General features: G+C 44.2%; 1 protein-coding gene across 1 annotated transcript; it reads right to left on the reverse strand.

Annotated features, from left to right (window-relative positions):
* Positions 1 to 1,192: 1,192 nt before the first annotated feature.
* Positions 1,193 to 76,814, reverse strand: cpa6 (carboxypeptidase A6). The gene is made up of 10 exons (XM_078215499.1): positions 76,776 to 76,814; positions 71,514 to 71,638; positions 50,304 to 50,457; positions 47,618 to 47,719; positions 47,430 to 47,534; positions 38,403 to 38,513; positions 37,990 to 38,080; positions 29,040 to 29,242; positions 5,755 to 5,839; positions 1,193 to 1,383 (listed from the first exon to the last, which is right to left on the reverse strand). The coding sequence occupies exons 1-10, from the start codon at positions 76,812 to 76,814 to the stop codon at positions 1,193 to 1,195; spliced, it is 1,206 nt and encodes a 401-aa protein (XP_078071625.1).
* Between the last annotated feature and the right edge of the window lie 67,365 nt (positions 76,815 to 144,179).

Raw genomic sequence — 144,179 nt, forward strand, 5'->3', positions numbered from 1 at the left:
GAAAGCTGTTCACAAAGACCTAGCAATCTCTGTGGTGTGGATTCCCCTTTCCCTACATCAGTTTGAATTTGGAAGCAATGCAAGAGGTTCACCAGGTGTAAAATAACTGTGGTGTCATCAAGCTGGGTAAGCAGCCAATCACGCGGAAGTATTTTCACAGATATCAAAGTCAGAAGTAAAATTCTTACTTAAAATTTTACAGAAAGCAAAATTAACGATTGGGTCATATGCGTAGGAATAAGGCAGAAGCCATGATCGTGATGAATGGCAGAGCAGGCTCAAAGGGCCAATTGGCCTCCTATTGCTCCCATCTTTTATGTTTCTGTGCAACTATAAACTTTTAAAATAAAATTAAAATATGATTTTCTTTAACATACCAAATAAATTAGTCATTTCACAAATATAGCTTTTCAAGGACAGTGAGACTTCTCTTTTAGTATTTATGAATTTAGCATGCCGTGAAAAACCGAATTGCACTTCAACCAATGGGATGTACATTTTTCATGGGTTTTTACAGTGTATTAATAGTGTCCTCATGTACTAATAATCTCATGGGCAATTAGGGATAGGCAATAAATGCTGGCCCAGCTAACGTCACCCACAATCCACAAAAAAGGACAAGTTTTAATCAGTGTGACTTGTACTTGTTTGCACTCTGGAGCAAGATTGGTTGAGGTGGGAGGAGCACGGAGGGGTGTAGTTTGCGGGTCGGAACTTCAACAATGCACCCTATGAAGAAGTGTACAATCACGAAGCAACTTCTGGATTTCTGCATTTAACTGTAGGTGTGTGAGCTCCAGGACTTGCTGTCAGTTTCAGAGAAGTAATGATGTGAAACTGTTGGTGCTCTCCGGCATTGCAAGTGCAAAATCTGGGCCAAAATTTCCAAGTTATTTAATTATACAATAATCCATACAGAACTCTACATTCTTATGATTTGGTGCAACAGCATATTTGAATATTGTGGTGATGAGTTTCTGCTAGTTCTGGCCACCAAAATACTTATTTAATTTATTTTTAAATGCATTCATTGACAAAGTCTCATTTATTGCCCATCCCATCTTTCATATGATGAAAAAATACAGAAAGAGACATAAACCTATGGTCAATTAAGCTTATTTGGGTAAAAATAATACACTACAAAATGGTTTGTATTCATTTAAAAAACATAAAGCAGATGGTGCTGAATAGCTCATCTCAATGGGCATTTCTTAAGAATATGGTTTGTGATATTTTTTACGGCTAATGTTTCGGTACATGTGGGTTTAATTAGAGATTCTGGTAGCAAAAACCCATAATATCCAGTATCTCGCAATTCAAATGCAAATGCGTAGGGGATGCCATGTTTATAGGCCCAATCCATAGAACTACCAGAAGTGACATCTGAAAGGTAAAGGAGAAATGTATTATTAGAACTTAAATTTCAATGTATCATATCACAAGATATTTATGCATGAAGATGACCATTTGATTAATCTGAGTCCATCCGTTCAGTAAATTTAACATCCTCAAAATGTTTGTTTTTTAATAATCCCAAGGATTTCATTTCAATGCACTATGCAGAAGTCTTATCCTTTTTTTAAACATCACTGTGTATTAAACAATTTCTTGGAATCAGTCCTAAATTTACACCATAGGAAACCATTACATGTATCATATCTGTGCTGGCTTTTTTCTCAAGCTATTAAAAAATATTCCCACTGCTCCGGTCTCTCCCAATAGCCCTGTACCTTTCTCTTTTTCAACTATTTACAGTACTCAATTCTTTTTAAAAGAAACAATTGCTTCTGATTCAATCACTCTGCGGCTAAGCATTCTTTGCTGAAAATAAATTTCTCTAATCATTTCTCCTTATTGTCTTACCGTTACTTCTAAATTGATGACCTCGAGTTACTAACAACCCAATTAGGTGAAATAACATCTCCTCATTTAGCAGAAGAACTGGAAGGTTGCTAATGTTATACCACTGTTCAAGAAAGGAGAATTAACCAGGAAATTGCAGGCCAGTCAGCCTAACTGTGGGTAAGGTATTGGAAAGTATTATCAGAGACAAAATATACTTTCATTTTGAATACCAACGATTGATTAAAGTGAGCTAGCATGATTTTGCCCAGCAAACTGTGTCGGACTAACTTGATTTACATACAGTCATAGAGATTTACAGCACAGAAAGTGGCCCTTTGGCCCATCGTGTTTACACCGGCCATCAAGCACCTATCCATTCTAATCCCAATTTCCAGTAATTAGTCCGTGGTTTTGTATACTATACATTTCAAATGCTCATTTAAATGCTTCTTAAATGTTGTGAGGGTTCCTGCATCTACCACCCTTTCAGGCAGTGAGTTCCAGATTCCCACCATCCTCTAGTTGAAAAAGGTTTTCATCAAATTCCCTCTAATTCTCCCGCTCATTACCTAAAATCTATTCCCCCTGATTATTGATCCCTCAACTAAAAGGAAAGGTTTCTTCCTATCTACTCTATCAATGTCCTTCATAATTTAATCAGATCCCCCCTCAGCCTTCTCTGTTCTAAGGAGAACAATCTTAGTCTAAACAGCCTCTCTTCATAGCTGAAATGCTCCAGCTCAAGCAACATCCTGGTCAAAATCCTCTGCATTCTTTCTAGAGCAATCACAACCTGCTGATAGTGTGGTAACCAGAACTGCACACAGTCCTCTGTGGCCTAATGAGTGTTTTATACAGCTACATCATAACTTCCCAGTTCTTATATTCTATGCCTCGGCAAATAAAGGCAAGTATCCTACATGCCTTCTTAACCATCTTGTCTATCTACCCTGCTGCCTTCAGGGACCTATGGATGTGCACCTCAAGCATCTGGTCCTCTGTACTTCCTAGTGTTCATTGTGCACACGCAGTCAATTACTTTATTTTGTGCAATTATTTTAAAAAGCTTAAGAATGGCACCCTGTTTCTCTGGAGTCTCAAGCTCCAAAGCTGCTCCATAGATGAAATGGAGGGAAGAATAGTTAGATAATCAACTTTCAAAGTTATTCAAGGCTGATTGTTGAGTTCAAATCAGAGAACCAAGCAAAGATCGTGGAACTGGTGAGTAAGCCTTAAAAAAGCTAACAATCGATTTTAATGGCGTACAGGGCAGACAGCACTGGGAAAACCAGATCCCAACTAAGGGTTAGTTATGGAAAACCTTCCAGTCCAGGTCCAATATTGGCATCAGTACATATGGTGACTGTGAGGCAGCACAAAAGTAAAAAAAAGCAGCTGAAAATACTCAGTGCTTCAGGGAAAGGGAGTGAAGTGATTATTGAAATGTCTTAAAGCAAAGCAGTTCTTAACAGCTTTGCAGAGTTCAAGAAATAAATACCAAGGACAGGATTTTCCACCCCCTCTTCTTTGGCTCGCCATTGGAGCCCAGCAGGATCTTCTGGTCCCACTGACATCTACGGAGTATCGCTCGGCTCGCCCATCCCACCACCGGGGAATTACCTCATGTACTATCAAGTCCACTTCAACAACTATCAAAGGGATAGGTACTGAAACACTAACAGAAAATGTTGCAGAGAAAGAAAAAGATTTAATGGGCGCAATTCTTTCAACATATTTTTAAGTGTTGTCCCCAGCAGGAAAACCGGTGAGATTTCCGCTGGGAGGGTCAGTACGATTCAGTTTGCAATTTAATCACAAATTATTTTTGCAGCCCGGGGAGATTCTCATTGAATTCGAGAATTTTGTTTTGGAGTGGGGACCTAAAGACACCAGCTCCTCGGAGATGGGCATCCTGATCTCCAGTCAACCCTATACACATCCTGCCCACCCGCCAGCTAAGAGCACTACCCAGCCATTTCGACGACCACCCTAAGGCTTCAATGGCCTCCAAGCCCCCAGTATGGCCATAATGCCTGCTCTCCGTTTGTGGAGACAGCGGTGATTCATGCCGGGTTACCACTGCCCCAAGAGTCAGAGACTCCCGGAGCAGGGGGAATCCAGCTTGAAATTGACAAATCTAAATATGTTCATCTGGTTCCTGCCCTCACTGGGCGGGAACCAGATTGCAGAGGGCATCAGGGGGATGGGCAGAATCCCAAAGGGGGTTCTAGCTACACTCAATGCGCTCGTCCCTCCCCATTATTCTCTGATCCCTCACAGCCTCATGTGATCTGCGCATGAGTCCACGGGGCCAAAGAATCGAGCCCAACATTTTGAATCCAGATGATGCTTCTTCAGAGTTTCTTCAGGTCTTGGCACGGTGGCACAATGGTTAGCACCAGGGACTCAGGTTCGATTCCCAGCTTGGGTCACTGTGCGCAGTCTGCACGTTCTTCCCATGTCTGCGTGGGTTTCTTCCAGGTGCTCCGGTTTCCTCCCACAGTCCAGTTAGGGGCATTGGCCAAGCTAAATTTTCCCTCAGTGTACCCGAACAGGCGCTGGAGTGTGGCAACTAGGGGATTTTCACAGTAACTTCATTGCAGTGTTAATGTAAGCCTATTTGTGACAGCAGTAAATAAACTGAAAACATAAACTTAAAGAGTCATATGGTCTTGAAGTCTTAACCCTGTTTCTCTCTCCACAGATGCTGCCAGACCTGCTGAGTCTTTCCAGCATTTTCCGTTTGTGTTCTGGATTTCCGGTACTTTGCTTTTATTAAAGGGTGAGGGAATGGCTTGCTCTTCTATTTGCCTCACTCTTATAGCAGCACATCAGGTTTTCCTTTGCCATCATTGATCATTTCTTCACCTTCTTGATAAAGGTTGCTAAATGAATTGAGACAACCTCAGTTCTGTTCCAAATGCTTCCAAAATTTTTGTTTCACGATAATCTAAAATTCATCTTTAATTGTTACATTCCTTATAAATTTCACCTGCACAATTGTTTACTTTTACCGAGTGCTCCATCTATTTGTCCAGGTCCACCCTGAAATCTATGCTAATAAGCTAGTTATGGAAACTTGAGAACAACATTGTGCTTTTATAAGAGTTTGTCTAAAACTTGCTGATAACCATTCCAGTCCGAACTGCACCATTATTTATTTTGCAACAGGTATGAATGGGACTAGAAGACAGAATAGAGGTGGTCAACAAAGGAGAGCTGTTGGAGAAAATGTCTGGTAGGAGGGAGAGCTGGTTGGTGTTTTAACTCTGGATGTTCTTATCTGAATGCAGCTCCAACAATGTTGGGCTATTGGGCTACTTATTCGCTGGTGACTCTGTGTATCTGCCATTTTAAAAATTCATTTAATATTATGAGCATTTGTCTACTTTTATGTTTTGTATGCATCTTTCCAATATCTTTTATTCACATTTTATTTACCTATTCTCAATTATTTTTCAATGTCTCCACAAGATCTTCATGTATCACTTAACAATTTGTAATCTTCGTAAATTTCCAAAAAATCATGTTTGTTAATTATTTACCCAGTTAATTCCATTCAACAACAGCAGTTGAAATCCCTGATCCTTGGCAGTAACCTGTTCTTTTTGTTCCCACTCCTCAACTTTGTTTTGTTCAGATGTTCACACATCTTCCATTATTTAATCTTGTCAACAGGCTAAATGTTAACCTAACCTTTCCTCATGGATGCTGAAGAAGCTGATGTGTATTCTGAAAATTTCTTGTTTTTACTAAGGATAATAAACACTATAAGTATTCGTTACTTTCAATTCATTTGACATTATACTTGTTTTTCTACCACTTTGGGTAGAATTATGGATTATACACATTATTGTACTATAGTTCTATTGAACCCAATTCAAACATTATCAATTAAAAAAAACTTACACAAAGTGCTAGAAGCCGGCCCATGTTTGTATTTGATACCATATGCTGAGTAAAGAGCATTGACAGCACTAAATGCTACAGATTCCTGAAAAATGAAACAAAAAAATAAAACTTGTTAAAGAATTTCAATTTCAAGTGAATAAAAAGACTGCATTATTTGGTGAAGCTGTTAACATCAAAGTAAATCACAATGGGTGAATTTAGGGATTACCATATAACTCATTATGTTCATATAATTTTAGTTTATCGGGCTATACATCAACAATATTTTAATTATCTATTTTGTTCCATTACTTTATTTCAGTCTTAGACAATAACGGCTATATTCACAAAGCATGTCCAACTTTGTGATCATTTAAATAATTTGCATGTTTCTTAGCTGAAATGATTAGTTTCTGATTTTTATTTCTCATCTTTGCCATCAATAACTGAAATTTGCACTGTCACGTGTACTTTCTTTTCTTTTTTCTATTCAAATGGTCTACCCCTTGTTTTGAGAATGTGTCCTCTGATTCTAACCATCCTCCAACCGGGACAGGGATAGCATCCATCCTGCATTTACCTTGTCAAGTTCTGTCGCCTCTCATTTTTCTAATGTTTGCTGCTGAAACGCTCACTCGGGATGTGAGAGAGAAACAGTCTGTGATTGGAAGAGCTGTAAACACTGGTGGTGAGTATATAGAGGAAAAGGAAAGGAATTCAGGGAGGGGAGAGACAGAGAGAGCTGTTCGGCATGTGGGGTGAAGAGAGACTGTAGGATCTGGGGATGAGAGTGAAGGCAATGGTTGTGTGGCCTTGGTTTGGTGGGGGAAGGGTGCAGTGGAGAGTGAAGACACTCATTGTTGGAGTGTGTGTGAGAGAGAGAGAGGGCTAATGGGCCTAGATGAATGAGTTGGGGGAGGTGGGGAGGGGTGCTATCTAGCTGAGGGATTGGAAGAGAGTAATAGTGGGCCCGGGTAGGGTAGGGCAGGGGGATGAAGAAACTCACCATCCGGGGGATGTATGTGAGAGAAAGAATATGTGTGTGAGAGAGTAAGGGGGTGATTCTCCCATCCCACATGCTAATTTTTTAGCGTGCCGAGTCGGGAGAATCGCGCATGCGCCAATTCGTGGGATTCGCGCATGTGTTCCTGACACGCGCACATCTTTTATTGATGGATATCTGGCGTAGTCGAGACCACACTGGAAATCAGCGGGAACAGCAGGTAAGTTATTTTAATGTTATTTGAATGTAATTTAAATGTTATTATCAGGCCAGGGACTGAATTCTCCGGGCCCGAGAGCATCCCCCATCCCGCCAGTGCAATTTCATTCTGGCAGGATTTAGAATAGTTCCCCACTTTCGGGGAACTAGCGGGAGACCCCGCTGGAGTGAAGGGGAGACCCCGCTGGAGTGAAGGGCCCACCAGGGGGTTGGGCAGCAGGGAGGTAGGGCCCCCTGGGCATGGGCATCCTGGTAATGCCAGCCTGTGCCCCCTGGCACTGCCTGAGGGGCAAAGTGCCCATGCCTGGGAGCACCTTGGCACTGCCCACTGGGCATCAGGCAGTGCCAAGGGGTGGGGCCTGGGGTGGGGCTTAGGGGTGATTAGTGGGGATGGGGTGGGGGGTCCTGCTGCCACTGTGCTTTGGATCCGGTCGGGGCAGGAAGGAGGCCAGCAATCGGGGTTGGCTGGGGAGGGTAGTCTGCCTGGGGAAGGTCTGCCTCCCATGAGGGGGTCTACCAAAGGGGGGGGGTCTGCCTCCCGTGAGTGGGGGTTTGCTGGGGTGGGGGTTCGTCATTGCTGTTGGCAGGGAGGGGCTAGAGATCAGGGACGGGGGTCGGAGGGGTCGGGGCTGGCCCGCAAATGGTTATGGAGCTGTGGTCGTGCTGTGGGGGGAAGGTTGGAGGGGCAGCACTGCGGGGGTGCCAGGCTGGTGAGTGATCGAGCTGGCCAGCAAACTGCAAGCTGACAGCGCGGGGCCACTGCGCACGCACAGAGACCCAGAACTGTCAGACTCTGGCGTGAATAGGTTCCACCCCTGCCCTCCCCCCGCCCGAGCTTTTAATGATAATCACAATTGTGATCTCTGCATTGCAGAGTGTGGGAGATTCTTGTCTGCAAAACAATCATGATTTACACCAGTTTTCCCGCGAATTCAGCACTTAGGACTTTTTTGGGAGAATCGCCCCCTAACAGTGTTTATGAGAGAGTCAATGTGAGAGTCTGTGCGCGCGAGTGGTGCGTGTATGTGTGTGTGAGTGAGTGTGCGCGAGAGAGTGAAAGTTGTATGGGAGAGTCTATGTGAGAGTGTATGTGTGTTTGTGTGTGTGTGAGAGTCAGTGTGTATAAGAGAGTGTATGTGAGAGTGTGTCAGTGTGTGTCTCAGAATGTATGAGAATATGAGGGTGAGTATTTGTAAGAGAGTGTGTTGTGAGAGAGTGTGAGAGTGTGCATGTAAGAGTGTGCATGAGAAAGAGTTTGAGAGAGTGTGATAGAGAGTATGACAGAGAGTGTGTCAGAGAGAGGGGGCATCTAAGTTGAGAGATTGCCTGAGAGTGTGTGTGTGAGGGTGCATGTTGGTGTGCAAGAGAGTGTGTGTGTGTGTGTGTGTGTCAGCAAGAGAGTGTGATTGAGAGTGGTTCAATCCCAGTCTCAGAATTCTCTCACCCTCATCCGCACACACTAATATCTACTCAGAGTTCGGCAAGCGATTGTTGCCCCTACCAGAATGTTCCCACCTCTCTGGTGGGAGGTTATGCTGGCACGAATCACTACTAGTGGAGGCCTACCACGATGCCCACGCTGAGGAGCTCAGACGCCATTGAAGCCCCCAGGTGGTTGGGGGCATGGCCAGGTGGTGCCCATTGGGCAGTGTCTACCTGTCACACTGGCAGAAGCCAGCAGGCACTCTGGCAGTGCCAATTGGGAACCGCCAGTGAGCCGGGGTAGTGCCAAGGGAATGGGACCGGAGTGGGGGCTATGACGGGAGGGGGGGGAGGGGGGCTATGCAGGGAGGCTGGGACGTGCTGTGGTGTCATGCAGGGATGGATCATGAAGGGGGTCATGATGAGGGGGGGGCATGTCGGGTGTTATGATGAGGGTCATAATGGGGGACCCATCAGGAGGACGCAATGCCCCGATGCCAGTCACTCGTGTTGGGTATGGGATGGGTCAATGTGCTGCTGAGAATGGGTGGGTCCTGATGTCCATGGAGGCAGTGTGGGATCTCCCAGTGCTCCATAAGATTGGAGCATCCTTGCAAAATGGTGCCCAAGCTCTCTGATGCTGGGCTCACCAGTGTGCTTAGGTCCTGCTTCCCCAATACTGATGCACATCTTACCACTCTCCAAAAAAGTGACAGTGTGGGACAATTGTGATGCAGAGCCTGAGAGGCCAGCGCAGATTGCTCTGTTATTCTCACTGTTTTGACACTTAGGAGTTTCAAACCTGTGTTTTGGGCAAGTTTGAAAATGCAATCTTATGGCACTTAGTGCAAAAATGATACAAAATTTGATTCCTGTCAGAAGGGGGAGGGGGTGGGGGGCGTAGGCTCACCGGAAAGCCGGCCGCTCACACCAGAAGGCACAACTGCACACGCGTAGATCTGTCTCTGTTCTGTGCAACAGAATAGAAAGAGATCTGTCAGGCAACTCCCCACTAGATATTGTGTCCCACCCCCCCCCCCAATTACTGCCCTCCCCCGCCAATCACCACCCGAACCCCTCAGCCCAGCCTGGTCGATCACCACCCGAGCCCCTCAGCCCAGCCCATCGCTGCCTGAAATCCCTATCTCCGGCCCAGTCGATTGTTGCCCTAACACCCCACCCCTGGCTCCCCACCCACCCACCAGCCGAACCCTGGTTGCAGAGTGCACAGTTTCTCCCACCCGCCACCCGAGGCCCTGCCACATCTTGGCCCCACCCCTCCTTTGGGGCCCCACCCCATCATGTCTGCACCTGGTGCCCAGTGGGCAGTGCCAGGCTAGCAGTGCAGGGTGCAAGGCTGGCTCTGCCAGGGTCCAAGGCTGATGGGTCCAAGGCTGGTAGGGCCAGGCTGGCACTGCCCAAGGGACACTGCCCAGCCTTGCCCCCGACCACCAGGGAGGCCTCAATGGTCTCCAATCCTACTGCTGAGGTCACCGTGTCAAGTCCCCGTTGAATGGGACCTTATGTGATCCTTCACTGGTGAGGCTGTTAAGGTAAGTGAGCCCGGACAATAGTGTCCCGGGCTCACTAATAATATTTAAATCGGGATTTCACTGATTTAAATATTATAATCAGCCTTGTGCCCCTCCCGGGTACGAGGCTGATCACGTTGGATATCAAGTGCCGGTAAGATCACGAGAGGTGAGAAACCGGACGCAAACCCAATTTTTCACCTCTCGCACAATCTTCCCAGCTCGCCCCACCCATCGACTGGCATGACGAACTGGTAAGATTGTCTTCCGCCCATGATTTCCCTTTCATAAATCCATGTTAACTCTGCTCAATCCTACCATTATTTCCTAATATCTGGTTATCACATCTTTGATAATAGATCTTAGTAGTTTTCTGCTACAGATGTCAGGCTAAGAAGTCTGCAGTTCCCCATTTTCTCTCGCCTTCCTTTCTTGATTAAGGGGAGGTACATTTGCAACCTTCCAATCAGCAGGAATCATTCCAGAATTTTGGAAGGTGACCATCAATGCAGCCATTCCCTAGAGCCGCCTCCTTCAACACTCTAGATAATTTGGTCCAGTGGATTTATCAATTTTCAGTCCCATGCATTTTTCCAATACTACATTCGACTAATACTAATTTCTTTCAGTTTCTCATTCATCCTCATATCTTGGTTCTCCTATACCTCTAGGAGGTTTTTGTAACTTCCTCCATATCTGTTTTTCCGCCATTTCTTTACTCCCCATTATACACTCTCCTGTCTTTCCTTGAATGAATGCTCATTTGTCTTTGCCACTCTTTTTCTTTTTATATACCTACAGAAGGTTTTACAGTCTGTATTCCCCAACCCCCCCAACTTACTTTCCATATTCTATTGACCCTTCCTTTATCAGTTTCTAGATTTTCCTTTGCTGAATGCTGCCAATTCTCGAGCTTACTACATTTTTGCCAACTTTATAAACCTCTTCCTTTTTCCCAATACACAGTTGGGTCACTTTTCCTGTTAGGTTTTGGTGCCTCAAAGGAATGTACATTTTTTGTAAACAATGTATTAATAGTTTTGCTTGTCTACATCATATCCTTTAACGTAGTTTCCCAATCTGCCACAGCCTACTTGCCCTTCATTCCTTTATAGTTTCATTTGTTTCAATTTAAGACCATAGTTTTGGATTGAATTATGTGACTTTCAAACTTAATGTGAAATTGCATCATAGTCTTCCCTAATGGCTCCTTTACAACATTATCGATTAGCCCTTTCTCATTGCACAATACTAGATCTAAAATAGTTCGTTCCCTAGTTAGTTTCTCAACATACTGTTCCAAAAACCCATCTTTCAGGACCTCATCCCTCTTTCTACCTATATTATTGACACTGACGTAGACCACAACCGATGGCTGTTCACCCTCCCTCCCCTGCTCAGTGACATCCTTGATCCTGGAGTCACATTTACGGTCGCAGAAGCATCTGTCTGCTTCCCTACCACTCTTGCTCTTCCACTTTTTTTCCTTCCCTCCTGTGAAACTGTTATCCATGATGCCATGCACTTGGCTCTGACCGCACTCCTTTGAGGGACCATTGTCTTCACCAGTAATCCAAAATGGAAAGCTGGTTAGTGAATGGGACTCCTGCATGACTTGCCTGGCCCTCCTAGAATGTCTGGCAATTATCTATTCTCCCTCTGCCTTGCATTCTCTTAACCTGTGATGTTCCCTAATGTGTCAACCACATTATGCTCAGCCTTGTGGATACACAAGTGACCCCAGTTGTTGTTCAAGTTCTGAAAACTCAGTGCCTTAACTTTACTTGATGTTACAAAGTATAATCATTCATCAGCTACTCACCAATCAACTCCTTCCCCTGTGCCGATGTTGCTTTTTTATTCCTGATGTGACGTTGTGAATTCTGCCTGTGCTCCGATCCCACTGATCGCTTTTTATGCTGTGCTCAGTTCTTGCTCCTTCCTGACACTCTCCAGTAACCTAATTACTTATTTTCTGAATGATTTTTAATTAATGTTCTTTCTCATCACCCTTAATGTACCTCTTTAAAGGTTAGTAATACAATAAAGTTTACCGCATAAAAATAAAACTGTTGATTCACCATTTTAATTCCCTTCTGTTTGTGTCTTTTAGTTAATTGCAAGGTAGCTACTTAAGGGTTATTTAATTGTTTTACATTGTTCTAATTTTCAGTCATTTAGACACTCCGAAACAAGTTATTCACAAACTAATTAAATTACATTTTTCTGTGACCTCAGTTTAATTTCCCCCCAAACACAGGCAGCTCCCGATTGTAACTGCTCCCATGCAGGGTTTGGGGTCCTTTCCACTCACTGGAGATAAGTGAAGTGAAGGATTCAAGCCTCGCCTTGTTTTTCATTGCTCTTATGCTGTCCAGGGTCTTCTCTGCTCCCTGAAAGTTAGTGAAGTTAAGCATTGGATGTTTCACTAGCAGTCTGATGATAAAGTGATACTGGAAGAGTCAGGGTGGTGGATTTTTAAAAAATATTTGTTCACAGGACAGCAGAATCATTGAATAGGCCAGTATTTTTTCATATTCCTAATTGCCATTGAGAAGGTAAGAGTGAACCATCTTCTTGAACTGTTGCAATTCATGTATTGTTAGAAGCAAATTACTGCGGATGCTGGAATCTGAAACCAAAAGAGAAAATGCAGGAAAATCTCAGCAGGTCTGGCAACGTCTGTAAGGAGAGAAAAGAGTTGACATTTCGAATCCAGATGACCCTTTGTCAAAGCTTTGACAATGGGTCATCTGGAGTCGAAACATCAGCTCATTCTTTCTCGCCTTACAGATGCTGCCGGACCTGCTGAGATTTTCCAACGTTTTCTCTTTTGGTTTCATGTATTGTTAGGGAAGGCGTTCCTGGATATTGACCCAGTGACAAGGAAGGAGGGGGTGATATAGTTCAAATCAGGATGGTGTGTGATTTGGAAGAGAACTTATAGATCGTGGTGTTTCCATTGCATTCTGCTGCCCTTCTCCTAGGCTGTAGATATCACGGGTTTGGAAGGGATGACTAAAAGAGCCTTGGTGAGTTGCTGTAGTGTGTCTTGTAGATGACACACACTGCTGCCACTGTGTACTGGCGGTGGAGGGTGGTAATCTTTAAGTGGCGGATAGGGCGCAGATCAAACTGCTTGCCTTTTTCTGGACAGTGTCAAGTTTCTTGAATGTGGATGAGAGCACTGATCCAGTCAAGTGCAGAGAATATTTGTGCCTTAAAAATGGTGGACAGTCTTTCTGATGTGGAGATGCCGGCATTGGACTGGGGTAAGCACAGTAAGAAGTCTCACAACACCAGTTTAAAGTCCAACAGGTTTATTTGGTAGCACAAGCTTTCGGAGTGTCACTCCTTCTTCAGGTGAACTCAGCAGTCAGGAAATAAATTACTCATTGCTTAATTCCCAGTTTCCAACTTGCTTTTGTAGCCACAGTAGTTATTTGTCTGGTCCAGTTCAGACCAGACAACTGGTGGTGTAGTGCTGCCGGAGCGGCACTCCGGCATCTCCAACTAGGGCCTGGGAACCAGAGTGTGAGGAAATGGAGGCCTGGGGTCCCAAGGAGGAGCGGCTGGCTACAAGACTCTGGGCCCCGGGAGGGGTAGAGGCAGCACTAGAGCTACAGGCTCTTCAGGCTTCCCAATCTGATAAATGTTTTATACAAATCAAGTCTTTGGTCATGTAAAGTCAATTCGCTAGGAATACAGAGGTTTCTTTAGACCCAAAGGTTTTGTCGATCATTTCTTCTTATCCTATTTGAAGCACAACTACAATACTTAAAACGAAAAGGCTATGTATATTCCTAAACAATGGTCAGAATTTAGGATTACTTTATTCAATAGATAGGATGATAGGGAAATCTAGTTGCGGGTGCTGGCAAGAATTTCTTCCTTCCTCAACATGTTGGGAAGCAAGGATTTAATCAGTAGCAGTCGAAGGAAGCTACTCAGCCCATCATTGTAACTGCACAACTCTCAGAAAGAGCTATCTATATCATCCTATTCCCCATACTCTTCTATATTTTTTACATTTCAGATGTGAAATGTGCTATGGATTCAATTCCTGTCACTGTTTCTGGTGAGAACATTTCATGTCCAAACAACCCCTCAATTCATATCAATTGTCATGTATAATGAGATTTAATTTGGCTGTGAAAATTATTGCTGCACCCGCTGTAAGAGTGGGCTCAATTTTCAGGTATACAGAAAGGTTTCAGAAATGGAGATTGGGATGTGCTGGTTGATAGGGAAGGAAAATAATGTTATTTAAATATATAGTTAGAAAATCTTGTTATCTCCTTTTCATAAATTGGAGATATATACGAAGCTGAACTTTAAATAATTTAGTGAAGGTGCAAAGGGAAAGTAGTCTCAGAAATAAACATTTCACAAAGTATAAAATAATGGCAAAATTGCATGTTTGGGTATCAGACACAGCTGAAGTTAACTAAAGCCATAACTGAATGCAAAAAATGCATTGGAAAAAAAACTGGTCAGGTGATATTCCGATGGTTAAACTTTATAACGAATGTGGGACGCATGGTCCATGGCCTGAATCTGTCCATTGCTCAATTTCATTCGGCCCACAGGAATCTTGTATATATGGCGCAATTTCCTCCCAACTATGCATCTTGTTACCTGTCACATCTTTGCATTTTACAAGGCCTCACACTTCCCATCACTGGTAAAAACCAGTCCAGCAATTCAGAAAAGCTAAGGAGATACCCAATATCCTGCAGTCACCAAAACTATTGTCCCCTCCTTCTGCCATGCCTTGACAGAATATCCCTAATTGACAGGTGATTTCTTCATTATGTTGCTATAAAGAACAGGAATCAGCTAGCCCAGCAGACGCTGCACTTTGTCTTCTCGCGTTACCATGGAAATAAAACAAGCAACTATTTAATTTAGAATTATCCCAATCCCATTGTCGAAATTGAGCTGCAAATTCAACTTAATCCAATACACGTACTTGGGGTTTTGTTTTACATGTGGTTCTCATAGGTTTTTACTTCAAATTATAAAATATAATAGACTGCTCTAATTATCATAATTCTTACGGGTTGTCTGTACATCATTCAAACCCTGTGTGTCTACTTGTAAAAAATGGTTACTGCAAACAAAAGAAGAATTGTGGATGTGGACTGTTGTGTTTTTAATGAAAAATGGACAAACAATTACTTTTTGTGGAGGTGAATTGCAAACCTATGTCTGATTTGTGGAGAAGTGATTTCTGTTATGGCAGAAAGACACTACAGCATGAAGCGCATCAAATGCGAAGAATTTCAAGGACAAGTGCGAGCAGACAAAATTAAAGCACTTTAAAAGAATGTGAATACACAGCAAGCAATTTTCACAAGACTGAGAAAGGAGTTGGATGGTGTTACACAAGCCAGTTATGTGGTGAGTGAACTTATCGTAAAAAGGTTCAGTCAGAATGAGAGTTTGTAAAGGAGTACATCATTGTGACCGCTGCTTTACTGGCTCCAGAGAAAATTAAATTATTTGAGAGTGTGACCTTATCTTGCAGGACCACGTCAGATCGAATTAATGATATGGCTCAAGACATTGAAAATTCTCTGAAAGATTCTGCAGCTGGTTTTGAGTTTTACTCTCTGGCTATTGATAAGACAACAGATCCAACAAGTAAAGGCCACTGGCAATTTTTTTGTGGAATCACAGCAAATTTTGGGATTTGAGGGCTTGCTTGCTTTAGTAACAATGCATAATATCACCAAAGATGAAGACGTTTGAGAAGGTTAAATCGGCAGCACATGGGCTTAAGTTATCACTTGAAAAATTAAGTGGTCTTACCACTGACAGTGCTCCAATTATGGTTGGATCTCAAAAGGGACTAATAGTTGCTCTAATCAAGAAAGAAATGAATGGTTTCAATCTTGATCCAAGTAACTTGATTGTACGTCACGGCATCATTCATCAGGAATATCTGTGCGCACAGTCCGTGCAACTGAGCAATGTAATGTTGACGGTAGTATCCAGTAGTATTTATTAAAAGCAGAGGGTTAAACAGCCACCAGTTTAAGGAGTTATTGGAAGACCTTGAACCAAAGTGCGGAGATTTAGTTTACTATTGTGAAGTGTGATGGCTTAGCCAGGGAGTATGCTTATGTGGTTTAATGAACTGGCGGACAAAGTGAAACTTTTCATGGAGATGAAGGGAAAACTTGTGGTTGAGCTGAGTGACATCAAGTGACTCTGTGTCTTGGTATTCATGGTCAACATTACACAGTATCTGTCTTAGCTCAAAGTCAAATTGTAAGGCCAAGCCAGCTTCTTACTTCCATCCAGTTGGCAGGGTATTTGCAGACATCTTTAACCTCTCCTGACTTGAGGTCCCTACCTGCTTCAAGAAGACGACCATCATCTCTGTACCAAAGAAAAGCCAGTCAGCGTGCTTTAATGACTACCACTCGGTGGCTCTGACATCCATCATTATGAAGTACTTCAAAAGGTTAGTCATGGCATGCATCAATTCCGGTTTCCCAGATTGGCTGGATCCACTACAGTTCATCTATCACTGCAGCAGGTCTACAACAGGTGCCACCTCCCTGGCCCTACACTCAACCCTGGAACACCTGGATAACAAGGACACATATGTCAGATTCCTATTTATTGACAATAGGTCAGCCTTCAACACCATTACCCCAACAAAACTCACTTCCAAACTCTGTGGCCTAGGGCTCGGCTCCTCCCTCTGCGACTGGATCCTAGACTTCCCAACACACAGGCAGCAATCAGTAAGGATGGGTAAGTGTGGGAATTGCAGATTTCTAAATGACTGAGCAGAAACTGATCAATTTCACAATGCCTGTCAGTTTCAGTGCAGGAAACAACCGTCTGGCGGCAAATAGCATCACATCTGGGACTGGTTCCAGTGAATGATTCACCGGTTGCTGCCACTGAACTCTGTTAAACACTTATGACTGTGTGGCCAAATTCCGCTCCAACTCCATTTTCAAGTTTGTTGTTTCCATTGTAGTGGATCAGATCTCAAACAATGACAAGATGGAGTACAGGAAAGAAATATAGAATCTGGTGAAATGGTACAATGACAATAATCTCTCCCTCAATGTCAGTGAAATGAAACAAATAGTTATCGACTTCAGGAAACATAGTGGAGGACATGCCCTGGTCTACATTAATGGTGATGAAATAGTGGTGATGGTTGAGAGCTTCAATTTTTGAGGTGTTCAGATCACTAACAACCTGTCCTGGTCCCTCCACGCCGACGTTGTCGTTAAGAAAGTCCACCAACGCCTCTACTTTCTTAGGAGGCTAAGGAAATTTGGCATATCCGCTATGACTCAACAACCTGTCCTGATCCCTTCAATCAAATGCTATAGTTAAGAAAGCCTACCAAGCCTCTACTTTCTCAGGAGAAGGAAATTTGGCATGCCCGTTACAATTCTCACCAACTTTTACAGATGCAGCATAGAAAGCATCCTTTCCGGATGTATCACAGCTTGGTATGGCTCCTGCTCTGACCAAGACCGCAACAAACTACAATGGGTTGTGAACGTAGCCCAGGTTATCACACAAACCAGCCTCCCATCCATTAACTCTGTCTAGACTTCCCTCTGCCTCAGAAAAACAGCCAGCATAATCAAGGACCCCATGCACCCCGGACATTCTCTCTTCCACCTTTTTCCATCGGGAAAAAGATATAAAAGTCTGAGAACACGTACCAACCAACAGCTTCTTCCCTGCTGCCATCAGTCTTTTGAATGGACCGACCATATAGTAAACTGGTCTTTCTCTACACCCTAACTATGGCTGTAACACTACATTCTGCACCCTCTCTTTTCCTTCTCCCCTAAGTACTCTATGAATGGTATGTTTGTACAGTGTGCAAGAAACAATACTTTTTACTGCATCTTAAGCTCACTAATAAACATTTGAGATCTGGGCTAGTTCAAATTGACTGGAGAAAGAGATTGATGCATGGATGCTTGCACACATGTGCCAAGCTTCATTCATTGATACGTAAATAGGAACATAGGAACAAGAGTAGGCTATTCAGTCCCTTGAACTTATTCTGTCATTTAGTTAAATTTAGTTAAATTATGGCTGATCTGTATTTTAACTCTATTTATCCAATTTTGTTCCATATCCTGCCAATAAAGTTTTCTGTAATTCATGTAATCAGCTTCAATTAAATTCTAGCTATGTTAATGACTAATAATACAAAATACCACATAGTTCAAAATAAAATGTCTAATACTTTTCACTTAAAAAACATAGTTTGGGGTCTCAAATAATTAATACATAGGAATCAATGTAATAGTAGATGTAGGGCCCGATTTTACCATTGCGTCGCGCCCGAAAACGTGGTAAAGTCGGGTGTGAGGCCATTAACACGATCCGCACCCATGTCCGCGCAGATAGCCACTTTACTGAAACCTGGGAATAGCGGCGATTCGCGCCCAAAACGGGCGCAACGGCGATTTAAATGCATCTGCATGCATTTAAATTGAATTAATGAACTGCCCGCCCAACTTTATCAGCATTTCCCCCTTTACCACCGCGTTTGCCGACCCGGAACCGCGCCGTATTGAACCTGCTAAATAAAAGTCTGAATCGGACACTCCAGCTGCTGAAGAGCGCGTTCAGTGCTTCCAACGGCGCTCTGACTCAGATCAGTGGTGGGGGGGAAGGAGGGAGGCGGCCTGATCATTCTCTGGTTGGAGGAGGGGAGGGGAGAGAGGCCAGATCGTTGTCTGGTGGGGGGGAGGGAGGAGAAGGCGGGTCAGATGTATCTCTGGTTGGCGGGGGTGGGACTGATCGTTGTCTGGTGGGGAGGGAGGAAGAGGTGGGTCAGATGTTCCTCGTGGGGCGGGGGGGTGGGGTGAGTGAGGCCAGACCATTCTCTGGGGGGGATGAGTGAGGCCAGATTATTGTCTGGGGGGGATGAGTGAGGCCAGACCATTGTCGGGGGGGGGGGAGGGGGGTTGGGAGACGGGTAATATTTATCTCAGGCACGGGGAGGGGGGGAGAGCAGATGGATCTCTGGTGGGGGCGCGGGGGTGCTGGGGATCCGCTGCCACTCTGCGGGCGATCGGTGGGGGGGGGAGGGGGGCAGGGATGGCAATCGATCTGGGTAGCGGGTGGGTGGATAAGGGGTACAGTGATGTGTGTGGGTAGTGGGGGGGGTGGATAAGGGGGACAGTGATGTGTGTGGGTAGTGGGGGGGGGTGGATAAGGGGGACAGTGATGTGTGTGGGTAGTGGGGGAGGGTGGATAAGGGGGACAGTGATGTCTGTGGGTAGTGGGGGGTGGATAAGGGGGCAGTGATGTGTGTGGGTAGTGGGGGTGGTGGATAAGGGGGACAGTGATGTGTGCGGGTAGTGGGGGGGGGTGGATAAGGGAGACAGTGATGTATGTGGGTAGTGGGGGGGTGGATAAGGGGGACAGTGATGTATGTGGGTAGTGGGGAGGTGCATAAGGGGGACAGTGATGTGTGTGGGTAGCGGGGGGGGTGTGGTTAAGGGGGACAGTGATGTGTGTTGGTAGTGGGGGGGGTGGATAAGGGGGACAGTGATGTGTGTGGGTAGTGGGGGAGGGTGGATAAGGGGGACAGTGATGTCTGTGGGTAGTGGGGGGGGGTGGATAAGGGGGACAGTGATGTGTGTGGGTAGTGGGGGGGGTGGATAAGGGGGACAGTGATGTGTGTGGGTAGTGGGGGAGGGTGGATAAGGGGGACAATGATGTCTGGGTAGTGGGGGGTGGATAAGGGGGCAGTGATGTGTGTGGGTAGTGGGGGGGGTGGATAAGGGGGACAGTGATGTGTGCGGGTAGTGGGGAGGGGGGTGGATAAGGGAGACAGTGATGTATGTGGGTAGTGGGGGGTTGGATAAGGGGGACAGTGATGTATGTGGGTAGTGGGGAGGTGCATAAGGGGGACAGTGATGTGTGTGGGTAGTGGGGGAGGGTGGATAAGGGGGACAGTGATGTGTGCGGGTAGTGGGGGGGGTGGATAAGGGAGACAGTGATGTATGTGGGTAGTGGGGGGGTGGATAAGGGGGACAGTGATGTATGTGGGTAGTGGGGAGGTGCATAAGGGGGACAGTGATGTGTGTGGGTCGTGGGTGGGTGGATAAGGGGGACAGTGATGTGTGTGGGTAGTGGGGGGGGGTGGATAAGGGGGACAGTGATGTGTGTGGGTAGTGGGGGGGGGGTGGATAAGGGGGACAGTGATGTGTGTGTGTAGTGGGGGGGTGGATAAGGGGGACAGTGATGTGTGTGGGTAGTGGGGGGGGGTGGATAAGGGGGACAGTGATGTGTGTGTGTAGTGGGGGGGGGTGGATAAGGGGGACAGTGATGTGTGTGGGTAGTGGGGGGGGTGGATAAGGGGGACAGTGATGTGTGTGTGTAGTGGGGGGGGGAGTGGATAAGGGGGACAGTGATGTGTGTGGGTAGTGGGGGGGGGAGTGGATAAGGGGGACAGTGATGTGTGTGGGTAGTGGGGGGGGGTGGATAAGGGGGACAGTGATGTGTGTGTGTAGTGGGGGGGTGGATAAGGGGGACAGTGATGTGTGTGGGTAGTGGGGGGGGTGGATAAGGGGGACAGTGATGTGTGTGTGTTGTGGGGGGGGGTGGATAAGGGGGACAGTGATGTCTGTGGGGGCCTTCGCTCCGGCTTTTCGCTCCCGGGCCGCTTTCTCTGCTTTCTGCGGCCTGGGAGCGATCTGACACGGGCGTGCTTTTTCAAATTTTTTTTCCAACTGCGCATGCGCAATTCAGAACTCCGATCGTTTCAGCCGCGCTAAGCCCCACCCACAGCGTGAATGGGACTGGAGATGGCTGAGTGCGTATGGGGGCGCCTGAAAGCAGATTTCTCAGTCGGATCTGCATTACGCCCAGATTCAGCACTTAGAATGAAAATGGTAAAATCGGGCCCGGAGAAACAAATCAGCTTCAGTAGATTTAGAAATGATATGGCCAACACATTTAGAGCTGCTGCATCTCAAAATTTCCCACCACATAACTGGTCCAATTAAGCTTCTCATAAATGGTAATCCCCAGGATGTTGATGCTGGGGAATTCAGTGATGGTAATACCAATGAACATGAAGAGGAAATGGTCATTGCTGAACACTTGTATAGTGCGAGCATTACTCACCACTTGTCAATCCAAGCCTGAATGCTGTCCAGTCTTACAATGTGCGGGCATTGACTACTTTAGTATCTGAGGAGCAATCATCAGCAAACATCCTTACTTCTGAATTAATATTACAGGGAATGCCATTTATGAAATAAGTAAAGATAGCTGGACACTGATCTAAGGAAGTCTTGCAGTGATGATTTGGGGCTGAGATGACTTCCCTCCAACAACTGCAAATTTTATTCTTTCATCGGATGAGGGCATCACTGCCAAAGCCAGGAAAAGCCAACATTTTTTGCCTGTCCTTCAGTGCCTTTGAATTGAGTGACTTGCTAGACCATTTTAGAGGGAAGCAAAGAGTCAACCACTTTGCTATTGGGTCAGGAGTCACATGTAGACCGGGCTGGGTGAGGAAGGCAGATTTCCTTCTCTAAAGGATAGGGGAAATCTTCCTGAGTGGGGACACATACACACACACACACACACGTGCTCGGGCTAGGAGAAAGGGCTTCACCTCAGGGGCCTTCCTCAGGATGGGGCTCTTGTGGCTGGACCTCTCCTTGTTGCCTGGAAAACATGGTAATCACTCTGAGGATGGTGATTTCAGACACAATTCTGGTAAAGATCTTCATTCTTGTCTGTGGTCTGTAAAGCCTTTAAAGTGGCCTGGTCACACTAAATCCAAGCCCCCTGAACACCTTCAAAATCACAGCAGCACTCCATTCTACAGTAAGATTACCCTTGGTTAACCTCTGAGGCCAGCACCAGTCAATCGACACAGGCTTCCACCACATAATCCACCTGTACAGATACTATCACCGTGATGGGACAAGTTAGTAGTGAGGTGTCTGGATCACTCTCTAGTGTGCACGACACAACTCTTGATGTACATCGGGTGCAGGCAGGAACATCCAAGGCCTCAGGCACACGGGGGTCTGTCAGAGACAAGGAGTCAGCTGGCCCCAAGCCAAGTGCTGGGCCGCTGCAATTAGTTCTCCCTCAGCTGCTGGAAATGCAGCAGCAGAGCCAGGGAATGCAGGAGGGGTTGTCAGCAACACTGCAGCAACTGTGAGGCTGTCGGGAGGAGTTCTACAGACTGCAGGTGTGGAAGATATTGCTGGCATTGTCTGGTACCCAGGCTAAACCTGCAAGGGTGGCATCGGGAGTAGAAAGCCTGGGGCAGGAAATGGTTGCCATGGGTGGCAGGGTCCAAGGCTTGGCCAAGATACAGAGGATCATGGCTGAGGGGCTTAGGACTGAGCGGGTCATGACTGTGGGCTTTGAGAGCATGGCTCAGTCACAGCAAGCCCGCACTGAAGGGTTGCAGAGCCCAGTCTCTGAGTCTGGCCCAAGCTCTCGATGCCCTCAGCAAGTGCCATCTGCCAAGGGCTCACTCACCATGATGCGAACGCAGTTGGGCCTCCAGGACTGGCAGGGTCAGGTGGCACACGGGTTTCTGGAGCTCAGTCCAGCTGCTCCACTGTCCCACGGAGTGACCCAGGGACCCAATGGCAGCCCAAGGGAGGAGGAAGCACTGGAGCTCATGCCGAGGCCTTCCACCTGGAGATTCCGGCTGTCGCTAGGCCTTCTGAATCCCCCTTTCCAGATGTTGGTGCATCTCATGAACAGCGGGATGAACAGGGTGGCATGGATATGTCCATGACACCAGAAAGTCGGCTGGGGCCAGGTCCTGGCTCTCCAGGGGATAGAACATAGAACATTACAGCGCAGTACAGGCCCTTCGGCCCTCGATGTTGCGCCGACCATATGTTTATCCAATAACCATTTGAATGTTCTTAATGTTGACGAGTCCACTACTGCTGCCGGCAGGGCATTCCACGCCCTTACTACTCTCTGAGTAAAGAACCTACTTCTAACATCTGTCCTATATCTCTCATCCCTCAATTTAAAGCTCTGTCCCCTCGTGCTAGCCAACACCATCCGAGGAAAAAGGCTCTCACTATCCACCCTATCTAATCCTCTGATCATCTTGTATGCCTCTATTGAGTCACCTCTTAACCTTCTTCTCCCTAACGAAAACAACCTCAAGCCCCTCAGCCTTTCCTCATACGATTTTCCCACCATACCAGGCAACATCCTGGTAAATCTCCTCTGCACCCTTTCCAACACTTCCACATCTTTCCTATAATACGGCGACCAGAATTGTACGCAATACTCCAAATGCGGCCGCACCAGAGTTTTGTACAGTTGCAGCATGACCTCCTGGCTCCGAAACTCAATCCCTCCACCAATAAAAGCTAACACTCCGTACGCCTTCTTAACAACCCTATCAACCTGGGTGCCAACTTTCAGGGATCTATGCACATGGACACCCAGATCCCTCTGTTCATCCACACTACCAAGTATCTTACCATTAGCCCAGTACTCTGTATTCCTGTTACTCCTTCCAAAGTGAATCACCTCACACTTTTCCGCATTAAACTCCATTTGCCACCTCTCAGCCCAGCTCTGCAGCCTATCTATGTCCCTCTGTAACCTGCCACTTCCCTCCGCACTGTCTACAACTCCACCGACTTTAGTGTCATCCGCAAATTTACTATTCCATCCTTCCACGCCCTCAACCAGGTCATTAATAAAAATGACAAACAGCAGTGGTCCCAAAACAGATCCCTGCGGCACACCACTAGTAACTGAACTCCAGGATGAATATTTCCCATCAACCACCACCCTTTGTTTTCTTACAGCTAGTCAATTCTTGGTCCAAACCACTAAATCACCCTCAATCCCATGTGTCCGTATTTTCTGCAAAAGCTTACCATGGGGAACCTTATCAAACGCTTTGCTGAAATCCATATACACCACATCAACCGCTTTACCCTCATCCACCTCTTTGGTCACCTTCTCAAAGAACTCAATAAGGTTTGTGAGGCATGACCTACTCTTCACAAAACCGTGCTGACTATCCCTAATCAAATTATTCCTTTCGAGGTGATTATAAATCCTATCTCTTATAATCCTTTCCAATACTTTGCCCACAACAGAAGTAAGGCTCACCGGTCTATAATTATCAGGGCTGTCCCTACTTCCCTTCTTGAACAAGGGGACAACATTTGCTATCCTCCAGTCTTCTGGCACTGTTCCTGTAGACAATGACGACACAAAGATCAAAGCCAAAGGCTCTGCAATCTCCTCCCTAGCCTCCCAGAGAATCCTAGGATAAATCCCATCCGGCCCAGGGGACTTATCAATTTTTACCCTTTCCAGAATTGCTAACACCTCCTCCTTATGAACATCAATCCCATCCAGTCCAACAGCCTGCATCTCAGTACTCCCCTCGACAACACTGTCCCTCTCCAGTGTGAATACCGACGAAAAATATTCATTTAGTGCCTCTCCTATAGGATGCCAAGGGCTTCACAGGCCATGGGGCGTGGAATGCAGCTGATCACCTCCACCTCCGATGTACATCCTGGGGGAACACCGTGATGTAGCGGTAGGCCATGAAAGATTAAGAAACTGTCGGGTCACCAAGAGAGCACGGGTGAAGGGCTGCACTAGTTAGGTTTAGGGAAATAGGCATCGTTCAGAAACATGCACACCTGTTTTTTTGCACTGTTAAATATCACCACTTAATGTTATTGCACTGTTAGTTTCACCAATAAATGTTATTGCACCCCACAGCTGTGATTCATCTCCCACAGGGATGATCATACCCCGACCGTACCCAGAGGGGTTTGGAGTGTTGTTCTACATGGGAGAGGCCCTTCGGCCCACTGGGTTTGTGATCCCCATTTCCCAATGCCTGTGCCAGACCCCTGACTGGTGTGAGATTCAAAGCGCTTATCTTAAGCTGTCTCAGCAATGCGTGCCCTGTAGGCCCACTGTGTCACACAGCCTGACATGGCACCCCAGCACCTGCTGGACCCTGGGAACACCCCCCTCATCCCCAAACCCTATCCCCATACTTGGGGCATTGAACCGGATGGTTCAGCCCCCAACTGTCAGGTGTGAGCCCAGGTGCGAGTTTGTGGTCACAGAACAGGTAGGAGTTGGACTTGTGTGGCACTAGGGCTGCATCACAATGTGCCGCATAGCGAGTCATCATCATCCTCCTGCCTAGACTGGTAACTCACTAACACAGCCAAGTGAGACCCATCACCCTATTGTAATGTCAATGGGACCCTTGGCAGGGGGTGTGGACATGGGTTGGGGGGGCGCGGTTTCAGGCTCCAGCAAGTGGGGGTAGGAGGTGGTGGATCTTATGCCTCCTAGTCATTGACGATGAGGGCCTCCCTTGCTGCCACATGTCCTCCATCTCCTGGCTCCTTCTCAGCCTCCTTCTTCTTCACATCCTCATGGGCCCCCTCCTCCTCAAGGGCGTCTGCCTGGTCACATTCCTTCTTCTCCTCCAGAAAGTCTCTCCATTATTGTGACAGGTTGTGGAGCACACAGCAAACCACAATGATGCGGGAGGCGCTCAGGAGGCTGTACTGGAGGGCCCCACTAGAGCCATCCAGGCAGTGGAACCACATCTTGAGGAGCCTGATGCACCACTCAACAATGGACCAGGTGGCAGTGTGGGCCTCATAATAACAGGTCTCTGCATCAGTCTCTGGCCTCCCCACTGGCTTCATTAACCAATCCCTTAGCACGTCGTCCTTGTTCGCCATGAGCCACCCCAGCAGCCTGGGCTGGTCTTTTAAGACCCCGGGGATGTTGGAGATCTGCAAGATGAAGCTATCATGCACGCTCCCTGCGTGGTGTGCACACACATGCATTACATTCATCTTGTGGTCGCACACAATCTGCACGTTTAGGGAATGGAACCCCTTCCTGTTCACAGAGCACAGTGCCTGATGTTTTGGGGACCACAGGACGACATGCATGCAGTTGATAGCATCCTACATATTTGGCATGTCGGCGATGGCAGCAAAGCCTGCAGCCCGGGCATCCTGCTGGGCCTGGCCCACATCCGAATTGATGTACTGATGAACAGGGCATCTGTACCTTGCAGATCGTGCCACAAATCCAGTGCTGGAAGGCACTAACGGGGCACAAACGCTTGCGGCAATCCCACAAATCGTGCCCTGCACGATTCTCCCAGTTTGCTGCACTAGAAAATTAAGGTACTGGGATGGGGGAATCGCCCCCAAAGTGTGAGTGAGTGTGTGTGAGTGAGTGTGTGTGTGAGTGAGCGAGTGTGTGTGAGTGTGAGTGAGTGTTGAGTGTGGGAGTGCGGGAGTGAGTGTGTGAGCGCAACGGTGTACATGTTTGTGAGTGTAAGTGTACGCATGTGTGTGAGTGAGAGACTGTTGCAGTGTGAGTGAGAGATGGTGTGTGTGTGTGACAGAGAGCGTGTGGGAGTCAGTGAGTGAGAGAGTGTGGAAATGAGTGAGCGAATGTGTGCGTGTGAGTCCTTGACCTCTGAAACCTAGAGCTAACATTTCTGCAGCTGGCAGCACTTCCTGCACATGTGGTCGTCGAGGATACTGGTAGCATCCATGACTTTGCACATATTACAGAACATGCATTCCACTCGACTGAGCTGCCTTGCCATGTCTTAACTTCACTTCCCTTACGTTAACTTTATCTACTTAGGATTACTTATATTACCTTATTATAAGTTTCCCTTATTCCTGGTGCTTCTCAGTTAAATCCAAGTAGCTACCTGTTTAAAATTATTACACTTCTTTAATTTACAGCAATTTGAAGAAAATGGCTGTTTCTTACCAACCAATGAACTTGCAGCTTTCCTGTGATGTCGCTTTGGGCGGGATTTTCCAGCCATGCTTGCTCCAAGACCGGAAAATTCCGCCCATTATATTTACCTCATTCTGCTTTCAAATTGAGTGCGGGTTGGTTCCATGTAGCTGACTGCTGTGTCTCCCTAATGCCCAGGTAAGTGGTGCAGGCCTCAGGTCTCACCCGATTTATACTCTCTCACACTGAGCTGCTCCCTCACAAGTCCATTGCCTCTCTGCCTCCCAAGAAGTATGGAAGATGAGTTCATAAGGTGCTTTTGGGATGGTTGCTTAAGAGAAGCAACCCCAGTCACCTCAAGCGAGGTTGAAGAATGGGGGGCAGCAGACAGGGAGTGACCACTCACAAATGTTGGGTACCCTGTCCTGGATCCACTGGTCACTAGGGTTTGAACAGCTGATTGACATTGAATAAGCTACCAGCCCCTAGAAATTAGGTATACTAATGAGTGCTATGAGACTGGGGCAGTCCTCATCAGACAGCCACCTTCTTCAGAAAAACAGGGAAGGTGGAGGAAGACTATGAGAAGAGTCCTACAACACTTTGATTCAAAAACAGAATGCTGCCATCACAAGCTACTGAGATCAATACGGTCTGTGTCAACCGTCCATTCATCCTCTCTCACCTCTCAACTGAGAAAGGACTGTATACATTTTATTTAGCTGTTAGTCTATTTAGCAAATACGTTATATCTGAACTGATACTTCTTAATAAAATTACTTACAAATACTCGACTATCTTAGATATCTGTGGCTCCTGAATCCACAATCTTACAAGTTGTAGTCACTTTTCTTTGACTATATCATAATGAGTTTGGTTGGTTCCAGCTCTGAAATCACGGGGGCGATTCTCCCAGCCCACTGTGCTGCTTGAGTAGTACAGCGGGCTGCGAGATTTCAACGGCAGCTGTATTGTGGGATTCCTGCTGGGTGTCATGGTCTCCGTGTGTCTCCAAAGGTTAAGTTTTTTGGCGTCATCAGCTCCACGCCGGAAATCGGCACGGAACTGATTATCATATGGAAATGTCATTCAACGGGGAACAGGAGATTGATCCACTGGAGGGAACAGATGCCATTGAAGTTTCCCGGGGAGGTTGGGGTAAGGGCACCCTTGGCACCCTGGCACTGCCCAAGGGACAAACTGGCACTGCCCAAGGGGCACCTTGGCACTGTCCACTGGGCACTAGGCAGTGCATAGGGGTGGGGCCAGTGGGGATCAGAGCCTACTGGGGGAGAGAGAGAGAGGGGGGGGGGGGGGGGAGATCTGCTGCCACTCTGCAAATAGGATCAGTGGGGGAGGGAGGAATTGAGGGCGATTGAGGCTGTGAGCGGAGCAAAGATCAGGGCTGGCCGAGGTAGGGGGATAGGACATAGGGGTTGGCCCGGGGAGGTCCGGGAGGCCAGCAATGGGGGGTGGGGGGTGTGTGAAGGGGTCAGAAGGCCAGTGATGGAGATTGAGTGGCTGGCCAGCAATTGAGCTGGCCAGCGATCTGGAGGCTGGCAATGGGGGCACTGCGCATGCACCGATCTCTGCGCTGACAGATTGGCGCATGCGCAGTGGCCCGCTCAGCACTATGCTGCCAGCCTCTTGAGTGGGAATAGGCCCCACCCCTACTTTCCTTAGGGAATCACACTGAGGCACTCTGTGATGCACAGAGTATCGGAGAACCGCTCTGGTAAGTACGCCAAAAAATCGCCGGGATTTATTCCCATTTTCCTGCATGTTGGGAACTTAGAGAATTTTTTTGGGAGAGTCCCGGCCCATGTCTCTTTTGAGATGCATTTATTTAAATACAGTGCTGACAGGTGCCATTTCAGCAACACTCAAGGAGATTTGGATAATAACAAGGCTTCAATGCCTATCTTACAGCTTTGAACTTTGTCGGCTGTGACGTTCTATTCTCCCTATTCCTTCTTCTCTAAACTATTTAGCACAAGTATTAGTTCCAAAGCTGTGCTGCCATCTTTGTTGAATGACTCCTTAATCACTAGATTGGCAAACTGCCCATGTTCTGCTTAGCCTTAGAGCACTATTTGCTCCATCTGGTGCTTTTACAACAGTTCCAATCTGAAATTAATGTGCACATCAAATAAGTACTATGTGAATTTAGATGCTATCCATTAATTATTGCTTAATAACTAATCAACAAATAAATTAAACATTAATGCTAAATCAGTGCATTGATGTCTATTACACCCAGGAAAAAGTGCAGAAACTGAAACAATCGAGTAACACTTAAGGGTTTAAATTAGTTTAAATTACTAATTCAAATTAAATCTACTTACCACACATTTGTAATTGGGAATGAATGCATCCTTATAGGCATATGGATACAGTAGCATTTGTGAATATGCATGGAATGAAATGTATGCTTTAATTTGTTTCTTGTGTTTACGTAGGAAAGTTGCAACAGCCTTTACTTCTGGCTCAGATTCTGGCACAGGCCCACAGTATGTATCAGCACAAGGATGCAAGGAAGCACCTTCACCTAAAGAGTCAGGGAAAACTTCATAAATAAAAATTACAGAGATGAATTGAAACCTGGAAATGATTAAAAGGCATCAACCTCATTGAGAAATTGTGATGTTGCCATAAGCCATGGGTCAAGCGAAAGTGGTTGATACCATTTGCACTTGCAGATAAGATGAATGCCTGGAAATCACCCCCATTTCTTTGAGATATAAAAGCATATAAATGTTGGAAATCTAAATTTAAAATGAAAGAGAAAGTTAACTTCATGCTTCAAGCATAATCCTTCATCAGAATTCCCACATTTCAATGTTTAAATGTATGCTCGGTTTGTGGGGGGAGAGGTGGCTACATTTCTAGGCCCCCGTTTGTTTTGTTGGTGATGTGTGTTGTAAAAGGTATGGATGGCTAGAATGCTTCATGTTGTTGTTTTATGAAGTCCGTACTGATAGTATAATGCTTGTGGGGCAATCATCGCAAATATATTATGGGAAAACATACACTGATTGGCAGAAAATAAGGCTGACAAGTAACTTTTATCAAAATTATAAACAAATATTGTAAATATAATAAAATGCATTTTGCATACATAAACAAAACTTGTTTTCAATTTACTTTGGAAATGTATTTTCTTGATGTTGTCATTGTATTAGTTTTATCCTCTTTTACTTTCCTTCTTGCATGCCACTTTTAGTTTTTCCACCTTTTACTTTTGATTTTAAAAGGGAAATATTTAAAAGGAAATTAAAGGCTAGTGAATATATCACCCGTTCTGACAAAATTGATCCAAAGTATGCTGCAGGATTTGATTAACATTATCAAAGCATAACGGTAAAGTTTTTTTGTGTGATTACGTTGCTGTTCCATCAATTAGAAAATAGAAGACTTGGCTTAAAACCATTTCAACAATATTTCCAACATGTTCAAATATACTGCCAATTCTGTAATTTAAAAACATAGGCATTTGGGTGAGGTGGTGATATCTTGTTTCCATGCATTAATATGATCAAAAGAAAGGAGCCATTGAATGTTCATAAGAGTCAAATGGGTAAGTAAGTAAGGCCATTCAAATACAATTAATTGATAGCAACTTTCATCACACAATAATGAGATTTTTGAAGAAATGTCTCACAGATCGTAAACAGATGATTTGGCCTTGGGCACATGGAATTTGCCAATGGTACAAAACTAGGAAGTTTCTCCAAACAATTAGGAGGACTGCAAAAGATTTCACAAAAGCAGAATTGGCAAGCAGGCAGCAGATGCAATTTGATGCAGATAGACTTGAAGAAATCATTTTGGAAAATGAAAACAAGCAGTGGTCGTATGCATTTAATGGAAACTGTGATAACCCTCAGGACCTACATGGGGAATCCTGAATTGATCTCCCAGTGGAATACGAGTTCCCATGATAATAGGCAACTGCCTGTACAGGTAGAATTCAGCTCCTGAGCTCTTGATAAGGTGATCCCTGAGCGGGTCCAGTGTTCTATTGTCCCGGATGGGACTCATGTATACGCACCACAGGGTTGTGGTTTAACTTTTGATTTAAGAATAAAATATTGTTCCTTTCCAGTTGGCTTCCCGAGTTATTACAGAAACATGTCTTTGTTATGTTCTTATGTCAAAGGATGTCAATGAATAGAAAGGCCGAGGGTTCATATATCTAAAAGTCCAGGTGCCATAAATAAAATCTGGTAACATTTTAATAATGTAAAATAGTGAAGAGTGATGAATTTTATATAAACCATTAGTTAGGTTGCATCGCAATGTATGAATAGGAATAGGCCATTTAGCTCCTCAACTCTGTTCATCTATCCAGAGAGCTGATGGGCTGATCTGCGACCGAACTTCATAAACTGCCTTTGCCCCATATCCCTTAAGTAACCAAAATTCATCAATCTCAAAACGCATATCTGATCTTATGCTAATTGCCATTTGTGAGAAAGTTCAATTTTCTGCCACTTTGTGTGTGAAGCAGAAATTCTGGCTTTGTCTTTAGGCCATATGCCTCCTTTTCCTAAACTCCCCAACCAACATATATAGTAATTCAATATCTCCCTATCTTTTCCCCTAAATATCTCGAACATTCAATTAAATCACCTCTTAAATTTCTAAATTCAGGGAATATAATTCTCGTTGGTGTAATCTCTCTTTCTAGTTTAACCTTTTGAGTCATTGGTATCATTCTGATAAACCTATGCTTTGCTCTTTCCAAGGTCAGTATATCCTTATTAAAGCTTGGTGTCTAGCACTGCTCAGTGTTGTTTGACCATGGCTTTAGATAGCTGAAATATGACTTCTATACTCCCTTGTGTTCTAGTCATCTAGACATAAAGGGTGCGATTCTACCTGTCTTTCACACCACACTCCCGCTGCAGTGAAGTTGGAGAATTTGACAGCCAGCCAAATCTCCATTCACTGTAGTGGGATGGGAAAATCCCACCAGTGTGAACAGTGATAAGATTCCGGCCGAAGGCCAGTTTTTCTTTAGCCTTTTTGAGTATTTTCTGTACCTATTTATGATATTTTAATAACCTGCTTACCCAAGACACCCAAGTCTCTTTGGGGCTTTGCTGTTTCTAGCTTTTTCATTTAGAAAGTGTGATAATAGTAGTGCAATTGATATGTATGTTTTTTTTATGTTTAAGGGGAATATTCTGCCTTATTCTACAGGCAATCGGTATGTTTGGGGGAATGCAGCTCAGATGCTGGGAGAGCAGGATAATTACTCATTTTAGCCATGTAGTGCTTACTTACGAGCTAAAGGATTTTTTGTTTATCGATGGAGATTTCCTCTGGGGTTTTTAATTAGACTGATTGAGAGGATCATGAGTTATCAATCAGGTGCTGATGTGGTAAGGGATGAGCTAGGTCTGCAGCAGAGAGTGGTCAGTTCTAACTGTGGTCTTGCTAAAGTCAAAGGCTGTTCCTGAGAACTCACTCTCCACAAAATTTCTCTGAAAGTTTCAAGACTGTTAACACAATTTATTGAAAGTATGCCTGGGTTTGCTAACTGTATTTATTTAAAAGTGGTTTGATCTATGCGTGAATGGGCCTTATTTGGAACTGGAACAGGCATACGCTAGAAAGTAAAGTTGTTTTTCATTGTAAATTTGCTGATTCGTTTGTGAGAGTTATATTTAAACTGTGTTATTAAATAAAGTTTGTTTTACTATAAAGGATCCATACTTTGTTACTGGAATCACTCCTGGAGAGAAATATCCTATCCTCACATTCGAGGAAATTGTTGGGGTCTAGTCTGGCATCCTAATGTCACTTGGGGCTCTGGCCTAGGACCCAAACAAAGTTAGTCATTATATGATGTTTTTTAGGACCAAAGTGGACTCCCTCACAATCACCTGCACTGAAAACCATTTATCACAGTTTTGCCCAATCACTTAACCTACTAATATCTTGTTGTAATTTTATGCTTCCACCAACACTACTGCCCATATTTCAGTCGTTGGCAGAGTGACTTTTCATCCTATCTACCAAGACATCAATTCAGGCTCAAATGCAGATCCTTGCATGACACCACAAGTTACATACTGCCAATTAGAGTATCCTGTCCATTAGCCTTCCTCTGTCTCCTGACTCTTAGCCAAATTCCTAACTAGTTCAATAATTTGTCTGAATTTACTGTCACTGTGTACATATGGTGCAATGTACAGAACATGTTAATGAGGCTGTCACTGCAATCAGTATTATCATCTGCAGTGTTATAAATAACTAACAGGACAATTTTCTGTCAAGCAATATTGCACAATGCTGTTAAACTAAAATTTGTGGTTTGTTTAATAGTCAGAGTGGGATCACTTATAGGGCACACACTAACTAACACTGTGTAGTATTATTGCTGTTCCTAATATTAATGACCCTTGCTGTGTAAATATCAGATGATATTTGTAACCAGATGCCGACAAATGTGTGCTATCATTTTATTAGGACCTTTCTGTGGATTGTTTGCTGAATTGATAGGTGAATCTTGAAAAGGTAAAAAAAGCACGCACATTTGAGGGGGAGGGTTAAAGGGTGGGAGCAAATAAGGGGCTCAGAAACGGAAGAAGCATGATTTCTTTCCCTGGCCCTGCCAGAGTGTCTCCTGCTGTGACCAAGTTCCAAGTTTACTCCTGGGGTCTGGTATCAGGCAAACAATGACATATCCTGTCCATGGAGATGGTTTTGATGATTAGCACTTCGTTGCTGGGCATTTTGACTCAGCAGTGATTGGACTGGCTTTCCTGCCATGAGATTTGAGGATCTTGCAAAAACATCTCTAGTGCTTTTTGTAGGTTGTCCAACTCTCTGATGCATACAGTGAAGTATGAGAATCACTGCTGCCCAGTAAACCATGACCTTAGTCTTGGGTCTGAGATCCTGGTCTTCAAATACTATTGTCTTCACTTGGCTGAAGGCTGAGTTGTCACATGGGAGGCGATCGTGAATTTTGTGATCTACGTCTGCCTTCATTGAGAAGAGGCTTACAAGATACCAAAAATATTTTTCATTAACACAACTACCAAAGACCCTATCTCAGTGAAGATTAGGGTCATATAAGGCGTGTCATCGCAGCAGCCCTCTTCTCCATCTTGCTCGCTGCAACACTGCAACTTACCTCCAGCAAGTTACCTCCAGCTGTGGAGAAAATTTACAGGACAGGAAACGGTTCAACCTACATCGCCTTCAATCCAAAACCACTCTCATCTCAGTTATACAGTTTCAGTGTGCAGATGCCGGTTGCGTATGCACTCACTCAGAAACTGAGCTCCAGGTCGTGGTTGAAGCATAAGAGAAAATGGGCCTTTCACTGAACACCCAGAAAATGAAGGTCCTCTTCCAGCAATATACTAGTCACAGAAATGGGGGCCAGGCTTGTGATATGTGGAGCATGTGTGATGCTGACCGTCCATGAGCAGGAACTGTGTTGAACAAGAAGTGTCAGAAAGGTGTGCTGTTGAAGGAAAGCATTTCTGAGCTTGAGTACCAGCTGGCTTACTCAACAACATACAAGGGGAGGAAGACATATTCCAGGAAGTGATTATCCCAGAGGGAAATGGATAATCACTGATGGATGGTGGAGGAGACAGGAGGAGCTAATAGAAGAAATCACGTTGGTCCAATGGTTTTCATATCTTTGATGAAGAGAACGGCAGAGACTCTGGTGACATAGTCAAGAGTGGCAACAATCATATGGTGAATGATCACATTGAGTTCAACCAATGGATGTTCATTTGACACTGTTACACATAACTAACTGTTAAAGACCCTGGTCCATGGAATAGAAGGCAAGGCCTGGCTGAATTAGTAAGCGGTGAGTTGGTAAACAGCATTGAGTAGTTGGGTGGCACATGGGTTGGTATTGGGATTGTTACTGTTTTTAGTTTTTATAAATCGTTTGGAGCAATATTCATGTCCAAGGTGTTGAATGATGATCATCAAGGTCTGCAAAATGGTAATGTGCTAATGCTCCACAATAGCAGAAAAGTCTCTAGATTTGGTAAATAGGAGCTAAAAATATCTGTAGTGTTCACAGGCAGTTAGACAGCCGAACAGGATGTTGGCATGTATAGCTAGGGATGCAATATACAAGTCAAGAATGGGAAACTGAAAATTCGATCTGGATTTGTGAGAGAGGACAGCTTGAAATTTTAACCTCCTGGTTTTCAAAAATCAAGTTGTAGAGATGCACAAGATGGATATTAGATTAATTCCATAAATTCAGGAGGCAGTTTTAACACCCGTAAACAATGAGTTTTGTTCAGGGAGGATGTTAAAAATCTCAAACCCGAATTCAATTCTCCCACTTTGGGCTTTAACAACGGAGGGGAAGGGGACAGTAACCATTCTGCTTCAAGGAGGTGGACTGCTATTTGAATATTTTAATGAGGCTGCATGCCTCATGTTTTACCTCCCTTTTAAAATTGACACTGTTCAGCTGGGTTCTAGCAGCTGAAGGAAGACAAGTAATGTTTCACCCAGCAGTTATGTGCCTTTCCAGCATTGACTGTAGGCAAGGAGGATCAGGAACTTTTCCATCTTGCCCATCAAACTAGCGTACTATCCTTTCTGTGACATGCTGTTCTCCTGCCATAGTGATCTGATCTCCACCACCACTCCCCTGATTCCCCCTGAACCCGATTTTCTCACCAAGCCATCTTTTCTGATCTCCCACAGCAACCCTCAACATCCATCCCACTCACTCTGGTCTCTCTGATCCTTTTATCCCTTCTCTGTCATCACCAGATGATGATGCCTCTGATTTCCCCTGATGTTTCCAATCTCCTGCCATTGACTGCTACCCCTTCCCCTACATCCTCAAATTTTGATTTCCCCCCATAACCCTGCTCTCTGGTCTGGTGTCGATGGCCTATCTATCTTCTAACCAGCCAACCCCTTAACCAGGCTGGCTGCATCCAGGAAATGGAGAATAACACATTAATCTGGTCCTACTTTTAAATTTCGCAAAATCCAAGGGTTTCCTCAATGCAACTGTCCAATCCCCCCACTCCCCCAACCATCCCATCATCTCCCTCGAAGTATTGGAACTGAAGGAACAAAGTTATAAAATTATGATAGTTCACTTGGGACATTTCTTTCTTGAAGAAAGACTGAGGTTTGGTTTGATGCACATTTTTATAATTATAAAGAGATTGTACGAGGAACGAGGTGAGTTTTTTTCTGCTGTATGTGCAATTTAAGGTCAAGGACCTCTGAGATCAAATTAAAGATGAAAAAAAAGAAAATTCAGCAAGATTTTTCATTAATAGGGTGAGAAATATTTATAACAGACCATGAACAGGAGGAGTGTAACAAGAAACTGTGATGGGTTTCAACAAGAAGAGTAGGCAAATGCTTCTCTATAAATACTTTTCATGATTATTAAACTTAGAAACTTGGCATTAGGCTTTATTTCCAGAGGGTTAGAATTGAAAAGTGGAGAAGTAACGCTAAACCTACATTGAGCTGTGGTTTGACTGCACTGAGCATCTAGTTCTGACCACCATATTATAAAAAAGATTTGGAGGCACTGGAGAGGCTGCAAAGAAGATTTACAAAGGTGATACAGGAAATGCATGCATCTGCATATCAGCAAATCATTGACAGGCTGGATCTCTCTTCTCTTCCAAGAAGAAGGTTGAGGGGTAACCTGAAAGAGGTATTTAAAATGTTGAAAGGTTTTGATAAGAGTGGAAAGTGCAATGGCTTCAATGAGGCACATGAGGTTAGCCTCTTGGAATACGAACTCCCTGATTGAGGTTATAATTGCATGCCCAATCAGGGAGCCTCATCTGTATAAAACTGGGAGTGTCAGGTCTTCTGGCACGCCAGATTCTGACTATGTACCAGAAGCACTCTATGGGTGGAATCCTCTCTATTCCCATCCAGTAGGCTGAAACCAGCACATGTGCAGTGGCCCCAAACTGTTATTCTCCTGTTTGCTGGCCACCCAACCCCCCACAGCCTGATCACGGCTCCCCCAACCCGTCCCGATCTTCAGCCACCCCCCCACAGTTCCCCCTTAGCAGCCCTGAACCCCCCCCCCCCCCTCAAGCAGGCAAAACCCCCCAGCCCCCTCCACTGACAATCCCTGCCACCACCATGCAGACCCCAGGGAGGCAGACCCCCCTCCCCCCACAAGCTGATGTGCCGCTCCCCGCACCCCGGCTGATCCCCCCCCCAAGCCGCCCCGATCACTGGTCTCCCTCCTGCCCCAACTGATCCCTATGCAGAGTGGCAGCAGGACACCCAGCCCCATCTCTTTGGCACTGCTGTATGCCCAGTAGGCAGTGCCAAGGTGCCCTGTAGGCATGAGCACTTTACCCATTGGACAGTGCCAAGGCCACATGCTGGCACTGCCAGGGTGCCCATGCCCAGGAGGCATGACCCCCTGCCACCCGACTCCCTGGGGGGCCCCAATTGCCCACCTTCACCCCAGACTCCGGGCGCTAGTTCCCGAAAGTGGGGACCTACTGTAAACCCCGCTGAAGTGAAACACTCTGGCGGGGCGGGAGAGGCCTGGAGAATTCAATTCTGGGCCCGCTTATTACATTTAAATTATATTAAAAACAGATTAATTTCCAGCGCAGATCTGTTGGCGCCAGAAATCCGGCACTGGGAGATGTACTTGCCGTGCGAGTGCATGCGCGAATCCCACGCATGCCCGGCCACGAGATTCTCCCACCCTGCTGCACTAGAAAATTAGCATGGGAGAATCACCCCCTATGAGTGGAATAGAGTTTGTAAATAAAGGGAATCTGGTGAGGGGACACCGGTCTCTGAGGAGTTATTTCAGAAAGAGAATCTTTTCTCTTGCAGTGCAGAGTAAAACTAGAGGCCATCAATATAAGACAGTCACCAAAAAATTCAATAGAGGATCCAGAAGGAACTTCAAAAAGTGATGAGAATATGGAACTCACTACCGGGGGAGTGGTTGAATAGTATAGCTGCATTTTAGGGGAAACTAGGAAAACATACGAAGGAGAAGGTAATAGAGGCTTACAATGATAGATTTAGATTAGAAAAGATGGGAGAATGCTCTGGTGGAGCATAAACATGCGTGGACTCATTGTGCCAAATGGCCTGTTTCTGTGCTGCATATCCTATATAATGCCAATGTAAATGCATCTGGAGAATGTGTGGGAAATGCTAAGTAAGTTGCATGGACAAATGATCTACTCCTGTCTGAACTTATTAATATGTATGTCATCGTAATAACATTTATTAAGACAAGAGAGATGAATATTATTCCATATGTGAACTTACCACACCACTTGACCTTCCAATTACGGTTGGCATCAACTCCATGACAGTTGAAATTGGTACTGTTAGAACGTGTCTTTCTCCAGAAACGATCCTAAACATGATGCAAATATTATTCCTGTTTCAAATTAAAATGATCAGAGTTCAAATTTCTAAAGAACTTTTCTACCTTAAATGTAATGACTGATAAAACAATAAGAAACTAGGCTATACAGAGCCATGTGATCACTTGTGCTCACAGCTCTGCACAATTTTTTTTAACATGATTATATGGCTTGGAGAAATGACATTTACTTGTTCTTTTATGAAGTCATGCACTTGTATGAGTTACAACTGTTTGCTTAAATGGAGGACAGCAACAAAAACTAGAATTTGAACTGATCTTTGGAGAACTTTAAACAACATTATTCACTTACAGTTGTCCAGCTATATTGGTATCCATCTACATTAAAAACAGGCATGATGTAGAAATACAGTTGTTTTAGAAGTCGTCGCATTGCCGGGTCATTACGGTATGTTTGCACAGCCTTACACAGAAAGAAAATTAAACCACTCAGATGCACTTTATAAAATCCGATGTACATTGCAACTGTAAGCTTGCATTGCAGTAGGAAGTATATATTTATATATATTATCAGAGACTTACTTTACAAATGGCTATTCCCATATAAAACTATATAACTGATATACAGTTCAATTGTACAGTAAAGAACGTCTTTGTGAAAACAACAAGGATGCAGTATTTTGCTTATTTTAAGGATGATGTAAACTATTTTAGTCTTGTGGAAAGACTGAAGGCTTATAACATTATGCTAACAAAAGTTGTGATGACAGAAACAAGGAACATATAGTTTTCAATTGGGTAAAAAAGCTGATACTCGACTCGACAGGGGAATAACAGCCCTGTTTGGCACAAGTAATCTACAGTGTGAAAACGATAGTTTCACTCAACATGGACAAAAATGTTTTATGTATGTGTCCAGAAAATCACAGAACTTGTAGCATGTTTGTGGGACCATTTCTGGATAGCCTAAGAGTTCTGCTTAGCTTGTCCTGAGAAGCTCAATTGGATTCTACATCTGATGAAAAATGTCATTACTGTTGTGAGACTACATGCTTGTAGTTTGCACTGCACCCTGCTGGAGTTGACAGAGACCAATGTGGAGATGTGGCTATAGTGTCAGAGTGGAGGATGTGAATGATGACATTGTGTTGTGATTGGCTGTTAGTCCCAGAGGAATTGGGGGATGAGGGGCGGGACTCTCCCATGAACTCTTATAGCTCACTGTGGTCTTTTCTTTATGGTGCATGGATTGGAGGATCATGGAGCCTGTCGAGTGGGCTATCCTACTGATTGCCATAGAGCAGCAGCAGGGGTACTAACATGCCATGGCACCTGGCCAGGACCAGTGCCCTGCGGAGGAGGGAGAGGTTGGGCCCGTTGCTGTTACAGGAGTGGCAACGCAATGCATGACCCTCTTTGGTACCAGCCAAGGGTATTCCAATAACAGTCCTTGTACTTGCAAATGTCAGAGATTCAATAGAGTGGACGTTCAGAGACTATTTCCTCGGGTGGATGTAGCTGTTACTAGGGGGCATAACTATAAGGTTCATGGAGGGAGATATAGGAGGGATGTCCGAGGTAGGTTCTTTACTCAGAGAGTGGTTGGGGTGTGGAATGGACTGCCTGCTGTGGTAGTGGAGTCGGACACTTCAGGAACTTTCAAGCGGTTATTGGATAAGCACATGGAGCACGCCAGAATGATAGGGAGTGGGATAGCTTGATCTTGGTTTCGGACAAAGCTCGGCACAACATCAAGGGCCGAAGGGCCTGTACTGTGCTGTACTGTTCTATGTTCTATGTCCCAGGGGGCAGTGGACCACCTCTGCCAGACCCTGCAAATGCTGGCACCACATGGAATGGGAAGACATCCACTGCCTATGACCCTTAAACTCACAGCTACTCTGAATTTCTATGCAAGTGGCTCATCCCAGAGCAGCATGGGTGACCTGTGTGGCATCTTCCAGTCAGCTACACACAAATGTATCCAGCAAGTTACAGATATTAACTTGGCCTGGGATCAGATGAGCCAAGAAGCCAGTGCCCTGGTCTTCGCCAACTAAGCAGACTTGCCCCGGGTACAAGGTTTGATTGACTGCATCCATGTGGCCTCGCACGCTCCAGGGCACTATACAGCACTATTCGTGAACCGCAAGGGATACTCCTCCCTCAATGTGCAGCTCATCTGTGGCAGAAATGATGCACTTCATGCAGGTGTGTCCCATCCATGGCAGCTACATCTTGGGGCACTCTCCGATCCGAGCCATCTTTGAGGGGAAACGGCACCTGGAAGGATGGCTCTTTGGGGACAAGAGGTACCCATTCAGGAGGTGGCTGATGACACCAATGTGCCACAAACACCTGCTGCGACTCATTACAATGAGGCTCAAGCTGCCACGCGCGAGCTGATCGAGCAGGTGACTGGCCTGCTGAAGATGTGGTTCCAGTGCCTGGACAGGTCGGGGGATGCGAAGGTCTCCCGCATTGTAATAGTCTGTCGTGCTCTCTACACTTGGTGCTGCAGAGGGGAGACCACCTGGACCTGGAGGAGATGGAGGAGTGCCGCATCTCCTCGGGTGAGAAGGAGGGTGGTGAAGGTGACCATGCAGTGGATGAAGGAGGCGGAAGAACTATGGGAAATGGGCCGAGGTGCCAGGGATGGCCTCAATGTCTCAGTTTGGGGACAAGCAGAACTAGGAAGTGAAGCGCTCTCACACCATGGAGACTAACATCTCACCAGAAATATGCTGCTAGTAGTGTGCTCCCATGCCATTGGCAAGCATCATGGCCATCATGCTGATGCTTTGGCCGTACTCTGCAGGAGAATGATAATGACTTGCATTGAGGACATTGCGATGCTCCTCTCATCCTCAGCGATATGTCTGACTCTTGCTTGACAGAGAGCTTCACACATCCTGGACTTATCATAGGGCTCAGAAATGTGGGATGCACAATGTCAGCTACCGCAGGCTCCATCCATGTCAGGGGTCCTGATGTTCACATCCATCTTATGGCTGAGGTGGGTGGCCTGGCAGTATCTGGACAGTCCTTGGCTTCATGCTCACTAGAGAACACTGTTAGACCTGAGAAAGGTGTGCTTTGATGGAGGGACGCGAGGGGGTTCACCCTTCCATGGATGGAGGTTGGGGGATGGGCTCCGGAGGGGCGAAGGGACCACCTGCCAGCAGCAGCACCTCCTTACTGGTTGCCGGTGTGAGAGGGACAAAGCACTGCCATTCCCACACTCCACAGGGATGAGGCACCGGGTGAGCACGGTGCTTCCCCAAGCTTGGTTGCATGAATAGACATGATGGAGGCTCTGTGGGTGAACAAAGTGAATTTTAATGACAAACATTCAATACAATAATGACCTATCTACACTAATTGTCTACACTGAATATTCATCCATGCCCATTAAGTGCCTATAGTTTCTTTATCTTCCTCACCGTCACGCTGCATCTAGGTCTATCCCCAGGATCCATAGCTGAGGTTGAGGCGGCCTGCTGACCTCCACATCCTGTTGTTTGAGAGAACCTTGGTGGGCATCCAGGGGGGTAGGAGTGTCAGGACCTGGACGATCTAGGCCTGATTTCGGGCAGCACAGACTGGAGGTGTGTTGCTGACAGGGATGGGGATGTCAGATGGGCTGGAGACACCTAGGGTCCCCTGGCTGGGGAGGCCCAAGGCTATACTCCAACCGATCCTTTTCCCATCCAGTTCCTGGGTTCCCATGTGCTCCTCCATGGGATAGATGGGCAGCTGGAATGAAATACAGAAGCCCCACCATCCTCCAGCACTGACACTTGTGGATTCCCACCAGTGTTGCACCATGCAGTTGAAGCCCCACAACATGGAGCTCACACGTCCAGACAGGGAGATCATGAGCTGAGCCATGGTGCTGACATCTCCTGCCATGGAGCATATGTCCTGTAGAAAGATCTCCACTAGGGTCGCCATCCTTGCAGTGTTGGCCCTCATTGCGCTGAAGTGACGGCACCATCTCCTTAGTCAGAAGGCGATGGGACTCCTCCAATTGGCCTTGCACACCGAGGAAGGCTGCTGTCATTCCTTCCTGATTCTCGCGAGTCTGCCTTTGCAGCTCCAGCAGCTGTGGGCTCACTGGATCCAGCAGCACATCATCAGCCTAGGGCTCAGCAGAGTCCTGGCCTCTGGCATCCCTCCGAGTGTTGGTTCCCTGGGACATCCCTGTCTCCACATGCTGTGGATCTTCAGCTGTGTGATGTTCACTAGTAAGTGACCAAGAAGCCTGTCTACTTAGTGACCCCACCGAGGTGTGAGTATCTGTGGTGGTGCCGGGTGTGGGTGACAGCTGTGACACCTCTTCCATGGTGGAGAAGTCTCCCTCATAACTGCTTGTGTCTGGGGGTGCGAGGATGGTCCGGCATGTTTGGCTGATCGGCCTGCAAGAGAAGGGAGATGGCACCAGTGCATTACAGGGGATATGGAGGGAACATTGAATACTCACTTGGGACTTGAGGAGTGACAGTGTGTCTTAAGGATTCTCACATTTGTCTGTTGCCTCCACTTCACCAGTATTTGTGGTGAAATGCATAGCCCCTGAAAGAATTGGACAATCAGATCCTTATACACTGTACACAGTACCGAATGAACTGCTGGTGGCAGCTACACCCATCATTGGTCTCAAGGTCCTGCACAGCTTGCAGCTGCTCCCCATCCAAGTCTATAGTTAGCCTTCATCCATGACAGTTTTGTGTACCATGCACCATACACCTACAAATCTGTTTATAGAGGCTGTGAGGGACTGGTCAGTGTTAAGGAGGAGGCTACCAAAGCTTGAGTAAAGGCAAGCAGAGGGAAAACTGGCTGGACTGGGAGCTCAGGATTGTCTCCCTCTGTGTTTCTGGGTCTCTTGATCTCTCTGGGTCAGAAGTTTCATCTCACCCTCTATCTCACTCTGCATCTGGGTCTCTCACTCCCCTGTCTACTGTTTAAGTTTCAATCTTCCTTAGTGTATCTGAGTTTCAATCCACTTGCCCTTTGAACTTTTCTCTCTCGGGCCCTGATGCCTGTATCTCAGCTTCCCTCTGTCTCCTTCTCAGTCTCCCCCTCTTTGTATCTATCCCAGTGTCTCTCTCTCTCTCTTTCAGACACTGTCGCCCTAATTTTCACAATGATGGAAGGGCTCCGTGCCTCAGCTAAAATGGGGTCAGAGTCCTGATTCTGGAAGAACACAAACCCGCACCCAACATTTTTCCCAGGGGCAATGCGAGAAGATTGTAGTTTGCACATCCAAGGTCTACTAAAAGTGTAGTTGCCTTCAAACAGGTGTAAATTCTGTAAGTGAGATGTTGGAGTTACTTGGAGAGGTCCAGGCACACCTTTGGGAAAGGTAAGGTTTCTGTTTGGGACAGATCTGGTTTTCCTTTGGGAGAGGTAAATTGTCCTTTGAGAGAAGTAAGGAGCCTTTTGGAAAAGGTCAGGCGCTTCTTTGGAATTGTTAAAAGTAGACATGAATGTGCATAAAAAGTGGATAAATTCAGTGGAACCGCCAAGCTGTTGAGGGATTTAAATCCCCAAGCTATTTAAATTTTGAGAAAAAAGCAACTTGCAGATAAAAAAAAATTAGTGCTTGCAATTTTAATAGCTGTCTGGTGATATAATTCTGAGGACTATCATTATAAGATTAGTGCAGCATGACTGATTCAACTACCTATCACTATCACAGTAGGGGGCCTAAAAGTTCAGTTTGCCAATTCTTGGTGCTTTTTGTGCCATCTACAATGAAGACAGATACAAAATACTTGTTCAAAGTCACTGCAATTTCCTTGTTTGATTATTAATGCCCTAGTTTCACCTTCAAAGGGACCAACTCTCACCTTTACTACACTTCTCCTGTTTATACACTTGCAGAAGCTTTTATTACTGGTTTTCATATTTTTTGCCAGTTTTCTCTCATATTCTAATTTCTCCTTCTTTATTTCTTTTATCACCCTTTGCTGGTTTCTAATTTTTCCCAATCTCTGTCTTACCACTAATCCGTGCAGCATTGTACATTTTTTCTTTCAATTTGTTACCATCATTGATTTCCTTAGTTACCAACAGATGGTACATCCTTCTGGTAGAGTCCTTCTTTCTCAATGGAATATATCTTTGTTGCAAATTATGAAGTATCTCCTTAAATGTCTGCCAGTGTTTCTCAGAGTCTTACTTTTAATCTATTTTACCATTCCATCTTAACCAACTCAGTCTCTATTGTAATTAATTGCCTTTATTTAAGTTTAAGACAATATTTCATTCCCAAGTTTCTCACTCTAAAACTGAATGTGAAATTACATAGAAACATAGACACAGAAACATAAAGATAGGAGCAGGAGGAGGCCATTAAGCTCTTCGAGCCTGCTCCACCATTTATCACGATCATGGCTGATCGTCCATCTCAACAGCCTAATCTTACTTTCTCCCCATAACCTTGATGGTGTGTGGCTTGGAGAGTGTTCCCATGCAACTGCTGCCCGTGTCCTTCTAGATGGTATAGGACGTGGGTCTAAAGGTGCTGTCGAAGGAGCCTTGGGAAGTTGCTGCAGTGTGTATTGTAAATGGTACATGCTAGTCCTATTTTGCATTGGTGGTGGAGTGGGTGGATGTTGACAGTGGTGAATGGAGCATCATCAAGCTGACTTCTTGAGTGTTGTTGGATATATACTTATCCAGGTAAGTGGAGAGTATTCCATTACACTACTGACTTGTGCCTTGTGTCATAACAATTCAATACAGCCCCAAAATCCATTCCACGTATTGAACCTTAAATAAGACGGGTTTTTAAAAAAACGGAACATATGAGCAAAAACTGGCTGAGAGTACATAGCACCACTTGCTGGAATTCTCAAGTGGATCCTGAGAGAGACAACAGAATATTGCACTCTTTTTCAGAGACATTTCAAAGGAAAAGGTGCAATGCAAACTGAACTGTAATCTCTTATGGAGAAAATGGAAGCCGATTACCATCTCAGCAGAAACTATCTCCTGGGGCTTACAATGCAACCATGTTTGTGTTTTCCCCTTCTAGGAAAACACAAGAAAAGGGATTAAAAAATCAACTGCTAATCTGATTTTGGTGTGCTAATCTAGCGTTCTAGTTCCACCGTGCTTCTCTGTGCTTTGAGGATCACAGCTGAAGGACATTGAGGCGCCCCTGTTCTTGCAGGTAAAAAGTCTTGCTCTTCCTCTCTCTCTGTTTGCTGAAAGCAAGTCAAGTCTGCAAAGCCACAATCGAAAAGGAAACAGGACAACTCCCTTCGACTAACTTGCAGAACCAAGAAGTTCCAAACCAGCTGCTCAACTACTGAAGCCATTGCTATTGGAATCACCCAACTTAATGAATGCAACGTTTCACCATCTATTCCTCATGGACAAGCCAAAGATTGTTTTGCATACCTTTAAAATTTTTTTTGGACTCACTTCTCATTTCTAATCTGTGTGTATTTTCACGCTTTTTTTGGCTTTTTAGAAACTAATAAACTTTCTCTTTATTTAATTCAAGGAAGCCTTTTTAAATTGGCCCTTTTATAACAGAAACACATTTGGATTGGGTAAAATTATGTACAAGGGAAGGGATCCTTTTTAAATTAATCTTGTGACCAACTGAGGGGATTGAATAACAATTTGGGGGTATCCCATCCAGAATCAAAACAAATTGTGGGACCTTGCCCAGGATCTGGTTATAACACTTTGTAGATGGTGGACAGGTTTTAGAGAGTCAGGAGGTGAGTTACTCTCTGCAGAATCCCCAGCCTCTGACCTGCTCTTGTAGCCATGGTAGTTAAATGGCTAGTCCAGTTCAATTTCTGGTCAATGCTAATCCTGCAGGATGTTGATAGTGGTGTATTCAGTAATGTTACTACCACTGAATGTCAAAGGGAGATTATTGGATTCTCTCTTGTTGGGGATAGTCATTGCCTGGCACTAGTGTGGTGTGAATATTACTTCCTGCTTATTAGTCTAAGCCTCAATGTTATCCAGGTCTTGCTATACATGGGCACAGGCTGCCTTAGTATCTGAGGAATCGTGAATGGTGCTGAACATTGTGAAATCATCACTGAACATCCCCACTTCTAATGATGGAGAGGAGGTTATTGATGAAGCAGCTAAACATGGTTAGGCTGAGGACACTACCCTGAAAAATTCTTGCAGCAATGTCCGGGGACTGAGATGGTTGACCTTCAACAACCACAACCATTTTCCTTTGTGCTTGATATGACTCGAATCAGTGGAGAGTTTTCACCCTGTTTTCCATTGACTCCAGTTTTGCTAGGACTCCTTGATGCCACACTTGGTCAAATGCTGCCTTGATGTCAAGGGCAGTCACTTTCATTTCATCTCTGCAATTCAGTTCTTTTGTCCATGTTTGGACTAAGGCTGTAATGGGGTCTGCTGCAGAGCAGCCCTGACGGAACCCAAACTGAGCATCAGTGAGTAGGTTATTGCGAGAGTAAATGCCACTTGATAGTACTGTTGACGACTCCTTCTATTTTGCTCAATTGCTTGCTGTACTTGCATGCTAACTTTGTGTTCCTTGGATAGAATGCCCAAGTCTCTATGAAAATTCCAGTACTGATTCCAGAGGCACTCCACTTATCACAGCCTGCCAACCTGAGAATACACTATTTGTTCCCACCTCTTGCTTCCTGTCCACTTACCAATCCAGTATCCATGCCAATGCACTATTCTCAACTCCATGCGCCCTTATCGTGCCGATTAAAAGCTTTGTGACACCCTATCAAACGCCTTTTGGAAATCCAAGTATCAACTGGTTCCTCTTTATCTACCCTAATAGTTGTATCCTCAAAAAAGTTGAATAAATTTGTCAAACATGGTTTCTCTTTCATAAAGCCATACTGACTTTGCCTGATCACACTATGATTTTTTTAAATGCATCGTTAAGATTCCTTAATAATAGATTCCAGCATTTTCCTGATGACTGATGTCAGGCTAATTGACCTGTAGTTCCTTGTTTTCTCTCTCCCTCCTTTCTTGAATATCAGTATCACATTTGTTAACTCCAATCTGCTGAAAATCTGGGAATTTTGACTAATCATAGTCAGAGCATCCACCATCTCTGCAACTATTCTTTTAGAACCCTATGATGTAGGCCATCGGATCTTGGGGATTTGCTGAATTTTAGTCCCATAATTTTTCTCAAGTACTTCTCTCTGTTGATATTAATTTCCTTACTTTCCTCCCTCTTCTCCCAACACTACGTCAACATAAGAAATGACGTTGCTTTGCCGTTGACTGCAATATCCACTCAATCATTTAACAAAACCAAATGTTTCAGATCAATTCTTAAGCATTGCCAAGAGAAAATGGAGATAATTTTAGTTGGTTAAGTTTGAATACTTACTTCTTTGACAAACCACTGACAAAAAGCAGGACCAATCCATTCTCTAGCATGAATGCCACAATCTATCCAGACTGCTTTCTTAAAAGAATGTGATCTCTTGCCAAGCTGAAATCAAAATTAAATATTAAATGCTCAATTTGACTGTTGACTCCAGTATTGTAATAGCTTTGGCAATCTCAGTAAACTACCTGAAGAACAAAGAGAGGTCGTCCTTCATAGGATTTTCCAATGGAGAAAAGATAAAGGAGATGAGAATATGACTGATTCATCTGATGCATCCAGCTTTGAATCTGAAAAAAAGTAATTAAATCATTTCAAATATAAGCCACAAAATTAACTGTTAGATTTAACACAGCAGATTTCAAAACCTGAGGATATGGAATAAATAAACACATGCAGTTTCTCATCCCTACATTCAAGAAGTATATTGTCATAATGTTCACGAAATATGCAGAATGCATTAATAAGTGACTCAGGTTCAAAAGACAGTCCGAAATCTGATGCACCATCCTTAAATATTTGACAATTAGTAACCATATAGAGGGCTAATTGAAATTCAAACATTTATTTGTATAACTAAAGATGACACAGTGTTCTATTCTCTGTATGATGCCAGCTGACAACTGTTGTCAGACACTGCCTAGTACAGACTTACACCACAACTGAAAACACATATTGCTGCATTAAGACAATTTTCAGAAGAGCCAGAAATTTGCATCAGAATTTCAAATCTGCTTGTTCTTAATTTAGCCCATCACTACCTTCAGACAGATGAGAACTGTCTGGAGCTCTTCCCCCGCAAAATGTCAGGTAAATTTAAATTTTCAAAATTGCAATTGATAGAGCTTTTTTAGGGATGGGCAGCAAGGAACATGGAAAAAGATTGGGTAAATGGAGTTGCGATACAGACCAGTCATGATCTAAGAGAATGGTTTATTCCAGTTCCCATGACTGTACGAGAATGTCCAAAGTTGAAGTCTGGGGCCCAGTGGAGATGGGTAGTGGCCTCACCGACAGAACCACCATAGACCCCAACTCAGGGATACTAGATTCAAACAAGGCTGTGTCACTGCAACATGCCTCTTCTCCATATTCCTCACTGCAATAGTGCACCTCACTCCAGGCAATTACCCACAAACATGGAGATAATTTATAGCACAGACAGGAAACTTCAAATTACACTCTGTTCAACCCAAAACCAAAATCACTCCAACTTCAGTCATTGAGCTCCAATATGCAGATTCTATGTCATAGAGTCATAGAGGTTTACAGCATGGAAACAGGCCCTTCGACCCAACTTGTCCATGCCGCCCTTTTTTTTTAAACCCCTAAGCTAATCCCAATTGCCCGCATGTGGCCCATATCCCTCTATACTCATCGTATCCATGTAACTATCTAAATGCTTTTTAAAAGACAATATTGTACCTGCCTCTACTACTGCCTCTGGCAGCTTGTTCCAGACACTCACCACCCTCTGTGTGAACAAATTGCCCCTCTGGACACTTTTGTATCTCTCCCCTCTCACCTTAAACCTATGCCCTCTAGTTTTAGACTCCCATACCTTTGGGAAAAGATATTGACTATCTAGCTGATCTATGTCCCTCATTATTTTATAGACCTCTATAAGATCACCCCTCAGCCTCCTACGTTCCAGAGAAAAAAGTCCCAGTCTATCCAGCCTCTCCTTATAACTCAATCCATCAAGTCCCAGTAGCATCCTAGTAAATCTTTTCTGCACTCTTTCTAGTTTAATAATATCCTTTCGATAATAGGGTGACCAGAATTGCACACAGTATTCCAAGTGTGGCCTTACCAATGTCTTGTACAACTTCAACAAGACATTCCAACTCCTGTATTCAATGTTCTGACCGATGAAACCAAGCATGCCGAATGCCTTCTTCACCACTCTGTCCACTTGTGACTCCATTTTCAGGGAGCTATGAACATGTACCCCTAGATCTCTTTGTTCTGTAACTCTCCCCAACGTCCTACCATTAACTGAGTAAGTCCTGCCCTGGTTCAATCTACCAAAATGCATCACCTCACATTTGTCTAAATTAAACTCCATCTGCCATTTGTCAGCCTACTGGCCCAATTAATCAAGATCCCGTTGCAATTGGAGATAACTTTCTTCACTGTCCACTATGCCACCAATCTTAGTGTCATCTACAAACTTACTAACCATGCCTCCTATATTCTCATCCATATCATTAATATAAATGACAAATAACAGTGGACCCAGCACTGATCCCTGAGGCACACCGCTGGTCACAGGCCTCCAGTTTGAAAAACAACTCTCTACAACCACTCTCTGGCTTCTGTCAAGAAGCCAATTTTGTATCTAATTGGCTACCTCACCCTGGATCCCGTGAGATTTAACCTTATGCAACAACCTACCATGCAGTACTTTGTCAAAGGCCTTGCTAAAGTCCATGTAGACAACATCAACTGCACTGCCCTCATCTACCTTCTTGGTTACCCCTTGTGTGCGCACTCACTTGAGAAACTGAACTCCAGGTCATTGTCGACTCCTCTACCAAAGCATATGCGAAAATGGACCTTTCATTAAACACTGGAAAACTAAAGTCCTCTTCCAACCGACTGCACAACACATCCCCTCATTAAGATCAAAGGGAGATCCTAAGAAAGGTGGACCACTAAAATATCTTTGGACCTTCCTCTCGACGAAGACATAGATAATGAAATTCACCAATGCCTCAAATGTGCTGCTCAGCATTTGGCTTGTATTTGAGGACCAGGACTTCAAACTCTAGACTAAGGTCATGGTTTACTGAACAGCAATAGTACCTGTACTGCTCAGATAAAGAATAAATAAAACCACCATTTACAATTGTTGTAGCTTAATTTACATACCTCTTCTAAAGAATGATAGACTTCATAGCTGTAGAGAGGATTTGACCGTCGCAAGCGAGGTCTAGCACCACTTTGCATATCTATTAGTCTCTGAAGATCAGAAACAAGGGTCCTAAAAAACAATGTAGACAGTGAGTATTTGCATTTAAACAAACTGTTGGAAACAATTTGCAGGATGTGATTCAGAAGGTTTCGCCAGGATTGTGTATGTTGGTGCCCTTGGAGTTTGTGGGGTCAGTGGGAGAGAACTTAATTTGCATGGGCCTGGTAGATAAAAGTCTATTTAAGACAGAGTTGGATAGGTTTTTGATTGGTAAGGGGATCAAAGGTTATGGGGAAAAAGTGGGAGAATGGGGCTGAGAAACTTATTAGCCATGATTGAATGGCAGAGCAGACTCAATGGGCCAAATGGCCTAATTCTGCTCCTATATCTTATGGTCTTATCGTATGTGTGCATTTATCTGGCACCTGACCACCAATTGGGTGGGCTGTCAGGCTCTCTACCCTTAGGTGTCAGCTATGTCCCGGTTTCCTCCCACACTCCACAGATGTGTGGGTTAGGTTAATTGGCCATGCGAAATTGTCCACTATTATCAGGGGGATTAGCAGAGAAAGTACATGGGGTTATGGGGATAGGCTAGGGTGGGATTGTTGTCGATGCAGGTTCGATAGGCTGAATGGCCGCCTTCTGCACTGTAGGGATTCTATGATTATATGTCCCTTTGGTGCTCTTGCATGCATGCGCTGGTCAAGAATTAAAAACAAGTTCCTTCCAACCAATCCACCATCACCCATCCTAGCCAAGTTCCTTGGACATGAGATCTTAAAAGAAATGGTTGCAGGGATAGTGGATACAATAATTATAGCTTCCAAAGTCTCTTGATTCTGGAAAGGTCCTTTACAATCACAAAACAGCGAATGTAACACCTCTACTCAAGAAAGGGGGAGACAGAAAGCAGGAAACTATAGACCAGTTCACTTACATCTGTTGTGTTATTAGGAAAATGTTAGAATCCATTATTTAAAGTAGGGCATGTAGAAAATCATAATACAATCAAACTGATTCAACATGGTTTTGTGAAAGGGAAATCATGTTTGACAAATTTATAAGATTCATTTGAGAATATAATAAGCAGGGTGGATAAAGGAATACCAGAATATATAGTGTATTTGGATTTCCAAAAGGTATTTCATACCTGAAGTTCTATCTCCCTCAGAATCCTACCTGAAAAGGATGACCAGGATATTTTTTTGATGATACAACAAATGCAACTGAAAAAATAAATCACGATAAAGAAGTAACTCTCCTCACAAATCAATATTCCAGGCATGGAGTGGAATACAAACTCACTGGTATTATCATTTTCACTTGCTATTCAATGGCTTTTGCATATCAGTCATTTTGACAACTATTTCAGCAAATGCAATCCGGTGAAGCTCAACTATTATTATCTTGTGATCATTTGCAATTATCATATTTTATGTTACAATTCTTTTCAAGTTTGATCCCTTTATTACTGTTTGTATAACATATGGGAATGGACTGGAAGTGGGGAAGAAGAGTAGGATTATCAAAGCCCAATTGACTATGTAAGCCTTTTACTTTTACATTTTCTGTTGCTAACTTTAGATGGACTGACTGAGTGAAACAAAAATTGCTCATAACCTTGAGACTGCTACCAGATCCAGGGAATTCCAGTTTCTCTGAAGTAACCATTTTATGACAATGTTTTATTGAAACAAACCCAAACAAACCCAAAAATAAAGAAAATTTAGGTGTCAGAAGTAGCTTTATTTCATAATATTAATACTAAAATACACCTCTTTCAAATAAAAATATCTAATTTTCAAATCCTATCTGCAAAGGTTTACTCTATTCTTTCTTGGACCACTATTATTTTATTTCTAACAAGTATGACACATGTCAAGTGCTGTAACCTTTAGTGATTTTATATTTCATTACTTTTGGCTGATTAAATGTGGGTTTTACACAGCTAGTTATTCATCAAATATAAAGTGCCAGGACTGATCGAGACCAACAACACTAGCGAGCATGGAATGTAATATAAAGCTGCATTTAAAATGCTTTATTTGACTATATTAATTTACTTCCCATATTGAAGAGAAGGTACCAACATTTAAACATTAATTGAATAATGGTTCTGCAGACATCAATGCAAATGCTTCTACCAGAGGCAAAATAATTAGTAAGACTGCTGGTTAGTTGTGTGGTTAATGCCTTTGGGACTGGAGAATCAGTTGCATTCCATAGAAAAGGTTTCTTCAAAATTGATCCAGCTGTTGTAAAATTGCTTTGTCATGTAAAAGAGGCAATTTCTACAGGGTGAGATTCTCCAGCCTCCCCTCAGCGTTGTTCTCAGTGACAGGAGTCTTCTGGTCCTGCCACAGTCAATGGCAATTCCCACTGAAGCAACCCCACACCACTGGGAAACCCACGGCACGGGGTGCACTGCCAGCAGAAACATGGAATCCCACTGGTGTGAATGGCCAGAGAATTACAGCCATGGTATCAGGAGCGTAGCTGTATTCTGAAATTGTTCTCTAAATTCATAATAAAGTCAAATTTCTCTGGAACCACTTTTTTTCTGTTTTATATGCTGAAGCTGTATAATGCTTTGTTCTCACTGTACCTTGAGAATTATATTCAGTTTTGGCCAGAGACCACAGGCCTATCCAAGTCCTGGAAGAAACTTCATGCAAAGAAGGTTCATTAGGATGTCCTTTATGTCAGAGGAGTAAGTTATGAGAGGTTAGAAAACTCAAACTCCAGCCTGGAAAGTAAGTAAATGAGAGAGGCATATAATATTCTAAGTAAAATAGAAAAGGTTAATCCGAAATATTTCTGCAAAGTAAACTATTGGTATTGGAAGGAGGATTGGGTACAAACTAACAAAAGGCAATGTTAAAATTGATATCAGGAAGCACATCTGCTTGCAAAACGTAATTAATACATGGAATAGTTTTTCAGGTTAGACAGTGGAATCATTTAAGAAATAGATGTTGTGATGAGAGATTGTGAGTTTCTGTGAAATAATGTACTAGATGGACCAAATTGTTTCCCTAGTCAACAATTACATTTGTGATTTGTGTGCTCTGTGTTCCTCTGACCATCTACATTCCTTTAATTTTGAAATTATCTTCTTTGGAATGAGGCTGCGGCAAAACATCTTCATGTATTTTTGAGGAGTGAAAAGGGTGAAATAATTTATCTTTGGTAAATGATTGGGGTGTGTCCAGAGCAGGATTCAAAACCTATTCATGAAAATTAATTAGAGGAATTTCACTCCCATAGTCCTCCTCTTTAAGAAGGCAACATGATCAATATCTTTAGAGAGCTATAAAAATATAAATTAATTAAGAATTTATTCAACATCATTTCTTGAATTTCCCCTTCATATATTACAATGAACTTGGAATAAAGGGTATGAAGTTCCCTTATTTTCTCCCATATGCATGGGTCTTCAGGAGTCACTAGCAAACTGCAGCTAACAGGGCACCTGCTTCTTTGAACATACCTCCATCTATCTGCTCTCCCTCTCTCTTTAGCAGCAGGATCCTGGAAAATGTGAACCATTTTCTGTATTTTGGGAGCAGGGGTGTAGTGCCTCTGGCGCACTGCACCAGCACCTCTGACCCGGGCTGGGAGAGGGGCTGCAGACAATTCCAAACATTGGGCTTTTAAGTAGAATGCTCATCATCCACACTGAGCAGCCAAAGCTTAGGACCTGTTAGAGTGACTTAAAGAATATCGAAACTTAGAGCAGCTTTAATCTTTGAAGCCAGTCTGTCGGGTCAATTTCACTCGCTGTTGCACGGCTGCGAGGGAGGTTGGGGAGGGTTAGGATGGAGGGGGAGTATGAAACCAAATCATTATTTGGTTTCATAAATGTTAAATTTGCAATGAACCAAATAACTGATGAACTAAATGTTTTCTGCAATTTTCTCAAAAGCATTGACGGGTTGTTTTAAAAGATGGAATTTTTAAAAATTCATTCGTGAGACATGAGCGTCACTGGCTGGCCAGCATTTATTGCCCATTCCTAGTTGCTCTTGAGAAGGTGATGATGAGCTGCCTTCTTGAATCGCTGCAGTCCATGTTCTGTGGGTTGACCAACAATGCCGTTAGGGAGGGAATTGTTTCTTTTGCTCTGGAAGAGTCCACAGTAAAGACTTGAAGTGGAAGAATTTCAAATCAGCTTATCCTTTTAAAGACATTTTAAACTATATGAGCAATCCTAGTAGTTAATTTATTTTTTCAGAACACTATGCAATTTATTTACTGGAGGGCCACTAAGTCAGACTACTGAACCAAGAAGCAGGAATCCCGCTAAAATTGCCTGCACAGTCCACTTCTCACAATTTCAATTTACAATCGGGTGGCGCTAGAAAAGTTACAAAGGGTCCCAAACTAGATATACCACATGAACAAAAAGGATACAAAACAAAGTTCTGAAGTCATTGCCCTTAGTAATGCAAAGCTTATTAATAGAAATCAAACATTAAATCAGCATTGAAAGCAATTTCTGCTTCCACTGCTATATCTTCTTTCATGGTGTGTCATATTTTGAGAAATCTCTTTGCATTTGTCTGATGTCTCGGGACAATTTTGTGCAGCAGTGATGTGTTAATTGAGCAATATCCAAATGGAGGTAAGCCACAACAATTAGAATGTCTACTTGTCCAAAATGAACACCAAGAATACAAACGTCAGTGATCAGGGACCTGAATGCAATTTAGATTTCAAAGCAATTAGGAAAACATTAATTACCAAAAATATATATATAGACCACGGTGTCAAGTATTAAACAATATGCATGTGTCCTGAAGGTGGCAGAAGGAGGATGCAGTTACTTAACCTAATGTCTAAACCAGTGTCCATATATTTTTGGCACGCACTTTTTTCTGGCAATTTTACATTCTGATCCAAAAGTTACATCCATCCTGGAATTGGCTAGCAAAAGTTACATGAACATCAAGTTTTATGGGGATAGGATTTGTTGAGCAAGGTAAAAGAATGAACCTTATCCCCCACTTTTCAGTGTTTCAAATTCAGTAAGTTTCTCGGCAACTTTAATTAGAAATATTTTGTTTTTATTTCAAAAATAACTTACTGAACAGTTTAATGATAGGAAGAACAATAACTGTTCAATGGAACGGCTCCACTTTCCCTCCTAACATCACCATCAAAGCAATGAGTGATTAATAGGAAGAGCTTGTTCAGTAAGGCTTTACAACAAGAATAAAGATTTGCCAGTTTGTCTCATGTGTTCTGAGTCTTGTATCACTTTTGTTACTGTGCCTCTCTTTGCATTTAAAATCATCTTTGAATCATAAAATCGCTACAGTGCAGGAGGTAGCCATTCGGTCCATTGAGTCTGTGCCGATTCACTGACAGAGTATCTTACCCTGGCTCTCTCCCCACCCTATCTCCATAACCTACACATTTACCATGGCTAATCCATCCAACCTACACATCTTTGGACACTAAGGGGCAATTTAACATGGCCAATCCACCTAATCTGCACATTTTTGGGCTGTGGGAGGAACTGGAGCACCTGGAAGAAACCCACGCACATGGGGAGAATGTACAAACTCCACTCTCCAACACAGCAACCTTGGGAAGAGAGTCAAAATCCACCCTCTTCCTTCATCACTCCTGACCATTCCTTGCCTCACTCACACTGTTCCTCCCTTCTACATTTCCTCCCGTTCTCCTTCAATCCTCCACACGTCTTCACCTCTCTCCAAATCCTACTCATACCCCATTCCTCCCAGTCTCAATCCCATCCACCCCGCATTATTTCTCTTACCCCTTCCAATCCCTATTTCCCCCTTCCTCTTCCTTCCCTTACATTCAATTTCAATTACTATGTGTGTGCCTATTCCACCAGCCTGTCATATTCTTTTGAAGTCTATCATTATCCTCTCCACAGTTGGGAATACTTCCAAGCCTTGCATCATCTTCGAAGTTTGAAATTGTGCCCTCTACACCAAGGTCTGGGTTAAAAAATAAATCAAGAAAATCAGTGGTTTCTCTATATTAACATCCCCGAGTCAGAGGTAAGTAAAGACCTATAATTCATAACACCACATGGTTTGAAATTAAATGCCTACCGACATTAATATTTTAAAGCTTAAAAAGCATAGTTTTACTGATATTTGGGACATAAATGATGAATATATAGGAAAAATCGGAAGAGTAGATTTAGAAATGTATGGCTAGCACATTTTCTTAAAGCTCCTGCACCTTAAAATTTGGCACCACGCCAGTGCTTGGGATCCTCCTTTCAACGAAGGAAGACACAGATGATGAAATTCATCATCCAATGTGTCAGCTCAGTCTTTGGCCAACAGATTTGAGAACCAGGATCTCAAACCTCAGACTAAGGTTGTGACAACAGTGATCCATGTACTCCTATATGGTTCGGACACTTGGCCAACTTACAACATTTAGTGGTGCATTTCGATCCTCCAAATCCAGTGCCAAGAGAAGTGGTTAAACAATAGCATCCTCTCCCAAGCCAATATGCCCAGCATTGAGGCATTAATCACTCAAAATAGACTCTATTGGACAGGACATGTCATTCATGCCTGACAACCAGATTCCCAAAGCAACTGTTCCACTTGAAACTCAGTCACAGCAGGGCCCAGGAGGACAACAGAAAACTTTAGTAATGTCCTCAAAGCATCCCTGAAGAGATATAACATTCCTTCTAATTCACAACAGTCCCTGGCTTGTGACCAACTGAAATGGAGAATATTTATTTGGGAAGGCATCAAATATATTGAGAGACTTTATCAGGAATATGCAGAGGCAAAGTCAAGGTTCAGAGAGAATGCACAAACATTTAAACACCACACCTGCCTTAGCCATCAAGCATCACTTGTCCCTCAGCTGGCACAGTCTGTCAAGATCATGTGTTGGACTTATCAGTCATCAAAGAACCATCAAAAGGCAGTGGATGCAAGTCATCCTCAATCCCAAGGGACTACCTAGGAAGAAGGAGCAGCAGTTCTGTTTATTCCTTCATTCTGTTTGTCCTCTTCCTTGAAACTGGATACTAGAATGCTTTCATGAAGGAACAACTGCGATGCTAGAAGCAACCAATCACTTTAGAACCTAAAAGAATGGCAACAAGTGATGAAAATGAATAGTATCCATTAATTAAGAACAGGATATAATGATTGCATTCAGAGCCTGTTACGTAAATGTGTGTCAGTAATAAAGAAAATTTTAATTCACTCTTATTTTTCTTAGTTTCTTTGTTTCTGAGCTTAACAATACATGAATCATTCTTCATTGCTTTACATCCATCAGTTTGAGGTCTGGGCTGTTTCTGTAATAATGTCCATTTTTCTGTGGACAGGTGGTTAGCTTGAACCATAACTCTCTACCAGAAGAATTGGACAGTTGCAATGAGGGGTTGCCACTTCATTCTCATTGACACATGCATATGGAAATATGTGCTTTATAATTAGAAGTTTAGGATACAAAAGTAAGGAGGTTATGCTAAGCCTTTATGAGACACTGGTTAGACTGCAGTTGGAGTGTTATGTCCAATTCTGGAAACCATTTTTGACTACGGATGTCAAGGCCATGGATTTACTAGAATGATACCGGGGACAAGGGAGAATCTTGGATTGTCCTCCTTTAGATTACAGCAACCAAAGGAGAGATTTAATAGAGATGTTCATATTTATGTGGAGTCTAAGAGTAGATAGGAAGAAACTGTTTCCACTGGCACGGGAGTCAATAACCAGTGAACATAAATTTAAGATAATTGGCAAAAGAACCAGAGGGAGAATGAGAAGGATTTTTAAAATTTACAATCTGGAATTCACTGCCTGAAAGAATGGTGGAAGCAGATTGAATAGTATCTTTCAAAAGGAAATTGAATATATACTTGAAAGGGTAAACTTGCAGGGCTGTGGACAAAGAGTAGGGAAGTGTGTTGAATTGGATAGCTGACAGGCCTTATGGGCCTGAGAGGATGTCAACCCAATAGCCATAGATCCCGGAGGGGCGATTCTCTCAAAATAAATGTCGAATTCGCGCAAAAACTGGAGAAAATACCGCTGTTTTTTTCAGCGGGAGTTACAAAAAGAATCTGCCACAATCTGTGCACTGCAGAGTGCACTGGTGTAAATCTCGTGAAATTTCAGTGTGTGGGGCCTATCCCCGCTGAAGAGGCCAGCAGCATAGCGCTGAGCGGGCCACTGCGCACGCGCTAACCCGTCAGCACCGAGATTGCCGCATGCGCAGTGGCCCCTGTCTGCCGGCCACCTGACTGCTGACCAGCTTGATCATTGGCTGGCCGTGCGACATCCACCCCCCCCCCCCCCCCCCCCGCCCCACGGCAAAATGGCTTGATCATTCGCCCCCCAAACATGCCTGGGCCAGCCTCAACCGCCCTCTGCCTCCAGCCCACCTCGATGCTCCTCCACCCCTCTGCTGCCCAGATCTGCCTATTACCCCCTGTCCCCAACATCGGCAGTCCCGACATCTCCCTCGACTCCCCCCGCAGACCACCCCCACCTCTATCCCGTTGGCCACCCCCAATCACTAGCGTTCCTCTCTCTGTCACTCAGCCCAATTGCAGAGTGGCAATGGGATCCCCCACCGATCGCCCGCCAAAGGTCCCACCCTATTAGGCCCTGCCTTTGGCACTGCCTGATGCCCGGTGGGGGCATTGGACTTGGTGGGGATGGGAGGGAGGGGGTGATCGATGCTGGCCATGGGGAGTGGGGGAGTCGGGCTGGAATGGGGGTGTGGGGGTCAGTCTGGTCATGGGGGTGGGGGTCAAGGAAGCCGGTGATCAGGGGTTGGGGGCGTCAAGGACATTGGCAATCAGGAGGTGGGGGCGGGCCGGGGATAGCATTGGGAGGCTGACGATCGGGAGAGGTGGGGGGGGGGTCATTGTGTCTGCACCAATCTCCCTATTGACAGATCGGCACATGCACAGTGGCCTGCTCAGGGAGCTCGTGCCGGCCTCTCAGGTGGGGTTAGGCCCCACCTCCACTTTAACGGGCTGAATCGTGTTAGGGACTCTGTTCAAAGTCCCGGAGATTCATTCCACTCGGCTCACCCAATGGCGGGAAAAACTCCGATATTCCTGCCTGTTGGGCACTTAGTTTATTTTTGGGACAATTATCCATATTGTTTGGCATGGGTGACAAAATTCAATGGTCTACAAGTGCTACAAAACTAATTTTGTGCATTGTATGTGAAAGAATTGATTGATTGCAGTGAATGATAACTTTATACAGTATTAACTTTTGCATGTAGTTATTTGTAGCAGATAAAGATCAGCAAGCATTAGACAAACAAGATTCATGGCAAGGGACAGATGGCAACCCATAAGAAATTTAACAAAGTCTAAATTACCTGCCAGTTGACACTGAATTTCCAACTTAAACGTGTGCAGCACAGCACCTGGTTCAGATGAGCAATGTGTGAAATTTGATATATTTTCTAATTGCAAATACAGATGGATAAATAGAATTAGAATGTTTGTTGCTTAACTCTTTAGAAATTATGGCTGCGATTCGCCCACTTTCAGACTGAATGCTCCTGCTGGTGTGAAAATGGGGGTGAATGTCGCTGGCACTGGGAGCGTCTGTCCAGTGGGATTCACCCCCGTCATGGATGCAAATTTATACATTCCATGATTCATGCCGGCCAGCCCCGCTCTTTAGAGTTGGAAAGTGCGTCCCGATCTCCCTGTTATTGGACAGATTCTCCTCTCCCCATAACAGAAATGGTGCCCCCCTCCCCATTCAAATAATAGATCACCCCCCCCCCCCCCCACACCCCATCACCACCATGCAGTCATGAGATAAGTCCAGTGCCCTTGTGCCCTCTTCTGCTGCCAGGCTGCCGAGGAAGGGTCCCCTCAAAGGTCCTAGAGATTAGATTGGCTCAGACTGGGGCAAGGGGTTGACCTTGCCGCTCTCCCCCAGAATGAGGGTCTCGTGCCTGGGCTGCACTTGCTTCCCCTGGCAGACCTGAAGATCATTCCTGGCATGGTGATTTCTGGTTGCTCTGTGATTAACACTTCATCCCTGCCTGTCAGCTGTGGAAAATTTGAAGTGGCCTGGTCACTTTAATCTCTGTGCCTCGCTTGGATTACTGGGATCATGGGATGGCCTTTGATGCTTCCTCTGCAGATAGAGCTTCCAGCTCCTATGGCACAGCACCCCCACCCGCTGCACCCAACAGGCACAAGGGTGGCTGCCATCATTAAGCTGGCATTCTCCCAAAGCGGCTGGGGCCACTCGGCTGCAGGCAAAGTTCTGGTGAGGCTGGAAAATCAGTCCTAACTGGGGCCTTAATTATGTAATTTGGCTGCCTGCCTCCATGGAGCTGGCAGCCAATCCACTTTCCTATCCGGTGGTGTGAATGTTTCAGGCAGTCTAACAGGCTCCCCACTATTTCCCTGGCACCCCCTGGCCTCACCTCCGAACCACCACCCTTTTTAGTAGGAACTGAACCTTAAATGCAGTATTCTGTATTGTGCCTGAATTTGCTGGAATGAGACGTTTGACGGTGCAAGCTGTTATCTTGCATCCCCCCATTCATATCCATATGGATATTGTTTTTTACTGAAACCTCAATCCATTTATGGCATGATAAGGTCAATGACGAAATCAGGGACCTGGTCAACAAGCAGCAATGGTTCCCTTTGCTGACAAACTACATGACACTATAAATCGCTGGGATCAGATGCTGAAAGTCAGATATAAGTTAGCTGTAACTTCTAAACAGTTCATTAAACTTTTAAAAATAATCTCTTACATGGCTGTGAGAAGTAATCTCTGATATCTGTACATCTGCTTTGGGGTTGCTTCACTCATAGTGAGTTTACATGCAGAATCATTAGTTGACATTGCAGACAATTAGTTCATTTAGCGAGTACTAATCCTTCCCAATGAAAAGAATAATCGGTTTCAAATGCTGAACCATCAGCAGCTAGTACATCACAACAATAGTACTCTGGAGAAACCAGTAATTCTGTGGAAGTTGATGGACCTAATTATTTGTCTTACAGAGGACATGTCATGTTCAATGTAGTTAGATGTACTGAGGAAGATAGTGTTGTTGAATGCTGGTCCTTGCAACTGATTGACTGATGTTAGAGTGATCTCCACAACCTAACGGGAAGGATCTGCAAATAATTAAATGGTGAAATCATCCTGGTCTCAGGATAGCACTGCAGGAGTTCCTCAAGGCCATATGGTAAGAATAACTATCATCAGCTGCTTCAACAATGCCCTTCCCTCCATCCTAAGGTCAGAAATGGGGTTGTTTGCTGATTTTCAGCACCATTCCTGACTCCGCAGATTCTGAAGTAGTCTGTGTCCAGGTGCAGAAAGATGTGGACAACATTCAGGCTTGGGCTAAGTGGCAAGCAACATATGCACCATGCAAGGCAATCACCACCTTTAACAAGAGAGAATTTTACCATCTCTCCATGGCATTCATTGGCATTATCATCATGAATCCCCCAACTTCAATATCCTGGGGCTTACCATTGACCAGAAACTGAACTGGACCAGCCATAAAAATCATGTGGCTACAAGGGCAGGTCAGAGGTTAGGAATTCTGTGACAAATAACTTACCTCCTGTCTGCCCAAAGCCTATCTTCTATCTACAAGGCACAAGTCAAGAGCTCGACACTATCCAGAACAAAGCAACCCGCTTAATTAACATCCCATCTACCACCTTCAACATTCACTCATCTCACCACTGATGCACAGGGGCAGTAGTGCATACCATCTACAAGATGCACTGCAGGAACTCACCAAGGCTTCTTTGACAGCACCTTCCAAAACCTACAAGTGCTACCACCTAGAAGGACAAGAGCAGCAGATGCATGGAAACACCACCACCTGAAAATTCCTCTCCAAGCCACACATGGGGCAGCACAGTGGCTAGCACTGCTCCCTCACAGTGCCAGGGACCCGGGCTTGATTCCTGGCCTAGGTCACTATCTGTGCGTGTCTGCACGTTCTCCCCATGTCTGTATGGGTTTCCTCCAAGTGCTCTGGTTTCCTCCCACAGTCCGAAAGATGTGCTGGTTAGATGCATTGGCCATGCTAAATTCTCCCTCAGTGTACCTGAACAGGTACCAGAGTGTGTTGACTAGGGGATTTTCACAGTAACTCCATTGTAGTGTCAATGTAAGCCTATTTGTGATTAATAAATAAACTTTACTTTACCATCTTGACTTGGAACTTTATTGCTGTTCCTTCACAGTTGCAGGGTTAAAATCCTGGAACTTCCTTCCTAACAGCACTCGGGGTGTACCTACACAACGTGATTTGCAGCGTTCAAGGCAGCAGCTCCCCCCATTTTCTCAAGGGCTATTAGGGATAGGCAATAAATGCCGTTCTTGCCAGTGATGCTCACATCAGCTGAACAAGTAAATAAAAAGTAAATAACTGAAGGTGCCTTCATTGCCACAGCCAGGTCCATGTGGAGGTGAATGGTGGTTTTAGGTTTTTATGGAACCTCTCATATTGATGGCCAATTGGTTGAATTTAAAATACAGATGGAGCATGAGAAGGTAAAATCCAATATCAATATTTTGTGCTTAAACAAAGGAGACTACAATGGGATGAGGGAGGAGTTGCCTAAGGTAGACTGGGAGCAAAAACTTTACGGTGGGACAATTGAGGAACAGTGGAGGACATTCAAAGCGATTTTTCACAGTGCTCAGCAAAAGTACATACCAGTGATAAGGATAAGTCGCTGCAACTACTTTCCCAGTGATCAACAAAATCCAGTCCCACGCACTCCACATTTCCATGTTTTTATTATTCATAAGTATTGGTCCTATATTTACTACAAGTTGCGCCATAATGATGATGCAATAATGGCATTCACCCATATCAATACGTAAAGTTTCTGGGTAATAATAGATTAAATGAATTACACAATGTGTTGCACTGCACCATAGTTAAGTGGTATGTTTGATTCGCTTCATCATTATAAAGCTCTTCATAAAGGTGGTAAATGTTAGTTCTCATTGCCAGTTTGTTGGACTTACACAGTTATTCACAGTGCAGTCAGTTTGTCTGGTGAGATGCATCCAATGACATGGAGGGAAATTATAGTGGAAATTGCAGGAGCGCTGACCATAATTTTCCAATTTTCCTTAGACTTGGGTGGCGGCAGAGGACTGGAGAGCTGCATATGTTATACCTTTATTCAAAAAAGGGTGTAAAAATAAGCCCAACAATATGGGCCAGGCTGTTTAAACACAGTTGTGGAGAAGCTTCTTGAAAAATAATTTGGTTCAGAATTAATAGTCACTGGGGTAAACGTAGGTTCATTCAGGAAAGTCAACATGGATTTGTTGAGTGCTTTTTGTGTTTTTTAATGAGGTGTAAGGGGAAAATACAAGGAGAACACACTTTAAAATGGCTGCCTGGCACATAGTTAACTGGGAAAGGAGCCAAAAAAGCAGACACCGGCTCCCACTTATCAGAAATCACTTTAAATAAAAACCTAACAGACAAGCCATTTCTAAATCACAGACAGTGACTCATAGTAAACAAACACCTCAGGAAGCCAAGCCAAGGGTCGAGATATCTTTTAAGATAAGGAAAACCAGAAAAAAAGGGAACAGATTAGCCATAGGAAGAGCAGGAAATATGAATGCGAGGAAACCAATTAACACCTGTATGAGGCGAAACCAACCACCGATAGATACAGACATAAGGAAATGTACCCATTCATAAGAACAATACTATGTTAAATGTCTATATCTGTTTGTACCTGCCTAAAACGATGTGATAATGTTCAAATCACCGGTCCATCCATTGTGTAAAAAGTATAAAGATGGACCGCTCCCGACATTCTAGCGAGAAAAGGTCTTCTACTAACTTGTGCCTTATCTCCCGGAGCTCCGTTAAATAAATCGTATTTTCTGAATCGTGAAGTCTGACTACTAGTGGATTTTTCCCACAACAGAGGTAACAGAGAGGGTTGAAAAGGGCACTGTTGTTGATGTGTTATTAGACTCCTAAAAGACATTTGATTAAGTGCCACACAACAAACTTGTGGGCAAAGTTGGAGCTTATGTAATAAAGATGACAGTAGCAACATGGATATGAAACTGGCTGAGTGACAGGAAACAGAGTTGTAGTGAAATTTCAGACTGTGGGAATGGTTCTGATGGAATTTCCCAGGGGTCGGTGTTAAAACACCTGCTCTTCCTGAATCTATATTAAGACCTAGACCTTGGTGTACAGAACGCAATTTCAAAATTTGCAAATGATACAAAACTTGGAAGTATTGAGAACTGTGAGGAGCACAACATAGAACCTGAAAAGGACATAGGTTGATAAAATGCGTGGATAAATGGATGATAAAAATTAATGCAGAGAACTGTGAAGTGTTTCATTTTGGGAGAAAGAATGTGGAGAGACAATAGAAAACAAAGGATACATTTCTAAAAAGGGTTCCAGAACAGTGGGACCTGGATGTATATGTGCACAAATCGTTGAAGGAAGGATTGTAGAAAAAGAGATAATCAGCCATGGATATCGAAGGAAATAAAGGAGGGTATCAAATTGAAAGAAAATGCATACAAAGTGGCAAAGATTAGTGGGAAACTAGAGGATTGGGAAATCTTTAAAGGTCAACAGAAAGCCACAAAAAAGCTATAAAGAAAAGTAAGATGAATTATGAGAGTAAACTAGCTCAGAATATAAAAACAGATAGCAAAAGTTTCTGCAAATATATAACGAAAAAGAGTGGCTAAAGTAAACATTGGTCCTTTAGAGGACGAGAAGGGGGATGTAATAAATAGAAATGAGGAAATGAACAGGTATTTGTGTCGGTCTTCACAGTGGAAGACACAAATAACATGCCAGAAGTTGATGACAAGAAGGCTATGGCAGGTGAGGACCTAGAAACTATCATTATCACGAAAGAGGTAGTGTTGGGCAAGCTAATGGGGCTAAAGATAGACAAGTCTCCTGGCTCTGATGGAATGCATCCCAGAGTACTAAAAGAGATGGTGGGGGAAATAGAAAATGCACTATTAGTAATTTACCAAAATTCACTGGACTTTGAGGTGGTTCCCGCAGATTGGAAAACAGCAAATGTGACGCCACTGTTTAAAAAAGGAGGTAGACAAAAGGCAAGTAACTATAGGCTGGTTAGTTTAATTTCTGTAATAGGGAAAATGCTTGAATCTATCATCAAGGAAGAAATTGTGAGACATCTGGATATAAATTGTCCCATTGGTAAGATGCAGCATGGGTTCATGAAGGACAGGTCATGTTTGACTAATTTGGTGGAATTCTTTGAGAACATTACATGCGCAGTGGACAATGGGGAACCTGTGGATGTGGTGAATCTGGATTTCCAGAAGGCAATTGACAAGGTGCCGCACCAAAGACTGCTACATAAGATAAAGGTGCACGGTGTTACGGGTAATGTATTAGCATGGATAGAGGACTGGTTAACTAACAGAAAGCAAAGAGTGGAGGTAAATGGGTGTTTTTCTGGTTGGCAATCAGTAATTAGTGGTGTGCCTCAGGGATCAGTGTTGGGACGCAATTGTTTACAATTTACATAGATGATTTGGAGTTGGGGACCAAGTGTAGTGTGTCAAAATTCGCAGATGATACTAAGATGAGTGGCAGAGCAAAGTGTGCAGAGGACGCTGAAAGTCTGCAAAGGGATATAGATAGTCTAAGTGAGTGGGCGAGGGTCTGGCAGATGGAGTACAATGTTGGAAATGTGAAGTCATCCATTTTGATAGGAATAACAGCAAAATGGACTATTATTTAAATGGTAAAAAATAGCAGCATGCTGCTGTGCAGAGGGACCTGGGTTTCCTTGTGCATGAATCACAAAAAGTTGGTTTGCAGGTGCAGCAGGTAATTAAGAAGGCAAATGGAATTTTGTCCTTCATTGCTAGAGGGATGGAGTTTTAAAAACAGCGAGGTTATGTTGCAGCTGTATAAGGTGCTGGTGAGGCCATACCAGGAGTACTATGTACAGTTTTGGTCTCCTTACTTGAGACAGGATATACTGGCACTGGAGGGGGTGCAGAGGAGATTCACTAGGTTGATTCCGGAGTTGAGAGGGTTGGCTTATGAGGAACGACTGAGTAGACTGGGGCTATACTCATTGGAATTCAGAAGAATGAGGGGAGATCTTATAGAAACATAGAAGATTATGAAGGGAATAGATAAGATAGAAGCAGGGAAGTTGTTTCCACTGGCAGGTGAAACCAGAACTAGGGGGCATGGCCTCAAAATTAGGGGGAGCAGATTTAGGACTGAGCTGAGGAGGAACTTCTTCATACAAAGGGTTGTGAATCTGTGGAATTCCCTGCCCAGTGGAGCAGTTGAGGCCATCTCATTGAATGTTTTTAAGGCAAGGATAGATAAACTTTTGAACAGTAAAGGAATTAAGGGTTATGGTGAGTGGGCAGGTAAGTGGAGCTGAGTCCACAAAAAGATCAGCCATGATCTTCTTGAATGGCGGAGCAGGCTCACGGGCCAGATGGCCTACTCCTGCTCCTAGTTTTTATGTTCTTATGACTTTCACCCGGCCACAACATAGCTGAAATCTCACTCCATCTTATTAAAGTGGAGCTGATTTCTTAACAGTTTGGAGCAGTAATTCTTCCATTGAGGGAAAAAAGGATGTTGAGCAGCTGCTGGGGTTTAAATGTGCAAATCTATGACCCACCTGTGCTGTGATATGCATATCAGGAACCTCTGCCACTGATCTTGCCAGAGAATGTGAAATCTGACTGAAGTTTCCAAATGTAATTATCCCAAGTTTCTTCACAGCTATGGAAACATCTTGGCAGGTGGGCGGCACAGTGGGTGGGCAACACGATGGCACAATGGTTAGCATTGCTGCCTTAGAGCGCCAGGGACCTGGCTTCGATTCCCAGCTTGGGTCACTGTCTGCGCAGTGTCTGCACATTCTCACCATGCCCGCATGGGTTTGGTTTCCTCCGGAAGGTCCGGTTTCCTCCCACAGTCTGAAAGATGTGCTGGTTAGGCACATTGGCCATAAGTAAATTCTCCCTCAATGTATCCATACAGGTGCTAGAGTGTGGCAACTGGAGGATTTTCACAGTAACTTCATTGCAGTTTTAATGTAGGCTTACTTGTAACACTAATAAATAAACTTTAAACTTTACTTCCCAGAAGTTTGAAATAATTGCACTTTTAGACACAAATACTGGAACTGACACTGTGTACTTTTCCAGTTCTCACCATGCACTGCAGAATGATATGCATTGCTATTTCAGTACACAGTGCAGTAGTGAGTGATGTGGCATCCCGTATACTTATGCATACTTATATATACATAACAACATAGTTCCTAACTCTTTTCAAAGGAAATAATAATATGACAGTGTGTATAATTCATTTAATTAAGCTGGGGAAAGGCTGTGGAGATAGCTGGTCTGAGAGAATTGAGAGATAAAAGGAGCAGAGGTGTTAAATGCATGTCTTTCTAATAAAGCTATGGTCAGGTGATTTGATTTGATTTATTATTGTTACATGTATTGGTATACAGTGAAAAGTATTGTTTCTTATGAGCTATACATACAAAGCATAATATAGAGTATATAGGGAAGAAGGAAAGGAGAGGGTGCGGAATGTGGTGTTACAGTCATAGCTGGTGTACAGAGAAAGATGAGTTTAATATAAGGTAGGCCCATTCAAAAGTCTGATGGCAGCAGGGAAGAAGCTGTTCTTGAGTCTGTTGGTACATGACCACAGACTTTTGTATCTTTGTCCCGAAGGGAGGAGGTGGAAGAGAGTATGTCTGGCAAGCGTGGGGTCCTTGATTATACTGGTTGCTTTTCTGAGGCAGGTGGATTTAAGTTAATAAGAGTTTTAAAAATTGCATTAGGAGATACAGAGGAACTTGGTTTTTACAGCTGTTAAATTTCAAAGGGCAGTAAAACGCCTTTACAGCTTGCAACGGTTTCGTGAGCAAACATGGGTAGGTTATTAAGTTTTATTTGATATGAAAGGAGAAGCAAGCAGTAGAAAAAAACATGAAAGATTTTTGTATCTTCGGAAAGTTAAGTTCAAAGGGGTGCTGAGCATAATGGAACCAAAGATGAAAGGGAAAATGGATACTTAAGGAAAGATGTTGACTGTGGGGAAGACATCCTGAGAATAGCATGGTACTGGGAGAAGGTACTGAGTTTGAATCGGCCATACAGTCAAACTAGAAAAGCCTTGGGTTTCAGAAAGCAGTCTTGTCTCTGAAGTTTCTTGGCTTTCTGCGGCAGAGTGCAAGAGAGTTTGAGAAGTTATGTGGTATATGTTTACTACAGCAATAACAGTTTTTTCTTCTTCAATATTACTGGATTTTCATTTATAAGCGAGTGTTGGCTGGAAGATGTTTACTTGTGGGTATGATTAAGTGAGTTTTTTTGGGAGATGTTATGCAATTAAACACTAGTTTAATGGCATAACTGTAACCTTATGTGCTAATGTTTTCTTTTCTCCTTGTTAATAAATCTTAATTTTTAAAATCCCAAAAGTGATCCTGGAATTCAATGCTGCTGAGATCAGGAGGTTTCTTTTCATTTTCAGAATGTGAAACAAAGGATAATGGTCCAGAAACAAGTCTCCGTCTGTGATTTGGTTTGTTCAGCAATTAACATCTCCTGTGGTCATTAAAAAATCAGCCATACTGCAAATCATGCAAAATTGAAGTTGATGTGAATTGGAGGAAACAAGCTTCACAGGTTAGATACACACCAAGCACAATAAAAAATGCTGTTGCAGGTAAATCCTCTCAGCCCCAGAACATTTTTGCAGAGTTTCTCACAGCTGTGCCCTATGATCAACCATCTTCAGCTGTTTCATCAATGATCTTTCCTTCATTACAACACCAGTGATGGAGGAAATGCCTGCTGAGGATGGCACAGTGTTCAGTTTGATTCAGAAATTATTTTATTGTTTTGGGATCATACTATAAAATTCAATTATTTTGTTTTGTTTTACACTCTCTTTTCTAAATAAACTTGTTTTTTGGTTCAGTTTCTACTTGTATGTACTGACAGAGTTCCAGGGGACTGTTCTCCTGGTCCACTGCGCTGCTCTAATGGTGGCCGTGAGGCAGGCTTCCTGCTGGGTGCTATGGCCTACGCAAGTCTCCGGCCGCTGGATTTCTGGCGTCATCAGCTCCACGCCAGAAATCGGCACGGAGCTGTATAAATTATTCAAATTAGAATTTACATTTCATCAGCGGGCCCAGGACTGAAATCTCCAGGGCCGCAAGAGTCTCCACCCTTGCCAGCAGTGTTTCATTCCAGCGGGGTTTACAATAGCTCCCCACTTGCAGGGAGCTAATGACCTGAACCTGCTGGAATGAAGATGGGCTCTGGAGACCCTCTAGGAGGTTGGGGGTAAAGTGGATGCCCCCTGAGCATTGCTCCCTGGGCACTGCCACCAGGGGTGCCCCCTGGCACTGCCCAAGGGGCAAAGTGCCAATGCCCTAGGGCACCTTGGCACTGCCCACCAGGTATCGGCACTGCCGAATGGGGATGGGGCCTTGTGGGGAGGGGGGGGGGGTGCCTGGGAGGAGCGGGGGTGAGATTGGTGGGGGTGGGGGGGATGCCACTATACTCAGGATGACAGAGGGAGTGAGGCCAGTGATCAGGGTTGATCATCGAGGTGGGGGTCGGGCAGGGGTGGGGGGCGGTTTGGGAGACCAGCAATTGGGCCATAGAGGGGTCTGTGTGCCAGCGATGCGGGGGTTGTGGGGCTGGCCAGGGATTGGGCTGGCCAGCAATCGAGAGGCCGGCAATGCGGGGGTGCGGTGCATGCGCCAATCTCGGCACTGATAGATTGGCACATGCGCAGTGGCTCACTCAGCACTATGCTGCCGGCCTCTCCAGCGGGAATAGGCCCTGCCTCCCTGATTTTTAACATGATTCACACTAGTACACTCTGCAGTGCACAGAGTGTGGGAGATTCATTTTGAAAATCCCACTGAAAGGCCAGCAGGATTTACTCCAGTTTTTATGCAAATTCGACACTTGGAATTTCTTTGGAAGAATCCCACCGTTCCACCCCCATTCTTTCAACCCATGCGATTTGTACCAGCTAAATTAAATAAGTTAATATATTCCAAGATAGATGGATCCAAATCAAATAAACACAGAAAATAAAATGTACTGCTCAGTGTAAAGAGAAAATTGCTATTGAAAAATTATATTTGGTAAAATGTTCATCCATGATTTGACTTAAGTTTGACAAAGTTTTGCTCTGGTTGGGTAGTAAGAATGCGACCGAGAAAGGAAAGTTACATGGAGTTGGAAAATGGAAGAGAGGCGTGAACAGTATGGTTAATTGTGTTGAAGACTGCAGAGAGGTGGAGGAAAATATAAAGGGAAAATGTATGACAGTCATAAGATCTCATTTGTGACTAATAGGAACCATCTCAGTCTTTGATAATGGTAAAAACCTGACTGGAGATAGGGTTTCAGAAATGGAGTTCCGTGGATTTGGAAGATGACAACACATTCAAGGACTTTAGAAAGAAAAGGGAAGTTGGAGATGAGGTCATAGTTGCCAAGGATAAAATGGGTTCTGTGTGGGATATTTTTTAGGGGTTGTAGTGACAGCAATAATGCAAGGAAGGGATCAGCAGCAGAGAAGCAAGGAAAATTTACATTGTCAGCGAGCATTGGGGCTAAGAAAGGAAAATGGTAGTCAGCAGTTGAGTGGGAATGGGGGTTAAGTGAGCAGATGGTGAGTACTTCTTACTCTGCCAAAGGATAACAGTGCAAGTATAGTAATAGCAAATAGTAAAGGTCCAAGTTCCTGTGTACACAGCAAGTTCATAATTTCATCAGTGCCACAAGGGGGGATGCTAAGCCAAGTGAACCATCTGTTCAATGGGAAAATGAGAGATATTTGAAAGAACGACAAACCAGACCAGTCAATTTGTTTTCTGGCAGCTGATTTTAAAGCCACAGTGTGGTAAGTGTTGGAGAAAATTGACCTGCCCACCCCACTCAATAAGGACACGATGTGTTAATTAGGAAGCCCTGAAAATGAGAAGTACAAAGTAAGTTAAATTGTCAACCATTATGTTACTGAATTGAATTTGTAGAAAATAAAATCAACATAGATTTAGACAAAAATATGCAAGTTTAAAATATAAATTATAGACTTACTTAAACTCAATTCCATTTCGCAGAAGTGACCAGAAGAATTGTTGAGAACTGCTTCTGGGCACATGTATATCTGCAACAACACCAAGTTTCAAAGATGGGATACTGCTGGGTTGCCATAAATCCACCTGTAGGCAGAAAGCAATTTGTAATTTTTATGCATTTCAGTTCCAGTTATAAATTGATATTCTGTTATATAACTATTCTTGTGATGTATTAATGGATTGTAATTTACTTAGTGATGCTTAAGGCTGACAATTCAATAAAATTGCTTCCACGGGAACAATAAGCTTAACTTAATAGTGCATTATCCATTCTTTTAACTTCTGTGGCCACTTTTACATTGCTGAATACATATAAATCACGATTCATATTCCCTGCTCAGTCAGTCAGTCTGTCTCCTTTCATTTCTCCTGTTAGCTTTTTAAAAACTACTTTAATTTGCATCTCCAGGGGCAATAATGTCAGGCCTTCCAAGAGTTACCAAACACCAAAGTGTGACCGATAGATGATCAGTGAGATGGACGCAGATCTACAGTGCTTTGTTAAAATGTTCACCCTGTATACAAGATGCTAATCAACACAATTACATTAAGTAGAATAGAGGTTTTCTCCATTAATCTAAAGGTCCAAGATTGTAACATATTCAACATTAACATCAACAAAATTGAGTGAGCAATACCTATTGCCCATATCCTTTATTTTTCCTATGAATAAGCAAGTGTAATAGACACAACAGATTAGACTTGCACTAATGGTGCTTGAGATTACTAAATCTACATTCAGCAAATAACAAGTAATGAGCAGCTTTACACATTATGCTAATTTCACAGATATTAAAGATCTGTAACGCACCAGAGAAGTGCAGCCAGATTTTAAAGAATGAACAGCATTACTTTATGGAACTGTTAAAGAGGAGTCTTTGGGTAAACATAGTTATATGGGTGTTGCTGCAGGATCAATTTTTTGTTGTTGAAAGATTGGCAAGAGCACAAGGAGGGTTAGCAGGAAACCAGGGTCCAAATAAGATTTGAGGTCATATAAAGTAGGCTTTCAGGAATTCATCTACTTAATGCAGATGAAATAGCAAAAACTGTGCCTGTAATTCAGTGAGGAGCAAGATATATGGAGCAGTGCCTCAACAATAATGTTATCTCTGCCTTGGGCAACTCTTGAAACTGCAGCCAAGAAGAAATATATGCTCTTGATAGAAATGAAAGAAATCACAGCACTAGCGTTGTGTACCACTGAACAGATCTAGGTATCAAGCAGATGTCTTAAGTTTACAGTTCTTTCATGTATCATAAGTCCTTTTTTACTCCATACACAAATAGATCAAATTCAGCACAAGCATGCAGCATCAACTGGAGAGATATACAATTTTTCCATTCTTCTAATATAGTTGAGTACAATTGATCACTGATCACACTCTAATTGCCATTTGTGCAGATTGTCATGAGCACTGACCGTTACATATGTTACAATGGTTCTTTTAACTTAAAGTGAAACAGGACATTCTTCAAAGATGGTGAAGTGAAGATAAATATCTTAGCTCAAAGGCACATCCATATGATCTGGTTGCCACAGGGTGAGAAAATCAAACAGAAACCCACTGAAATTTACTTTTTTTTAATCGATTAGCATTCTAGCGATTATGATATGGTGAAAATTGCTGTTCTCAATGCTTATGACTCAGTGCCAAGAGGCAGACAGAAATTTAGAAAAGAAGCAGTCAGATTCTTGTGGAATTTGCTTGGTGAAAGGTAATTGTGTTCGATAGGTAGTACAATCAATGAAAGTTCAACAAGATTTTCAGAAAACTGCAGAGGTGATTCTGATGGAAGAATTTTGTGAGCATTGCTTTGAGAATAAGACCCCACCGGAAAGACTATAATATTTCCAAGTTTAAAAGGAAATGTAGTAATGGCAGACAACCATGAGTTGTCACAAGCATGTTAGCAACAAGCCTTTGTTTTGAAACTCTCAGAGAAACTGGAGATAAGAAATCTGATCTTGGTGGGCAAAACAGCCCGAGAGAGGAAACTTATCCTCCTCGGAATAGTAGAAGACATATTTGGGAATGGGGGAAAAATTGGATATTGTTCCAGAAATTCCAAATAATCAGGGATTTAAGACACTGATAAAATTATTAGCACTAAGCGAAATGATTCCAGATCAGACTTACATACTAACAGGTACTGTTTGCATAAAGACACATATAATCAGTCAGAGATTTAAACAAGTAAGAGATTTGAACAAGTATTTCTCATATAAACATGTATTTTGGAAAGTAGTCTGTACCTTTAAGCCAAAGGCAGGTTGCTCCAGAGCATGATGGGATGAAGACTGAGTGAGATGAACCACATTCTTTGGAACAATGAAATGACAGAATGTGTATATTTCTATCAGCATATGTTAAGGACAGTATGGGTTCCCAAAGCCATAATATGAATGGAGCTGTTCACTTTGTACTGATAAGACAGTGTTTCTCAGACATGGGAATATCAACTGTCTGACTCGACCATTGACATAATTGAGAGTTGGTGAGAACAGTGTGTTTGAACTCTATAGCTAAGCGTCAAGGGTTGCTAGGTGGCAGGGGGAAGGAGAATCCGGATTCTATGGACCAATGAAATCCCATGTCAGCGGGTAGGATGTAATTGGCTAAGGTATATGACAATTGTTAACAATGATTGATTTGTACTAATGATGATTGGTTCATAACTAACGGGAAGGCGGGAATAGCAAACTTGAAAATGTATAACGGTCCCATCTGATGAATTGTAACCTCAGAGTGCGACTGGAATGCTCAGGGCATTCTCTTCAGGGAGGTGTTGAACTGCCCAGTGCTATCCCTCCCAGTGATCGTTGGTCAAATAAAGATATGTCTTTAACCAGGATACGGACTTCGTGAGTCTTTGTATTAGCTGAGTTTTGGCAGTACTCAATCTCTGAAAAAACCCCACAACAGATATCATGTGTTTAGGGGTCAGAAGGATTTTCAGGGGGGTTGGGTGGGTAGTTGGGAGGTTTGTCGGGGTGGTCAAGACGATAGTTGGGCTGGCGGGGGGGGGGGGGGGGGGGGTGGGGGGGGGGGTATGGTGGTGGTGGTGGGGGGGTATGGTGGTGGTGGTGGGGGGGTATGGTGGTGGTGGTGAGGGGGGGGTGTGGTGGTGGTGGGGGGGGGGCTATGGTGGTGGGGGGGGTATGGTGGTGAGGGGGGTATGGTGGTGGTGGGGGGGGTATGGTGGTGGTGGGGGGGTATGGTGGTGATGGTGGGGGGGGTATGGTGGTGGTGGTGGGGGGGTATGGTGGTGGTGGTGAGGGGGGCTGTGGTGGTGGTGGTGGTGGTGGTGGTGGGGGGGCTATGGTGGTGGGGGGGCTATGGTGGTGGGGGGGGTATGGTGGTGAGGGGGGGTATGGTGGTGGTGGTGGGGGGGTATGGTGGTGGTGGGGGGGTATGGTGGTGATGGTGGGGGGGGTATGGTGGTGGGGGGGGTATGGTGGTGGGGGGGTATGGTGTGGTGGTGGTGGGGGGGATATGGTGGTGGTGGTGGGGGGGTATGGTGGTGGCGGTGGGGGAGTGGGCATGGTGGTGGGGGTGGTGGTGTGGGGGTATGGTGGTGATGGGGGGGTATGGTGGTGGTGGTGGGGGGGGTATGGTGGTGGTGGGGGGGGGGGGGGGAGGGGGGCTATGGTGGTGGTGGGGCGGGGGGGCAGGAGTTACTTTCCAGGAGTTAAAAGTGGTTTTCGTCCTTCTATCTTTTCCTGGGTAACTATTTTTCTAAGAGAGTAGGAACCATCTAAAGTCATAGAATCCCTACAGTGCAGAGGGAGGCCACATTTGGCCCATCCAGTCTGCACAAACCACAATCCCACCCAGGCCCTATCCCCGCAACCTCACATATTTACCCTGCTAATCCCCCTAACACTAGGGTCAATTTAGCATGGCCAATCAACCTAACCTGCACATCTTTGGAATGTGAGAGGAAACCAGAGCACCCAGAGGAAACCCATGCAGACATGGGGAGAATGTGCAAACTCCACACAGACAGTGACCCAAGCTGGGAATTGAACCCGGCTCTCTGGCGCTGTGAGGCAGCAGTGCTAATTACTGTGCCACCATGCCGCCCAGTCTCAGATTTATAATGGAATATCAGATAGTTCATAATGCAGGATAATTGCCCATTGGAAGTTTAAACTTCCCGGGCAATTGCTTTGCTGTCATTGCATGGGGACTTCGGGGTGGTCCCCCAATGCATCTTCTGTGGTACCTCCCGGGTATGATTTCCCCAGGAAATGGAAATTCTGGGCCAATGTCTTTCTGTAAAACAACAGCGACAGTTAATATTTCGTCTAAAGATATTTCCAAAGAGTGAGAAACTCAGCCAACTAATTTTAAAAGAAGTAGGCTGAAAAGAAACATGGCAGTTGGAGATGAGTAAAAGCTGAATGAATTAAAAATGCAGGAAAAATATGAGAAGATGTGGCAAAGCAAATAGCAGCAGAACTCAAAGCTAATGATGCAAAGGAAAGAAATGCTTTGAAGGAGAGTGGAAAAGATGAATCCAGTGCCGACACGACAGAGACACTACAGAAATGCAAGGAAAGACAGGTGTTCTTGAACGTAAATGAAAACATCAGAATGACAAGGCAAGTTGCTTGTGGGAAAGGAATTAGACAAAGTTCAAACTCAATGGAAGAATGTAAAGCTAAAGGAAATTTTAAGAATTGTGAACTGCATAAAACAGAGTATCGAGCTTTCTTTGCTGAATATTGAAATAACCTAAAAGTTCTTAAAGCTGCTAAAGAGGATTTTACTCAACAGAAAACTGACTGCTTGCACAAAAGGGGGCAGCGTTAAACCTTTAAACCCGTGCCTCCTGGCAAAAAAAAGGAAGGGTTAAATCATGCAAAAGAATTTTAAATGAAAAATAATTCTGAATTTAAACAGAATGATATGTAATGAAAAGGCAATCCTGAATTTAAACAGGATGAGGCGAATTCAATTCTTATGCAGGAGAGTTTGGATGTTTAGCTGCTTGAAAATTCCTTCAATGACTTGGAGAAGAAATATGCAGATATTAAAGAAAATGAGGATCATGTGTTGTAACTGAACAGAGTGGTTCACAGTCAGTTTTAAAAAGTGAATACCCTGGTGACTATTTAGCATTTTGAAGAACAAAGGAGACTGCTGAAATGAGAGGATAATAAGGACATTTTCTGGGGATTTATCCTTCGATTCTAATTCACAGCCCAAAGTACCCAGAAGCCAGATGGTTTGACAGCAATTCGTAATGTCATTCTTGACAAAGCTAATCAATTAAAAGAGGGATAAGTCCCTCTGCAACTGGATCCTGGACTTCCTAATTCACAGACCACAGTCAGGAAGGATAGGCAACAACACCTCCTCCACGATCATCCTCAACAGCGGTGCCCCACAAGACTGTGCTCTCAGCCCCCTACGATACTCCTTATACACCTATGACTGTGTGGTCAAATTCCCCTCCAATTCGATTTTCAAGTTTGCTGATGACACCACCGTACTGGGTCGGATCTCAAACAATGATGAGACAGAATACAGGAATGAGATAGATAATCTGGTGAACTGGTGCGACAACAATAATCTCTCCCTCAATGTCAACAAAATGAAGGAGATCGTCATTGACTTCAGGAAGCGTAAAGGAGAACATGCCCCTGTCTACATCAACGGGGATGAAGTAGAAAGGGTCGAGAGCGTCAAGTTTTTAGGTGTCCTGATCACCAACAACCTGTCCTGGTCCCCCCATGCTGACACTATAGTTAAGAACGCCCAACAATGCCTCTACTTTCTCAGAAGACTAGGGAAATTTGGCATGTCAGCTACGACTCTCACCAACTTTTACAGCTGTACCATAGAAAGCATTCTTTCTAGTTGCATCACAGCTTGGTAGACTCCTGATCTGCCCAAGACCGCAAGGAACTACAATCGGTTGTGAATGGAGCCCAATCCATCACACAAACTAGCCTCCCATCCATTGACTCTGCCTACACTGCCCGCTGCCTCAACAAAACAGCCAGCGTAATTAAGGACCCCACGCACCCCGAACATTCTCTCTTCCACCTTCTTCCGTCGGGAAAAAGATAAAAAAGTCTGAGGTCACATGCCAACTGACTCAAGAACAGCTTCTTCCCTGCTGCTGTCAGACTTTTGAATGGACCTACCTTGCATTAAGTTGATCTTTCTGTACACCCAAGCTATGACTGTAACACTACCTTCTGCACTCCCTTGTTTCCTTCTCTATGAATGGTATGTTTTGTCTGTATAGCGCGCAAGAAACAATACTTTTCACTGTATGTTAATACATGTGACAATAATAAATCAAATCAAATCAATTAAACAAATTGTAAAACCTTCTGGGCTCATTATGAATACTGTCCCAAGGTCCAGACTATGCACAATTCAACACAGATTTTAAAAACCAACATGAAGAATGCAAAACCACGTAGTCTTTTAACATGAAATATCATTAAGGCAATGCAAAGTGCGGGCAAAGTTCTTCCTTGCCAACTCCAGCGGATTCAGTGGTAAGCAGGGGGAGAATTCGGCAGAGTCCAAAAATCAGTTTTATGCTGGTACGAATTTCCCATGGGATCTTCTGCTGGTGCCTGCACATGGAAGGTCAGGAAACCCACTGAAGGCTGGTGTGAAACTGATTTGTATCCTGCTAATAGAATGCAGACGAAGGCACAACTGCAATTTTCTGTCCACAACCGATTCTCCGCATTGCCATCTTACCAGAAGCTGTCTCTGGAGTTTAAGATGGAGTCTGCCAGCAACCCTGGACCCCAGAACACCACAGATGGATATTCCAGATTCAGTGTCATCAAGTAGTTCTTGCAGCCTCAGTGTATTCTCTAAGTTGCATTTCCTTTCTTCCATGGTGGGTCAATGCTGCTGGTCACCTTTTAAATACAGCTCCCAGATATGATGGCGGCCATGCGCCATTATGCCTGCCCCACTACGAAATACGACACAAAATCACTCGGTGCGAATTATAAGGTTGGCCGGCCTCTGCAATGGGAAACACTCCTATTTACCACCCCCCTGCCATGGGATTAGTCCCAGATGGGTGGACAAATTCTGCACTGAATGTTTTAATTGTGAAATGTGACAAAAAAAGGAAAACTGTTCCCTGTTCTATGTGAAATAAGTTAGCTGTTAAAATGTTTGAAGGAGAATGGAAAAACTGAGTCCATTTCTGATACCACAGAAGTATGAGGAAGGGTACTTGTGGTTGAACATAAATGAAAACTTCAATCACTTTTGATAGAAAGGAATTAGACAAAGCTAGAACTCAACAGGCGGACAAAAAGCAAAAATATATAGGACGGGATCTTGAGCACATGTTCGCCATCTGCGGGACTGGCGGTGTGGCCTCAAGGTGCAGTGAAACCAGGAAGTCGGTGATCTTATGAATAAAATCGCAACTTGTGATTTCCTCTCCAGCGATGTAATCAGATTCACACCCACAATGGGTGTGAGCCTAATTTAAATACATTTTAATGGATTTGAATATAATTAATACTCACTGTTTTTGACCCCCACCCCCAACCTTATATTCACTCTGTGCTATGATGTCGCATCGGTGAGGTTTATACCCAGACATTAACCTGTTGTGGGGATCCCCCAGGGGGAGTAAAGATGAGTAAAGCTCCATGCCCATGCCAACCTGGCAATGTCAATCTGACAATGCCAATCTGACAGGGGGCAGTGTCAGAGGCAGATCACAGTGGGAGTCTCATGGGGGTTTGAACAAAGAACAATACGGCACAGGAACAGGCCCTTCAGCCCTCCAAGCCTGCACCGCTCATGTGCCCAACTAGACCATTTGTTTGTATCCCTCTATTCCCAGTCTGTTCATGTGGCTATCTAGATAGGTCTTAAACGATCCCAGTTTGTCCGCCTCAATCACCTTGCGTGGCAGTGCATTCCAGGCCCCCACCACCGTCTGTGTTAAATATGTCCCCCTGACATCTGTGTTGAACCTTGCCCCCCTCACCTTGAACCCGTGACCCCTTGTGTTCGTCACCTCCGACCTGGGAAAAAGCTTCCCACTGTTCACCTTATTTATGCCCTTCATAATTTTATACACCTCTATTAGGTCGCTCCTCATCCTCCGTCTTTCCAGGGAGAACAACCCCAGTTTACCCAATATCTCTTCATAGCTAAGACCCTCCATACCAGGTAACATCCTGGTAAAAGTTTTCTGTACTCTCTCCAAAGCCTCCACGTCCTTCTGGTAGTGTGGCAACCAGAACTGGACACAGTATTCCAAATGTGGCCTGACCAACGTTCTATACAGCTGCAACATCATATGCCAACTTTTATATTCTATGCCCCGTCCAATAAAGGCAAGCATGCCATATGCCTTCTTGACCATCCTCTCCACCTGTGCTGCCACCTTTAAGGATCTGTAGACTTGTACACCCAGGTCCTTCTGTGTGTCTATACTCCTGATGGTTCTGCCATTTATTGTATAGCTCCCCCTTGCATTAGATCTACCGAAATGCATCACTTCGCATTTATCTGGATTAAATTCCATCTGCCATTTCTCCGCCCAATGTTCCAGCCTATCTATATCCTGCTGTATTCTCTGACAATGTTCATCACTATCCGCAACTCCAGCAATCTTTGTGTCGTCCACAAACTTACTGATCACACCAGCTACATCTTCCTCCAAATCATTTATATATATCACAAACAGCAGAGGTCCCAGTACAGAGCCCTGCGGAACACCACTAGTCACAGACCTCCAACCGGAAAAAGACCCCTCCACTGTTACCCTCTGTCTTCTATGTCTAAGCCAGTTCTCCACCCATCTAGCTAGCTCACCTTTTATCCCGTGAGATTTAACCTTTCGCACCAGCCTGCCATGAGGGACCTTGTTTGAGGGGGATGCTGGAATTCATTTGTACGTGGTGGTGGCTGTGAGCAGACATGGGAGCTGGAGATGCCGGCAATGGTTGTGTGGTGGGGGAAAGGGATCCGACGTTCAGAGCATCGTGGGGATTTCTTTACAATGGTGGCCAAACTTCTTGAAAAACTTAAAATTACTTTGAAAACTTGCAAAGGCAAGGTCTCTATTCAAATAGACGTAGTCAAAATTTATTTAAAGCACAAAAATCATACAAGACAAACAAAATATTAACCGACGGCCAAATAGCTCTGGTTCAGCACTACAAGACCCCTCCAAAGATCTGAGGCACTCAGCCAAACTACAGAACAATTATACCTTCTGTTATCTAAGATACACCTTCTAATTAGCTTAGATTCAATTTCATTCAGTGTTAACATGTCAGTCCAGTACAAGGCAGATTACCTCAGCCAATTGCAATATGCTACTTGACAGAATGATATTCTATTTGTCCATTTAATACCTGACATCTTCCCTCTGGCAAAGCCCACTTCCTGGTTACTATGTTGTTAGAGACGCTTCTACTGTTATACCTTTCCCATAGACGCATTGCCAAGACAGTGAGATAAGCATCTCTCCAGGCCCATTAGAAAGATACTTTCTCATGTTTAGATAATGGATGCCTCTATTTAATACATTATATTTCAATAACTGTGCCGGGATTTTGAAACTACTAATACTCATTCTGCTGACTAATGGACTTCTAACTGCTGAACTTTTAACCTTATCATCATTTCTGCAGCACTTGCATTTTGAACTGAGGAGAACAATACATTTATATATTAAAAATACATGTAACTATTAAAAATACATTTCTAAATCATTTACTATTCCAATATATACTTAAAAATGATATTTCATTCATTTTAATACTGATATTGCATTTACTTATGAGCAAACTGTTAACATTATCTCGTTAGGTAGAATCATTTAACACTTTCCCATTGCACTGTCACTGTAAACTAAAATCTGCCTGTGGATCTAACTAGCTGACCTAAAACCCCCTTCCACACAGGGGGAAAGGGATCTGATGTTCAGAGGGAAGGGGTAAATGCCGGCATTGATTCACTGTTTGTTGGAGGGGGGGGGGGGCATGGTGAGGCTCCACCCCACTGCATGACAGTGTGAAACTTGCTCAGCTGTTTATTTTGGCTGAGTGTGGTAAGATCTGGAGAGAAAACCGACCTCGTTCTCTGGAGAGAAACATGGCGTTTTTCTCACCAGAATCAATACTGCCAAATTCTGGTAAAATCGCTCCTATAATTTTTGAAATTGTGAACTGAATAGAAAGGAGCATCATGTTTTTGAAGGCTTTTGCATCTGCCAGAAGCACAGCGCATACTGAAAGGGTTTCATAAAACATAGTTAGTTAAGGTGAAAATACTTCTCTTCAGTTCTACGATTTAGATTCTTATTAAGCAATGTTTGATTATGTTGATTTTAGTTTACTTGGTACAGTAAAAGTTTTAAATTTTGAAATTCTGTCCATTGGTTCTTTGCATCTGAAAATTAATTTTTTAAAAGTTATCAGGTTTTATGGAGATCACAACAACATCCAAGCAGTGCCTTTTATTAACAAGAGGATTAATTCCCCTAACACTGGAATAATAAGCAGCCAAACCAAGCAAACTAATGGCTCAACAACAATGATATGTACGTATCTTCAGGAAATCAGAGTGCTCCATCAGTTCAAAGGAGAAGACAGAATTTCAGGTTGGCATTTGGATTGTCCAATCCAAACACAGCAGGCACCGCAGAATCTTCAAACTTCACGAGGAAGGGTTATAAAGATGGACATTTGCAGAGCAGAAATATAATAGAACAAGTCTTTAGTTTGTCAAAACAATTCTGATGTTTGGACTGCTTGTGTAATATCTTGCAGTACAATCCCGGATGAGCTGGCAGCATGACTGCTGAATATTGCATGTTACACAGCCACATAATACTGCCACTGAAAAAGTAAAATAAATCTTTGCTGAACAAAGAGCTACAAGATGACAGATTTCAGGAAAAGGATAATCCAAAGCACTATCTATCCCCAATGCCATATAAGTCACTGTGTTAAATGACAGATGTTTGACAGACATTCATTACCCATGAGGCCTTAACAAAACACTTCTACAAACATAAGCTATAAATGGAACCCTTGGGCATGATTTTATTTTATATATTGAACTGTGCACTATTGCAAGCTCCGATGCAGTTGAAAAATAGCTGGTGAAAGTCAACATTTGGCATTAACTTAGCATTTCATTCCATCCTATTTTTAACAAAAATGAGTAAGTCAATTGCTGAATGAATAAACTAAATCTTCTATTTAGAAATTCATTTCTCCACACCAAAAAGGATCAGAATATCAGTTAGAGCAGTGTTTCAAAACTTTTCTAGGCACAACATTTTTTTGATCTCCGAAGTGTACTGATGGAATCCTTGAGAAACATTCTTAATGCAGTGAAGATTTCAACCACAGAAATTATTGTTTTGACGTCACAGGTACAAACACACAAAAACCTAACTTATAGAAGGCTTTACAATTTCATATACATGGGCATGTTTATTATAATTAAGAAGTTATCTTATTTAAAAGTACTCAAGTCCCACCTTTGCCATTTATAAAGGGGGGGGAGTGGTGCGAAAAGTTGGATTCTCGGATTGGACGCGCGCGCGCGCACACACCCTTCTCTCGCATACGCTTGTGCTTAAAAATATCCTCTCGCGCTTAGGTGCCCAACCCACTGCACACGCCCATGCAACCAAACCACCACTTATGTATGTGGTCTTCATGCCCGTCATTCCACTCAAAACACATCACACCCCCACGCCCACCCAGACAGGGCGGCACGGTAGCACAGTGGTTAGCACTGCTGCTTCACAGCTCCAGGGACCTGGGTTTGATTCCCAGCTTGGGTCACTGTCTGTGTGGAGTTTGCACATTCTCCTCGTGTCTACATGGGTTTCCTCCGGGTGCTCCGGTTTCCTCCCACAGTCCAAAGATGTGCGGGTTAGGTTGATTGGCCATGCTAAAATTGCCCTTAGTGTCCTGAGATGTGTAGGTTAGAGGGATTAGTGGGTAAAATATGTAGGGATATGGGGATTGTGGTCGGTGCAGACTCGATGGGCCGAATGGCCTCTTTCTGTACTGTAGGGTTTCTATGATTCTATGATTCTATGACATGGCCACGTGCCCTCCCCACACCTAACTACCCCCTGCCCAACCCCCACTTATGCTGATGCACCTGCCCACCACAACCCGCGTCTATTGAATGCCCACGCTCACTCTCACACCCCCACGTTCCCCCTCCACTCTCTTTCTCACCCACACACTCGCCACACTCTCCCTCTCTCACACACAATAGCCCCACTTTCCCTCACTCGTGCACACTCGCCCGATTCTCCCTTGCTTGTGCACACTTGCCCCACTCTCCTGCACTCGCTCTACTCTCCTGCGCTTGTGCACTCTCATGCCATTCTCCCTTGCTCGCACACTCACCCCACTCTCCCGCGGTCGCGCACACTCGCCCCACACTCCCTGGCTCGCTCACACTCACCCCAGTCTCCCTCGCTCATGCACACTCGCCCCACTCTCCCCGGCTGGCTCACACTCACCCCACTCTCCCTCGCTCGCGCACACTCGCCCCGGCTCGCTCACACTCACCCCACTCTCCATCGCTCGCGCACACTCGCCCCACACTCCCCGGCTCGCTCACACTCACCCCACTCTCCCTTGCTCGCGCACACTCGCCCCACTCTCCCTCACTTGTGCACACTCGCCCCACTCTCCCTCACTCGTGCACACTCGCCCCACTCTCCCTCACTTGTGCACACTTGCCCCACTCTCCCTCACTCGTGCACACTCACCCCACTCTCCCTCGCTCGTGCACACTCGCCCCACTCTTCCTCTCTCGCACACACTCGCCCCACTCTCCCTCGCTCGTGCACACTCGCCCCTCTTCCTCTCTCGCACACACTCGCCCCACTCTCCCTCACTCATGCACACTCACCCCACTCTCCCTCACTCACGCACACTCGCCCCACTCTCCCTCACTCGTGCACACTCGCCCCACTCTCCCTCACTCGTGCACACTTGCCCCACTCTCCCTCTCTCGCACACACTCGCCCCTGTCTGTGTTTCTCTCTCGCACACACTCACCCCTCTCTCTCTCGCACACACTCACCCCTCTCTCTCGCACACACTCACCCCTCTCTCTCTCTCTTGCACACACTCACCCCTCTCTCTCTCTCTTGCACACACTCACCCCTCTCTCTCTCTCGCACACACCCACCCCTCTCTCTCTCGCACACACCCATCCCTCTCTCTCTCGCACACACCCACCCCTCTCTCTCTCGCACACACCCACCCCTCTCTCTCTCTCTCTCTTGCACACACCCACCCCTCTCTCCCTCGCACACACCCACCCCTCTCTCTCTCGCACACACCCACCCCTCTCCCTCTCTCGCACACACTCACCCTTCTCCCTCTCTCGCACACACCCACCCCTCTCTCTCGCACACACTCACCCCTCTCTCCCTCTCGCACACACTCACCCCTCTCTCTCTCTCGCACACACCCACCCCTCTCTCTCTCTCGCACACACTCACCCCTCTCTCTCTCTCGCACACACCCACCCCTCTCTCTCTCTCTCGCACACATTCACCCCTCTCTCTCTTTCGCACACACTCACCCCTCTCTCTCTTGCACACACTCACCCCTCTCTCTCACACACACTCACCCCTCTCTCTCTTGCACACACTCACCCCTCTCTCTCGCACACACTCACCCCTCCCTCTCTCGCACACACTCACCCCTCTCTCTCTTGCACACACTTACCCCTCTCTCTCTCGCACACACTCACCCCTCTCTCTCTTGCACACACTCACCCCTCTCTCTCTCCCACACACTCACCCCTCTTTCTCGCACACACTCACCCCTCTCTCTCTCTTGCACACACTCACCCCTCTCTCTCTCGCACACACTCACCCCTCTCTCTCTTGCACACACTCACCCCTCTCTCTCGCACACACTCACCCCCTCTCTCTTGCACACACTCACCCTCTCTCTCTTGCACACACTCACCCCTCTCTCTTGCACACACTCACCCCTCTCTCTCTTGCACACACTCACCCCTCTCTCTCGCACACACTCACCCCCTCTCTCTCTCGCACACACTCACCCCTCCCTCTCTCGCACACACTCACCCCTCTCTCTCTTGCACACTCACCCCTCTCTCTCGCACACACTCACCCCTCCCTCTCTCGCACACACTCACCCTTCTCTCTCTTGCACACATTCACCCTTCTCTCTCTTGCACACATTCACCCCTCTCTCTCGCACACACTCACCCCTCCCTCTCTTGCACACACTCACCCCCCTCTCTCGCACACACTCACCCCTCTCTCTCTCTTGCACACACTCACCCCTCTCTCTCTTGCACACACTCACCCCTCTCTCTCTAGCACACACTCACCCCTCTCTCTCTCGCACACACTCACCCCTCTTTCTCGCACACACTCACCCCTCTCTCTCTTGCACACACTCACCCCTCTCTCTCTTGCACACACTCACCCCTCTCTCTCTTGCACACACTCACCCCTCTCTCTCTTGCACACACTCACCCCTCTCTCTCTTGCACACACTCACCCCTCTCTCTCGCACACACTCACCCCCTCTCTCTCTTGCACACACTCACCTCTCTCTCTCTCGCACACACCCACCCCTCTCTCTCTCTCGCACACACTCACCCCTCTCTCTCTCTCGCACACACCCACCCCTCTCTCTCTCTCTCGCACACATTCACCCCTCTCTCTCTTTCGCACACACTCACCCCTCTCTCTCTTGCACACACTCACCCCTCTCTCTCACACACACTCACCCCTCTCTCTCTTGCACACACTCACCCCTCTCTCTCGCACACACTCACCCCTCCCTCTCTCGCACACACTCACCCCTCTCTCTCTTGCACACACTTACCCCTCTCTCTCTCGCACACACTCTCCCCTCTCTCTCTTGCACACACTCACCCCTCTCTCTCTCCCACATACTCACCCCTCTTTCTCGCACACACTCACCCCTCTCTCTCTCTTGCACACACTCACCCCTCTCTCTCTCGCACACACTCACCCCTCTCTCTCTTGCACACACTCACCCCTCTCTCTCTTGCACACACTCACCCCCCTCTCTCGCACACACTCACCCCCTCTCTCTTGCACACACTCACCCTCTCTCTCTTGCACACACTCACCCTTCTCTCTTGCACACCCTCACCCCTCTCTCTCTTGCACACACTCACCCCTCTCTCTCGCACACACTCACCCCCTCTCTCTCTCGCACACACTCACCCCTCCCTCTCTCGCACACACTCACCCCTCTCTCTCTTGCACACACTCACCCCTCTCTCTCGCACACACTCACCCCTCCCTCTCTCGCACACACTCACCCTTCTCTCTCTTGCACACATTCACCCTTCTCTCTCTTGCACACATTCACCCCTCTCTCTCGCACACACTCACCCCTCCCTCTCTTGCACACACTCACCCCCCTCTCTCGCACACACTCACCCCTCTCTCTCTCTTGCACACACTCACCCCTCTCTCTCTTGCACACACTCACCCCTCTCTCTCTAGCACACACTCACCCCTCTCTCTCTCGCACACACTCACCCCTCTTTCTCGCACACACTCACCCCTCTCTCTCTTGCACACACTCACCCCTCTCTCTCGCACACACTCACCCCTCTCTCTCTCTTGCACACACTCACCCCTCTCTCTCGCACACACTCACCCCCTCTCTCTCTTGCACACACTCACCCCTCTCTCTCTCGCACACACTCACCCCTCTCTCGCACACATTCACCCCTCTCTCTCGCACACACTCACCCCTCTCTCTCTCTTGCACACACTCACCCCTCTCTCTCTCGCACACACTCACCCCTCTCTCTCTCGCACACACTCACCCCTCTCTCTCTCGCACACACTCACCCCTCTCTCTCTTGCACACACTCACCCCTCTGTCTCGCACACACTCACCCCCTCTCTCTCTTGCACACACTCACCCCTCTCTCTCTCGCACACACTCACCCCTCTCTCGCACACATTCACCCCTCTCTCTCGCACACACTCACCCCTCTCTCTCTCTTGCACACACTCACCCCTCTCTCTCTCGCACACACTCACCCCTCTCTCTCTCGCACACACTCACCCCTCTCTCTCTCGCACACTCACCCCTCTCTCTCGCACACACTCACCCCTCTCTCTCTCGCACACACTCACCCCTCTCTCTCTCGCACACACTCACCCCTCTCTCTCGCACACACTCACCCCTCTCTCTCTCGCACACACTCACCCCTCTCTCGCACACACTCACCCCTCTTTCTCTCTCGCACACACTCACCCTTCTCTCTCTCTCGCACACACTCACCCCTCTCTCTCACACACACTCGCACACACATAGGAGTGTAGCTGATCTGTTGCTCCTCAATACATACAACTTCCATTTACAATACTTGAACAACCCGGATAGAATTGGTATTCTGCTTCTAAGGGAAGAAAAAATTCAAAGCAAAATTAAATTGGAATCCAGAAGTCCTATTCATAGTGGGGAGTACCAATGCAATCTTCCACCAGGTAGCCTCCATTCCAGCTCTATTGTGCAGTGTATACCCTGATCTGAAAACTTCTCCAAGTCAGCATGTTCCTTTCATTTCTGGACTTTCCTGTCAGCTGTGTTCTAATGTGGCAAAACAAACAGTGACATGAGCTCTATTCTTATAGATAACAATACTTCAGGAATACAAAGAACAAACAAAGAACAAAGAACAAAGAACAATACAGCACAGGAACAGGCCCTTCGGCCCTCCAAGCCCACGCCGCTCCCCGGTCCAGGATTGAATCCTGAATCCAGGATCCCCGCCCAATTTTCCAGCCTATCTACATCCTAATATCCTATCCACCGAGCTGTCCCTCACAGCTACGATGCTTTGTTCATCACAACCTATTAACTCACCCCCACCCCCCCCATTCCAGACCATGTGATCTCCAGGGAGAGGCGAAAACCCAGAGTGAAAACCCCAGGGCCAATATGGGGGAAAAAAATCTGGGAAATTCCTCTCCGACCCCCTGAGGCGATCGAAACGAGTCCAGGAGATCACACTGGCCCTGATCGGAAAATGCTTCCCAACCCTATTCATTTCCCCTTCTGCTTTACGAACACCATCTGAATTCCCTGCCCCCGAGACAGGTTCCCAACTATCCGCAGTCTCGCTCTGTACTGGCACCAGCAAGATGATCATAGAATGAAGCCTTGAAACGAGAAACAAAGAACAATTAGCCCGCGCCGCTCCCTGGTCCAAACTAGACCACTCTTTTGTATCCCTCCATTCCCACTCCGTTCATATAGCTGTCTAGATAAGTCTTAAACGTTCCCAGTGTGTCCGCCTCCACCACCTTGCCCGGCAACACATTCCAGGCCCCCACGACCCTCTGTGTAAAATATGTCCTTCTGATATCTGTGTTAAACCTCCCCCCCTTCACCTTGAACCTATGACCCCTCGTGAACGTCACCACCGACCCGGGGAAAAGCTTCCCACCGTTCACCCTATCTATGCCTTTCATAATTTTATACACCTCTATTAAGTCTCCCCTCATCCTCCGTCTTTCCAAGGAGAACAACCCCAGTTTCCCCAATCTCTCCTCATAACCAAGCCCCTCCATACCAGGCAACATCCTGGTAAACCTCCTCTGTACTCTCTCCAAAGCCTCCACGTCCTTCTGGTAGTGTGGCGACCAGAACTGGACGCAGTATTCCAAATGCGGCCGAACCAACGTTCTATACATCTGCAACATCAGACCCCAACTTTTATACTCTATGCCCCGTCCTATAAAGGCAAGCATGCCATATGCCTTCTTCACCACCTTCTCCACCTGTGACGTCACCTTCAAAGATCTGTGGACTTGCACACCCAGGTCCCTCTGCGTCTCTACACCCTTTATGGTTCTTCCATTTATCGTGTAGCTCCTCCCTACATTATTCCCACCAAAATGCATCACTTCGCATTTATCAGGATTGAACTCCATCTGCCATTTCCTTGCCCAAATTTCCAGCCTATCTATATCCTTCTGTAGCCTCTGACAATGTTCCTCACTATCTGCAAGTCCTGCCAGTTTTGTGTCGTCCGCAAACTTACTGATCACCCCAGTTACTCCTTCTTCCAGATCATTTATATAAATCACAAACAGCAGAGGTCCCAATACAGAGCCCTGCGGTACACCACTAGTCACAGGCCTCCAGCCGGAAAAAGACCCTTCCACTACCACCCTCTGTCTTCTATGACCAAGCCAGTTCTCCATCCATCTAGCCACCTCCCCCTTTATCCCATGAGATCCAACCTTTTTCACTAGCCTACCATGAGGGACTTTGTCAAACGCTTTACTAAAGTCCATATAGACAACATCCACGGCCCTTCCTTCGTCAACCATTTTGGTCACTTCTTCAAAAAACACCACCAGGTTAGTGAGGCATGACCTCCCTCTCACAAAATCATGTCTAATCAAAGGCAAAGCTAAATATTGAAATGCAATCTTCTTTTTGGAAGACTGGATCATAAATTGCCCAATACTAGTTACTTTTGGCACGCACATAGATGTATACACATATACGGAAAGCCTCAAATTTTAATTTTAATCCATTTGCTGCAACACTTATTTAATTTTGCAGCAACTATTTTTTAGACCATTTTAATAACTCATATCATTTAGTTAAAATAATACCTGCATACTAGGCAGCTTCAAGCTGGAAGAATGCAAAAGATAATTTAGCAAAACACACTCAACTTCAGTAAATGACAAAAAATCTGGAGAGGAGCCCAAAGGTGAATTCATGTCCAAATATGTCGGGGGTGATTGTCCCATCCCGCTGCACTGATTTTTTAGTGCAGTGGGTCGGGAGATTTAAGCGGGGCCGGATTAGTGTGATCCGCCCTGGGCATCCGGCCCCGAGTGTGTCTCCCAGCACCAGACTTCCAGCGTGGAGCTGCATCACATATGCAGCCCTTCATTGGAATCTGTTTTAAATGTAATTAGCGAGCCTGGGACTGAAGTCTCCAGACCCACTAGCCTCTCCCCCATGCCAGGAGTATTTCACTGCAATAGGGATTACTATAGCTCCCCGCTTGCAGGGGGCTGGCGGCCAGACCCCCAGAGCGTCAGGCGGTGGGAGGTGTCCCCCGGGCATTGGCACCTTAATGCCAACCTGGAATCTCTGGCATTGCCCAAGGAGTAAAGTGTCAATACCCAAGGGCCATCTTGGCACTGCCCACCTGGCAGTGATGGGATTGGGGGGGGGGTCCCACTGCCACTCTGCAGTCAGGATCAGTGGGGAAGGAAGGGAGGCCAGCAAACGGGGCAGGGCATTGGGGTGGAGTGGGGTGGGGCGGCCTGCTTTGGGGAGAGGGGGGCCGGCACTGCGGGAGGGATGTCGAGGCTGGGGGAGGGGGTGTGGTGGGGGGGGTTCAAGGCTGGGCCTGGACATGTCCGGGAGACCAACAATCAGGCTGTAGGGGGCTGAGAGGGCCGGCGTTGCGGGAATAATGGGGCTGGCCAGCGATCGTGCTGGCCAGTAATCAGGAGGTCAGCAGACAGGGGCCACTGCACAGGTGCGATCTCAGCACTGACAGATCAGCACATGCTTAGCACTCTGCTGCCAGCCTCCTGGGTGGGAATAGGTCCCACACCCTGATTTTTAGCGTGATTCACGCTAGTGCACGCAGCAGTGCACAGAGTGTGGGAGATTCTTCTCTAAGCTCCCATTGAAAAAACACCGTGATTTACTCCAGTTTTCACATGAATACCACACTTAGAATATTTTTGGGAGAATCGCCCCCGTCATCTTTCCAGAAACTCCTTCAACCAAGCTGGTGTTAAATATACTTCTTTGCATCCCTTTGGACTCAAACCGGGGTGGTAAACGGGAGAACCCCGATATTTGGGTAGCCCAGGGTCTCTGTAAATTTTGCCCACGCTTGAGCCTTGGAGAGGACACTCCAGTTTCATGGTACACAAGGCGGGTCTAACCAAAGCTTTACATAGCTGGAAGTTAATTTACATTCCTTTGCATTTTGTGCCCTATTATAAATTCATATATCCATACCTTATAATGGAAACAACCAATGTAAACATGCTACATTTTAATGACACCCTCCTACCAAAAGGTGATGATATTAAGAAAGCAATTAAGGTAAGAAGCCAAATGGAATTTTGTCCTTCATTGCTAGAGGGCTGGACTTTAAAAACAGCGAGGTTATGTTGCAGTTGTATAAGGTGCTGGTGAGGCCACAGCTGGAGTACTGTGTACAGTTCTGGTCTCCTTACTTGAGAAAGAATATACTGGCACTGGAGGGAGTGCAGAGGAGATTCACTAGGTTGATTCCGGAGTTGAGAGGGTTGGCTTATGAGGAGAGACTGAGTAGACTGGGGCTATACTCATTGGAATTCAGAAGAATGAGGGGAGATCTTATAGAAACATATAAGATTATGAAGGGAATGGATAAGATAGAAGCAGCGAAGTTGTTTCCACTGGCAGGTGAAACCAGAACTAGGGGGCATGGCCTCAAAACAAGGGGAAGCAGATTTAGGACTGAGTTGAGGAGGAACTTCTTCACACAAAGGGTTGTGAGTCTGTGGAATTCCCTGCCCAGTGGAGCAGTTGAGGCCATCTCATTGAATGATTTTAAGGCAAGGATAGATAAATTTTTGAACAGTAAAGGAATTAAGGGTTATGGTGAGCGGGCAAGTAAGCGGAGCTGAGTCCACGAAAAGATCAGCCATGATCTTATTGAATGGCGGAGGAGGCTCGAGGTGCCAGATGGCCTACTCCTGCTCCTAGTTCTTATGTTCTTATTGAGCCTCAGTTTTGCAATTCCTCGTTCTTTAGTTTCTATTGCAGAGAAACTCCTATGCTCCAATCACATCTACTTACCTACTTTTCAAAGATATGACATTTAAAGATCAGCCTATTACAGGTTAATATAGTAAATGGGTCACACCATTTAATTTCAAAATGCCATGAAGACTCTTCGATCATATCATATACATTATTAATTTATCTGTAGGTGGCTCTGCAAGAGAATTTTTTAGCTAACATTAGTAATACCCTAACTGCTAGGTAGGATTTAACAAAATGTGGTAAACTTGTGTGTAATTATAGGCTTGAGCCAAATGGTGCTGAAAGTTTTGAGCCTGTAGCGCTGTCAGCCATGTTGGTCAAAGGTAAGAAACAAAAGACCAGGAGAAAATTGTACAATTAATTCCAAATTGATTTGAACTTTAATTGTTATTTTAATTAAATGTATGTAACTAACTTTTTAAAACCATCTCCATCAGATATTGTGCCCTTGCATCTTTCAGCTGTACAATTCCCTGCTTCACACCCCACACATCTAACTCCGGACCTGACTTCAATATGTCTGTTATAACCAATGTTGGTGCCATTCTGTTTCTTTCCCAGAACTGGTGTGGCTGGAAAGAAAAAAACTGTCCTACCAAGTGCTGCTGTTTACTGTGGTGTCTGGGAGTGTAGTCCACCTCTCCCCATTTTGCTTCTGACTGTTCTCCCTTACTCTCTTCCATTGTCTTCTTCCCTTGCCTATGACACTTTTCCCATCTCATTGCTTCTCTTTCACCCGCTTCCTCGGCCATCTTGCAATTATCCCCATTGGCACCCAACTCCTCTTGGCCTGAAAACAACATTTGGTCTTAGCTAGAGTGGCTAGTAATAAAAACAAAATATCTGAAAATAAAAACAGAATGTATGACGGCAAAATGGGGATGGGAATTGCGCCCCGCTCCCATCCTCAATTCTTGCTTTGCTCCTCTTGGTCTCAACTCAGTGTTTGTAGCACCATAAATGATGGAGTAACATATCTAATTTTATATTTATTACAATTTTCTTTATTTTGAATCTTTAAAAATATTTATTCCGCACACACAGATAAGGTTCCTTTTATTACCATGCACTGTGATCAAGTCTGCCTCTTTGCCCATTATTCAAATTAATAGTGGACGCTCAATATCAATATTGAAAAATCTTTTCCTCTTAAGGATTTATTAAAATAAATATTAAAAATTTGCTACCTACCTTTACCTGTTCAATGATATTCTTTAATGCATCCACTTCTTCTTCAGTTTTTGGAACTAATCGAATTACTTGATCTCTAGTTTATTAAAAAAAAAGCAAATTATATTTTGTTGTAAATTTCTCTTCAAATAGGTACAATATCAAAACTTCGCTCATCATTCTTTACCTTTCGAACTATGTTTTGACTTATCATTCTTATTAAATCTATGATAGGTATCAAGTTGTGTTACAAAAAACTTCTCTGTAGAATATTTCCATTTCTCCCAATGTAGTTATTTATTTTAATCAGCCAGAATGTCTTTTTCTGTAACATTAAATTTGGTTTTGTGTATTTTGTTTTAATAGGTTATTGTAGTAGTGGTAGTGAGTTCCAGTATTAGAAATTATATGGGTCTGTTAGCTCAGTTGGCTGGATGGCTGGTTAGTTATGCAGAGTGATGCTGACAGCACGGGTTCAATTCCTGTTCTGGCTGAGGTTATTTATGAAGGCCCTGCCTTCTCAACTTTGCCTCTCAACTGAAGTTTGGTCATCCTTAGGTTAAATCACCACCAGTCAGCTATCCCCCTGATAGGGGAGGAGAGCAGCCTATGGTCATCTGGGACTAGGGTGACTTTACCTTTAAATATATACATGGGGGGCACCTCATCTAGAGGGTGAAGGTCAGATACTATGTGTAAAGGAAGGTTTACAACAAGGCTGCAGATGTCTTGCAGTTATGAGTCCACGTTAACAAAGGGTGTTAGTAATGAAGTTAGTTTACAGCAATGGTATTGGTCATCCTGAATCATAAAAACAAGATATTCTGCTTCATGGCAGCCCATATATTACTGTAATCATTGAGTAATAGAATGTAAATGTGGGCACAGATCACTTGTACTTGATTTCTGCCCATAATGCCAATTTCTATTGGGCATTGTGACAAGTGCAGGAAACTCACAACAGAAAGAAATTACTACTTCCTTACTATACAACAACAAGAGTTGATAACATTTTGACACCCATGTTTTTCCCTTGCACTAGACCATCAATATGCCCCATTCAAAAAGGACATTCAGGATTATGATGATGCAGACACTTTGATTTAAAGGGATAGAGGCTGGAGTTTTCCGTCTGTTCATGCCAGCGAGATCTTCTGATCCCACCAACGGCCTGCCCCTGCCAAAGGTTTCCCGGTGGCGTGTGGTGAAGCTAATGGGAAATCCCATTGACAGTTGTGGGACCAGAAGATCCCGCCGGCAAATGGCGCGCTGCCTCTCACCGCAAGAAAGATGCCATGGGGAGGCCTGAAAATGCCCCCCAAGGTCTTTGAAGACAACTTGGTAAATATTCTTGTGCATTTCTTTTACAACTGTTGCCTACTTTCATATCGATACCTTTGTGAAAGGTTTTGTGAAGTTGTCATTTTTAGTCATATTCATAAATTTGAACACAGGGTTTTCCTACAAATTATATTCCTGGAGAAAAGGATCAGCAACAGAGGAACGTCAGACAGATTAGATTACACAAATGTTGTGCACTGCAAAAAGTACATAAATTGAGTTGTCCCAGAACTTTATGTTCCCATGATTTGCTTTAAAAAAGGAGACACACCAGGGAACATCCATTTGTCAAATCTCCTCAGGATCTCAAATCGATCACCGCTCATTCTTCTAAGTTACAATGGGCACAGTCCCAAGCTGCTCAATCCTTCTCCATAGTTTAACCGCTTCATCCCAGGAATCAGTTGAGTAAACCTTGTTCAAATTGATAATATAATTATATATTTTGTGAAATATGGAGACCAAAACTGTACACAGTATTCTGTATATGGTTCCAATAACGCCCTGTACAGCTCTAGCAACACTTTCTTACTTTTATATTCTATTCTCCTTGCAATAAATGCCAACATTTCATTTGCCTTCCTAATTATTTGCTGTATCTGAATGCTAATATTTTGTGATTCATGTATCAGGACACCCAAGATCCTTCTGTAATGTAGGGTTCTGCAATCTCTCTCCATTTATATCCTTTTGCTAACTTACATTTCTACCTATCTTTGTGTCATAATCAAATTAAGCTATCATTCAGCCAAGTCGTTGATACATACTGTAAATATAGTTGAGGCCAAGAACTGATCCCTTTGGCACTCCATTACGCATAGCTCCTTAACCTGAAAATGACCAATTCATCTGGACACTCTGCTTCCTGTTAGCTAGCCAATCCGCTATCCATGTTAATATGTTACTCCCTTCACCATGAGCTCTTACTTTATGTAGCAACCACATCTACAGGTTCCCTTTTATCCACTTGCTTGTTACTTCCTCAAAAATCTCTGATCAATTAGTGAAACACAATTTCCCTTTCACAAAAACATGTTGATGCAATGATTGCCCAAATGATCTGCTATTATCTCCTTAAAATTTTCCCAGTGAAGATGTTAGGTTAACTGCCTTTCGTTCCCTGCTATCTGTCTCCTTCCTTTATAACAGAGCTGTTACGATTTGAAACCTCTGGAAACCAGAGAGTTTCACTCCATTTTATTCAGCAAGCTACCCCACGCAATTTTCCCACACTCTGTCAATTGTTTTGGCAGTTGGGAGCTTCACGCCGGTAGGGGGCCTAAGCTCGCTGGGGAAGCTGGCTGCAGATCATCGTCCACACAGTATATGGGAGATCTGTCCACACCGCTCCCCGAACCCCCCAGACACCACCCCCCACACAGACAGGACCCCAGAGACCCCCCCCCCACACACAGACAGCCCCCCCATAGACCCCCCTGATCACTACCCATCCCACAAACCTCCCTCAGACCCCCACACAGACACCCCCTGATCAGCACCACCCCACTGACACCCCCACAGACACCCCCTACATAGCCCCCCACCCCAATCACTGGCCTCCTGATCAGCGGCCCTGACTCCCAATCAGCGGCCCCACCACCAGTTCCCACCCCCCCGATGCAGAGTTCCTCAATTCCTCCCCTCCTACAGATCTCCACTGGCTGATTCCAGCCCCATCCGACATCCCTGTGAGACCCTGTCCCTTAGGCCCTGTCCCCTTTACACTGCCCAGTGCCTGGTGGTCAGTGCCAGGGTCCCAGGCTGGCAGTGCCAAGGGGCACTGCCCTCCCATCCCCGACCACCCGGGGATCCTCAATGGCCTCCAGTCCGACTGGTGAGACTATCACGTCAGGTTTCCGTTGGTGGGGACCAGCTGTGATCCTTGCTGGTGAGGACCTCCACCGGCGCGTTTGGAAAGCTAAGTGAGCCCAGACAATTGCATCCCGGGCTCACTAGACAGATGTAAATGAGGATATAAATATTTAAATCAGTCTTGCACCCTTTCCAGGCACGAAGCTGATTACGTCAATAAAAGTGGCCTGGGAACATCGTGAACAGCCCGATGTTTCCTGTCCCGCTATGCTACTTGACCAGTGCAGAAGTTTAACAACACCAGGTTTAAGTCCAACAGGTTTATTTAGACTTGACCAGTGCAGCAGGGCGGAAAAATCGCACCTTACTATTTCTGCAGCCACTTCTTTTAAGACCCTAGGGTGCAGGCTAACCAGTCTGTCAACCTTTAGTTCAATAGTTTTTCCAATCTCTTTTCTCTAATGATTGTTTTCAGTTTCTCCCACCCTTTTATCTCTTGATTTTCAAGTATTCTTGGGATTTCTTTGTATCTTCTACAGTGAAGACAAACACAAAATACCTGTTTAATGGTTTCTCCATTTTTGTTTCCCATTATTAATTCCTCTGAGGGACCAATGTTCACCGTAATCATTCCTTTCCTTTTTAAATACTTCTAGAAATTCTTACTTTCTATTTTATATTTCTAGCCAACTTTCCCTCATACTCTAATTTCTCTCTTGAGTCATTCTTGGCTTGTTTCCAAAATCTGTCCAATCTTTTAACCTACCTTTGCAGTATTGTATATTTTTCTTTAAATTTGATGCTATCCTTAATTTTCTTAGCCACAGATGGTGCTTCCTTCTCATCGGAGTTTATACTTGCTGAGAGCTATGAAATATCTCCTTAAAAGTCTGCCATTGCTTCTTCACTAACCTACTTTTTAACCTATTTTCCCAGTTCACTTTAGCCAGCTCTATCTCCATACCCTTGTAATTGTCTTTAATTAAATTTATGACACAACTTCTGACCCTCAAACTGAATTGTGAAATCGTATCATGTTATGGTCACTGTTGCCTGAAGGATCATTTACTATGAGCTAATTCATTAATCTGCTTTCATTATTCATTACCGGGTCTAAAATAACCTGCACCCTGATTGACATGTTTTGCTCCAAGAAATGATCCCAAGTGTACGCTATGAACTCACCTTCCCGGCTACCTTTGCAAATCTAATCCATCCAATTTATAAGAATATTTAAATTACCCATGTTTATTTTAGTACCTTTCTTGCAAACTCCCATAATTTCGTCCTCTATGTGCTCTATCTTACAGTGTAGTGATATATAAAATACTATGGTAGTTGTAGTAATAGAAGTGATTTGTATTTAAGACATATCACAAACCAAAGTGCACTTGAAGTGCCAAACAGGGCAACTCATCATAGAATCCCTACAGTGCAGAAGGAGGCCATTTGGCACATTGAGCCCGCACTGACAACAGACCCACCCAGGCCCGATCCCCACAACCCTACGTATTTACCCTGTTAATCCACCTGACACCAGGGGGCAATTTAGCATGGCCAGTCAACCTAACCCGAACATCTTTGGAGTGTGGGAGGAAACTCGAGCACCAGGAGGAAACACACACAGACATGGGGAGAATGTGAAAACGTCATACAGGCAGTGACCCAAGGCCAGAATAGAACCTGGGTCCCTGGCACTGTAAGGCAGCAGTGCTAACCACTGTGCCACCGTGCCACCCTCAAAAGACACCCTACATGCACGCCATTGGGCAAACATCATAACTTCCTGTTGGGGACACCTGCTTCATGCATTATAATATCCTCTTTATCATTTTTGAAATATGGGATTGAGGTGTTTAGCTGCTCTGTTGTCTACTCATAGATTACTTTTCATTACATCACATTGTGACTCTTATGATGATAATAGTGCAATTGATTGATATATATATATATATATATATATACACACACACACACTCACATTTTCTATGTTTAAGGGGAATGTTTAAAAGGTCAGCTTTATTCTAAAGGCAGTCGGTAAGTCTGGAGGAATTGCAGCTCAGATGCTGGGAGAGCAGGATAATTACTTTAGCCATGTAATGTTTACTTGGGATAGAGCTAATGAATTTTTGTTTGTAGATGGAAATTTTCCCTTGGACTTTTGATTAAGTTGATTGATAGGGTCATGCATTATCCATCAGGTGCTGATGTGGTGATGGGAGCAGCTAGGTCTGTAGTAGGAAAAAAACTAGGTAGTTGCAGGCCTGCTAAGGACAGAGGCATGTGCAAGCTGATCCTGAGAACTCTCTCTCCATAAAATCTCTCTGAAAGTTTTATGACTGTTAACACAAAATTATAGCAAGTATGCCTGGACTTGCTAACTGTATTTATTTAAAAGTGGTTTTAATCTATTCATGAATGGGGCTTATTTGGAACTGGAATAGTCATAAGCTAGAAAATAAAGGGCCCTATTTTACCATTTTGATTCTAAGTGCTGGACAGACTTGAAACTGGGAGTGTTTCAGATTTGACTTTTAGACCCGTTCTGAGGCGCCCCCATATGTACTCTGCCTGCAAAAATATCAGCAAGTCCGAATCGCACTGTCCAAGCCTGTGGGTGGTTCATAACGAGTGTGAAACCCTGCAGCTCCCATTAGTGCCTCCAATTGTGCATACGCAGAAAAATAAAGATAGAATGCTGCTCCCCTACCATATCCCTCCCAGGCCAGATAATGCAACCCCCTGGCCCCCACAGACATTGCCCCACCCCCACAACATTACTGACCCCCTTATCCCCCACACCCCCGCCACTCAGACCGATCACAGTCCCTCCCACCCTTCCCCTCCACTGATCTCGGGCAGAGTGGTAGCAGACTCCCTCCCCCCCCATCGATCTCAGGCAAAGTAATCCACCCTCCCCCTTCTCCCCCCACAATCTCAGGCAGAGTGGCAGTGGACCCCCTTCTCCCCCCCCCCCCCCCCAAACTGATCTCAGGCAGAGTGGCAGTGGACGCCCCTCCCTCCCCACCGATTTCAGGCAGAGTGGCAGTGAACCCACCTTCCCCCCCCCACTGATCTTAGACAGAATGACATCGGACCCCCCTTCCCCTCCACTGATCTCAGGCAGAGTGGTAGTGGACCCCCTTTCATCTCCACTGATCTCAGGCAGAGTGGCAGCGGATCCCCCTTCCCCTCCACTGATCTCAGGCAGAGTGGCAGTGGACCCTTTTTCATCCCCACTGATCTCAGGCAGAGTGGCAGCGGACTCTCTTTCACCCCCACTGATCTCAGGCAGAGTGGCAGCGGACTCTCTTTCACCCCCACTGATCTCAGGCAGAGTGGCAGCGGACCCACCTTCCCCCTCCCGCACCGATCTCAAGCAGAGAGCCATCGGATGCTGGACACTTATCTCCTCACTAACTGGAGCGCCCGAATCAGACTTATATGGAGCATATTTGTTTTGCGCCGATTCTGGATGGACGAATGCGGTGGGAAAGAGGGAAGTGCCGGTAAAGTTGGACATGCAGCCAATTAAGTCAATTTAAATGCATGCAAATGGCTGTTGCGCCCATTTATTTGACTTATTTAAGCTAAATAAGCCCCATTCTTGTAAAAAGCAGGGTTAGGCTTTTGAGTTGGATGATTAGCCATGCTCTTAATGAATGACAGAGCAGGCTCAAACGGCCAAATGACCTCCTCCTGCTTCTATCTTCTATCTTTCTATGTTTCTCATTTTTGATATATTTCTGGTGAAACTTCACACTATCCTTTTCATGTGTCTGATAGTCCGGTTCAAAATTGTACTCAATATTTCAACAGTGATTGTTCAGCATGAAAATTCAGCATGACCACTTTTCTATTTCAGGGAGTGACACTCTATGGCTGGGATTTTCCGGCCACGTTCGCCACAATGCCGGTGAACCCCACCCAAGGTCAACAGACTTTTGCATGGTCTGTGTCCTGCCCGCTCCGATTCCTGTGGGGAGCGTGACGGAAAATTCTGCTCTATATCTATAAAGCCCACAATCCTGTTCTCAACTAATATTTTAGTCCCTTTCACATCGTGAAGTGTCAGCCTAGGCTGAGTGTTAACTTACTTTTCCTGGAGTAAGAAGGTCATCAGTTCAAATTCTACATATTTTCAGCAAAATCTAGGCTGATATTACTGTTTGGTAGGTCAGGTGCCTTTGAACAGTTTCTTTTTAATCACAGGAGAAATCCAAAGGGTTTTACTTTCATTTTGGCAGAAGCTGTTTGGGCTGCAGGCTGAAAGCAGTGTTTATTGTCTCTCTTGCTCTGGTGTTGGAAATTCTGCTGTCGGTGGCTGGCTAGCTAGAAGGTAGAGGCAAATAGTGTCTCTGTCTCTCAAAGTGTGCTGAAATTTCCAGGGGAGGAAAGCTTCAGCATTTCAATTCCATATCCGAAGGACTAATTCAAAGCAGATTTTGCAAAGCTGCAAGATCCAGCATCACATGAGCATACTTGCTTTCTGTGCTAAGCGTAGAATGGAGTGTATGTTTGTGGGGATATTTGGTTTGGAACAGTATATTTCGTTGTTAAGGTTTATACAATATCATGGTTTTTTTTCCTTGTTTGTAATTGGTAAAAGGTATTGCTGATTTTTCTTGTTATAGTTCAACTGTATTCTTAAATAAACTTTGTTTGATAAAAGCTCCCTGGTGGGCCATTGAGTCATACCTGGAGAGAAACATCTTATGCTTACCCATACCAAATTCAAAGTGCAAAACCTATGATCTAGGCTGACTTCATAAAATACCTTAGAGTTTCTGACCTGACTCATGACACTTGCTCTTCAGCACCAGGCCAAACCTCTGAGGAGTATGTGAAGCAAATGGCATCCATTGTCCGTCATAATTCCATTGATGTACAGAGCACTCTGATTTACACACCATAATGAAGTTCCAATTTTATTTCAGGAGGCACCTGGCCCGAAATCAGAGGGTTAAGTTCTGTATTGTGACTTTAACTCCATTACCTCTTCACTCCACTGGGACAAACAAAATTAAAGCCTGCTTGATCTGCCTACTTTTATTCCCTTCTCGGGAACAGGCAGAAAATTGCTACTTTTCATTTAGATTGAAAATTAGTTCTACCACAATGCATGCTCTAAGCAGCCAAGACTAATATTTTCTACCGTGAACAACAGCTCTGCTTACACAGACCACTTATTGCAGATGTATGGGATTGGGGGTGATCTAGGAAAATGCAGATGTATGGGATGGGGGGTGATCTAGGAAATTGGATCAGGAATTGGCTAGCGGATAGGAAACAGAGGGTGGTGGTTGATAGTAAATATTCATCATGGAGTGCGGTTACAAGTGGTGTACCTCAGGGATCTGTTTTGGGGCCACTGCTGTTTGTAATATTTATTAATGATCTGGATGAGGGTATAGTTGGGTGGATTAGCAAATTTGCTGATGACACCAAAGTCGGTGGTGTGGTAGACAGTGAGGAAGGGTGTCGTAGTTTGCAGGAAGACTTAGACAGGTTGCAAAGTTGGGCCGAGAGGTGGCGGATGGAGTTTAATGCGGAGAAGTGTGAGGTAATTCACTTTGGTAGGAATAACAGATGTGTTGAGTATAGGGCTAACGGGAGGACTTTGAATAGTGTGGAGGAGCAGAGGGATCTAGGTGTATGTGTGCATAGATCCCTGAAAGTTGGGAATCAAGTAGATAAGGTTGTTAAGAAGGCATATGGTGTCTTGGCGTTTATTGGTAGGGGGATTGAATTTAGGAGTCGTAGCGTTATGTTGCAACTGTACACAACTCTGGTGCGGCCGCACTTGGAGTACTGTGTGCAGTTCTGGTCCCCACATTACAGGAAGGATGTGGAGGCTTTGGAGAGGGTGCAGAGGAGGTTTACCAGGATGTTGCCTGGTATGGAGGGGAGATCCTATGAGGAGAGGCTGAGGGATTTGGGATTGTTTTCGCTGGAAAGGCGGCGGCTAAGAGGGGATCTTATTGAAACATATAAGATGATTAGAGGTTTAGATAGGGTGGATAGTGATAGCCTTTTTCCTCTGATGGAGAAATCCAGCACGAGGGGGCATGGCTTTAAATTGAGGGGGGGTAGTTATAGAACCGATGTCAGGGGTAGGTTCTTTACCCAGAGGGTGGTGAGGGATTGGAATGCCCTGCCAGCATCAGTAGTAAATGCGCCTAGTTTGGGGGCGTTTAAGAGATCCGTAGATAGGTTCATGGACGAAAAGAAATTGGTTTAGGTTGGAGGGTCACAGTTTTTTTTTTTAACTGGTCGGTGCAACATCGTGGGCCGAAGGGCCTGTTCTGCGCTGTAATGTTCTATGTTCTATGTTCTATGTTCTATTCATTTAATCTAACCACTCCACAGTAAATTTAGCTAAGAATCAGGTGTAAATAGAAACAATGCCAATTTCTGTTCATCTCAATTGAAAAAATGCAAGCATTAATGAATTTCAATGAATCTTATGTAACATATAGTCCAAACTCATTCTAAAATTATTCCATAACATAACAAATAGAAACTGCTTTGTAGAACAAAATGTGAACCACTAGGATTTCTTAAGCATGACCATTAAAGGAAAGTCAGCCAGTTAATTCTGATCTTAGCTTGCTTTCCTGTGTAAGCCACTTCAGCACAAATTAATTCAAGGGCCAGAATTTTACAAACCCCCACCCCATCCCCCACGCGCTAGGTTGAGGGGAGTGGGGGATTGCGAGCGTAAAATAGCATGGACAGGATTCCACTTAATAGCCACTTATGGACATTTTCCCACCCAGCCTCAATTTTTAGGTTGATGGCGCCCAATGGCTATGGGTACAAATTTGAAAAGGTCCTTGCCCTCAATTTTAGACAGGAAGTGAGGGGCCTCAAATTTGAAGGCCCCCTTCAGACTGGAGGAGCAGGGAGCTCCTGCCTTTCCTCCACCCCCAGCCTATCCCCCGACATTGAACTCATCCCCCATCTGAATCCCCGGAGCATCTCCTTTCCTCTCCAAGACTCCTGTTCAGTCCTGGAACTTAAGTGTAGAGCATGGCACTGCAGTACCTCTTCCAGCCACTGCAGCGCTGCCTGGTGAAGTTGGAGAACTGCCAGCCAATCTGATTGTCTGACAGTTCTCCAAGGTGAATTCAACCATATCTGCTGCCAATTAGAGCTCAATCGAGCATGAAGTGCCAGTGGGCCTGTTGGAGTTGGCAGTGTTGCATTTCCTGCTGACTCGCAGAACAATGGGCACTGAGCACTTGCCATTCTGAAAATTCAGACCAAAGTTTCTGTTTTTGCTTTCTTAATGATTCTGGCTTTCCATATGCTTGACCTTCATGCTTGCATCTAACTGAGATACGGTGTGGTGTAAAGAACCCCAGGAATTTTAAGACACTTGCAGACCTGTAAAATTGAAAATGCTGGAAATACACATCAGATGAATGAACATTTATAAGAGGTCAAAAACAGGTCGGTGACATTTTGGGTTTGTAATTTTAAATTATGTACTGAAGAAGAGAAAAATCTCATCTTTTCGTGACTATCTCAGTAAGCATTTGCAATATTTTCTGTTTTTCTTTCAGCTATCCAGCATTTTCTTTCTTCATCATTTGCACACACTACCTATTTTCTCTGAACACTACTCATTTTTTAACCCTATTTCTCTTTACAATTTCTACGTTTGCAAAACATTGTATGCAAAAAATTATTTTTGGCAGGGAGTCAGGAAGAGGATAAATTAGCATTTATATAACGCCATTGATATTCACAAAGGTCTTCGGAAGTTTTTTTTAAAATTTTGAAGTATAATCCCTTTTGGTTCAGGTAAATGTGGCAGACAATTTTCAGACAAGGACCCCCAAACAACCATTGAGATAAATGACCAATCTATTTTGATAATATTGGATGATGGAGAAAGTTTAATTAACGCTCAGACAGAAGTTCCTTCCTCGAATAAAGAAATGGATTATTTTAGGTCCATTTGAAGAAATAAATCTGAAGAAAGATTTTGGCTCAATCTCTGATTTGAAAGGTGTGTTGCTGACAATACAATATTCCCTCAGTGTTGTCTTGAAGTGTTGGCCGAGATTAGCATTAAATTATATCATTTAGACCCGAAAGGTTAACTCAGTTTCTCTCCATAAATGCTGCAGAACCTGCTGACTTATCCAGCATTTTCTGTTTTTATTTCAGATTTCCAGCATCTGCAATATTTTGCTTTTATTAATAAGAAAATAAGAAAATAAGAAATAGGAGCAGGAGTTGGCCATCTGGCCCTTCGAGCCTGCCCCGCCATTCAACAAGATCATGGCTGATCTGAAGCGAATCAGTTCCACTTACCCGCCTGCTCCCCATATCCCCTAATTCCCTTATCGATCAGAAAACTATCTACCCGTGATTTAAACATATTCAACGAGGAAGCCTCCACCACTTCAATGGGCAGAGAATTCCAGAGATTCACTACCCTCTGAGAGAAGAAGTTCCCCCTCAACTCTGTTCTGAACCGGCCCCCCCCTTATTTTGAGGCTGTGCCCTCTAGTTCTGGTTTCCCTTCTAAGTGGAAAGAATCTCTCCACCTCTACCCTATCCAGCCCCTTCATTATCTTATATGTCTCTATAAGATCACCCCTCATCCTTCTAAACTCCAACGAGTACAGACCCAATCTGTTTAATCTCTCCTCATAAGCTACACCCCTCATCTCCGGTATCAACCTGGTGAACCTTCTCTGCACTCCCTCCAAGGCCAATATATCCTTTCGCAAATAAGGGGACCAAAACTGCACACAGTACTCCAGTTGCGGCCTCACCAGTGCCCTGTATAGTTGCAGCAAGACCTCCCTGCTTTTATATTCTATCCCCCTCGCGATAAAGGCCAACATTCCATTCGCCTTCTTGATCACCTGCTGCACCTGCAGACTGAGTTTTTGCGATTCGTGCACAAGGACCCCCAGGTCCCTCTGCACAGTCGCACGATGTAATTTTTCTCCATTTAAATAATATTCCAATTTCCTATTATTTCTTCCAAAGTGGATAACCTCACATTTGCTAACGTTATATTCCATCTGCCAGATCCTCGCCCACTCGCTCAGCCTATCCAAATCTCTCTGCAGACTTTCCGCGTCCTCCATGCAATTCGCTTTCCCACTCACCTTCGTGTCATCAGCAAACTTGAATACCCTAGATTCAGTCCCCTCCTCCAGATCATCTATGTAAATGGTAAACAATTGAGGCTCCAGCACCGATCCCTGCGGCACGCCACTGGTCACCAACTGCCAACCAGAAAAGCACCCATTTATCCCAACTCTCTGCTTCCTGTTAGATAGCCAATCCCCAATCCACGCCAACACCTTACCCCTAACTCCGTGTACCCCAATCTTCTGCAGCAACCTTTTGTGAGGCACCTTATCGAACGCCTTCTGGAAATCTAAAAACACCACATCCATCGGTTCCCCTCTGTCAACCGCACTAGTGACATCTTCATAAAAGTCCAGTAGATTCGTCAAACACGACTTTCCCTTCATGAATCCATGCTGCGTCTGCTTGATCGAACCATTCTTATTCAGGTGCTCTGTTATTTCCTCTTTAATAATGGACTCTAGCATCTTCCCAACTACGGATGTTAAGCTAACCGGCCTGTAGTTACCCGCCTTTTGTCTACTTCCTTTTTTAAACAGCAGCGTAACAGTAGCTGTTTTCCAGTCAGCCAGCACTACCCCAGAGTCCAGCGAATTTTGATAAATTACTACTAACGCATCTGCTATTACCTCAGCCATTTCTTTCAGTACCCTGGGATGCATTCCATCCGGGCCCGGGGACTTAACATGCCTTAACAGCTAACTGCATGTTAAAAAATTGTTAGAGGATTTTGATCACTACTTAATATGCAATGTGGCGACTAAACTGCACGGTGTGTGGCCTCACAGGATTTGCCCTTCTATAAATATCATGCATGCATTATTCTGCAAAGTTGGTCATCTGCATCTTGCTAGGGATCTCTCAGCCTACAGGAGGAGTGGGAGGAGGACACAAAACAGGCAAAGCAGCACTGGCTGCTGCAGGAGACGGGGACAGGAAATCGAGGTGGACACCTTCCTTCTCCACACTGCAAGTACACGACATCCCTCCTCCTGTGGAGCTCAATCACTAGAGTCAGTGCACCCATTTGATCAGTACCGGAGCCATCTTGTAATGTGCTGCTGCCACCACACTCCAGTCATTGGCGAAAATAGGTTAGTGGAAGTCTAATGGCATTCTGGGAGAAGTCGGCACAGTCACATCTACTGAAAAGTGGTAAGCGGAAGAATCCCTCCAGTGATAAACAGAGGCAGCAGAGAGACTTTACTGGAGCATTCTGGGAGAAGTTGGCGCAGTCACATCTACTGAAAAGTGGGTACAGGAAGAACTGGTTTCAAGGAGCAGTTAAGTTCAAAACTCTACATTTGTGTTTCCCTCCCTCCTCCTCTGACCAAAAAAAGGGCACAGAGGATCTGGGATATCACTGAATGGCTGCAGGACATTCTGAAGGTACCAATGACAAAGTTAGAAAGAGGGATGAAGTCTCGCATCAAGAATTCAGGAAGTTAGGCAGTAGACTTAAAAGCAAGACCTCTTGCGTTGCAATTTCAGGATTATTCCCAGTGCCACAGAAATAGGAGGATAGTGCAGATGAATGTGTGGCTTAAGAATTGGTGTAGGAGGGAGGGCTTTAGATTCCTGAATCACTGGGACCATTTCTGGGGAAGATAGGACCGTCTACCAAAACTGGACCAAAACGGGACTAACATCCTTGTGGGACATTTTGCTAGTGCTGCTGGGAGGAGTTTAAACCAATTTGGCAGGGGGAGGGGACACAGACTGTTAGCAGAATAAGGACATGGAATCACATAGCAAAACAAACAAGTCAGAGGGAGTGCAGCTGTATTAAGTTTCAGGGCAGTAAGGCCAGGCTGGATGGTCTCCACTTTAATGCCAGGAGTGTTGCAGGTAAAACAAATGAGTTAAAGGCAATGATTGACACGTGGAAGTGTGATACAGTAGCCATAAGGGAGACATGGTTGAAGGAAGGATACAATTGGCAACTCAACATTCCGGGGATATCGAATATTCAGGCAAGACAGGGGAAGAGGTAAAAGAGGAGGCATTGCATTATTAGTTAAGGAGTCAGTTACTACAGTAAGGAGAGATGATATCTTGGAGGGAGCATCAACTGAAGCTTTGTGGTTAGAGCTTAGGAATAAAAAAAAGGGGCAGTCACATTGTTAGGTGTTTATTGTAGACCTCCAGATAGTCGGAGGGATATTGAGGAGCAAATATGTGCTCAGTTTGTGGAGGTGTGTAAAGTCAATAGGGTTACTATATTAGGTGATTTCAACTTTCCCAATATTAATTGGGATATACATAGTGTTAAGGACTTGGATGGAGTCGATTGCTTGGAATGTGTACAGGAGAACCTTTTAAATCAATATGGGGAGGGTCCAACAAGGGAAGGAGCTATGCTGGACCTGATTCTGGGGAATGAAGCTGGACAGGTGGTTGAGGTGGTGGTGGGGGAGTATTTTAGTGATAGCGGTCACAACATGATACAATTTAAGCTTGTTACGGACAAGGAACCAGAAAAACTGCACAAATAAAGTTTTGGATTGAGGGAAAGCTGATTTTAGGATCTGGCCAAGGTAGAATGAGAACAGCTACTAATAGGAAAATCTACAGAAGAGCAGAGGGGGGCATTCAAAAAGGAAATGGGGAGGATACAAGCCCAGCATGTTTCCTCCAGGGTGATAGGTTGGAATAACAAGCCCAGAGATATTCAGGAAACAATGAGAAGGAACAGAAAGGCTTTTAAAAAGTACAAAGGAAGCAAATCAGTGGAGGCATTAGTGATGTATAGAAAGTGCAGGTTGGAGCTAAAGAAAGCAATTAGGAATGCAAAGAGGGAATATGAGAAAGGTCTGGCTGGTAAAAGTAGGGAAAATTCCAACATATTCTATAAGTATATCAATGGGTTGAGGATAACCAGGGAAAGAGTAGGGCCCATTAGGGACCAAGGGGGCAATCTGTGGATACAGCCAGAGGACATTGGTAGAGTGTTGAATGAATACTTCACATCCGTCTTCACCCAATAGAATGAGGACAATGGTATGGAATTCAGGGAGAGAGACTGTGAGGTTCTTGAACAAATTAACATAGGGAAGGACAAGGTATTGGAGGTGTTGGCAGCCTTAGAAGTGGATAAATCGCCAGGTCCAGATGAATTGTGCCCTTAGCTGCTGTGGGAGGCAAGGGAGGAGATTGCAGGGGCTCTGACCCAGATTTTTGATTCCTTTCTGGCCACGGGGGAGGTACTAGATGATGGGAGAATAGCTAATGTGGTTCCACTATTTAAAAAGCGTTGTAGAGATAAACCAGAGAACTACAGACCAGTGAGTCTCACGTCAGTGGTAGGGAAACTATTAGAGAAACTTCTGAAGGAGAGCATCTATCTCCACTTGGAGAGGCAAATCTTGATCAGGGATAGTCAGTATGGCTTCATCAGAGGGAGGTCAAATTTGATTGAATTTTTAGGAGGATGTGACCAGGTGAGTAGACAAGGGTAGTGCAGTTGATGTATTTTATATGGTTTTCAGCAAAGCCTTTCACAAGATCCCACATGGGAGACTTGTGAAGAAGGTAAATTCACATGGGATACAGGGTAATTTGATAAAGTGGATTCAAAATTGGTTCAGTTGTAGGAGACGGAGGGTGATAACAGAAGGCTGCTTTAGTGATTGGAAGCCAGCGTCCAGTGGCGTGCCATAGGGATCTATGTTGGGCCTCCTATTATATAAATGACATTGATGACTATGTGGGGGGTAGAATTAATAAGTTTGCAGATGACACAAAGATTGGACAGGTGGTTAACAGTGAGGCGGAGTCTCATGGGTTACAAAAAGATATAGGGGGGAATTTTACCATTTTGAGTCTAAGTGCCGGTTCTAGGCGTCAAATAGATCCGCGCCTGGAATCCTCTTTGCAGCGCGCCCATACACATTTTGCCGGCTCCGGTGGCACTTTGGGTGGCACAGTGGTTAGCACTGCTGCCTCACAGCGCCAGGGACCCGGGTTCAATTCCGACCTTGGGTCGCTGTCTGTGTGGAGTTTGGACCTTCTCCCTGTGTCTGCATGAGTTTCCTCCGGGTGCTCTGGTTTCCTCCCACAGTTCAAAGATGAGCAGGTTAGGTGAATTGGCCATGCTAAATTCTCCCTCAGTGTACCCAAACAGGCGCCGGAGTGTGGCGACTAGAGCATTTTCACAGTAACTTCCATTGCAGTGTTCATGTAAACCTACTTGTGACTAATAAATAAACTTTAAAAACTTTAGATTTTGTGTCTTCAGATACCTGAGCAACAGTGAGCGAAGCCCAAGACCTCAAATCCAGCACCAAGCTCATGGTCTACAGAGCAGCCGTGGTCCCCGCCCTCCTGTATGCTTCAGAAACATGGACAATGCACAGCAGACACTTCAAATCCCTGGAGAGATATCATCAAAGATGCCTCTGCAAAATCCTGCAAATCCACTGGCAAGATAGGTGTACCAACATGAGCGTCCTCCCCAGGCCAATGTCACCAGTATCGAGGCAGTATCGGGACTGGTCACCCTTGACCAGCTGCAATGGATGGGTCACATTGTCCACAGCCCGAAACAAGACTCTCAAAACAAGTGCGCTACTCTGGGCTCCGCAATGACAAGTGATCAATGAGAGGACAAAGGAAATACTCAAGGACACTGAAAACCTCCCTAAATAAATGCAACATCTCCATTAACATGGGGGAATCGCTTGCCTTAGAACACACAAACTGGAGAAGAAGCATCTTCAAAGGCGCCAATCACCTTGAGTGTCGCCGGGTAGAGCACATGGAGGCCAAGCTTAAACAGCGGAAAGAGAGCGCAGAATCCAGAATGTCCCACCCACCCACCTCATCAAACACCACCTGCCAAAGTCTGTGGCTCCAGAATTGGACTATTCAGCCACCGTAGAACCCATCTCCCTGGAGTGAAAGCAAGTTATCCTCAATCCTGAGGGACTGCCAAGGAAGAAGAAAACTTTGTGCAGTCCCTCATATGTCTTGTTATTATCCAAGATTGTGTACTATTATAACAGGCTATTATGTAATGTGCATGTTATAACAGTAATGAATTCCCTGATTTACTGTTAGCGTGATCATGCAATATTCATGAAAGTAAAGGAGCAACAATGTTGTGCGAGCACCATCGCCTCCACATTTCCACCAAGTCACATGTGATCCTGATTTGGAAATATATTCATGCTCTTTCACCAACAATTGGTTAATTTTCTACAATTTCTTCCCTCACACCATCATTACATAGAAACTAGGAGCAGGAATAGGCCATTTCGCTCTTCGGACCTGCTCTGCTATTCAACATGATCATGGCTGATCCTCAATTTCAATGTCATATTCCCACTTTCTCCCCGCACCCCTTGATGCCATTAAATTCTAAAAAATTATCCATCTCATTATTGAATACATTCAGTGGCTTGGCCTCCACAAACTTCTGTGGAACAGAATTCCACAGGTTCACTATCCTCTGAGGGAAGAAATCTTTCCTCACCTCAGTCCCAAATGGTCTACTCCTTATCCTGAACTTGTGTTCCCCTGGCTCTAGATTCCACAACTAGGGAAAACATCCTCCCTGTATCTCGTTGTCCAGCCCTGTTAGATTTTTATACATTTCAATCAGATCTCCTTTCATCCTTCTAACTCTGCAGGAGTCTGACAACAAACAACTGAGGACAAGGAGCTGATGGTTCCTTATCTCATTACCCCTCACTTTTATTTTCTTGTTGTATCAAATGGGCAGTAAAAATATTTTCATATTATTGGTCCTAAATACAGGCCCAGTCAAACCCATCTTTCTTCATAGGACAGTCCCTCCCATCTTCAATCCAATGGACCAAAACCCCATGCAATACTCCAGGAGTGGTCTTACCAAGGCCCGAAATAACTGCAGTAAGACATGTCTACTTTTGAACTCAAATCCTCTTGCAATGAAGGTTAACATACCATTTGCCTTCCTAATTGCTTGCTGCACCTGTCTCTACACTTTAATTGACGGTGTGTGTACAAGGACTCCCAGATCCCTGTGTACATACAAACTTCTCAATATATCACCATTTAAATAATATTCTTCCTTTCTACATCTGCCATGTTTGTCCACTCACTCAACTTGTGTAAATCACCTTGAAGCCTCCTTGCACCCTACTTACAATTCTGCCAGTTTTGTGTCATCACCAAACTTGGAAATATTACATTTAGTTTCCTCATCCAGGTCATTTATATACATTGTGAACAACTGGGGCCCAATCACTGATCCCCACGGTAATCCACTAATCACTGCCTGCCATTCAGGAAAAGACCCATTTATTCTCACACTCTGTTTCCTGTCTGTCAACCAAGTTTCGATCTATGCCAATTCATTGCCCCCTATCCCATTTTGCCCACTCATTTCTTATGAGGGACTTTATCGAAAGCCTTCTGAAAGTCCAAATACATCACATCCACTGGTTCTCCCCTATTTATTCTACAAGTCACATCCACAAAAAACCCAGTAGACTTGTAAGCATAATTTGTCTTTCATAAATCCATACTGATTTTGTCCAATCACATTAATGCTTTCTAAATGTTTTGTTATCACATTTTTTTTAATAATAGACTCTGGCATCTTCCCCACTGCTGATGTCAGGCTAACTGGTCTGTAATTCTCCTTTTTTTCTCTCCCTCCCTTTTTTAAATAGTGGGGTTACATTTGCTATCTTCCAACCTGCAGGAACCGCACCAAAGTCTATCGAATTTTGGAAGATGACCACCGATCCAATGAATATTTCCAAGGCCAGTCCCTTTAATACTCTGGGATGTAGATTATCAAGCCCTTGTGATTTGTTAGCTTTTAATCTTATTAATTTACCCAGCACTAGCACTTTATGATGGCCCATCACAACCACAAAGAAAAGGTTGGGATGGGTAATAAAGGAAAACTGGCCAGTGAGACCACACAAAGAAAATATATATTTTTTTAAATACCAAATTCAAGGTACATGGGGTGATTTCAAGGTATTTTAATCACCAGTTTTGGGATGGACATGACCAATTGTTTGATCTTCACTCTGTTTATGACTTCATCTAAAAAATAATTCAAGGAAATCTCTTGTATTTTATTATCCATGGTATTCTTTATTCTTGGTTTAACCTTCAGAACAAATAGACAGTTGTACATTTTATAAGTCTAATTTCTTATGTATAACATTTTATTGTGTTTTGTTGTTGTTTAGATTAGACTGGGGGGGGGCAAAGATTTGATTTTTTAAAACCAAGATTTTACAAAATCTGATCCATGTATAATATTTTGTCACCAAAGTTAAAATATTAAAAGGGATTTTTCAGACAAATTTATATATTAAAGTTCTCTTGGGACAATAACATTTTCAGTTATATTTAGTCATTGCTGTCTACCACGAACTCAATTGCAGTCAATATTGTACAATGTAGTGCATATTTATTGGGTCTACATTCTTCGAAACTGGAACATGTAAATGTTAAGTTTTATATATTTTCCAATAGTTACTAATACAGAAGAATCAAATGCTTACATTATTGCATCTGTCTTAGCACTCCACATCATCAGGCAAGATGTTTTGTTGTTTACTATTACTATCATAAACAATTCCAGTATTCAATTTACAGAAATTAATTTACATTTCTAGTAAAATTGCAACACATGCTTTCACAGAACTGTCACATACGTCAGAAAACTCAACACCTGAGAGATGCCAAAGAAACTGCAGCAGCGAGCCGAACCACAACTTTAAACAACAGAGCTCAGAAAATCAAATACTTACCCGTCATACCGATTATTATAGAGCGAGGTCTGTGCACTTCGTAAATTCAAAAAAATCACTGAAGCGAACATTAAGGCAGCCGCTACAAAACGCGCATTGTCTTCCATGTGGATGAGAAGCTGGAGGCAAAGTAATTTTAAAATAAATATATAAATGTTAACGGCCCTGATATTTAATTTTCAACTATTTTTTCTCCCCTCCCCGAAGTTGATCCCCGAAGTCAGTTTTCCAAAACAGCGATTTTGCCGTTTTCTGCAACAGCAGAAGGTGGTACATGGCACGACAAAGAATGCCTTCAGCAAGTGGCGAGCTCCAGGCTGGCAGCAGCAGCACTGAAAGCCGGCGCGGTGTTTGCAAAGTGGGCGGCCCACACGTGACCCCCGCGGGCGGCGCGCGGCGGGGGCCCGGCTCGAGCTCCAAAAAAAAACGGTCACTTTGAAGAAGAAGCGATGAGAGCGGTCGAGGAAGGAGAAGCTTTCTCCGCCGTCTCCAACACAGATGTATGTGCAAGGGGAGAAAATGAAACATCTCTTGCATGCATACCTTCTGCCCTAAAAAGAGGGCATACATTCTGCAGCCTCCGTCAGTGGGAAGTGTGTCGTGTTTATTGACCTACTTCAACCACCCAGGGAAGATTTGCGACCCCGAAGCCAAATTCCAACTGTGCAGCCGCATCAAGGGGGCATTGACATTTCAGAGTGGGGTGGGTGGTATAGACTATATTCACCTAACGATGACTCAGATGTGATATGTAAATAATTAAAGTATATTTTATATATACATTCCATAATTTTTGTTGGAAAATATAATCTGAAGCACATCCGAAGCAAAAAGTGACCCAATTCTTAGTTGAAAGCTACGATACTGAATCAGATATCTACATTCGTTGTACGTTCAAAGTAAAAAACCAAAACATGAAACATCTTTCAAATAAAGATTTAGCTTTGAGACCATACTACGTGGAATATTTTCATGGACTCTTTGCGTGATTATGTGAAATTCCTATGTGGAAATTTTTAAGATCGCTTCATCAATTTGATCCATTATAGCAAAGGAGACCATATGGCCCATCGAATGCCCGCCCTCAAGAGCAATTCAGTCATCTACTTTCATTCTGGACCCCAGCTCAGCAAGTTTATTTCCCTCAAGTTTCCTTTTGAAATCATTGAATTGATTTCCCAAAAACGTGGAGGAAACTTTCACACACCCTTACACACTTCCATGGTGAAATTTCAAATGTTAGGTCCTTGTTAATTCTCTTTTTAACACGTTTGCTTTTCAGTCCCATAATGTCAGATGGAGTTCAGTGTGGGGGAGTGAGAGATCATTCATTTGGACCCAAGTATTTATTAGCATATTTTCTAGTATTACACCAGGAACTGTAGAGGATTTAACAGTACAAGTACAGAAATTATTAAAAACGATTGGATAGTTACCAACAATAATTTCATTGACTAATGGAATGTGATCCTTTATCTTACAGGGTCTGGAGTACAAGCAGGTGAAATTTATATTCCAGTTATGTGAAGTTCTGGTTAGACACTATTTAAAGGATTGTGCTTAGTTCTGAATGATACCTAGTGCTGAAAGGGTTAATTTTAAAAAACAGTTGTATTTGCATTGAATATATAAGATTAAGATATACGATGATAGGATTCAGATGTTTTATGAGGATTAAAGGAGTTGACAGGATAGAGAAAGAGGGGAACTATTCGCTCTGGTGGGGGAAACCATATTAAGGACAATACTTTAAAATTAGAGCCCCGTTATCAATAGATGATGTCAGGGAGCACTTCTTCACATAATGCATTGTGGAAATTTGGAACTCTCCACCCCCAGAACTGTTGAGGTTAGGCCAATTGAAACTATCAAAACTGGGGGTTGGCACAATGGCACAGTGGTTAGCACTGCTGCCTCACAGTGCCAGGGATCCAGGTTCAATTCCTGTCTTGGGTCACTGCCTGTGTGGCGTTTGCACATTCTTCCCGTGTCTGCGTGGGTTTCCTCCTGCAGTGCTCAATTTCCTCCCATAGTCCAAAGATGTGTGGGTTAGGTGGATTGGCCATGCTAAATTGCCCCTTAGTGTCAGGGGGATTACCTAGGGTTATGGGGATAGGGCCTGAGTAGGATTGTGGTCAGTGCAGACTTGATGGGCCTAATGGCCTCCTTCTGCACTGTAGGATTCTATGAGATTGATAGACTTTTGATGGGCTGAGAAATGGTGTATTAAAGATTACAGAACCATGGTAAGTAGATTGAGTTAAGGTACAGATTAGTCATAATCAAATTGAACAGTGGAATAATCTCAAGGAGTTAAATGGCCTCCTTGTTGTGTTCCTACCCTTGGGTGCTGACCGTGTGGAACACAATAATGGTTTTGCATATACCAGGGAATCTTCTGTCCTTATGCGGTGCCTATTCATGTGTGAACCCAAGAAATGGAATGTTGTAGCTAATAACAAAGAACAAAGAACAAAGAACAATACAGCACAGGAACAGGCCCTTCGGCCCTCCAAGCCCGCGCCGCTCCCCAGTCCAGGATTGAATCCTGAATCCAGGATCCCCGCCCAATTTTCCAGCCTATCTACATACCAATATCCTATCCACCGAGCTGTCCCTCACAGCTACGATGCTTTGTTCATTACAACCTATTAACTCACCCCCACCCCCCCCATTCCAGACCATGTGATCTCCAGGGAGAGGCGAAAACCCAGAGTGAAAAACCCCAGGGCCAATATGGGGAAAAAAAATCTGGGAAATTCCTCTCCGACCCCCTGAGGCGATCGAAACGAGTCCAGGAGATCACAATGGCCCTGATCGGAAAATGCTTCCCAACCCAAATAGATGGTAGCCAACATCACACTGAGTCCCATGCTGCCTTCACCTGCTCACTTTCCAGCAGGAGCCATTGAATAACAATCACCATCGGGAACCTTGATCTATATAGTTCTCTCCGACAGCTTTAGGCCACTGAGTGCAATTGTAAAGTACTTACTGGCTAGTTACAGTGTGGGGATTGAAGCAGAAGCTGCTTCATCTGTATGTTTGAGCTTTAATATGGGCTTTGCATTTACTAACTGAGCCATCAGGGAGAGCAATATTTCTTATTCAGATGAGTTAGCTAATAACTAAGATAATTTGTTTTCCTTTCTTTTTAGAAATTTCATAATATTTCAGCCAATTTCAATTGCACAAAATTCAACCTTTATCATTGTTTAGAAAAATTCAATTAAAATAATAAGTCATTTCAGAATAATTTTGAGCTTAAAAAATCCTGAAGTGGGGCATTATTGTTCCATCCTTGATCTGGCACCTTCAGTGTTATTTAGCAAGGAGTCTGAATATCCCCACCGTATCACTGTTTAGGTGAGGAAATAACATTTATTCCAGAAAAAGTACTATTATCCAAATTTTACAAAATACAAGTCAGTGGATTTTATTTTACCTACTTTCCCTGAATGGTTTGGATTGACAAAACTAACAATTGGGCATTTTTTGGTTTAAGTCTAAATACACACTGGTTATAATTTTTACTCTGAATAATCCTCCTGGTCCTGGTAATATTTATAGCTCAATGAAGGCACCAAAAACAGACTCAGTTTTTGCTTTTACCAAAAATAGATCATCTTGTGTGATGATTTCAGCATTAAATGATGGATTACTCATTACTATGGAACCTAGATATGTAGAGTCTTGATGATGATGGTAAAATCAATCTCTTTACAGGCACCAGAGAGTCTGCAAATTTCCGTTTAGTTCCTCTGTATGGAATTGCTTGTATGGCATTATCAGAACAATTCTAATGAGGAATTGCTGCAGTCTTGGATCTTAGGTGAGAAAAACTGCACAGATTTATGTCAGTTTGGGTGTGTAAATAAACACCCTCTGTAGATGAACTGTAGGCATATGACAGTAACAAAGAGAAGAAAATGCCTGAGTGTGTTGGTGCCAGAACCCCATTTGACTCCACTCGGGACTTCAAAGGGTTGCAATGTTGTCCTATCCTGGCTGGCCTTACCCATCATGTTGTCTTAGAAAGAAGAGATCACACTGAGCAACTTGAGAGGGCAGCCAATTTTCTCTAGTAGCTTATACAGACTGCCTCTGCTCACATGGTTGAATGCCTGGGTGATATAAGTGAAGTCAATATATACTGGTCTGCTTTGTTCACAGGATTTGTAGCTGCTGGACTGGGAAGACTACGTTAATCGTGGATCTTCCAGTTCTGAAACCACACTGGGATTCTGGATAAATGTGTTTCGTCAAGGTATGCAAGGAAATAACAAAGATGTGCAAATAACAATTGGATGGGTGATATTGGGGACTTTACTGACCCAAATATTGAATGGGATAATGTTAGAGTGAAGGGTAAGGAGGGGAGGATGTTCTTATAGGAGTTCAAAGAACTTTCTTGCTCAGTATGTTCTTGGCCCAACTGGAATGCAGGCATTGCTGGATCTGATGGATTTCGAGAATGAGCTGGGCCAAGTGGACATAGTGTCTGTGGGGGAACACTTGGGTAAGAGCAATTCACTAAAGATCCTTTGACAGCAACTTCCAAACCCACAACCTCTACCACTGAAAAGAACAAGGTGTGTGTGTGTGTGTGAGATAAAAAATCTGCCTGATTTTAATTTAATTGAAATTAATATAAGGAGGCTTCCATAACAATTAGTCAGTACCTCCAAGAGAGAAAAGTGGGAAGATTATAGGGTCAATTTTACAATTTAGCATTCCTGTGAAGCCATAGCCTGTGTGACTATTAAATATGCTGTCACAGTGGGTTAGACAGTGTACAGGGGACACAATTAGAATATTTACTCCTATGTTTATTGCACATTTTAGCCGAGTAAGAAGTCTCACAACAGCAGGTTAAAGTCCAACAGGTTTATTTGGAATCACAAGCTTTTGGATCGCGGCTTCTTCATCAGTTGAGTGTTCACCTCAGCCCAGTGCTGGCATCTCCACATCATGGCATTTTAGCAAAGTTATAATGTCTTGCATGTGATATTCATTATTTGCATCCTGGAAGATCAACAAAATTATATTTTGTTCTGCATCATATTCTTCTTTGCAAGATTTATTGGGAAGCTTGTAGAAATAAATCCTCTTTTCCAGAAATTCCAGTGAAAAATTTGTTTACAGATTACAGCCACAGGAATGTTTTTGCAACAGAAGAGTTTTGAGCTCTGGTCTTGCATGGATTACCAGCAAATAACCAAGCAGACTTGGCTGAGTGTTATACTGAGTTCTGGAACTAACTCTGTCACTGATCTAAGGATGTAGTATTTCACTTAGATCAGGAACATCCAACTTTGTGCAGCTGGCACCAACACTTGTGTCAAATCACAGAAATATACTGAAAATTCAAACATCTCAAGAAATACTATAAACAAAATGAAAACAGGTTAGACAGCATCTGTGGAGAAAGAAACAGAGTTAACATTTCAGCTTGAGTTACTTTTAAGTAAATACAGAATTGGATGCAATATGGCCACTGGGCAGCTGGTTCCCTAGGGAGCTCCTCACTGTGTACTTCTATTCATGCCCATCTGCTGCCATCCATTGCTCTTTATCCCTATAAATTCTCTCTTCTGCTGTTCCAGATTCTAAAAGTGGATGCGCTATAGCCTATGCCTTAAGGTAACTGTTAGTTTAAACAGCTTCTATATCTGTCCCTGGAGAAAATCTATCCTCTAGTTCACTTATAACTGCGCTTTTAAAATCCTAACAGTCCAGCGTCTGGTCTTCTGTTCACCTCAACATTTTGGCACCAATTAATTCGCTCATCTGCACCGTCACATCCACCTTTGATGCCCTAGTCCTGAATATATCCATTGCCCTCTCTCTGATCTTTCTCCCTGGTTAGGTGCATTGGCCGTGCTAAATTCTCCCTCAGTGTACCCGAACAGGCGCCGGAGTGTGGCGACTAGGGGATTTTCACAGTAACTTCATTGCAGTGTTAACGTAAGCTGACTTGTGACACTAATAAATAAACTTAAACTTGGTACAACCCTCATCTCTGTTCCTTTAAGTCCTAGGGAAGCAAACTTGAAAGGGTATGGCAGCTAATTGTTTTAGCCGCTCAGAGAGATCTAGTTGGCTTGCTCTTGATTGTTAAACTGCCCACTATTCCACAATCATCCTGGAATACAATAACTCCTAGTTTCTTTTCTCTACTGTCATCTTAAACCCCTCTCCCCTGCCCCCAAACTTTCCTCCAACAATAAGCACATGGATTTCATTGACTTCAGTGTCTCGATCTTAGGGGCAATCTGATCAGCTGCCTCTGCCGCTTCGCTGCTTTCCACTAACCCATCTGACCAACCTTCTTCTAATGCATCCTCTGCCCTTTCTCTCTCACCTTTCTCTAGTTTCTCTCCTATATCCCCTCATACCCTCTCTGATTTCATCTTGTCCATGAGACTCACATTTTGCTCCCTTGATCCTATTCCCACTAAACTGCTGGCTGCCCAACTTCCTCTCCTGGCCCCAATTTAGGACAATATTAAAAATGATTCTCTCTGTTCAAATATCATTCCTCTCTCCTTCAAATCTACCATTATCGCCTCGCTCTGAATTTATGAATTGATGGTGTGACATTACTGTATCTTTAAGAAATGTTTTCTTTTAATCATGTTATCTGCAGCTGTCTCAGCCTCAGTTTTCATTGTTGCTGGGCTGTCTGTAGAAGTTCTTTTATTGTTGCTTCAATGGCTTAAATGGGGTTGTTTGTTTTTGGTCTGGGATTTTTATTTTCCTGCATTGTTAGGAGGAAGCCTGGCTAGCAGGTCATGTGCAGCTCCTGTCCACACTGTCCTTACAAACTACCACCCTATCTCTAACCCCTCAATCCCTCTCAAGATTTTAATGTTGTAATCTCTCAAATCCATTTCCATCTTTCCCTATAGGCAGAATATTTTGGATGGTGGTGTTTCCTGCCAGCAAAAAAGGCTAATAGGGAAAGCACCCCTGCTTTAGACAGGTGCCCCCTCAGCCAATTAACAATCTGTGGAGGAAGTGCCCAGTTAGAGAGCAGATGCCAATCTGATTGGCCAGCAGATCTTCGGTCTCAGCAACACCACCAGGAGTGGTGGCAACTGCTGTAACGATTCGAATTCCCATAGAACAGATTTCTGGGAGTCCAGGATGCACTGAGTCTGGGTGTTTCTCCATAGAGCCAGGAGATGGGACCCCAGTGAGAAGGGGTGTTGATTTTTATGAATTGATGGTGTGACATTACTGTATCTTTAAGAAATGTTTTCTTTTAATCATGTTATCTGCAGCTGTCTCAGCCTCAGTTTTCATTGTTGCTGGGCTGTCTGTAGAAGTTCTTTTATTGTTGCTTCAATGGCTTAAATGGGGTTGTTTGTTTTTGGTCTGGGATTTTTATTTTCCTGCATTGGTAGAAGGAAGCCTGGCTAGCAGGTCAGGTGTTCTGGCCAGTTTTTTTCCCTTCCTAGTGAATTTAAGGTTTAATTTTCTGTTTGGTTGGCTGCAGTTTTAGTTTTAGAAGGGACATCAAGCTGAAAAGAAGTGTTTCTCTCTTTTCCTGTTTTGGAAATTCTGCTGGTTAGCTGAAAGCAAAACTTTTTGCCTTCCTGGAGTAGAAAATCTGCTATTGGTGGCTTGATGTGGAGAACACTGTTTGAGAGCACATTTCCACTCCATCTGACGAAGGAACAGTGCGCCGAAAGCTAATGGTATTTGCTACCAAATAAACCTGTTGGACTTTAACCTGGTGTTGTGAGACTTCTTATTGGTGGCTTGAGTAGAGAGTCTCTCTGGTGTTTTGAGAAGCTGTTCTGACTTCAAACTGTTCTGGATGTATCCAGAGGGCTGCTAGAAGTTGTAAGGCTGAGAAGTCAGGGTTTCAATTCTTCAACCAAAGAACTCAGTTCCAGTATCACATGAGCATTAGTCCTTGCTGTGTTAAACTTGTGGAAAGGATTTTGTTTATGGGAGGTTTTGTTTGATTGGAACATTTTAGATATATTTGTTAAGGGTTATACATTATTGTGGTTGTTTTGTTTGTAATTGATAAAAGTTATTGCTGATTTTCTTTCTATACATGTTAACTATATTCTTAAATAAAATTCATTTGATAAAAGCTCCCTCGTGGGTCAATTGAATCATACCTGAAGTGAAACATATCATGCTTATCCTAGCCACATTCAAAGTTCAAAACTTATGATCCAGGTGAACTTCATAAAACTCTTTGGAGTTTCTGACTTGAATTATAGCAATGGGATGTTGGCATCACTGGCTCGGCCAGCATTTACTGCCCATCACTAATTGTTCTTGAGAAGGTGGTGGTGAGCTGCCTTCTTGAATGACTGCAGTCATCCACAGTGCTGTAGGGAGGGAATTTTAGGAATTTGACATAGTGACAGTAAAGGAACAGTGATTCCAAGTAAGGATAGTGAGAACTTTGGAGGGGAACTTCCAACTGGTGGTCTTCCCATGTATCTGCTACCTTTGTCCTTCTAGATGGTAGCAGTCGTTGGTGAGTTCCTGCAGGGCATCTTGCAGATTGTACACACTGCTGCCACTTTTTGTCGGTGATGGTGGGATTGAATGTTTGAGGAAGGGGTGCCAATCAAGCGGGCTTCTTTGTTTCATCTGGATGGCGTTGAGCTTGAGTGTCGTTGGAGCTGCACTCACACAGACAAATGGAAAATATTCCATCACAATCCTGACTTGTGCCTTGTAGATGGTGGACAGGCTTTGGGGAGTCAGGTGGTGATTTACTCTCCACATAATTCCTATCCTCTAACTTGCTCTTGTAGCCACAATATTTATATAGCTAGTCCAGTTCAGTTTCTGGTCAATAGTCATTTCCAGGATGTTGATAGTGGGGGATTCAGCAATGGTAATGCAGTTGAATTTCATGGAGTGAAGTTTAGATTCTCTCTTGTTGGAGATGGTCTTTGGCAGTTGTGTGGTGTGAATGTTATTTGCCACCTGTCAGCCCAAGCCTGAACGTTTCCAGATTTTGCTGCATTTGGACACGGACTGCCTCAGTATCTGAGGAGTAGCGAATGGCGCTGAACATTTTGCAATCATCAGCAAACATCTCCATTTCGGACCTTATGATAAAAGGAAGGTATTTGATGTGCCTCCACTCTGAGGAACCCTGCAATGATGTCCTGAAGCTGAGATGATTGATTTCCAGTAACCACAACAATCTTTCTTTGTGTAATATATGACTCCAACTAATGGAGAGTTTCCCCACTGACTCCCATGGACTCCAGTTTTGCTATGGCTCCTTAATGCCAAATTCAGTCCAATGTTGCCTTAATGTCAAGAGCAGTCACTCTAAGCTCTGTGGATACTCAGTTGCAAAGGCCACGAGAGAGGACAGCCAGAGGTGGGAGTTGGGGGGGGGGGAAAATGTACAAACCTTGGGAAATTACAGGACTTCCTGCCCAAGGCATAAATGCCACAGGCTAAAATGCTGTGCATGTCACCTCTCCCTGACCACCTCCAGCTTGCCTAAAAATTGCAGCAGGGTGGAACTGGCCCTGAAAATTAAGTGCCTCAATTGGGGTGAGGGCAGGTAGTTGGGTGACTGTAAAATTCCGCCTTTCTATTGGCTTTCCTCCTTTGAGGCATTCCTTAAAACCTACCTTTTTACCAAGCTTTTGGTCATCTGACTTAGTATCTCCTTATGCCATTAGTTGTTATATGTTGTTCATTCCACTCCTGCAAAGTGCCTTGGGCCATTCATTACGGTAAGAAGTCTCACAACACCAGGTTAAAGTCCAACAGGTTTATTTGGTAGCAAATACCATAAGCTTTCGGAGCACTGCTCCTTCGTCAGATGGAGTGGAAATGTGCTCTCAAACAGTGCAAACAGACAAAATCAAGTTACAGAATACTGATTAGAATGCGAATCCGACAGCCAGCCAGGTCTTAAAGGTACAGACAATGTGGGTGGAGGGAACATTAAACACAGGTTAAAGAAATGTGTATTGTCTCCAGACAGAACAGCTAGTGAGATTCTACAAGCCCAGGAGGCAAGCTGTGGGGGTTACTGATAATGTGACATAAATCCAACATCCCGGTTTAGGCCGTCCTCATGTGTGCGGAACTTGGCTATCAGTTTCTGCTCAGCAACTCTGCGCTGTCGTGTGTCGTGAAGGCCGCCTTGGAGAACGCTTACCTGAAGATCCAAGGCTGAATGCCCGTGACTGCTGAAGTGCTCCCCCACAGGAAGAGAACAGTCTTGCCTGGTGATTGTCGAGCGGTGTTCATTCATCCGTTGTTGTAGTGTCTGCATGGTTTCCCCAATGTACCATGCCTCGGGACATCCTTTCCTGCAGTGCTCCAAAGGAGCAGCGCTCCGAAAGCCTATGGTATTTGCTACCAAATAAACCTGTTGGACTTTAACCTGATGTTGTGAGACTTCTTACCGTGTTCACCCTAGTCCAACGCTGGCATCTCCACACCATTCATTACCTTACAGGCACTATTTAAGTATTAGTTGTTATGCAGAGGCAGGGGAAAGAGGGAAAGTGGAAAGAACAAAGCATTTCTCAGATAGATTGGAATGCAAGAGTGAATAAAATACAAAAGGGATGGAGGTGGATGACAAAGGAGATGGTGACAGGACAATAAATGAAACAAAAAAGAGATTGAGGGCAGTATTGTCCAGTACGATTTCAATGCCCACCAAACGTTTGACTTTCAGGTCACCATATTCAGCACACGATACAAACTATATGCAATGCTGCAATATTAATAATGATGAGTTAATGTTCAATCTTTTGAAAATTGGTTTGAGATTTTAAATGTCATCAATCAAGATGAATACACTCACTGCCAGAGCCAAGAGAACAGCTTCAAAAGGGTTTTACAATCCAAAACTGTTCTGCAAAGCAAGCCTGCTGAATCCACTCTCAAGGGAGGCAAGGACCTATAAATGATGTGTTCTGAATCTGACAGTAAAGGTAATATACTCTGTTCTGGAGTATAAGTTGGGTGACAAGAGCAGAAATGAGAGTGACTTCTGCTTGGGATTGGGACTGTTCACCACGCGCAATTGCAAGCTCTGATGAAGGGACATCCAGAATAAAACATTGGCTCTATTCTCTTTCCACAGATGCTGTCAGACCTGTTGAGATTTTCCAACATTTTCTGTTTTTATGTCATGATCTTACATTGTTCAGTTCATTACATATGAATATACGAGGAACTCAGTGATTCTTGCGATTGGCATAGACTGGAATTCGCCATCCATGTCCTTACTTCAGGGGATTGAAGGTCCGGTTGCCATATTTAAAGGGTACCCAGACAGCCAATCACTCACTATAGCCGGGAGCTCTACATTATTTGTCCAGAAAATACAATTTCAGCAATGCCTCCCTGCAGATACTTCTCCAGGCCGTCCAAAGGTGGTTAGCACTGCTGCCTCACAGCGCCTGGGACTTTGTTCATTCCAGCCTCCAGTGACTGTGTGGAGTTTGTACATTCTCCCTGTGTCTGTATGGGTTTCTTCCGAGTACTCCAGTTTCTTCCCATAGTCCAGAGATGTGCAGGTGAGGTTGATTGGCCATGCTAAATTGTCCGTTAGTGTCAAGGGGTTAAATACATGGGGTTACAGGGATAGGGCCTGGATGGGATTGGTGTTGGTAAAGACTCAATGGGCCGAATGGGCTCCTTCTGCACTGCAGGAATGCTACGATTTCCTGAGAAATAGCAGCATGAGGACCTCCCGTGTGACCATGGTAGCCTGGATGGAGGTCATAGCGCATGTGGGGGTCCACAAAAAAACCACACGGGAGTGCAGAAAAAGGATGAATGATCTGATGCTCTCCGCCAAGGTAAGTGGCACTGGAGATTTGCTTCAAAATGTTACTCATGAGTGTATCACACAGTGTAAGTGTGCGAATACATAGGGATGTCAGATGGGAATTTGGTTGTAGAACTCGGCAGCAGGCAGGACATGTGCTCTGAGTGTATGATAGCCACTTCATGCTCTCAATCTTCTGTCAGTTGCAGGATGTTAAGATTTTGATAGTTCTAATTTTTAGAGTTCTATTGTTGCTTTGAAGTGACCTTTATAGATTTTATCTTAATCACCTTTTAAATAGTTCCATTTGAATTTCTGCTAGTGAGACAATTTAGTGTTAAGGTAAGCTGTGAACATTATGGCAGATGTTTGCAAGGAACTGGTCTTGATGAATTAATGACATTTTTCTTTGTCAGCTTTGAAGAACTAAACAAAAGATTTTGAGCTTAGCAGCGTAAACTTAGTATGATATCTTGACTAGTAACTTCCGAGCTTCCCAGTGTCGGATTTGGCGGGGGCACCCCAAAGATGTGCTTGGGAATCCCTCTCTGAAATTCCCAGGTAAGCTTTATATGGCAATTCTCCAGGAGCAATTAACTTCCCCTGGACAATTGCGCTGTGCTGGGAACCATCTAATAAAAGCGATTTAAATCGCTAAGTTTGGATGGTCCTGTCAGTTTTACACCAATAGTTACTCTGAAAGAGTTGGAAGAAATAAAACTACTTCTGACTTTGATGTAACTATTTTAAACACCCGGACTGAGCCCCGCAGGTGACATCCCCCTCCACTCCAGGTCCCCCTCCCCCAACTAATTAACCCCCAGGATATTCAAACCCTTCACCTGACACCCCCCCATGCACTCCCCCCCCCCCCCCCCCCCACCCGAAGGGATTCCCCCCTACCCTCCGGCTACATGTGGTTATCCCCCTCCAATCCGTGGGCCAGTCCTTATCCCCTCCCTGAACAGACCCGACATCCCCCCTCCCCATCAAATCTTCAACTCCCCCAAACCCCTGACCCCCCCAAATGCCTGTCATCCTTAGATTCGGTATGGAACATAAGAACATAAGAACTAGGAGCAGGAATAGGCCATCTGATCCCTCGAGCCTGCTCCGCCATTCAATAAGATCATGGCTGATCTTTTTGTGGGCTCAGCTCCACTTACCCGCGCACTCACAATAGCCCTTAATCCTTTTACTGTTCAAAAATTTATCTATCCTTGCCTTAAAAACATTCAATGAGATGGCCTCAACTGCTCCACTGGGCAGGGAATTCCACAGATTCACAATCCTTTGTATGAAGAAGTTCCTCCTCAGCTCAGTCCTAAATCTGCTCCCCCTAATTTTGAGGCCATGCCCCCTAGTTCTGGTTTCACCTGGCAGTGGAAACAACTTCCCTGCTTCTATCTTATCTATTCCCTTCATATATGTTTCTATAAGATCTCCCCTCATTCTTCTGAATTCCAATGAGTATAGCCCCAGTCTACCCAATCTCTCCTCATAAGCCAACCCTCTGAACTCCGGAATCAACCTAGTGAATCTCCTCTGCACCCCCTCCAGTGCCAGTATATCTTTTCTCAAGTAAGGAGACCAAAACTGTACACGCTACTCCAGTTGTGGCCTCACCAGCGCCTTATACAGCTGCAACATAACCTCACTGCTTTAAAACTCCATCCCTCTAGCAATGAAGGACAAAATTCCATTTGCCTTCTGAATTACTTGCTGTGCCCGCAAACCAACTCCTTGTGATTCTTGCACAAGGACATCCAGGTCCCTCTGCACAGCAGCATGCTGCAATTTTTTACCATTTAAATGATAGTCCAATTTGCTGTTATTCTTAGCAAAATGGATGACCTCACATTTACCAACATTGTACTCCATCTGCCAGACCCTTGCCTTCTCACTTAGACAATCTATATCCCTTTGCAGACTTTCAGCGTCCTCTGCACACTTTGCTCTGCCACTCATCTTAGTGTCATCTGTGAATTTTGACACACTACACTTGGTTCCCAACTCCAAATCATCTATGTAAATTGTAAACAACTGCGGTCCCAACACTGATTCCTGAGGCACACCACTAGCCACTGATTACCAACCAGAAAAACACCCATTTACCCCCTTTGCTTTCTGTTAGTTAACCGATCCTCTATCCATGCTAATACATTACCCATAACACCGTGAACCTTTATCTTATGTAGCAGTCTTTGGTGCGGCACCTTGTCAAATGCCTTCTGGAAATCCAGATGCACCACATCCACAGGTTCCCCATTGTCCACTGCACATGTAATGTTCTCAAAGAATTCCACTAAATTAGTCAAACATGACCTGCCCTTCATGAACCCATGCTGCATCTTACCAATGGGACAATTTATATCCAGATGTCTCGCTATTTCTTCCTTGATGATAGATTCAAATATTTTCCCTACTACAGAAGTTAAGCTAACCGGCCTATAGTTATAGTTTTGTCTACCTCCTTTTTTAAACAGTGGCGTCACATTTGCTGTTTTCCAATCTGCAGGAACCACCGCAGAGTCCAGCGAATTTTGGTAAATTACCACGAGTGCATTTGCTATTTCCCCCACCATCTCTTTTAGTACCCTGGGATACATTCCATCAGAGCCAGGAGACTTATCTATCTTTAGCCCCATTAGCTTGCCCAACATTACCTCTTTCGTGATAATGATAGTTTCTAGATCCTCACCTGCCATAGCCTACTTGTCATCAATTTCTGGCATGTTATTTGTGTCTTCCACTGTGAAAACCGACACAAAATACCTGTTCAATGCCTCAGCCATTTTCTAATTTCCAGTTATTACATCCCCCTTCTCATCCTCTAAAGGACCAATGTTTACTTTAGCCACTCTTTTTCGTTTTATTTATTTGTAGAAAATTTTGCTATCTGCTTTTATATTCTGAGCTAGTTTACTCTCATAATCCATCTTACTTTTCTTTTTAGCTTTTTTCATGGCTTTCTGTTGACCTTTAAAGATTTCCCAGTCCTCTAGTTTCCCACTAATCTTTGCCACTTTGTATGCATTTTCTTTCAATTTGATGCCCTCCTTTATTTCCTTAGATATCCATGGCTGATTATCTCTTTTTCTGCAGTCCTTCCTTATCACTGGTATATACTTTTGCTAAGCACTGTGAAAAATCACTTTGAAAGTCCTCCACTGTTCCTCAATTGTCCCACCATAAAGTTTTTGCTTCCAGTCTATCTTAGCCAACTCCTCCCTCATCCCATTGAAGTCTCCTTTGTTTAAACGTAAGACACTGGTATTGGATTTTACCTTCTCATGCTCCATCTTATTTTAAATTCAACCATACTGTGATCGCTTCTTCCGAGAGGATCCCTAACTGTAAGATCATTAATTATTCCTGTCTCATTACACAGGACCAGATCTAGGATAGCTTGCTCCCTCGTAGGTTCCGTTATATACTGTTCAAGGAAGCTATCTCGGATACATTCTATGAACTCCTCATCAAGGCTGCCTTGACTGATCTGGTTTGACCAATTGACATGTCGATTAAAATCTCCCATGATAATTGCTGTACCATTTTTACATGCAAATGTAAACATATCCCTAGTCATTGAGGGGAGGACTCCCCCCCAGACTGAAACGGTTTTCCAATGGAGATGCCCATCGACCTCCCCCCGCTTCCCATCTGCGATCAAAGGTGAGAAAGTTTTGAGTTTCACACTCTCAGTCATTGGGTATGCACCAGCCTCAGGTGCTGGGGTTGTGGGACATTGGAGAGGGCGGTGGGACATTAGGGAGTGTTGGACTTGGACATTGGGAGGTGGGGAGGTGGGGGTCGGACATAGGACGGACTGTCGGACATCAGTGGGCTGAGGGAGTCAGACATCAAGAAGGTTGGACATGGGAGGTTCGGTTATGGGGCATGGGAATCAGGTGAAGAAGGTGAAGCTTGGGTCAGGGGGCGGTGAGGACCATAACGGTGGCACAGTGGTTAGCACTGCTGCCTCACAGTGCCAGGGACCCAGGTTCGATTCCCAGCTTGGGTCACTGTCTGTGTGGAGTTTGCACGTTCTCCCTGTGTCTGCATGGGTTTCCTCCAGGTGCTCCGGTTTCCTCCCACAATCTGCAAGACGTGCTGGTTAACTGCATTCACCCGAACAGGCGCCGGAGTGTGGCGATTAGGGGAATTTCACAGTAACTTCATTGTAGTGTTAATGTAAACCTTACTTGTGACTAATAAATAAACTTTTAAAACAGCAGCAAAAACTTTTTTTAAATGCTCACTTTATGGTTCTGCTCACGCTTGTAATGCAGTCAATTCTAATGTGCCCAATTGCATTGGCAAAATCAGCATTTTGAATTTTATTTCACCCCAGGACCTTTTGCACCTCAAGAGATCAGGGTGAACAGTAGCTCTTGTGCCCAGATTTGCTCATGTGGTAATAATAGGAAATATGTTGTATGATGTATTTACTTAATTTGCAAGGGATCCTACCCTTTCCATTCTGGCAGAAATATTGATAGGAACTAAAAGAGATAAAGGATCTAACTGGACTGTGTGATACAACAAGAGGGCTTCTCAATCCACTGAATGGACCATACAGCGGCCTCAGGCAAGGCCAGGGGAGATGGGGGTCTGCCTTCTAATCAGCTTGGTGCCAAGATGTAGCAACGTTGGCGAGTTTCTGCTCCACGGACCTAGAATATGACACTAAAATGCCACCCTTACTACCTTCCACGGGAGTTCACTTATGTGATTCTGACAACAATTTACATCCCACCCCATGTGGATCTGAAGACCGCACTGGATGAAATATACACCACTGCAAATAGCCTTGAGATGAAACATCCCATGGACATGTTCATTGTGACCAGGGACTTCAATCAGGCCAAGCTCAAGAGCGTCTTACCAAGATATCACTAACGTGTCTTCTGTTCCATCAGAGGCCCAAACATTCTAGGCCACTGCTACACATATCAAACATGCTTACAACTCTATCGCCCATCCACATTTTGGCAAATCAGACCACAAGGCTGTGCTCCTGGCTGACAAGCAAAAACTGAAACAGGAGAACCTGTTAAAGAAAGTCGTGCAATCTTGGTCTGATGAATTGGATGATCTCCCACAGGACTGCTTCGAGTCAGTGGACTGGTCAATATTTAAAAACTCAGTGACAACCTGAACGAGTATGCCACTACTGTAACTGATTTCATTAATAAGTGTGTAGAAGACTGTGTGCCAAAGAAGCAAATCTGTCTGCTTCCCAACCGGAAACCCTGGATGAACAGGGATAAACACAGTAAGAAGTTTAACAACACCAGGTTAAAGTCCAACAGGTTTATTTGGTAGCAAAAGCCACACAAGCTTTCGGAGCTCCAAGCCCCTTCTTCAGGTGAGCTACCACATCAGATAAACCTGTTGGACTTTAACCTGGTGTTGTTAAACTTCTTACTGTGTTTACCCCAGTCCAACGCCGGCATCTCCACATCATGAATAGGGATATCCATTGCTTGCTGAAGTCCAGGTCTGAGACGTTCAAGTCAGGCGACCCTGAGCTATACAAAAAATGATGTGGAGATGCTGGCGTTGGACTGGGGTAAACACAGTAAGGAGTCTAACAACACCAGGTTAAAGTCCAACAGGTTTATTTGGTAGCAAACGCCACTATGGATAACATGAACCCAAGATCCCAGTTGAGGCCGTCCTCGTGTGCGGAACCCATGAGGGGCATTCACGGGCATTCGGCCTCTGATATTCGGGTAAGCATTCTCCAAGGTGGCCTTCACGACACACGACAGCACAGAGTCGCTGAGCAGAGACTGATAGCCAGGTTCCGCACACATGAGGACGGCCTCAAACGGGATCTTGGGTTCATGTCACACTATCTGTAACCCCCACAACTTGCCTGGACTTGCAAAATCTCACTGGCTGTCCTGTCTGGAGACAATACACATCTCTTTAACCTGTGCTTAATGCTCTCTCCACTCACATTGTCTGTACCTTTAAGACTTGATTAGCTGTAAAGACTTGCATTCCAATCATTATTCATTATTCTGTAAATTGAGTTTGTGTCTTTATATGCCCTGTTTGCTGTTTGTTAGCAGACCTCCCACTCACCTGACGAAGGAGCAGCGCTCCGAAAGCTAGTGGTGTTTGCTACCAAATAAACCTGTTGGACTTTAACCTGGTGTTGTTAGACTCCTTACTGTCTATACAAAAAAGCCAGATACGATCTAAGGAGATCCATCAAAGATGCCAAAAGACAGTCCAGACCGAACTAGCACCCCAGGCTAGCCACATGGACTCCCACCGACTCTGGCAAGATCTGCAAGACATAACAGGCTACAAGATGAAGTCATGTAGAATCAATGCACCAATCCCTGATGACCTCAATGCATTCTATGCCCATATCGAGCAAGAGGTCAGCGAGAGCACGCCCTTCACCGGAAGCCCCAGCTGAAGCTGTATCTGAGGTCACAATCATAGACATCAGATCAGCTTTCTTGAACGTCAACCCACGAAAAGCGACTGGCCCGGATGGAGTACCCGGATGAGCACTCAGATCCTGCGCGGACCAGCTGGCAGGAGTATTAACAGACACCTTTAACCTCTCTTTACATCAATCGGAGTCTCTATCTGCTTTAAGAAGACGACCATCATCCCTGTATCAAAGAAAGGCCAGGCAGCGTGCCTTAATGGCTATCATCTGGTGCCTATGACATCCATCATTATGAAGTGCTTCAAAAGGTTAATCATGGCACGAATAAATTCTAGCCTCCCAGATTCACTGGATACACTGCACTTCGCCTATTGGCACAGCAGGTCCACAGCAGGCGCTATCTCCCTGGCCCTACACCAACCCTGGAACATCTGGATAACAAATACACATATGTCAGACTCCTATTTATTGACTACAGCTCAGCTTTCAACACCATTATTCTTACAAAACTCATCTCCAAACTCCGTGGCCTGGGCCTTGGCTCCTCCCTCTGCGATTGGATCCTAGACTTCTTAACCCACAGACCGCAATCAGTAAGGATCGACAACAACACTTCCTCCACGATCATCCTCAACACTGGTCCACCACAAGGGTGTGTCCTCAGCACCTGACGATATTCCTTATACACGTCTGACTGTGTGGCCAAATTCCCCTCCAACTCAATTTTCAAGTTTGCTGATGACACCACCGTAGTGGGTCAGATCTCAAACATTGATGAGATGGAATACAAGAAAGAGGTAGAGAATTTGGTGAACTCATGCGATGACAATAATCTCTCCCTCAATGTCAACAAAACAAAGGAGATAGTCATTGACTTCAGAAAGTGAAGTGGAGGACATGCTCCTGCCTACATCAATGGGGAAGATGTGGAAATGGCCGAGAGCTTCAATTTTCTAGGTGTCCAGATCACCAACAACCTGCCCTGATCCCTCCCATCCGACATTATAGTTAAGAAAGCCTACCAAGCCTCTACTTTCTCAGGAGAAGGAAATTTGGCATGCCCGTTACAATTCTCACCAACTTTTACAGATGCACCGTAGAAAGCATTCTTTCTGGTTGTATACCAGGTTGGCATGGCTCTTGCTCTGTCCAAGACTGCAGCAAACTACAGTGGAGCCCCGATTTTATGCGCCCCGATTTAGCGCGAAATTGGATATTATGCGATTGCGCGACGGACACTTTTTTAAAAACTATTTCCGGTTCAGTGAATTAGCGCGACCCCAATTTAGCGCGACCCCGATAACATTCGCGATCACATTTTATGGGCCCCAACCATCGCGTTAAAACAGGGCTCCACTGTACAAAGGGTTGTGAACAAAGCCCTGTCCATCATATAAACCAGCCTCCCATCCATTGACTCTGTCTACACTTCCCACTGCTTCGGAAAAGCAGACAGCATAATCAAGGACCCCATGCATCCTGTACATACTCTCTTCCACTTTCTTCCATCAGGGAAAAGATACAAATTCTGAGGTCACGTACCAATTGACTCAAGAACAGCTTTTTCCCTGCTGCCATCAGACTTTTGAATGGACCTACCTTGCATTAAATTGGTCTTTCTCAACACCCTAGCTATGACTGTGACACTACATTCTGCACCCTCTTCTTCCCTTCTCTATGTATGGTATGCTTTGTATAGCACATCAGAAACAATACTTTTCACTGTATATTAATACATGTGACAATAATAAATCAAATCAATTCAAATAATACCATCTCATTTATCCAAATGATCACTTGGTCGATGCAAATGACCAATGTTTCTATCCCCAGCGTCCTGTAATTTTGGGGGGATTTGGTTTTCACAGAACAGTGGGCCTAATTAGGGAATATGATCTCCAAAATGTTTGTGAAACTCTTGGAGTCCCTGGTGAGGAAAACCAAACTTAAGTTAATGAGTCAGCCTATAGGAAATGGTGCCATTCATGGGCTGTTTTTGATTTGTATATTGTTTTTGTATTGTCACGTTTACAAAGTTGCTTATTGTCTTTTAAGATTTCTAGCTTGGCATGCATATGACTTAAAGGGTAATCTAGAGCCAGGTGGGAAGAATCACAGTTTTTGTTGACAGACTTGGCCCTCCAGGTCAAGCTGGCTGGCTGGTCAAAAATGTTTGAAAGTACTGTGGACTTGCCTTCAAGTCTCCCACAGAAGATTGATTAAGTCCCAATCGTCCTTTGCTAATTATTTCATTTTGATTCCAAAGAGATGCTTCTTATTTCCCCTTCCAAGGGTGATAGTAATCAGATGGCCCTTGAAAACTCACAAATCTGGGTTTAAGCTCTCAGTAGGACAATTGGTACTCTTATGCATTGTGCTGAGCAGCAAAGCTCATGATAAAACATTTAAGCACATTCTTTGTGAAAACAGCACCAGTCCATGTTCTGTGCCATTGAATACTCGTTCCACCAGATGGAGGTGTGGAGCTTGCATCTCAGCAATATAAATGAATATGTTGAATGAACCATAGATATGCAAACATGAGTTGACATTCCAAGCTTCCACATGACACTTTGCACCATCTTTTCTCTCAAGCAGCAGAGCTTCATCAGCTATATGGCTGACACATATCTTCTGTAGATGAAAGGGCCACACTGCTTGGAATGTTCCAGCACCATGGCAATCTAGATGTCCAAGTTCAGTAATCTATGCTGGGCATAGCTGTGACCAATTAATTACTGCAGGCCCTCCTAGGAAAGACTTTGGCAAAGATACCTGTCTGTCATGAGGCTGGCTTCCCTGAAGGGTGTTTGTTGACAGGTTAGTGCAAGTTGGATCCCTCATTCCAGGCGACTGTTTTTTATTTTGTCACAAGTTGGCCTTACAGCATAATCCTGAAATGAAAACATGGTCTGAAGGAAGCCATTCTGGTACATGCTGGGAGCACTGAGCACCGGAGGAGAAATCTTTGGATATACATATGCTACAAGTATAATCTTTATTGAGCCATTGAAGACACAAATGTCCTTTGCTGTTTCTAAGCAAAATTTTGGAAGAACAGTTTTCAAACCAAAATTGCCGAGGTACTGATATGAAATTACAACACCATAGAGGTTTACAGCATGGAAACAGGCCCTTTGGCCCAATTTGTCCACGTAGAGCCAAAATACCTCACTTAGAAACACTTTTCATTAATGTTTAGTGGTATGTTTGAATACCAATATATTGTTCTCTGTAACGATTTCTTGTTGCTGGAAATGTATGTACATGTTGAGGACCTTACTATGTGATGAAGGAAAGTAGATTAGTACCAGCCAACTACTGAATCTATAGCATTCTAAAATTATCCCCAATATTTTTGCTGCTTCTCACTTCATTTTTCAAAATTGATGATTTATTTTGGAGTGTATATAACAGAGTTCAACAGTCCTCCAATACCTTCCCTAATGTATGAGCACAGATGGTGAAGTTCAGAAGCATAATTAACCATGCACTGGCAGTGGGCAACATAGCCAACTGATCAACCTTCACACCCTCGTATTTTGCAATAAGATCACTAGACAGTGATCACATTTGGTTTGTTTTGTTTCCCTCCCACTTCAGAGTATTTGGAGCATCATTATATTGTCCTGCCTGATATTAGGTCAATCATTACAGACCAGAACCTTAAATTATGTTAACTTACCCTGTTAGGAAACTAATCGGAATGAGGAAAATACACTTGCAGGACTGTGGGGATAGAGTGTGTGCCCTTGAGGGCTCCAGCAAAGGCTGCTCCACGTATACAGGACAGATTCCACAATCAGGAGAGCAGGCAGCATATTGATACTGACTGAATGGAGGATGGGCAACTAGTGGCCAATAGTGGAGTTTCAACTTTCATGTCATATTTTGCTCTCATGCCTCTCACAAACTAACTTCACTTCATACCACTCTGCCAGAAAGTTACAGATTTAGAGTCATTATGGCACAGAGCTATGCTATTCAGCCCATTGACCCTATGCTGGCACTCTGTAGAATAATCCAGGCAGTTCCATTATCCCACTCTACCCCCACAGTCCTGCAAGTGTATTTCCCTCATTCCGATTAGTTTCCCTTAAGTGCCTATCCAATTTTGTTTTGAAATCATTAGTCATTTTTGTTTCCACTAACCTTATAGGCAGTGAGTTCCAGGTCATTACCATTCATTGGGTAAAGAAATTTTTCCTCACATTCCACCTGTATCCATTGCCCAAAACCTTAAAACTGTGATACTTAGTACTTTTAAATTCAACTTTTGAAAAAATCTTATCTGAACCTATCTTAATCATGTACATCTATCAGATTTCCTTTGCTCCAAGGAGAATAACTTGAGCTCTTCAGCTTAACCTTTAGTTAACACTTTAGCTAAAATTCTCCATTCCTTGCACCATTCTGCAAAATATCCTTTGCACTCTCACAAGGATATTCACATCCTTTCTCAAGTGTGGTGACCAGAACTAAATGCAGTGCTCCAGTTGTGGCCTAATCACAGCTTTATAAAAGTTCAGCATAACTTCCCTGCTGTTATAACAATACCTCCATTAATGAAGCCCAAGATCGCATACTTCGTTAATTACTCCCTCAATATGCCTTGTCACCTCTGAAGATCTGTGCGCATGACTCCAAGGTTCCTTGGTCCCTGCACACTATAAAACTGTGTCATAAGGTCCAAACTTCCCCTTCTTATCCCTTCTACCAAAATACAGCATTGCACACTTAAGTATATTAAATTCCATCTGCAGTTTGCAGACACTGGATACAAATATGTCTCACACGTTCAATAGAATAAAAATTAAATTAGCCTTGGCCTTGCAATGCATCACCGATCTGCATTGAACTACTGGTGATATATTCTTGTGATATATGCATGAACTTATTTGCTTGCTACAATTGACATTTCGTAGAGTTGGCCACTCTATTCATAGATACCCTCATAATGAGGAATGGAGAACAATGGGAAATGTGTGCCTGAATTCCTTGTATGTGTTCACAATGAACGAGACGCTCTATCAGCAACATTGTCTTAAAATTACCACTCTAGTTTGAATAACTGGGATCCAGTGAGATTGCTCTAACAGGGTTTTTTGCTGGTAAGGTCAAGGTATGCAAGGAGGAACATAGGCAAAGCTTTCCCTTTTCAGGTTGTCATCTTTGAGGTCCAGTTGTAAAAGATGTTTCAAAGTATGGTAACTTACCTAGAGAGACTTCTATCAAAGTGGGGTCAAAGCTGCTTAGAGTTAAGTGAGAGAATGGATGGAGTTTTCAATTGCTGTTAGGCCTGCGAACAAATGAGGGACTTGTTTTGTGGCATCAGAAGGAGAATCAAGATAAGGGTTTACTGGTGGAGCATATGATACCAGCACATGGTACGAGCCAAAATTGAGAACCACAATGCACCCAGGGAGGCAGGATAAAATGCATGGATAGAACTTTATCCTTGTTGTTATGATCAGATGAGGAGGGGTAGAATGGTTCCCCTTGTTTCCCCCTCTTCATTTGACCACAACAGGGTTTTAAAAAAATAATATGCTTGCCAATTCAGTCAGGATTTAACTGTTTATCTTATGTGCCTGTAAAAGATACAGAAATACAGTTTTCCTTGTACGTTTAAAAAAGAGAAAGATGATTAGTGTGCTTAATCTAAGTAAAAACAATAAAAATGTTCTGATTTTCACACACACATGCACTTGAACTTCACACACACACACAAATCAATTAAAGAGTTGGAGAAGAGATTAAGTGATGTTTTCAAGTCCAATAAATATTAAGACTATATGGATCTTGTAGGTTTATTGCTCGGGTGGCTCCAGGGTGAGCTCAGTGGTCCTTCAGGATTCATGTTAAGGCGCTTTAAATATGTTAACAGCTGATTTATCCTCTGGAGCCAACAGCTGTTGTGGTGATTTATTTAAAAATCTCTGCATGTGGCATGTGTATTGCAAACAACAGAGGGTTCAAATTTGTAAATTGGATTAAGAGAGACAGAGAAAGGGAAAGCGACCCATACAGGGATCTTGCAATTCGGCATCTTTTCTGCTTCTGTTTATGGCATGTAGAGAAGTTTCTTAAATTACAAAAGAGGGTTAGCTGACTTATCACATAATCCCCTCTCTCCAACTGACCAGTGACCTAAATATGGTAATGGCTAGCGGATTCTAGATGTAACTTCTAGATTACGGCTGGGTGAGTTCCTCTCTCAGTCCTTCATTTGAAGTAATTACATAAAATGCTTGTTCCTCATCCAGCTGAGTCCAGATGTCCTGTCAATGGCTCAGATGGTTCATTCACAGTCATCTCTGTTAGGAGAGAATTCCAGGCTTTTGACCCAGCGACAGTGAAGGAACAGCAATATATTTCCAAGTCAGGATGGTCAGTGACTCGGAGGGGAAACTTTCAGATGATGGTAGTTCCAGGTATCTGTCCTTGTCCTTCTAGATGGTAGTGACCGTGGGCTTGGAAGGTGCTACCTAAAGAACATTGGTGAGTTCCTGCAGTGCATCTTGCAGATGGTACTGTTGGCACTGTTCGTCAGCGATGCAGATATTGAATGTTTGTGAATAATGGGTCATTACTTGCAACAGAGTTTGGTTAACAGTTCATGGGGCGCCGCGCTCACCTTCATTCCTGTGGCTCCTGCCCCAGCCCTGTCCACCTTCATCCCACAGAATACAAAGGTGGAAGCCACAAAAATACACAAATTGATCACTGCTTTAGTGCTTTTTAACTTGCCAATACACCTGTGTGAATGATTGCTGAATTGAAATCCAAACGTCTTGTCAGAATTGTGATAAAGATGGTCAATATTGTAATGTGTGTCTTGAGGCAAGCAAATATGGAACTTGCTGATGAGCAACAAGATAAAAATCTGCTGATGATATCAATGCGACAAAGACCAGCACAGGGCAGAATGAGTCAGTCCAGTGCAGGAGCAAATATTCCAATCAACAAGACGCACACGCTGCCATTCAGTATACTTTAGAGTCACATTCAGTTTCAAAAATGTAAGTAAACTTCCTTACAACATCAAAGAAGTTATTGCCATAAAAACAATCGAGTGGAGTGTCCAATGAATCCAAGTCCAATATCAATGGTTTTGTCTGCGAGATCCCATTCTTTGTTCTAGAAGACCAGTCTTGGGAGCAGTGATGGTCAGAACTACTAGCACGTGACCAGCTGCAACCATTATATCAGATCAGCAATGGTCCATTTTGCAAAACAGAATTTAGACAAGAGAATATGGAAGACAGTGCTACAGTGGCACAGTGGTTAGCACTGCTACCTCACAATGCCTGGGACCTGGGTTCAATTCCTGGCTTGGGTCACTATCTGTGTGGAGTTTGCACGTTCTCCCCATGTCTGTGTGGGTTTCCTCCGGGTGCTCCAGTTTCCTCCCACAGTCTGAAAGATGTGCTGGTTAGGTGCATTCATCCGAACAGGCGCTGGAGTGTGGCGACTTGGGGAATTTCACAGTAACTTCTTTGCAGCGTTAATGTAAGCCTTACTTGTGACTAATAAATAAACTTTTACTTTTTAAAACGGATAGATTTTTAAGATTTTCTTGTTTTATCCCTTGGCATGGCAATTTAGACAGTTTATTTTTCTATAAGTTTGCTTTACAAAATCAGCAATTATATTGTTATAGGTAGAATCTTGTGAAGATGCACTTTTAATCATCATTATTGCTAAACTTATCAAATATTCCTGACTCATCATACTTCACAAATAATTTCTAACTATTTTCAATACAGAAAAAGAATGGGATGTTCACCAGAAGCATTGATGTTAAAAACATTTTCAGAATGGTTCTCACATTTCAAAATGTTGCCTGCAAACCATCATATACAAATCAGCTGGTGATTTCGAAGCACAGAGCTCATCATTATTGATGAAATGAATGAATTGTTTCACTTCATCTTCAAAAGGATTTGTGTCTATGTCCTCCCAAGAGAATTCACTTAATATTTTCCATGGTAGCTTTTAGCATTTTCATCCAAACTACTGTCAAAAAGCATGCAAAATAAATCAACAGTTTTTTTCAGAGATGCACTTCTACTCTGCAACTGCACCATTATTGTGCCACAAATATTATTGAGAGTCTCAACAATGATCTTCTCTTTCTCTTTTAGTGATTTTAATTGCCTCTAGTTTCATGCAAAAATAACTTCCTGCATCTTGAACATGTCTGATCATCAGAGGGACCTGTATTTTTTGTTAATGTTGATGCTTCTGCTTCCACTGAGCTAAAATCATGTCGAATGTCCATAACAAAACCTTTAACTGAGGCTAACAATTTTGCAAAATTCAATAAAATTGCATTAACATAATTTCCTGACCCAGCATTAATTCTTTGAAATAAATGGTACCACAAAGAGTAAAATTGGCAATATTGTACTTTTTTAACTTCTCTGCTATGGATTTTGCTTCAGCTTTCACATGTGGTTTTTCTGAATTTGATGCAGCTTTGTCAAATAGGGTTTCCTTTATATCAGCAAAGTTCATTTTCAAAGCCAAAACAGCATCTGCATGAGTGGACCACCTGATGACACAAATTCCTTTGACCATCAAATGCTTTCCATTTGCCTGCTCCAACCGTGACTGCAACATATTCAACCAATGGATGGAAACCAAAAAAAAGGCATACGCATTTTGAACAAAGTAAAAAAAAATGTGCAGCCACCTCACAGGATTCAGCTGCAGCATTACTAATTAAATTCAAGGAATGACTGGAACATGGGATGAATAATGTATGGGCTTGCATCGTTCAGTCTTGGTTGTAGATCTGATTATTTTCCTGCCATATTTGCGGCATTATCGAAGAACTGCCCTCAACTTTTTGATGTCCAAACCTAAATTTTCAAAGATTTCCAAAACAGTTGTCTCCAGGCATTCAGAAGTGTGGGATTGTAGCTGGGCAAAACAAAGGCATCATCCCACAAGTTCACCATCGCTGGTCACATATCTTAAAAGTAATATGAATTAGTCCACATGACTCACATCTGGTATTGAATCAACCATTATGGAATAGTATTTGGCATCTTTCACTTAATTAGGGAATTGGTTTCTGAGCTGCTTTGCCATTAAAGTGATGAAGTTGTCATATGTTCTGTATGTTAAAAAATTGGTCTATCCTGAGCCACAATATTGATAACCTTTTGAGAAGCTCATCAAATTCACTGTGATATTCAAGGCAGGCTAAGAAATTACCTCTTTGAGTTGACAATGATGACTCATCAGGTCCTCTTGGAGGTAGTCCCAAAGAAGACAGCAGTTTGACAGTGGGGCAATTCTTCTAAAAAAGTTCAAAGTGCTGAATTTGTGGAAAAACTGGTGTAAATCACGATTTTGTTTCAGTGGGAGTTCACACTCGAATTTCCCACACTCTGTGCAATGCTGAGGTCACAATCGTGAATATCATTAAATTTCTGGGGGGGGGCCTATTCACGTTGGAGGCTGACAGTTCTGGGCCTCTGCGCAGTGGCCCCAAACTGTTAACCTGCACTTTGCTGACCAGATTGATCACTGGCCAGCCCGGGACCCTCACAGTGCTGCCCCTCCAACCCCCCCATGTCCCGATCGCAGCCCCCACGAGCATTCCCAGGCCAGCCCCGACCCCCCACCCGTCCAGGAGCACCCCGATCTCCAGCCACCTCCCCCTAGCAGTGACGGTCCCTCCCCCACCGGCAGATTCCACCCCCCCCCCACTGCCAATGGGAGGCGGACCCACCCGGCAGACCACCCTCCCCAGCTGTCCCGATTGCTGGCCTCCCTACAGCCCTGATCGATCCCAATGCAGAGTGGCAGTGGGACCCCACACCACCCCCAATCACCCCCTAGGCCCCACCCCAGCAGGCTCCGCCCTCTTGGCACATCCCATGCCCAGTGGGCAGTGCCAAGGTGCCCCTTGGGCAGTGCCGGGGCACAGGCTGGCACTGCCAGGGTGCCCATGCCCAGGGGGCATTCCCCCACCACCCGACTTCCTGAGGGGCTCCTATTGATCCCTCCTTCACTCCAGCGGGGTCAGACCGCAAGTTCTCTGAAAGTGGGGAGCTAGTCTGAACCCCGCTGGAGTGAAATTGTACTGGCAGGGTGGGAGATGCTAGCAGACCCAATAATCACATTTAAATAAGATTAAAAATAGATTATAATGACTTACCTGCTTCTCCCGCCAGTTTCCAGTGTGGTCCTGACTGCACTGGATATCCAGCGCTGGGAGATGCGCACGCGTCGGGAACACATGTGCAAATCGGCCAACACACGATTCTCCTGGCCTGCCGCGCTAAGAATTGCCCCCAACATGTCTCAACACTTCCCTCCATAAGAACACTCCATTTTAAACTGAGCAAATTAATTTTTCCAGATAATTTACATCTTGGAATGAATTCGCATAGCTTTAATATGTGCTTTGGAACTTTCACGATCAGCAATATCTCTTTCAATATTTCTCCAATTAGAGTATCCATCAGTGAATGCTTCTTTTCCTTTACTAGAGTCAGGGAATAATTTGAAATCATAATAGGCTTCTTGCCTTTGGGGTTTCCAAAAAAAACCATCTAATTTCTGTTGTCTCATTTCTCTTCACCTTCAGGAAATGGGATTGATGAAGACTGAATGGCATGGTAGCACAGTGGTTAGCACTGCTGCTTCACAGTGCCAGTGACCTGGGTTCGATTCCTGGTTTGGTCACTGTCTGTGTGGAGTTTTAACATTCTTCCCGTGTCTGCGTGGGTACCCTCTGGATGCTCCAATTTCCTCCCACAGTCTGAAAAACATGCTGGTTAGATGCATTAACCTGAACAGGCGCCGGAATGTGGTGATTAGGAGAATTTCACAGTAACTTCATTGCAGTGTTAATATAAGCCTTACTTGTGACTAATAATTTAACTTTCTAAGCTGCTTTTGTTCTCCAACCTCAAACTCTTTTCTCAAATTTTCCCTATCACCTATGTTTTCTGGGTTATTTAGTACAAAATATTCAATCATACCCTTTGGAATAGATTTTGGCCACAAGGCAATGTCTTCAGGGTAGGTTTCTTCCGCGACTTCAACAGAAGAATCAGCAATATCTTGGAGTTCCATTGTCATTTCAGAGTTCACTTCTTGTTCAACATTTTCAGGCCATGTGGAATCTCCAGAAATTGGCAAATCGAAGTCATCAGGTAATTCACCCATACTTTTGTTGGATAAGGATGAATGTGCAGTTTGCACACTGTTCAATACTTTGAACTATTTAAAATAAAATGACAAACTGTCCTTTTGCCTAGCTTCGTCCACTTTTTAATTTTCTGCGTTTTTGACTGTCAGATTGATAATGTCGCTTCATATTGCGAAAGAAACTGATCTTGATTTTAATGAAGTATCTGAAAGAGCAGGCATTTGCAGTTAATCCCATATGTTTATCAGCTTCAATTCAAGCTCTGCAAAAATCGGGTTTATCTTTTAACTATGAAGCTGTGATTCTGGTTTTCAAACAACACTCACTCACTTTAATCTTATCCTGCTCATTCTCCCCTTCTCGCCCCTCAAACTCCCTCTCCATGGACCCTAAAACCCATCACAAACTCTCCCTCCCTCGAAAATGCAATCTGGCCCTCACACACTCTCCCTCCTTACAAACCTGCAACCCTGGTTAACTAGTCACACACTCTCCTAATCCTCCCCACCCCCATCTCCTCAGTATCCCCCCACCCCCTCACATCCTCCTCTCATCCGATCCCTCAGTGTCCACCATTCTTCACACTCACCCTCCATCCCCTCAGTCTCCCCCACCCCTCACACTCTCCCATTCTCATTCACCTCAGTCGCCTGGGCCTTCAAAGCAGCCTCCTGCCTCACTCATCATCTCCTCATGGCTAAGGCTTGATTCAGGGCATTGTACTGAGTGCCACACTGCTGCTGGCCTGACCTGGGTCGAGTCGCAAACCTGCTCGCCTTGCCTGCATGGCAGCTGACCTCACCTCATGGTGGCTTGATTTTGGTGCCTCACTGTTGCTAGCCTAGTGAACTTGCTAAACTTCCCGCCTCAGCTGCTGTCCTCGCTCGGCGACTGACCTCACCTCATGGTGGCCTTTCGTGTCTTGTGCCTTATTGTTGCTGGCCTGTCCTCAGCCTTGGGTCATGTCACCTGACCGCCTCACTTGTTCCCCTTGTTCAGTGACTAAGCTCACCTTGCGGTGAGTTTTGGCACCTTGCACCTCACTGTTATTGGCCTGCCCTCAGCCCTGTGTCAAGTCACCTGTTGGCCTCACCTGCTGCTCTCTTCAGAGGCTGATTTCACTTCATGGTGGCCTTTGGCACGTTGCTGTTGGTGGCCTGCCCTCAGCTCTGCTCACCTCGTCTGCTTCCCT

The sequence above is a fragment of the Mustelus asterias genome, chromosome 7 (genome assembly GCF_964213995.1).
Source record: "Mustelus asterias chromosome 7, sMusAst1.hap1.1, whole genome shotgun sequence".
Taxonomy (NCBI): Eukaryota; Metazoa; Chordata; class Chondrichthyes; order Carcharhiniformes; family Triakidae; genus Mustelus; species Mustelus asterias.

Excerpts from the sequence above, each read along its gene's own strand:
- cpa6 (XM_078215499.1), bottom strand. The coding sequence starts at position 76,814 with ATGACATTACGAATTGCTGTCAAACCATCTGGCTTCTGG. Across the intron at positions 47,535-47,617 it reads GACCTCTCTTTGTTCTTCAG|CTTGGCAAGAGATCACATTC; the intron begins GTAGTTTACTGA and ends TTTTGATTTCAG. Across the intron at positions 5,840-29,039 it reads TTCCCAATTACAAATGTGTG|GAATCTGTAGCATTTAGTGC; the intron begins GTAAGTAGATTT and ends TTCATTTTTCAG.